This window comes from Talpa occidentalis, unplaced genomic scaffold, assembly GCF_014898055.3.
Source record: "Talpa occidentalis isolate TD23 unplaced genomic scaffold, MPIMG_talOcc4v2.1 talOcc4.5, whole genome shotgun sequence".
Taxonomy (NCBI): Eukaryota; Metazoa; Chordata; class Mammalia; order Eulipotyphla; family Talpidae; genus Talpa; species Talpa occidentalis.
This window is the reverse complement of record NW_023604861.1, coordinates 77,019,734-77,163,912: the sequence shown is the minus strand read 5'-3', so window position 1 is coordinate 77,163,912 and position 144,179 is coordinate 77,019,734. Positions and strand designations below refer to the sequence as shown.

At 40.6% G+C, this 144,179-nt stretch overlaps 1 protein-coding gene across 7 annotated transcripts; it reads right to left on the bottom strand.

The window, feature by feature from the left end:
* Nucleotides 1-28,252: 28,252 nt before the first annotated feature.
* On the bottom strand, nt 28,253-87,968 carry AFTPH (aftiphilin). 7 transcript variants are annotated; one of them, XM_054701642.1, is made up of 11 exons: nt 87,764-87,968; nt 74,015-74,138; nt 71,910-72,010; nt 65,845-67,772; nt 53,232-53,383; nt 51,423-51,549; nt 50,684-50,740; nt 46,875-46,997; nt 41,109-41,169; nt 35,580-35,703; nt 28,253-29,356 (listed from the first exon to the last, which is right to left on the bottom strand). In XM_054701642.1, exons 4-11 carry the CDS (start codon nt 67,738-67,740, stop codon nt 29,212-29,214), a joined length of 2,685 nt encoding a protein of 894 aa, XP_054557617.1. In that variant the 5' UTR covers nt 67,741-67,772; nt 71,910-72,010; nt 74,015-74,138; nt 87,764-87,968; the 3' UTR covers nt 28,253-29,211. The 7 variants fall into 7 exon arrangements, with proteins under 7 accessions (XP_054557617.1, XP_054557616.1, XP_054557618.1 ...); XM_054701641.1 differs by lacking the exon at nt 87,764-87,968 and adding an exon at nt 75,820-75,966; XM_054701643.1 differs by lacking the exon at nt 74,015-74,138.
* Between the last annotated feature and the right edge of the window lie 56,211 nt (nt 87,969-144,179).

Here is a 144,179-nt window from a genome sequence, read left to right as displayed (position 1 = left end):
TAATCATCTATCCATTCATTCTCTCTCTCATTTAGGAGAGGTGAAGTCAAGGCCAGTCAACTAGGTGTTTTTTCCTGGACTTTGAGGAGGGGAATTTCACAGGTGTTCAACCTGCCTCTGGAAAGGCCGTCTCCTCCCTGCAGAATCTGCAGGGCCAGGCTCTGAGGGCCTGCTCTGGAGGGGGTGGATAGTAGGTAAACCCAACTGCTGCCCTAGACTAGGAGCCCTGGCTCAGGGAGTGCACACAGCTCCTCCAGCTCCCAAATGGAACCTCTAGCAGACCATAAAACTACTCTCTCTCCCATTTTGTCGAGAACATCTACTATGGCTAAGAGGTTCTCATGGGATGAAAGCCACTTCCTGACTGGGCAGCTTGGTACTGAAGAGCTGGGGGACCTCCTCAGTGAGTTTGCCCTCTGGGCTCACAGTGACAGGCTTGGAGGCCCGGAAATGGGCATGGTGGTTGAGGGGATGGTGAGTGAAGGTCGTTTTTATCCCCTGAGTCCCTTGTTGTAAGGGAGGTAGGAGATGAACAGTGGGAAGGTGAGTTGAGAGAACTTGGACTGCCCAAGTGGAATGGTAGTGGGAGGAAGTGTTAAGAGGGGGCACCAGACTCTAGGGGCATTTACAGGTGGTGTGACAGGGCTGGGGTCAGGGACACTCACCCAGTGTGACTTCCCATATAATGGGTCCAGGCACAGAGACTAGGCAAGCCCTTCTTGAAACTGACTCTCCTGCTTCCTGTCCAAGATGGCCACAAGGGCCTGGATAAAATCAGGACCAACAGAGGCTCCCTGTGTGCATCTGCCCACCTCTTGGGCAGGAAAGGGTCTGGCTTCCCAAATCAGAAATGACCAGAAGTACCATTTATTTAGTATAACATTCCAGTCAATGTGCTAAACCCTTTACATCAAATTTTCTCAGCGAAGTCTTGTAACTACCTATGAGGTCAGTATTGTTATTATTTTTGTGTTGTAGTTGTGCACACTGAGGCTTTGGGGGGTTGGGGAAGGGGTTGAGGGCCTAATTCAAAGTCACACAGCTAAGCAGAGGTGCTGGTGTGACTTCAAGCCCTGGGCCCTTCTCTGCTCTGATGGGCATCCCTGAGACCTCTGGGTCCTCCTTCTCTTTCCCAACTCCATCTTCCTCAGTCATTTCACAGCCCAACAATGTTGAAAAGGCCTGAGGTTGGGGGTAGGGAGATTCCAGTTTGAGCCTGTTTTGGTTACCTGTTCAAAGGTGAGCTGAAGAGAGAAGAGTGGTCAGGGGATTTTTTTTTAGATTAAATTGCTCCAGGATGTTGACTCTTACCCTCCCGGAAGAAAACAGAAGAGTGAATTTTGCTCTGGAAAGTAAATTTTTAAATTAAAAATATATTTCCTTTTGACAAAACCAGTTATGGCCTATGTAGGGCAAAGTCAGAAAATACAGAGAAGCAAAACTAAAAATATAAAATACTCACCTTCGTGCTCTTCAGAGGCGACGACTGCTAAAACCTTGCATATATTTTTGTAAGTTCTTTTTTAAGTGCAGACACGTACACACACACGCTTTTTTCATATTCATTATTTTTTCTAGCAAAGTAAAAGTTATTAGTATTATTTAGAAACTGATCGTTTTTTCACTCAGAACATCTTCCCAAGAAAGGACATATTTATTCTCCTAATGTCATATTCAGTGGCTGTGTGACAGTCTGTTCGCCAACTGCACATTAGTTCAGCTAGCGTCCTAATGTTAAATATTTAGCAATTCCTGATTTTTTTTTTTATTGTTGTTTCTGCTATGATCAACAACTCTAGTTAAAATCTCAGAACACTCTTATCTGGAATCTTGAAGTGAAATGGGTGGGTGAAAAGCCCTGTTCTCTCTTGCGTAAGTGCCTCAGGGAAGGTTGTGGACTCTTGTTCTCACAGTTTGAGACCCTCCCCCACCTGGTCTCATACACACTGTTATTCTTCTTGGGAATATTCTTTCATTTAAAAAAAGAAAGGTTGGCAATTTGATACATGAAATGCTATCTCATTATTGTTTTATTTAGCATTTCTTTAATTATTAATCAGGGTCAACAGTTTTTCATGTGCCTATTAGCCATTTTTATTTCTTCTCTGTGAGTTGTCCATTTTTCCCCTGCATAGTTTTTTTTTTTTTTTTTTAATATGGTTGTCTTATTGAGTGAGTAGTTCTTACCCTGGTACATTAGAAGAGTTTTAATTTTTTATTTAAAAAACATTTCTTTATGTATGCATACAAGAACTGGGGTGCAGGCTAGAGGTGCGGGGATGGGGGGGTTGAGAGGATTCACTAGAGACAGAGTGGGGAGCAGAACAGGCAAACTGACGAAATACACTGCTGAGGGGAGCAGTGGGCGAGACAGGAGAGGTCTGCTGCGCCATGTGGGTAGCTCCCTGGCCAGCCAGGATCCGATAACTTCATGGTGCTGAAACTTAACCCCTTGCACAACCAGGGAGGCCCTAAAAGATTTTTTTAAATGAAGAAAGGAAGGAAGAGTGGAAGGGTAGGATAGAGGGAGGGAAGGAGGGAAAAGACCCTGTCCCAGAGTAATTACTTAGTGGAGCTGAGCATTAATATTTTTTTAAGTCCTGCGCTTCTCATTTGCAGCTATGGTTAAGAACTCCTGTTATAAATTAGATTAATCTCACTATATGGCTCCAAATGCTTTCATCACAGATTCTAGTCTTGTTTCTTCAACATACAGTTTTCTTCCTTTTTTTTTTTAAAAGATTTATTTATTTATGCATACAAGAGCTGGGGGACAGGCCAGAGGCACTAGAAGGAGGGGAAGGGAGGTGAGAGGATTCACCAGAGAGAGTGGGGAGCAGAACAGGTGGATCTGCTAAAATACACTGCTGAGGGGAGCAGCGGGAGAGACAGGAGAGGTCTGCTGCGCCATGTGGGTCAGCTCCCTGGCAGGAGATCAAACTGGTGCTGCAGTGGCTGGTGGTAGCGCTGAGACTTAACCCCTGTGCCACCAGGGAGGCCCAAACAGAGTTTTCTATGGTGAAAATGGACAGCAGACTGGGAAGCAATACAGCATCACAAATTCTATAGATTCTATAAATCCCATTGGGGAGGCCAGACCTCAAGAAAGAGGGTAAGGGAGACTCTGGTCAGGCTCTTAGCCAGGTGGCCTGGAAAAATTAACATTTGCTAGACATTCCCTGAAGATCACCTGAGCTCGAGGTGTGGGAGATCAAGTTGGGGTTCTATGGAATGTTTGTTTCTCTGTTGCATTCACCTTCAGATGCACAGCAAGCTTGCCCTCTCCAGGACTTCTGGGTTTAGAATTAATCTTATCTGAGGCATTTCATGTCTTTTTTTTAACATAAATATTTTTATTTATTTATTTATACAAGAACTGGGGTACAGGCCAGATTCGCGGGAGGGTGAGAGGATTCACCAGAGACAGGGTGGGGAACAGAACAGGCAGACTAATGAAATACACTGCTGAGGAGAGCAGCGGGCGAGACAGGAGAGGTCTGCCGAGCCATGTGGGACACTTGCAGGCGGGCCAGATCCAACCGGTGCTTCAGATGCTGCAGACAGCTTCACAGCGCTGAGCTCAACTGCCTGCGCCACCACGGGAGGCCCGCATTTCATGTCTTTAGGGATGTCAGCCCACAGGAGTGTGGGCCTCCTTCAGCAGGGAGCTATACCCCTGATTCATATCCCAGAGTATGAGAGGGAACTCTGGGGTACTGCAGGGGCTGCCTCCACCACCTCTAGACTTCTTGGAAGGTGTTCATGATATTCTCAAACCAAACTTAGTTGAATTCTGTTAAAACCTAAATAAATGATCTGTGCCCACCTCTGTTCCACCCTGGTGCATGCCAGGGATCGTACTAGGGAACAGGATGGGATTATAGGGTCATTTTTTCTGGTGATTCAGTAAGGAAGGCCTCCCAGAAACCATCAGGCTGGCTTTGTGCCACTTCAGGTCAGGGGATGCTGAGGCCTTGCAAAGCACAGCAGAGCAGATCTTCCAAGTGCTTCTGCACCCCAACATGGAAGAACACATTCATCTACTAGGTGCTAGTGTGTGATCCTGAGCCTTTCTTCATCTGTAAAATGGTGATAGTAATGCTGGTGTCCAGGGTTGCTAAGAGGAAGCACCATGTGGCACATTGCACATCCTCAGTATATTTAAGGGAGCTCTGTGTGAGCCTCTCCATGGCCTTTCCCTACTTTCCAGTTAGAGCTAAGATTCCCAAGTCCAGATTCCAAGCTCCATTCTCTTTTTCATCCCACATTTGTTCTGTCACTCAGGAGTGGAGGAGGCAGCCCCCACATTCCCTCACAGGGGTTTCCTGGCTTCTAGAGCTGAGCCTGCACCACAGGCTGCACCCCCTGACTTTGGCCAGTACCACCGCCTAACCTTCCCACCTTATGTGTCTTCCTCCCCCTGTGAGCTGCACCCTGCCACCAAGGGTTCCGCAGCCCTTGCATTTTCCTATCCAAACTTGACCAAGATTTTTACTGTAAGTTAATTTTTATCAAGCACTTAGGTTGTGCCAGAACCATGCTTCATCACTATTACCTTATTCATTATTCCCAGAAAACTTTTGATGATCCCATTTCACAGATGAGGAAGTCAGAGCAGTTCAGTTCAACTTGCCCAAAAGTCACAGAACTCTTGGGAGCAGAACTCGACTGACCATGCTCTGTGTTGTGTATCAAATACTCTCATCCATGTGACATGTGGCCACCCTTTAGAGCTTACATTTCAGTCATCTCGTCCCTCCCCCTCGGCTCGCACCGCCTGTTGCTCTCTTTAACATTTTATCCCATCCTGATTGGCACCGGAGAGCAGATACTGACTGAACCTCCCCAGGCCCACAGGCCCAGAGCAGTGTTCTGTTCTAGATGCCTACCCTTCTTGGTTCCAAATTCCTTCTGAGGCAGATTACTGTAGATTCCTCAGTCAGCCTGACCTGGAACTTCCCACAATGGCCGCCAATTCCCATGATTTAGACTTCAGAGAATGTTCTTCCCTGGTAGGGGGACAGAGCAGGAAGGAGCCTGAGTGAGAATTCTCTGGCCTCAGAACTGCCTGATTAAATCTCCTTCCAGTGCCTCGTCTTTCCTTGGGGTCCAGGTCCCTTAATGAGGAGGATTAAAATGGATTCTGTCAGGAGTAGCTCCTGATCCTCCATAATGGCTGCCAATACTGTCTAATCAGACTTCAGAGGATCGTCTCCTGCATTGACTGGGGAAGGGAGGACCTGAATGAGCCTTCCTCGGCCCGAAAGGACCTGGACTGTGTTCCCTTCTATGATTAGTCCTGCCTTATTTTTTAATGTCTTATGGGCTGATTAAAGGGGCTCTCTTTATCCTAGGCAGCCCTGACCCTCCATCAACGGCTGCCAATAACAGTGATGTGGGTGTAGGTGAGTTTCCCCTGCCCTGGGGGATCCTGGGGAGCCTGAATGAGCCTTGCTTCATCCCACTATGTTCCCTTCAAAATGACTAGTCCTACTTCAGTTCAGAATGTTTTGTGAAGAGGATTGAAATGGATTTTATCTGAGGTAGACCCAACAGCCTCCTAAAGACTGTTGATAAACACAGCTCACTGTTCACAGAAGTTTCACTGTTCAGAGAAGTTTCTCGAGCTCACAGGACTGGGGAAGCCTAACTGGGACTGTTACAGGCACACCTTTATGAAGGGAAGATGCCATTTTCCCTGCCTCCACTTACATGCAGCTGCCTTAGACCATAGGTGCCAGAGTGAACTGGACTTCCTAAGCAGGGTCATTGCTGGGAATCAGGGGAGGAGCTGCGTGGCCAGGTGAAGTTGTGTAATGCGGAGGCAGGTAGACTCTGGAGGGTTTTCACTTCTCTGGCTTTGTTTCCTTTTTATTTTTTATTTATATATATATATTTCAATATAGTTGTTCCTCTCAGGTATAAATCCCCATGTAATTCCCACCACCAAGTCACTCATGAATTGTCACTGTTGTCTCTTGTGCTTGTCCCTCCCCTGTTCTGCCCTCTCTCTCTCCCCTTCTCTGGCTCTGACTTGAGAAGTGACAGTGGAGGGGAGAAATGGAGGAAACGTGGGGAGACGCGTGGGGAGGTTGATGATGGCAGCTGTTATCTGATGTGGTATCTCTTTGTGTCCCAACTTTTTAAGAGCTGCGTAACCCCCTTCTTGCTGTTTCCTGACAGAAGGTGCCTTAGATTTGTCACAAGCTTTTGGGCTTCAGCACCCCACTTCAGATCAACCCTATTTGCCTAGGCATTTGCCCACAAGGGGATGGGGGATTTTGGAAGCTTTACTGGGACATTATCATTAGGAATACCCTTCCTTCTCTCTCTATGCACCCTAATTCTATTAAAGATCTTTCACACTGAGTCTGTTGTTTTTGTTTGTTTTACCTTTATATGCCCAGATGGTAGATCTCTTTAGAGCATGCACCCTTAGTAGTTTGGGGTTTCTGAATACTTCTAGGTTGTGTGCAAACAAGCCTACACTTACCCCATAGATCTAATACTGTGCCCTATTTTAGTGCCTAGTCCTGCCTTCTGTGCCAAATCACTTACGAGGCAGATGGAAATGGATTCTGTTGGTCAAGGCACCTGGACCCCCCATAATTGGGCCTGATACCCATAATTTAGGGTTCAATGAAATTTCCCCTGCCCTGGTGTGCGGGAGAAACCTGATCTTCCCTGATCCTAGAGGTTCACCACTGCATTCCTTCCTAGCTACCTAACCTGGCTCTGGGCTCCAGATCCCTTGGTAGGTAGGATCGAAATGGAGCTGTCATTAAGGTAGCCCCTGCTACTGCAATAATGACTGCAGAGAACTAAGTCTTAGGGTTCAGGGAAGTATCCCCTGCCCTTTTTGCATGGGGTAAGTCAGAGAATTTCCTAGCCCAGACATCCCCAGCAGTACCCTATTCTAGATGCCTTGAGTTCTGAATCCTTACGGGGTTGATGAAAGGAATTCTCCTCATCCCAGACAGCCCCATGTGTACCCAGTGTGGCCACAAGAGCTGTGATGTGGGTGCAGAAGCATAAGTCATGCCCTGCTGGGTAGAGGGGGTGGAGAGCTTGAGTGCTGACCTGACACCAGAGGTCCCCAACTATATCTCTCTCAAGGTGTCCTGGGTTCTGAATCCCTCATAAGGCAAATTGAAACAAGAGTCAGTTCAGGTCAGTCCTGAACTCCCTCTAACAACATCTGACACATGTGATTTCCAGTTCAGAGAAGCTTTTGCCCTATTTGGAGGGCAGAATCTGAGCAAGTCTCCCTTTGCCCGAAAGGTCCAGGCCAGCTACAGGTTTTTTGCCTAAGTTCTGTTTCTATGCTGACTTCCTTCTGAGACAAATAGAAAGCTATTCTGTCTGCCTGGACTCTCCCACAACGGTTGTCATTATTGTGATTTAAGGGTCAGGGATGTTCCCCTGCATTGGTTGACAGGAAGAGCCTGACTAAGGCTTCCCTGACCACCCCCAGAGGCCCCTGGCGGTATCCAGTTCTTGCCTAGTTCTGCCCTGTGTGCCACCTTCCTTGTGAGGCAGATGAAAAAGGATTTTGTCTGTCAAGGTAGCCCCGACACCCTCCCATAATGGCTGCCAGTATCTGTGATTTAGGGTGCAGGGAAGTGTCTGGGAAGCTCTTATTTCCTTTGACCACAGTTTCTCCCAGGGCAGAAAGTGCATCTTTATATTTCATTCATCTTTGGCTGTGGCACAATGCTTAGAACATCGTAGGTTTTTACATTATTTTTCTAATTTAAAGGAACACACACTCATTATTAAAAAACAAACAAACAGAAAAGTGAATGTGAAAGCAGATATTACCTGTGATCCTACTACCCAGAGAAAAGGATGGCTAATATATTTTGGCGAATTTCCTTTTTCTCTCTCTCTTTTCTTTTTGCTTTACTTAAATAATATGCATTTTGCGTAAAGTAGACCATAGTATTTTTTTATGTAAATACAACACCATTTTTTGTGTGTGTATGTGTTTACCTAATATCATGAGCAACCCTCACATTATTAGAAATTCTATGAAAATGGGATGCTCCCCCTGTTTAAACCACTTCTATGTTGTTGTGGTTCATTTGCACACCCTGTGATTACTTCCCTTAGAGAAATATACCTGAAGTGGATTTGTTGGGACAAAGAAAAGGAATATTTTCAAGGCTCCTAACTCATCACCAGTTGGAGCCGAACAAATCTCTCCCTGCTCTGTCAGACCTGCTCCCACCATCAGCCTCTCAGGTGTACCCAGCCAGAAGACCCCATCCTCTAGGGCAACCCCCACCTCCTGCTAATCCCTTTGTCTTTTCAGATGCTCAAAAACAGGTGGGAGAGTCACCTAGGAGATGGCACTTGGGGGGCTGAGATGACCTACATCCAATTTTTTTCTCTCAGATCTTAACTCTGTCATCAGAATTACTTCTCTGGGTTAAGGCAGCACGGTTCAAAGGTTGCTGAGTGTAAATCTTCCCATTTGGAGACATTCAGCACTAAGCCAATAGTTTTCCACTCACCATGGCCATTAGGTTAACCTTTGGTCATTGGTTAACGGCCAAGATTTGGGCTGCGGGGATTGGGACACATTACAGAGTTGTGCATATTTTACTTTTTATTGAAAACATATAGAATTTTTTAAAAGATTTATTTATTTATGCATACAAGAACTGGGGTACAGCCCAGAGCTGTGGGGCATGTGTGAAAGGATACACCAGAGAGTGGGCAACAGAACAGGCAGACTGACTGAAATACACTGCTGAGGGGAGCAGCGGGCAAGGCAGGAGAGATCTGCTGCGCCATGTGGGTAGCTTCCTGGCCAGGGATTGAACTCGTGTTGCAGTGACTGCTAACAGGTTCATGTGCTGAGACTTAACCCCTTGCACCACCAGGAAGGTCCGAAGATGTATAGAAACACTAAAGACTTCTCTGGGTAAAAAGACAAACTATCACGGCCACATCTTTTTTGGTTTTCCACATTTTTCTAGGTCGAGGAAGTAAGTCTCTTCCTATGGTCGATTTTCATTCAGCCTGTAACTGACATCCATGAAGCAAAGGGCCTTGGTTCTCCAGCAGACCGCCAGATGCCGAGCCACACCAGGTGCTGGGAGCCAGCAGAGGCCACTGACAATAGAGTCACAGTGTTTCACCGGCTCCATTGTAAACAATTTGGGGCTTGATCTAAAGAGATCCTAAGTGGATTAATTCTTGAGAATCAATTTCCAAGTCACTCCGGACCATCCCCGGAAAAGACAATTTTATTACAGAACCCCAGGGCTGTGAGGAGTAACAATTCTTCCTGTCGCACTAGTCAATAATCAGCGGAAGGGAATAGCCGCGCAGACAGCCCCATAACAAGGGATCAAAGACAGGATCGGTGTCCCCGAGACTGAAACCTCCAGCGGAGGCAGAGGACAGCTGCACCGCGTCAGTGCTCCCGAGCAGCGGTTCTCAGAACGTCAGCGTAGGAAGCGCCGATCTCCTGCAGGGCCTGCGGGACACAACATGCTGGGTCCAGAGATTCTGATCCTCGGGGCTGGGCTGCCCCTACAGTTTGCATTTTTAACGAGTTCCCGGAGTTGCTGATGCGACGGTCTCGGACCACGCTTGAGGACACTGTGGCAGGACGGTGGGGGAAGACCCAGGAGGTGTCCCTGGGACACAAAACCGTGCTCAGATCCCGGGGGGGAGCCGGGGAGAAGACGGGGCGGAGGGGCGCCCGCACCGAGGCGTTTTGGGGGGCCCCTGCGAGGGAAGCGGCGGCAGCTAGCGCTCCGGCGCCCAGCCGGGCGGTGGCTCGGCGCTGCGGCTTGGGACGGTTCCACCGCGCGGAGCTGGAGGGCGAGGCCGCCCGGGAGGTTCCGAAGCTCGGGTCCAGCGGCCGGAGCCGGCTCGGGTAGCGCCGGGACAGCGGGCGCCTCGGGGGCGGCGGCGGGCGGGAGCCTTCGCCGGCCACCCAGGGCGCGATGGCGGCCTCCCCGCCCCACCCAGGCCCCGCGGCAGACTGAGCAGCTCCCGCTCGCTCGGCTTCCCAGGCCCCTGCGCCCACCCGGCAGAAGGGAGAGCTGGGGGGTCCCCTGCGCCAGGACAGGCTGAATGTCCAGACTGACTGCGTCCTGCTTTGGGGCCGTCCTCGGCCGGGCTGTGGCCGGCGCGGGGCTCCCCTGGCCCCCGGCAGGAGCTGGGAGGCTCCAGGTGCCTCCGCCCCTGGCCACGGTCCGGCGTGGGCTCCAGCTCCAGGGCGGCTTCCCACACGAGATGGGCCGCCACAGCTCCCGTCACCGCCCAGGGCCAGGGTTTTCCTTGTGTGTAGCCGCTGGGCTGGAGGTGGATGGATCCTTCTAGCTCCCGGGAGAGCTGCTTCTCCAGCTGCGGGTGTGAGTGGCACCCAGTGGAGAGGGGTCTGGTGCTGGGAGAACAGGCGCTGGAGCAGGAAAGGGAGGGGAGAGGGAGGAGAGGGGACCCTATGGCCTGCTCAACACCCCACACCGCAATTGTGGCCTCCAAGAGCCTATACCCTCGCCGTCTGAGTGAAGATGAGGTAAGGGACAGGAAGGAAGGTGCAGGCTTGACTGGAAAGTCCAGCAGAGCAAGTGACGTGTCTGTGTCTGCCCCTGGCGCTGGAGGCGGAGGCCTTCCCGCCCTGCTGGCCCCTGTGTCCCATGCCCTGCTGCCCCCCAAGAGCCCTGTCCAGGGATGTGGCTGCCACTGGGCTAAGAGTCCCTGAAAGTGAAGTCCAGTAGCTTTTAGCTTTCAAGACTGTGTGCAAGTGGCATCATTTTCAACTTAAATCCATTTTCCTATGGATTTACTCAGCAAGTGAAAAAGTGCTAATTCTTCATTAATAAACTTGGGGGTAACTTCCAACACATCAACTCCAAGGCCATTACGTGGTCACCAGTCCACCCTCCCCCTTCTGCAGGAAGGGAAGCTCCTACAAAATGTTCAGATGGTTTTGAGACTTATACCCAAGATGGTCTGGCTGCAGAAGTGGCAGAAGCACCCCTCCCAGTCGCTTAAGTATTTACATATACTTATAATGTAAATATGGCTCACAGAACCTAGCAAAGGTTAAATACTAGCAGGATGGTCAGGGATGTGGTTGGAATATTAATGCTCAAGCTTAACAACCTGAAATTGCACTGAAAATTTTCTCCACGAATCCAGACCAAGGGAATCCTTAAAAAACCACACAATATTTACAACATTTGAGAAAGGTCCTCAGGAAGTCCAGGCTGTTTTGTTTAAATCTGAGTGTGCACACTTTTTGGTAATGGCTCCAAGATACAGAACCCACTGCACAGGGCTGATGAAGGTCATGCCGCTCTCAGGTGGGGCCCATCATCAGTTCTGTTGAAGAGCTGGTACCAGAAGCCCCCGAAGGTGACCTATTCAGCAGAAGTGTTCAAGGCCACCCAGGGCGCGATGTGGCCTTCCCTCCCCACCCAGGCCCCACAGCCAGACTTGGCAGCTCCTGCTCTGCTTCCCAGCCCCCTGTGCTCACCTGGCAGAAAGGAGAACTGGGGTCTCATGCAGCGTGGGTTGTGCACTGCAGTTCCAGGGCTACCATTTGTGTTACTGACTCTGTGAATCTTCCTCATGGAGTTGTGCAGTGCACAGTGTGTGTGTGTATGTGTGTGTTTTTTGTCCTGAGGCATTCCTGTTGTTATTCAGGACAGCCAGGCTTCTGGTGGACTTTCAAACCAGAGATTCCTGAGGTAGCTACACACACACACACACACACCCACCCCTACACACACACACATGCACAAACATACACACACACATATGGCTTCATAAGAGACACCAGGCCATGGGACAGTGATTTGATTTCTTGGGGGGCCCTACAGCACTCTCAGGTGTGGTGCAGCACTGGAGTTGCTATAAATACAGGAGGGGGCCTGGCTTGTCCCACCTGCCTCATGAGCCACTGCGAGGCACCTGGCAGCAGCATAGGCCTTTCCAAGAGTGGAGCAAGTGTTGGGCTTGTGGTTAGAAACACTGTTATGCTGTGGATTAGTGTCCTAGGACTGAGAAACCAATTACCACAAATGAGGGAGCTCAAAACAGCAGCCATTTATCACTGCACAGTTCTTGAGGTCAGAAGTCCTAGATCAGGGTGTCAGCAGGGCGGGTTCATCCTTCTGGCAATTCTTACATTCCTTGGTTTGCAAACACATCACTCGAACCTCCGCCTCCATCTTCACATCATCCTCTCTTCTGCGTGCCTCTTCTCCTTTTTTTTTTTTCAAAATTGAATTGTTCTTGTGATGAAACATGCATAGCGTAAAGTTTCTCATTTTCACTATTTCTAAATGTAAAGTTCAACGGCATTAAGTGCAATCCCACCGCTTCCTCTTTTACAGACACCTGGATGTAGAGCCCACGCAAATCCAAGTGATCTCATTTCGATATCCTTAACTTAATTACATTTGCAAAGCTCCTTTTTCCAAATAAGTTCATATTCACGGGCTCTGAGGAGGCACCACTTTTGAGGGGACCGCTTTCTTTTCTTTCTTTTTTTTTTTAAAGATTTATTTATTTATGCATACAAGAACTGGGGTACAGGCCAGAGCTGCAGAGGGTGAGAGGATTCACCAGAGACAGAGTGGGGAACAGAATAGGCAGATTGACTGAAATAATTGCTGAGGGGAGCAGCGGGCGAGACAGGAGAGGTCTCTGTGCCCTGTGGGTTGCTCCTTGGTGGCAGGGAAGGAATTACCCCTGCAGAGGCTGTGGACAGCTTCACAGCGCTCTGCTTAACCCCTTGTGCCACCAGGGAGGCCCTAGGATAGCTTTCAGTGTCAGTTTTGTCATCTTTGAAGTGGGAGCCACCATAATTCCTTCTCTGCCTCATTTGTAGATAGCGCTGACTCTTGAGCATTGAAGTGCATCTATGCTGAGGACTGGGTGACGCTGTTACTGTTGTAGAGCAACCCCGATACAAAACGGGGTGCCTGACTGTGGGTCCTCACCCGCGCGCTTAAAAGGACTTATCAATGCTCTACTGCAGGCACACGTGAAAGGTTAATAAAAGGTTTATTTACAAGGGAAGGGGAAATGAGGAAATGTACAGCTCTGGGAGAAAAGTGGGAGACAAAGTTTTAAATGAGTCCTACCCGATCCGCCGATCAGGAATCCCAAAATGGCGCTCTCAGAGTTGGCCGCCAGCCAGGAGCGGTGAAGCCAGGAGGCGAGCGATCGCGAGCCAGAGAGAGCCCAAGGCCCACGTGTTTGGTTTTTATATCCAACCTGGCTGCCCAACTCCACCCTCAGGTCCCAGCCACCCTCCCTTGGTGGTGATGGGATTTGTCTTTCCCAATGTCCTGATGGCTTTAGTCTGGAGTGGGGGTGGGGTCCACAAAGCCTGTATGGGATTAACTCAGGACATCATTTCCCCCTAAAATTACCACCCTGTGATTTGGCCCCTTATGAACCCAGTCTCCAGGGAGCCTGAGTCCGGACACCGGGGTATCCCTTCTCCCTGTGAGCAAGAACTTCAAGAGGCACCAGTCAATAGAGCTGGATAACAGGCCCCCTTAGGAGGATTGGGGCACGGGTGCTTGGACAGGCTGTCTTGTTTGTCTCTCTACCCATACGACACCCCTGTGAGTTGAACACAGAGCAGAAAATGAGAACGTTGTTGACCTCCAGGTGAAGGCTTCATTCCCCTCTCCTCCAGCCAACTCTATCAGGCTGGGGCTCTGGAGGGAGGCAAAATGATGGTGTTTCCAGGAGCTGTCCTTCAGGTGCCCGCATCTGAGATGGTGATTCATGTTCCCACTACCCCCTCCCCTGCCTCCACCCTGCCCTGACTCAACTCCTCCCTGTTACCTCTGCCCAGACTGACCTTTCACCCCTCTGAATTCCTGACTCTTCTTTGGCCCTCTGCCCTCAGGGAGGGAGGTGTGCAATGCACAGGGTGACCCTGGCAAGTTGCCCAACCTTGGTGTTATCACCTGCAGAATGGAGATAAGCCCAGGAGATACTTCAGGGGGGTGGTTATGAGGTTCAAATGAGATAACAGAGTTTGAGAGGTCACACAGGCACACGGACCTGGAACCAGGCTCTCCGAAGCTTAAATCTAGTCTGCGATGAGCTTTTGGGCAAGTTACTTAAACTCTCAAGACTTTAGTTTTATTGTCTGTAAGGTGAAATGAAAATCATGGTACCTCTTTTGTGGGAATATGGGAACATTAAACAAGTTAGTTTCTGGAAAGTACTATGAACACTGCCTGGCACTTACTATGTGGTAGGTAAGAGTCAGCAATTGTTTTTGTTACTACGCAGCTTAACACAAAGCTATGCATAGAGGAAGTGCTCAGGAGATAAACTTCAAAAAGTAAAACAGACCCAAACACCTGCCTCCTTCCATTGGGCCTTGTCTCCCTAATTAGCCTGGGATCCTAGGTAGAAATTGACACAATTTGTTGATTCATGAATCTAAAAATCTACCAGGCGCAGTCTGTGTATCTCTTACCTTTTCTTTGTTTCTTTTCTTTTTTAAAAGATTTATTTTATTTATTTATGCATACAAGAACTGGGATGTAGACCAGAGGTGTGGGAGTGAGGATTCACCAGAGACAGAGTGGGGAACAGAAAAGGCAGAGCCACTGGAATACACTGCTGAGGGGAGCAGCGGGCGAGAAAGGAGAGGTCTGCTGTGCCATGTGGGTAGCTCCCTGGCCTTAATCAAACTCAGGCTCAGTGGCTGCCTATAGTGCTGAGATTTAACCCCAGGGCCACCAGAGAGGCCCCACCGTTTCTTTTTTTTTTCCCTTTTGATGGTGATGGCAGTGGGGAGTGAAGGGGTGATCGGTGTCCCAAACCCTGTTGGTAAACTGGTAAAAGCTTCAGTTCCTTACCCTAGGAAGGTGCTCAGGAGCAAATATTCACAATATGTTTCATAGAGTTTCAGGGGACCCTTGGGGCCAGAATGAGAAGCCCCTCTTTAGATGACACACCCACTCATGTCTCCTTTATTGGTTTTATTCCAACAGAACAAGAAGCAGCTCTCCTCCTTGACTCATCAGTGGGTGGCACCCCGGCTTCCACCTTGGCTCCCAGCCCTGCCCCCTCCCACTTCCTTTCCCCGGGCCCCCTGGCCCATGGCCCGCAAGTCATAACCCTTGACTAGGAGTTGAATGCAGCACCTGTTCAACATTTGAGGACTGAAAAAGAAAAAAAAGAGACTCAACTTAAAAAAATCAGACAGAAGAGATCATCCTCCAAACCAGACACCCTCGTTCACAGGGCTCTTGTTTGTTGAGTGGGACTAAATGGTATTTATGGCCAAGAAGGCCTGGACTCACCCTGAGTTGAGTGACCCAGGAGTTGCCCAAACTTTGGTAGCAGGGAGAAAAGGGCAGTGGCACCCTGAGGGCTGGGGAGATCAGACAGCTTGCAGGGGAGATTTTATTTTTGTTCACAGATGATGTGGTATTTTTCCCCACTTAATCTTAAGTGTAGTTTCAGACTTTAAGTACTCATTTCTGGGAAGATGATAAACTCAAACAATATCTGTTTACTTGGGTTAATGATGTGCTTGGAATTGGGCTATTTACCGTGGGTCTCATTTGTTCATTCATTCATTCATTCATTCATTCAAGGTTGATGAGGTGCCCCCTTTCTATGAGAAGCTATTCTAGAACTGGGGATATAGCAGCAAACAAGGCAATGAAGGCCCCTGCCCTAATGAAGTTTACAGTTGGATGGTAATGTATTCAGAGAAGAAAAATATAGCAGGCAGGTGTTTGAAAGGGCGGGGGTGGAGTGGGACATTATTTTAGCTAGTGTTCAGGAAAAGACCCGAGTGGGGCCATGGCGGGAGGGAGCCGAGAAAAGTCTGGAGAAGATTGCAGGAAGGAAGGAGGGCCACCTACCAGGTGGCTAATCAGGTTGGGCTGGGGACAGCCCAGCAGGATGGATGACTCATGGGGCCAGTTCCCACATCTGAAGGCTTCTGGGTGACAAGGCTGCTGAGTCCCCCCAACCCACTGTTGGGGACTTTTCCTACAGGTACATAGTCCTTCCTCCCTGTGTGCTTGGGCCTCCCTGCCATGCTCAGAGCACCCTGGAAGCTGTGGCCTTCCTCATCCTTACCTCTCCCTATTGTTCTGCAGAACCCCCAAACTTCTACTGAGAGCCAGATGAAGTTGACAAAGTTTCAAGACATCGGCTTTGGGGAGGTTGTACTATTTGTGATTGTTTTGTATTCTCTCCAAATTCATGTGTTGAAACCCTAATCCCCAGTGATGGTATTTGGAGGTGGGGCCTTTGGGAGGTAATTAGGTCATAAGAGTGGAAAACCCTCAAGAGCAGGAGTAGTGCCCTTGTAAGAGACCCTGGAGAGCTCCCTTGGCCATTTCTTCCGTGCAAGGACACAGTGAAAGACAGCTGTCTATGAACCAGGAAGCAGGAAGCAGGCCCTTGCCTTGGGCTCACCAGCACCTAGCCCAGCTGGCACCTTGATCTTGAACTTTCCAGCCTCCACAACTGCAAGAAGTAAATTTCTTTTTTCTGTAAGTCATGCAGCTGTGGTGGTGGTGTTAAAGTAATCTAAAAGGACTAAGCTACTCTTAGGGGATATAGGGGATAAAGCGGGCCTCCCTGGTGGCGCAAGGGGTTAAGATGCAGCCTGTGAAGCTGTCCGCAGCCACCGCAGCACGAGTTCGATCCTGGCCAGGGAGGTGACTCACATGGCTCTGCAGACCTCTCCTGACCCACCTGCTGCTCCCCTCAGCAGTGTATTTCAGTCGATACACCTGTTCTACTTCCCACTCTGTCTCTGGTGAATCTTCTCACCCCCCACATCTCTGGCCTGTACCCCAGTTCTTGTATGTATAAATAAACAAATCTTAAAAAAAAAAAAGAAATACAGGGGATACAGAGACAAGCTAAACGACAATAGGAGCAAACAGATAAATCTAAAATGTGGGCTATTTTTCAAGAAATCAGTGTAGTGAAAGGAAAAGGACGAAAGGACTATTCTAAAGGTTAAAATGTTAAAAGGGCCTTATAGTCAAATGGGGTGCACACTTTTGGAGCAGACCCTGGTGTGAACAGATAAGCTATCCAAGACATTTTAGGGACACTTGGGGGAACGTGAATATACTGGATTTTAAATGGTTTTAGGAATTTTTTGCTAATTTTCTTAGGTGTGAGAGCAGTTTTAGCCGTCAGATATGAGAATATCTCTTTATTTTGGAAATATGTCGGTGTGGGTGGGTGATATGTGATGATGTCCATAATTTGTTCTGAAATTATTCAGAAAAGTAAATGACATTGAAGACATCTGAGGTTTAGGCTGGCGCAGGGAGGAGAAAGAGATGCCTCAGGGGACACGGCTCATCTTCCTGGGCTAGGCCCCAGGCGTGGACCAAGTGTGTTTTCAGAGCTGGTATATTGTAGGTGCTTAATTGAAATTGAATGAATATATGTGTTGGGATTCACCTCCCAGATGGACTCTAGCAGAGCACCCCTCCACCCCCCCACATACGCACACAAAACACACGCTCACATGCCACCTGCTCTGCGAACCTGCCATCCAATAATTAAAAATATGAGCAAACTATCGTCACCTTTCATGGAGGGCCCTCTGAGGTGTCCCTGGATGATTCCAGGCATTCGGGTCTTTGCTCCCTGAGCCCGTTCAGCATCTTTTGGCCAACCTGCCCGGGGTCCCAGGAATTTCTGCAGCCTCGCCTTTCAGGCAAGAGTAGGTTGGGGCTCATAACCACTCAATCATGAACAGCTGGCCTGCAGGTCCCTAATTACTTCCCGCAATCAAGTGTCACATCTTACACAACTTCCAGCTCAGACTAGACACACTGCAGGTAGCCAATGAGAATCTGGTGTTATTGTTAGTAACAATAATAGTGGTAATAATCATAATGATACCTAACATTTATTGAGCATTGATTGTTTCCATGTGTTATGCTAGGTGTTTAGCATGAGTCATTGCTTTCATTTTCCTAAGAAACCTATAAACCTATTTTTTTTTTTAATTTTAATTCCTCTCTGCAATTTGCAGATTGGTTCATGGTCTCAAAATTAGGAAGCAGCTGTGCCAGGGTTAAAATTCATTCCTGCTTCTTTGCAGAAGTGACATTCAGGCCACATCTTCTGTGGCCCTCGAAGGCTCAGGATTCCTTTGTCATGGGTGAATGTGTGAGGTCAGCCATTTGGGCAGCCCTGAGCCACCAGGACCCAGAGCCCTTCACACACCAAAGGCAAATCCAGTTGCATTCTTGGTTCTTTACCAAGCTCCATGTTGAAATGATTACCCAAAATAATAGCTCCTGCCCCTTCTTTCACAATCCTTCAGAAGCACACCACAAGACAATTAAAACCCAGGCAGATTGACAAGTGTCGCCTTTGATGGAGGAGCCCGGGAGGACCCTTCATCAGGGGTCAGGAAGGGCCAAGGAGGTCCCCCCACCCTGCCACCCCATGCCGGACCCTCCCCTTCAGCTGGGAAAATGGTCCTAGCACCTTTGGCTTTCTTGTAAGTCATTAGAGAAAGGGACTCCTGGTGGGTCCCCACAAGCGTCTGAGGGGGATGGGCCACCTCTTCTCATCTTTGTTTCTTTTTCAGTGCTGGGTTGGCGCCCATCTACCTCCCTGCTGATATTAGATAAATACCAGTTGTCACCGGTGGGCTCGGCCCAGATTTTCTACCCTCGAATGCATCCTTTCACCAGGTGTCTGGTGACACAGGACCCATGGGGTTCTGCCTGCTGCACAGATGTTAGGTTCCAGCCACAAAACCGAAAAAACCTGGGCTGGGAAAGAAGAGTCCAGATTTCACTGAAAATGAAGCTTTCCAGGGCTGCTGACTAAGGAGTTTTCTTTCCAAACATCTGAAACAGCAAACAGATTGTAAATTAAGAGGGAGTTACAAGATAGTAGCTGAAGGGAAACAACGCCTCCCTGTTTTCTGGGTTGTAGCTGTGGCTGCACTGACAGGAGCTGGGCAGCCAAGAAAGGTGATTAAACAGGGTGGGGGAGGAGGGGTGGGGATGGGATAGGGGTGCCCAGGCAAATATTAGGTTACTGGGAGAGTGCAGGCCTCTTTTTTTGAGCCAGAGGAGAGCAGTTAATTCAGCGGCAGAGCACTGCAGTCTGTGTCATTCTCTCGAGCCAATGAATTAATGATTCCCGCCCAGATCAAAGTTCAGGCTCCCAAGGCAACTCAGCAAAAATAAAGTGAAACAAATGGTAACCCCCCTCAAACGGATGCTTCCCATGACTGAAGCATTAAGTGAGTAGTCAGGCAGTCCTGGGGCCGCACGTCTCCTCCCTCTCCATGCAGCTGAGGCCTGGATTTCTAATGAAGGCAGAGTCCCTGGTATAGCTTGCTCTGGCTGTAGTCCTGCTGGATTTTGGGTCCTGGGACCATGATGGCCCTCCTGGGCCTAGAACCACAAAGTCCAGAGCACGCTTCCTAACTTGCGTGCACCATCTCCAGCCCAAACACAGAAGTCCTGCTTCGGATAACAGAGAAGGAAAGAGGTGGGGTAAATGGGGTGGCAGGGGCAGGTTTCAACATGGAGCCTGGCCCCCGCATTGTGTCTCTAGTGTTTAATGGCTAGCAGTGTGACATTCCCTTTAGGGTTATCAGGCTTTGTCTGAGGACCCAAGAGTGTGGTCATCTGATGCCCTGTGAGCCATAGTCAGGCCTTGCTCATCTTCACGGACTTCCCATAACTGTCCATCCCACCTGGGGAATAGTCTGGATGATTCCAGGGCTGGTGGTGTGGGCCACAGTCATGCTCAGGAGTGACTACAATCTCCAGGACTTACCTACTATCTGCGCAGGATTGAGGCAAAAACAAATGGACAAATAAACCAAAACAAATAGCTGCTGTCAAAATGGAAACCCCATAGGATTGGGTGTGTGTGTGTGTGTGTGTGTGTGTGGGTGTGGGTGTGTGGCGGGGGGCTAGGAGGGGTTGCTTCAGAGGTTGGCCAACTGGGTAGGTAACTGATATAATAGGATATTTTTTGGGAAAATTCAGATGGGGGTCGAGGTGGGGTTCACCCTATTTGCAGGCAAAGGCAAAACACAGATTCTGGAAGGATCCCTATCCTCTTAGCCAAGCGACTCATGCACAAACTGGTTTAGGAAGCACCAAGATGAAAGTCTGCCCATGGCCAGGCTCTGAGTCGGGGCCCAGGGTAACTGACCCAAGGCAGACATGGCCCCTGGTCTTAAGGAGCTCACAGTCTGAAGGAGAGAAGAACAAATGTGTTACTGTAAAGCAAGGCCATGGATAGGCCTCCCTGGTGGTGCAAGGGGTTAAGTCTTAGCACCATGAAGCTGTCCGCTGCCAGGGAGGTGACCCACATGGCACAGCAGACCTCTCCTGTCTCATCCGCTGCTCCCCTCAGCAGTGTATTTGGGTAGATCCATCTGTTCTGCTCCCCACTCTGTCTGGTGAATCCTTCTCCCCCACTCCTGTTCCTTCTGCTCCACCCTGCACATCTGGCCTACACCCCAGTCCTTGTATGCATAAATAAATAAAATAAATCTTTAAAAAGGTAAGGCCACAGGTGCGAGTGGAGAGGCTGAGATAGGAAGTTAAGCCATCAGCCTCTGTCAGTGCACAACCAGGGACCCAGGCACCCCTCAACTTGCATGCTCTGAAGGGCTTTGGCCATCCATGCACACAAAGGCAAAGCAGACTCTTAAGTTAATGTGAAGGATCTTTAACAGAATGAGTGTGCATAGAGAGGGCAGAGGAGAGAGGCTATTCCTAATAACAGTTTCCCAGTAAAACTTCCAAAACTTTCTGTCCCCATTGTGGGAAGATGCCCAGTCAAATAGGGTTGGCCTGAAGGGGCTGCTGAGGCCCAAGCTCTTGCCACACGTCTAAGGTTCCTTCTATAAGGGAAACGCAAGGAATGGGTGTAAGCCTGGGACAAACGCTCTATGTCAAGATGATGGCGACCATTGTCTCTGCCAAGGACAACCTCCCCATGTGTCTCTCACCCCGTGTCTCTTCCAAGTCTCTCTACATGTCTCTTCTCCACACATTTCCTCTAAGTCCCCCAAGTCTTTGGTGCAAAGCTGGAGAAGCAAGTGCCCCTCTGGACCCCACCTGCTTTCCATGTCACGTGTTGTCACCTGGCTGCTCAGTTCCACCTCTAGCTCCCAGCAGCCCAGCAGTTCAAGGTGGCTGCATGGGAGTGGGAGTAGGGAACATGGTACACCTCCCCGCTAACATGGGGGGACTACATAACATTCTAAGCTTTGGTTTCCTCTCAAATAAAATGGGGATAAATTCAGGGCCCTCTTAAGGATATTGGGAGGATTCCAGAGAGAAAACGTGTGGTTTCTTACGGCCTGCACGCAGTAGCGCTGTTACTAAATGTAAACCAGGTTTGTTATGGATATTACATTAGCGGAGAGATTTGCGAAGCACCTGGGGAGGCTGGACAGCCAGTTTTGTGGGGAGGCCTTGAAAGGCTCCCCAAAGAAAAGACACTGCAGGGAGGTGAGAGGCCTGTCTGGGACTAACCTGGGGTGGGCCCCAGAGGCCTTTGGTTACCAGTGAGGAGCTGGACATCCCAAGCTGGACACACTGAGCAGAGAAGAGAGGGTTGCCAGGGCCTGGGGGACACTCCAATGAGGTTGTTGGGAAGGCAAAGGGGTGTTGCCGAGGGACTATGAACAGGAAACGAGCACTCTGTTGTCATAGTAGATTAAAAGGCCAGTGTGGAGGCTGTTGTAGTCCTCTCCTAAGAGACTCTATGGGCCCGAAGAGGGAGGAAATGGATATTGAGGAGGCCTAAATTGTTAAGACTCCAGAACCAATAGGGTTAGGGATGAGGAAGAGGAGCCGGCCAAGAGCAGTGAGTTTGGAATTTGAGCAGTTAGTGGAGAGGGCCTGCCAGGGCCAGGGGCACTGCAGGTGTGAGCTGGCAGGCAGACCAGGGAGAGTATGGGTTTGTGGTGCACAGTCTGAATTCCAGGAACCTACGGACGGCCAGATGGGGTACTCAGGAGCCATCAGAACTGTGGTGTCGCCCAGGAGCAAGGGAGGAGGAGGAGCTCCATTGAGAACATTTACCTGTTCTGGTGAGGATGCCACATAGGAAATGCTACATGGAAGACCACAGAGGCCACTTTTCTGAGACAGATGCAGCACTGAAGACCCCAGACTTTTCATTCTCAGTTCTTGGCCCTTGTGGCTTGACCCTAGTCACGGGCCTTCAGGAGAGAGACAACCACATAGAAGAGGAGCATGAACTTGGGTCAAAAGGGGTGTCTAGAAGGTGAAAGTCAAAGGAGCTAAAGTCACAATATAATTCAGAGTATAGGTTGTTGTTTTGTTCCCTAAATCCTGCCTTTAAGAGTTCCAAAAGAGGGAAATTAAAAATGAAATATTATTATGTGAAGTGCTGCTGTCCTTAGAGATGGTCCAGGCCGAAAAGATAAGCTGATATGTGAGAAACTGGAACATAAGAGTCATATTTAGGGTAACTTGAGTGTTCTGGAGGTCAGGCTGACTTTTGACTTACTGTCAGGAAGATGACCATATTCTCCTACCATCAGCCTTTTATCTGCTTCATCAATGACAGATTACTGGTCTGGATGGATGGTGATAATAAAAATTATTTATTGAGTGCTTTCTATGTGCCAGTGATTATTTACGTAGATTATCTCATTTAATCTTCCATCCTGGGTAGACGCCTTTTTTTTTTTTTTTTAAAGATTTTATTTTATGCATACAAGAGCTGGGGTATAGGCCAGAGATGTGAAGGGTGAGAGGATTCACCAGAGACAGAGCGGGGAACAGAACAGGAGACTGACTGAAATATACTGCTGAGGGGAGTAGCGGGGAGTAGCGGGCCTCCTGAGGGGAGGCCTGCTGCACCATGTGGTTGCTCCCTGGCCAGGGATCAAACTAGTGCTGCAGTGGCTGGAGATAGCTTGATAGTGCTGTCTTTAACCCCTGCGCCACCCAGGAGGCCCCGGTGGATGTCATTTTACCTTCTACTTGTTTTATTGCCTTTATACTTCTTTGGAATGTCTAGGTTACAGAAGTGTTCAAACTGGACAAGGTGTTGGAGATCGTCTGTTGAAATGCTCTGGCTGGCCCATGAAATGCCACTGGTGTGACTGGATTTGGCAAGATGTTGCATGATCTTAGGATCTGAGAGCAAGATGGAGAAATGTGGGTGTCGTAGAGAAGCCATATGCTGAGTCTTCCTGGCACCCTGGGAGGGGAAGTGCAGAGATTTGTACTGGCGGACCTTTGCATCTGTAATATGGATCACAAGGGCTATTTACTAATCAGTGGATGACAAAAGCTGAGGAGGGAGGAAGAAACTATATGCTACACAGTGTAACAGATTTTTAAAGATGAACAGACTAAAACAAAGCTAACAAAAATTAGAATGCTAAAGGGTAAATGTGAAACTGTTTTTAGATCTAAAAACTCAATGACACAGATTATAGAGGAAACCTGGCTTGGTGGCAATTCTAGGGAAAAGGCTGTTCACACAAGAAAAGACCATTATATATTGGGTTGTCGGAAAAGTCATGATGCATTTTCGCATAAAAAACAGAAAAAATATGTCATGACTTTTCTGACAACCCAACAACAGTAGTACAATTTTAGGCTGTATTTTAAAAGAAGTGTCTGAAATAAAAAGGAACCCATGCCAGTGATGAAGCAAGACGTGGTTCGGTCTGGGGAAACATTTTAAGAACTATGGTGAACTGGAATGACGTCTGGAGGTGAAAATGTATTTGGGACAGGCCTGGAATCCACGTCATCACAGGAGATCTGGTGGGAGGTGGAGAGAGAGAAGTTGATAGTGATCTCCAGGTATTTATGGACAAGAGATTAGGTCTATTTCATGCAGGTTGAGAGGGGATAGCTGGACATAACTCCAACAAGTTATGAAGAAGCAGTTTCCGCTCCATGGCAGTCAGAGCAGTCAGTGCTGGTGACAAAGCACATGCGGTGGGGGTTACTTTGTGAGATCCTGAGTCCACACGCGGTCCCTGCAAAGGCTCAGGCAAACAGTGGACTGGCCACCCGTCCAGAGGGAGCGATGCAGGAGGGTGTAAATGGAAAGGCCAAGAATCAGGAAAAAGGGGGTCAGGTCCTACCTCTGGTCATAGATGTACCATTATGCGCCTTCTGGGCCTCAATTTCTTCTGCTCTGAGAATTTAATCATTGACTTTCAAACTTTTTGTTGCCATGGAACCCATTTACCAAAATAAATCTGCAATCGCCCTCCTCTCTTTCAGTATAGAAACCCAGCGTGTCACCACTGGAGAGCTCACGGGCCAAACCTTCCCGAAATGCTGCAGCAGGGATCCTGGAAGTGGTTTGCAAAGCACTGGACCGGCTGATCGTCCAGTCCCAAAATTCTATGATTCTCTAGGCTCTTTCTACTTAGTTTTCAATTTTATAGGCTCCAATTCATTTCATGGCAGAAGCACCTGAGACTTAGAAAAGAGGATTTATATTAGAACTTGCAGCTGATGAAGGGCAGCGTCACAATTAGAACCTGCCACTCCTAGCCTAATCTGGTGCTCCTTCCACCTCGTCAGATTGCGCCTTACTTTTACCTTTGATTTGTCTTAGCATTTGTTCCCTCAAGGTCCCAGCAAACCTGTGCTGCCCTCTATAGATTCTTTCCCCCTTGCAAGAGCAGCAGGAGGACAGCAGATACAGGCTGAAGCATTGCCGTAACCTGAGGCACAGGCCCTGGAATCATTTCTCTATATATTACTTTAGCTCAGTGAGAGATTGTTTTTATAGGCAAGTGAAAAATAGCTGTGGCTCAGACTTTTGGTGGTGTATTTATCTGTTCTCACCTTCTTCCTTACTAATACAATCCTTTTCAAATTGTGCCGAGAATAAAGGTATTTCTCTTTTGCAGCTAGATATGATGCTGCAACTAATTCTGCGCTATAAACTGTAATTGAAAATAGTGTATACTTTTTTGAGATTTATTTTTATGTATTTATGCATACAAGAGCTGGGGTGCAGGCCAGAGCTGTGGGGGAGAGGGTGAGAGGATTCACCAGAGTGGGGAGCAGCACAGGAGGATCTACTGAAATACACTGCTGAGGGGAGCAGTGGGCAAGAAAAGAGAGGTCTGCTGCGCCCAGGGTCAGCTGCTGGGCCAGGGATTGAACTCATGTCACAGTGGCTGGTGATAGCTCTTGATAGTGCTGAGACTTAACCCCTTGCACCACCAGGGAGGCCCATTGTGTATATGTTATTGAAAGTGTCAATAATAGGAGGGAGAATGCCCTTTTCACCCTTTCTTCAATGATGGCTGGAAGCAATGACGTAGGCATGGTGGATGGGCCATCAACAGTCATCTTGTACCATGAGGTACAAACCACATGTTGAAAATGGTGCGATAAGACAGAGCTTCAGGCTGTGATTATCTTTTCATTTTTTGTGTAGAAGAACTGGGAGCAGGCCAGAGGTGCGAGGGGGTTGGGGGTGAGAGGATTCACCAGAGACAAAGCGGGGAGCAGAACAGACTGATTTACTGAAATACACTGCTGAGGGGAGCAGCAGGTGAGGCAGGTGAGGTCTGGGCCACATGTGGGTCAGCTCCCTGCCTGGGGATCGAACTCAGGTCATAGCGGTGATAATGCTGAGACGTAACCCCTTGGCCACCAGGGAGGCCCCTATGATTTATCTTAAAGAAGCTCTTCACCAGTACAAGACTGTTTCCCTCATGTTTTACAGGTGAGAGAAATAGTCTTGCTTAAGCCACCACTACCATTTTTATCAACACTCTCCTTGAGTGTAAGACAGCATTATTCTGTACATCACTCAGAAAAAGAAACCACTGCCAATTAAATGGGTAACCCATCCAATTGTGTGACACATTCCAATTTCAGAGTTCAAATGTGACAGGAGTCTTATTACATGAAATGTAGTATTTTGGATTTTTGTTACTCACAGCCAAGCCCAATCCTGATTCAAGAAACATGAGGGAATAAAAAGATGACAAGTTCTAAATAAAGAACACCATGATCATGTAGAGGGAAGAACAAGTTTCTATATAAAAAAATGACTCATAAAAATAGTGACACACGACTCCGTTTAGGGGAGTTTCTCCTACACTTCCCAGTTTGGCCTGGATTAACTAGGGAATTATTAGGTATGGCTATTTGGATTTGGCAGTCAAGTGAGGCGAGACAGTAGGGGATAAATGAGTTGGTTTTAAGAAATCAAGAAGGAAAAACTGATAGCTAACCTAGTACTCCATAGTGTGTGATTTAAGTTGGAGGGTCTCCATTCCTTGGCTGCTTCTCCCCGGCTCTGCATAGCCTTCCAGGTTGACTTTGAGGAAGACAAATGAACAGCTGCCGCCAGAAGCAGCTGATGCCCGAGCCTGCAGCCAACAGGCTCTCCCTTAGCCGAGACCTCGGGGAGAAAGTCAAGGCTGGTCCCACACAGCCACTGCTATTCCTTTCTGGTGCAATGGGAGGCTTGGTCTGGTGCAAAACTGTGCACTTTGGTCCTCAAGATTAAAGTCCTCACTGATATTAATGTGTGTGTTGTGATTAAATATCAAAGGCAAATATGGAAACAAATGGAAATCTGGCATACCTACAAGTGCTCCTAAGATGAACTATCCAGGGGCCTCCTTGGTGGCGCGAGGGGTTAAGATGCAGCACTATGAAGCTACCCGCAGCCTCTGCCGCACAAGTTCCATTCCCAGCCAGGGAGCAAACCCACATGGCGCAGCAGACCTCTCCTGTCTTGCCTGCTGCTCCCTTCAGCCGTGTATTTCAACCTGCCTGTTCTGTTCCCCACTCTGGTGAATCCTCTCAACCACCACACTTCTGGCCTGTACCCCAGTTCTTGTATGCATAAATAAGTAAACATAAATCTTTCAAAAAAATAATAATGCAATACTTTATTGTAAGCAATCACTTCTCCTGTGATTGCTTGTTGTATCTACTGGGATTCTGAGGACTTCATAGCTTTTGCTAACTCTGTGGTCTGGTTATCTTGCACTGTCTCCTCATGTGACAAGTGTTCTACATTCATTATTTAATACATCAACCTCACAAGGTAGGTAGTATCATTCCTATTTTAAAAAACAATCTAATTAAGGCACAGAGTTGACTTTCTCATGGCAACACAGCTAATAATTGGGCAGTGAACTTAGGTTGGTGGAGATTATCATTACAATTTAGTTAAAATGTACTGCAGAAGCAGCAGCCCTTTACGGCTCAATTACTGAAACATGCAGTTCTGCTGAGGAAGACTTTTATCCTTCCACTCAGATGGCCCACTGAGCACTGAAGACGTGACTGTTTAAGGAAAGCCTTTGAAAAAGATAAAGTTGGGGAGAATAAAGCTGGGGAAACGGTGGGAGACAGATGGGAGGATAAGCATTGTCACTCCAGGCCCTATTTAATTACACTCAGGCAACTGTTTTGAAAACCTGTGTAACATCCTGGCAATGCAGGAAACTGTCAACCAACGAGGTGCAAAAGGGTTTCGCTAGAACATTCTCATAGCAGATGAGGGGGTCTACGGTTGGGCTGCCACTCTTTAAGGAATGTCTGTGATTTTTTTGCTGAAGAAATATCTAATATTAGCATTTTAAAACTAGCATCTAGAAATTTTCTGCTGACCTTAATCTCATGCATTTATTTTCTTGGAAGGAAAAAAGTTCTCTACAAATCCTTCTTTGACCATGTCAATTCTGGTGAAGATGTTTATAGTGAATCATGGGAATTTCTTTTGTGGTCTCATGTTCTACATAAAAACAGCCCAGTAGCTAAAAGCACTGATCCAATTTTTATGGGTCAGGCTCTACTTCTTCCTGGTTTCAACAAAGGTGAAGAAGTTGTACCAAAAGATTTTTTTCTGGGGTCTCCCTGGTGGCTCATGGGGTTAAGTCTCAGCACCATGAAGCTATCGGCAGTCACTGCAGCACGAGTTTGATCCCCAGCCAGGAAACTGACCCACATGGCACAGCAGACCTCTCCTGTCTTGCCCGCTGCTCCCCTCAGCAGTGTATTTCAGTCAGTCTGCCTGTTCTGTTCCCCGCTCTGTCTCTGGTGAATCCTCTTATCCCCTCTCGCACCTCTGGTCTGCATCTCAGCTCTTGTATGCATAAATAAATAAAATACATCTTAAAAAAAAAGATTTTCTCTGAATTTAAAAACCTTAAAACAGAATAAAACCTCATATTCAAATTCATCACATTTCCCCTCAGATATCAAAGTACAGACACCAAGCTAAATTTCTTTTAAATTATTTTATTTTTGTGTAAGCTAAAAGGAAATTTACACACTGAAATCTCAAAAGACCTTGGCATGCACATTAACCTTGTTAGAGGTTCTTCTACATGTCTCTCTTTTTTCCATAGGAATTTCCCCAAACATTTAAAACCCATAGTTTTTACTGTATATACAGCCTAAACCATAGCAATCTATGATTATGTCATTTTACACTGTGCAAAATCCTCAAAAACAGTGGTACAATAGAACAAAAAAATCAGTAACAAGTAAATTTCATTGTAAGACATTCATATAATTTGGTCCTTCTCCAAACCAAACTGATTAAAACAGACACAATCTCTTTAAACCCCTCCAATCAAATTCCAACAATGATCATACCCTACACCAAAGAGCAATTGATGAAGTACCTTGCAAAAGGTCAAATAGCAATATGCCAGACTGAAAAGATTTAAAAAAGAGTGCAGAAACTGAAATAAACCCACCACACGAAAATTAAAAAAAAAAAAAAATTAAATGGAGACTTTGGAATTTACTTATTATAATAGCAAAAGTATTTCAACATATGATATGAAAAATTAATAGCACAGTCAATGCAATCTGAAAAGACTGAAGGGGATTTCAGACAGTGGAGATTTGAGTTTTTAATTTTCTTTTTTTATTTCAAAAATTTTGTAAGAAGGACACCACCAGTGTATTTCACAAAGACATAAATGTATACACCCCAGCAACACAAAAAGAATAAATCTTCAAAAATGTTCACCCCCAATTATTTACATTGTTTTCTAATATAAATTTAGGACTTCAGTATGTAAATAAATATACATTACTATGTATACCTTTCTAGTGAGGCTTACCAACAAATCAGCTCAACTTGAATTTTTTTAATTAGAGCAAGTATGCTTTTGATGGTAGGGAAGGGATGGAGGGAAGGAAAAGCAATTGAAACTGTCCAGTTCACATGGTATCAGTCTGCTTTCTCCTGGGAGCTCGTGGAAGGTGTCAATGTGGCGGGGAACATCAACACCTTGGCATGCATGAACGTTAAGTCGGGAAGGCTAGCAATCACCTTGATGGCTTCTTCACTCAGGTGCTCTTCTCTTTTCGGTTTCCTATTGACAAAAGGAAAAAGAGAAGTATGTTAATGTGACCTTACTGTTGGTGGAACAGGAGAAAATCTATTCTTAAAGGATACAGCCATCCATGGGGGCTTGAGTGTCTTTCTCTCTCCCGTTCCCAAACCTCACAATGCCTTTAAGCCTTTCTCCTGTGCCAGATGCCAAATCTCCTATGACTATCATGCCCTATTTATGTATGTTCACATGGCTAGGGCACGCACGAACAAAGATTCATGGGAACCTGTATATTGTTCAGTTTTACACAAGGCAAAAAAAAACATCTACATAGGCATACTTCAAAAATATTACCAAGTAAAAATACAATGCCATGGTCCTGATAACACTCCACCCAACTGGATTTCCCCCTGCCCCTCCTCTCCTCCCATGAAACTACCAAAAGTACCTCAACATAAAACAAAGTATGTTTGGCACAAGACCTTAATCATTTTAACCTCAGGCTTTCTTCATCCCCAATGGGGAATTCCAGGAGAGAAAGCCCTCAGTTCAAAAACACTGCACCTCAGTCCTGTGGGATACGGATGGTATGTCCAAAAGCAGCAGCACTAAGAGCAGCTGCTGATGTTAAGATGGACACAGGCAGGAAGAACTCGGGGAGAGGGGAAATCTTAGGGTCCTGTCAGGGCCCTGTGGATAAAGCGTATGTTACCACACTGGTCCCTGACATAAGAAGTGAGCAGTTTGGTGCCTGCCACAGATGGGCGGAATTCCTGGTGACCCAGGTCTTCCCAGCAGGTTAGCTATAGAAAATGCCAACTGAGCTTCAAATGTGGCTTAATCCAACCCTTTCCCCTTGTTAACTATATTGAAAGAAGAACTGGAGAATACAGATATTAATTGTAGATGAAAATTCATTTAAAATCGTCAACTGTAAAAAGCTCAATTATCTTTCATGGTAAAGGGTAGTTGGTACTCTATGAGGTGTGACACAAGTTCTTTCTTCCACCGAAATATTTACTTTGTCCTTGGAATGGGGAGCAGGAAGTCAGGAGATAAAGCGAGAAAGGGAAGTTAGATGTAGGCCTTTATTTTATACCTAGACTTTTCTGTTGTTACCATTTTTTATTTCAGGCTTAAATAAAAAGATTTCATAGAAGGACCAAAAAAATCAAACATCAGGTGTTTAGGATCAAAGTTCTTCAGCAGGAGGTCAATTTTAGGAACACTGAAATCATCAGCAGATCAACCAATGCTGAATTCAGTTCTTGGGGTTCTCAGAAGGATGAAATGTTAATATAAACTTTTGATTAAAATCTACAGTTTGGATTGCATGCAAATGCTGGCAAAATGTGTAGGTGCATGTTTCATGGGGAGTTGGTTATTGGCATCATTCCTAAGTGAAACCAGATAGCTCACTTTTTAATCTAAAAGTGAAAAACTGGAAGAGTATAATGGAAAAAGGTCAACTTCTCCCCCATGGTCAATCTCAGCATCACTAATGATGGCGTCGGCGTCCATCAGACATTACATGGCTTTACGTGCAACATATGACATTACGTGCAACATATGATGCACTTTAGCCAAAATATTTTACCTGAGTCCATCAGACCCTTAGAATTTTCAGTATGCAGGAAGGAGAATATAAAAACATATTAAATACTGATTTCAAGGAAGCTACAGCTAAATCTACAGTTTGGGATAACTGGTAGTGACCAATTTATTTAAAATCATCTTTTAAACAAGCTAGCATTAGGTTGAAAAATCAAAAGGGATGGGGTAGATAACCTAGGTTATAGGAGACTTAAGAGTCTTAACAGTCAGGTACAGTAGTTGTAGAACGGATGTTGGTTTGGATAAAGCAGAAAGAACATTGTTGGGGAAAACTGAATACAGCCTGTGCATTAGATGAACTGAAACTTTACTGATATTAACAGATGGAGGTCACTGACTGAAAGAGTAGCTTGAATTCAATATGGTGTACAAAATCTCCTTTTTGGTAAAATACCACAAACATGTAGATTTGCATAGAAAAGGATCTGAAAGAATATGCACAAAGGAGCTATGGTGATCTGAGTGGTAAGAATATGATACTTTAACTTTTAATTTAACTTTCAACAATATATCTTACTGCTTCTGTAGTGATTAAAGATTATGTAAAACGTTGCAAATAAAACTGCACCCAAATGGATGCCCTCATTTGTTAAGTGCAGTCCGGAGTGTGCAAAAGGAGAGCTAGGAAGAAGCTTTCACCCAAGGAACGGTTGGTAAAGATTATTCTAAAGTTTCTAGCAATGGTCTTATTTCAGGGGAGGAAATATGAAGTTGTATTTTAAAATAAGAAAAAAATTTACACAGTTTGTGCATTTTTCTGTAGTCACAGCCAGTGATGTGATCTAGTTTTCTTAGAATATAAGAAAGAAGAAAATGCTGAGGATTATTTGAAAATAAAGTTATAGCATGACCTTTTCTCAAAGACAGGCAGTGACCTAATTTTAATTTATATTCTCTCTAGTTAATATCTGTCCCTTTTTTGAATAGAATGCAATCGTGAAACAGATGGAAACAACCTATTTATAGTTAATCAATTTTCAACTAGAGTGCCAAGACCATTCAATGGGGGAAAGAAGAGTCTTTTCAACAATGTTGTTACAACTGTACATCCACATGCAAAAGAATGAAGTTGGGCTCCTATATCATATTTAAATACTAAATCAAAATGGGTCAAAGACCTAAACGTAAGAGTTGAAGCTATACAATTCTTAGAAGAAAACCTACATGTAAATCTTCCCAACCTTGAAGTAGGCAATGGCTTCTTAGATACGACACTTAAAGCATAACAGCAACAAAAAGGTATATATAAAAATTGGATTTCCTCAAAATTAAAAAAACTTTTGTATTTATTATAGGACTTTATCATAAAAGTGAAAAATAAACCACAGATGAGAAAATGTTTGTAAATCATGTATGATAAAGGTCTAATATTCAAATGTGTAAAAAATTCCTAGAACAATTACCCAATGAAAATAGACAAAGAACACAAACAGATATTTCTCTGGAGAATATATACAAATGGTCAGTAAGCATCTGCAAAGATGCTCAACATCATTCACCATGAGGGAAATGCAAACCAATGAGATATTACTTCATAATCACTGGGATGGCTATAAAGAAAAAGTGAGACAAAGTTTTGGGGAGAATGTGGAAAAACTGGAATGCTCATACCTTTTGCACAGTTCCTCAAAGAGTGAAACAGAGAGAGTTACCATATGGCTAAGCAGTTTTACTTCCAAGAAAACTGAAAACATTTGTCTATACGAAAACTTGTACTGAATGTTCATATCAACATAACTCATAATGATCAAAAAGTAGCAACAATCTACATATCCAGCACTGGATTAATAAACAAAATGTGAGATATCTATATAATGGAATATTACACAACCATAAGTAGGAATGAAAAGTACTGATACATGTAACATGAAATTGAAAACATTATGCTAAGTTAAAGAAGCCATGAGGGGCTGAATATCACATGGTTCCATTTATGAAATAATCAGAATAGGCAAATCCATAGACACAAAGATTAGTGGTTGTCAGGGGCTGGAAAAAGTGACAGATAGGAAGCAAATGCTAGTGTGTATGGAGTTTTCTTTTGGGGTTGATAACATGTTTTGTAATTAGCGGTAGAGTTGTGCACCCTTATGAATACACTTTGGAATATACTGAAAATCATTATATTGTACATTGAGAAGAGTAAATTTTGCGGCACATCAACTATATCTCAATTAAAAGGTTAAAAAAAACCTTTGCCTTGTATAAACTTCAGTTATACCTTTGTGGCAACTAGCTTGCTGGCCAACCGCCGATTAAGATTAGGAAGTAATTTCCCCCCCCTTATTAAAAAAGACAAGCAAGAAGATAAAACTATTTTAAAACTAAGAATTTTGATTTCTTTGAAAAGTGAGAAGTCACTTTCACAACGGTCAAGTAAAGCATGAAAAGCACATGTAATTTCTTGACATATGCAACAGCACTTAGCAGTATGGGATGCTGTTTGTTACACGTCAAATTTTCTCTACCTAGATCACTGCTTCTTAACCTTTTCTTATTCAATAGTCCTTCAGTGTCTCCTCACTTGATCTTCTGTATATTGACAAGAGGCAAAGTTTTGCTAAGTTTTACTTTTTCATTTCATTTGAAATAAAAAAAGATGAAAGCAAAGACACTGACATTTTCTGACACTATGCCATTCCCCTTTCTCTTCCCTGCACAATTGAGAGTCACTCATGGTGACATTTTACAGCATTAACTAACTGTAAGACTTGTGAATGTTTTGTATTTCTCACCATTTTCAAATAATTCATCACACAAGAAAAAAAAAATGTTGGCAACCAGTTTGTTTTCAATTTATTATGTTTTCAATTTATTATGTTTTAAATCTGAAGCTGGAGAGCACTAGAGAGTAACTCAATGTAGGTACTACACAGACCCTGGGATACACACTGTAGTTTCAGTTCATTCCATCGCAGTAGAGATGAGGGGAAAAATGAAAATGACTTCTTAAAGTGATAGGAGTTGGCAAAGTTCCCTAGTTAGCGTACAGCACGTTCTTTAAGGATGAGCTAAAAAGTTAGGAGAACAAGCAAGTTAACAACGTGGTCTAGAGCTCCTCCTAATGGCACAAAGAATGAATTCTCAGCACTTAGACTTGAAAAGTATAGAGTGAGACTGCAGAGGGAAACAGGACTGTCCTTGGGGAAAAAATTTTCTAAAAAATAACAAGGAAAGGCCAAACAATGAAAGCAACAGAGTTTTGGTTAACATATACAAAAAAATGGATAAGAAACGTGTATGAGAATTTCAATTTGAAAATATGATTTGGCAAGAGAAAAAAATTAGAGAGCAAGGACAAAGCCCACAAAGGCTTCATTTACTAGTAGGTTCATCTAACAGAGGCTTTAGCGGTGCCAGGTAGTGTCTCTACACAGAAAGCGGGCAATGAGAACAAAGGAGAGAATCTGTGGACAAACAAGAATGTACATGTTACAAATCCATTCCATGGAATAGTTAAGGGTAGCTGTAATTATAAAACAAATAATGCCTTTTCATAATTGTAAGTATTAATAGTACTACCTGTTGAATGAACACAAATATAGACATACAATACAATTTGAAAGGCAGTATGATAATTCAAGTTCAAGTTTGAAGTCAGGTAAGCACTTACTATTCACACACACACACACACACACACACACACACAAACTTTAAAAATGGATGTTCTCCTACAGAATTGATTTAAAAGAGAAATCTGAAGCTGACATGTGAGTGGAATGTATTTATTCAGGAGAAAGAGCTATAATACTTCTGCCAAAGTGGGCAATAGGTAAAAAATATTTCCACTTTGAAATGCTGATGAGTCATGAACTTGGGGCAAGAGAACTGGTATGCCAATCAAACAGTATTTGCTCTTACAACAGTGATTCCCTGGTTCATTATGATTACCTTATTAGGAAGGGGCTTAATCTCAGGGCTAAAATGACAAAGCCTAATTCCAGTGCCTAATTATGTAAAAACAAAGGTTTTCTGAATCTTCATAGCCCAAATCCTTGTGTCTGGTTCCAACACTGAAAAATGGAAATTTCTTCTAAAGGTTGTGCCTGTGAAGAAGCTCCCAGAAAGCCTGATAAAATAGGGCTTTAAAAACCAATTCAGGGGCCTCCCCTGGTGGCGCAGCGGTTGAGCGCTGGGTTATGAGGCTGCCTGCAGCCTCTGCAGCGCCAGTTTGATCCCCAGCCACCGGTGAGGGTCCCACCAATAAAAACCAATTCAGAGGGGCTGCACATTAGGGAAAATTCAGCAAATAAAATAATGGTCATCCCTACTGTAGCCTCAGTGACTCTGGGTGCGCGAAACTGTATTATCAGATAGTATCAGTAGTTATGAAGGGAAGGGGGTAGTTTCTACAACAGCTTTGTGCTATCAGTACTTATAACAGAATTTTTCTCCACAAAGTTGGGTGGGGGGAAGAAAAACCTATCTGTCAGTCTTCACTAGTCTTATGAAATAGCATTTCTCTAACAAAGTTCATAATGAAAAATAATTTGATACCGCTTTCTGGAATTAGTCATCCATTGGTTTTTACAAATATGAAGTGAATTTTCACAAATCTATTGAAACAGTGCCAACTCCTGTGCTTTACCATTTGGGTTATTTTAACACAGAATTCAAAATATGTGTGGAATGAGCACTAGGTGTTTACCTGGTAGATGTGCTTGTCTTCTCTACTGTGGACATGAGTCTTGCAAAAGCATCAGTTACTTTGAGGCTCGAGGTGGAGATTTCCATCTTAGAAGTAGTTAACTCATACAACTCTGGATCCACACCTTATAGTATAAAATGATAGTCAGTGATGGCAAAATGCAATGGGTTACTCAATTAGCCACAATCCAAGATGCAAAAGGCAATTATTCTGTAAACATCTGAGCCTTTTACAACACAACACATCTTTAGGTGACATTTTTTTTTTTTAAATTATAACTTCCATTTTTCACAGTTCTCATAAAGTAGGAAATAACTTAAAAATTTTACTTTGGTATAAAATTAATTAATTTAACATATATATTGCAATACCACCCAAATAATTCTAAAATTTCTATCTGCTGTAGAAAACTCCTGCAAATTTGGATTCGTTTATTATATGAAAGTTACTGATGTTTTATAAATAGAATGCACATACCTTGTTATATAAATATGACATCTTAACTTTTAAATAGACTGATTAACCTTATTTTTGAATCTCCTTCTCTCCCTACCTCCCTGACCATTTTTTCTTCCATATCAAGGTTTAGAAGCTAAAATAAAGTCTCAAATATGGTATATGATTTGGTTTAACTATATTCTAATCATCTAAGCATGAAATATTATTCAAAGCACATTGTTGTTTCTTGAGGTAATATGTGAGGAGGGTAAACTATTCTCAGAAAAAGTGAACAAAAACATTACTTTTGGACAAACTGAAAGTCATCTCAAGGGTTAACTATATTTCTATAGTCTCATATCTGAATCTAGTGGCTAATAGCTGAAATGTCTTATTAGAGGAACTAAAATGAAGTTGAGTTAGATTTATTGAAAAGTCTATAAAGTCCTTCCCCATCTGTCTTCACTAAAATATACATTTATGTTTCCATGAACATAGATTTATATTTATAACACTGATGACTAGAAAAGAACAATTAAATATTCTCAACTAAAGCAGAACTTGGGATAATAATCAGAAAAAAAGTGTAATCCTACACTTTTTTTGATAATAGGAAATTATGTGAGATAAAAAGTTTAATAGTTTTAGGGTATATAAGAGAAAAGCAGATTGTAATGAACAATGTCTTATGCTTTATCAATTTTTACTTATTATTTCTACAAAAGTTCTGAAGACCAGCAGATAAATGATATATAAATACATACATTGAAATTAACAAATTTCCTCCCCTTAAGATATTTCAAGGTTAAAGGGACAACCGGGAACTGTCTTCTATTAACCAACTTTGCAGATGACTAGCAGATGGAAACATAGATCTCAGATGTTTACAGAAATCAAACAAGCAAAAGCAGCTTCCACAGTTACCATGAAGGAAGGAAGGCTATAGAAAATGTCCGTTGACTTTCCCAAGTTCTCAGTATGTCATTAAGGTACAGTTTCAAAATACCTTTTTAAAAAACCTTTTCTTTGTATTTCTATAGTAATTACATAAGTAGCAATTAGGGTGTAAAAAGTGTAGATGTTGTAAAGGGACAAAATGAACCCAAAGTACCTCTTTCCTCCACTGTGAAAGGCTCAATTCCAAGTAAACACATTTAAAATGATGTCCAATGCATTGCATAGTACAGAATAAACTACTACATTCTAACTGGCAACAGGAAAGTACTAGTAAAAACTTAGTTGGATTTGTAAAATACTGGCCAGTGGACAAACAGTAAAGTGGGAGATTAAAAAAGACAACAAAAAACCCCAACAACCCCCTTGAGCCCAAACCAAACACCGTCAAACAAAAAAAGAAAAAAGTACTATGGCTAAATTTTATCTCTAACAAGAGAGCTACTTACTCTACACTAATAATTAAGGAGTGATTTTTTTGATGGAAGAGTTTTTCTTTTCTTTTTTTTTTTAAACAGAACCTTAATGAGGCATAGTTTAGTTATATAACCAAAGCTAGCCAACCAAATTCTATGCCAACCTTAGGTCTCACACACAAAATAATTAAACAGCGAGCTAAGACAAAATGACTTTCCCAGAAACAAGTCAGAAAAAGTGCAAGCAAGTGGTGAAATGGAATACTAAGGAAGGTGCTGGTACCTAGAGTTTGATGTTGTTTTAACAAAACCCAATAGCAATAAAAAGAAGCCAAGCAAATTTGATCAAGTTTATAAAGCAGAGAGAGCATATTAGTAAAAATACAGAACAAAAATATTTAAAGGTTCCAAAGTAACAAGGACCACATTTGAGCATGCTAATTTAACTTCCATTACATTTCTAAGCTTCTGAAGCCACCTGCTTTTCTCGAAGCTTTGTATACTGAGCCTGGTTATCAGGTAATTTCTGTACTTCTTTATATGGTCAGATTATTTGTGCTCCTATGCATAGTTTTTAACTGAGTTTGAAATGTAACCAAAAATTAAATTTAAATCAGATTTTAGGCATCCAAAAATAGTGTCCTCATTTAAACTGTAATACATGACAAAACAAAGCTGAGAGAAAATTAAAAATGGGAGCTTAGTAATTCATTCTTGGGAATACAGTGACAAGGAAACTGATACATAAGTTTGTGGTTGTTTTTCTTCCCTCCAACCCCCCATCATTAAATATTTAAAACAACTAATCAGTTCACCCAAGTCATTCCAAAGCCCACATTTAGAAAGAATTTAAGTAAATAGCAAATATCATTTTTGTAGTCAAAACCAGACACATTGGTTTTTTTCATATACTTGTAAAATCTTGGAAACAGTGAAAATAAAGAGGGGATTAGGTTTGGGGAATCCAGTCATTCTACCACGTGGCTTTGGAACTTCCTTATTGAGGTTCAGATTTCCACAACCAGGTCTTGGAAACGGGCATCGTGTTTCCCAGGCTCACCCTCAGTTGACTCTTTCGGTCTCCCCCCTTTCGCCATGGCTCCTAAACTACTGGAAGTGGGTGGTAAGATTATCTAATAGAGTACAACAAACCCAGCAAAAATTTAGGAACCAGGCTGGCTGTGTAAATGGCTCCAAGTGAAAATGGGGAGGGATCCTTGCTATGCAATCAGCGTCTGTATAGCACCCCAACAGCTGTCTGGTGACCAACAGTTGTGATTAACCAGATCACTAGTTGGGATGATAGGGATTCATTAAAATAATATCAAATAAAATATAAACATAAAAATGCCATTATATTTTAATCTTTTATTCAGTTAGAAAATGACAAATTACATTAGTTCTTTGGTCAATGAACTGAACTTTCGCAGGGCTAAACATTAACAGGCACTCCAGTAAGTCTTAATTCCTGGCTTTTAGTATCTCATAGCAAAGGTTTTCTATCATTAACTTTTGTAACATTTCTTTCCTCCATGGAAAACAGAATACTTCTATATGAGAGCTACATTAAAAACAGTAATAGTTCTACTTGGGACTATGCAACTAAGTGCTAGATTCCAACATTTTGAAACCTAATTATACCTCTAGCAGCACTAATAAACAACTAATTAAATGCTAGGTTCTGTAAAGTTTCTATTATCACAGCACTACAATGTAAAGTCATCTGTGTGTACTAAAATATTCTTATATCTCTAAACTTTTTTTTCAAATGGCTTTATAGAACATGATTTTTAAAAAATAAGCATATAAAATATCACATTTTAAACACAGAAAAAAAAAAAAAAAACTCCTTTAACTGTCTAAGGACATTAGGGTTGTTTTATTCCAAGAAACTACTCTCAGCTCTGAATATCACACTCTGAGAAAACTTTCCTTAAAATACATTTCACATAAGTCATTTGTAATAGTCAGATACTAGAAAACAACAATAGATACATGAAAGAAAAGTATTAGAAAAGACATTATAAAGAATATAATCTACTTGTTTCCTTGTTTATAGGAAAGTCAAGTAATGTGGTCATGCTTTTAGTAAATAAACTAGAATTGTGGTTTTAACACTCTGCTGACCTGGGATTGTTGTGCTGCTGCTAGAGCTACTGTCATCCACGGGCCCAAAGAAATCAAGGTTCAGAAGAGTGGAACCTCCACTAGCTTGAAATTCAGTGACCGTGTTGGTAGGCAGCCACACAGAAGGTAAGCCAAGGGAGGAGGGGTTATGTGTAAAAAGGGGTAAGACACACACTTGAACATGCAGGTTATAATTAGTAGTCATTACACATTTTAAAATCAACATTAAAACAATGTGTACAGTATCAGTTTTTCATTACTAAGGACATTTCTAAAGTAACAATTTAATTCAATGTACATTTTCTCATGTACAATGTAAATAATTAACACTTAGTAAGGTTTTAGTTAGGAATTCAGTTCTTTCAATCAAAACTCAAGCCATACCAGAAAGATCAAGGGGAAGGTATACCCGTTAAAGGGAAACAATACTTTAATCTTAACTCAACATCAAATCACACAGTACATGCCCAAATCAATCTTTCATGTTAGTAGTGCTGGTTTCTAATTAATGACTTTTCAAGAGTGACAAAGTCGTCAGTTTCAGGACACGCACCAATACATTAACTTAGTTTAAAATAATATAATAAGGAATGTCATAACTGCCCTACCCTGATGTGCAACCTCAAGCTGTACTGTTCCCCTTTAACTCTGAAACAGTAATCAGAAATAGTATACATTTTTATAGAAGTAGTCTGTTAATAAAAAGCATAATGATTTGACTGAATAAAGACACCAGACAACAGTAAAATGTGCATCCAGGCTTTCCTTCAGCACTGTTATTCAATTGGATGCTTTCCAGATAGTCTAGGCCTCCCACTATAAGGAAAAGTCAAAAAACTGACAGGTGTTTTAGACATTGACTCAAACTGAGGAAGTATAAGGACTAAGAGTAATTTTATCTAAAGGTCCAATTAAAACTTGTGGTGTCAACTTACTGGAAAAGTAGCATTTTGTGTTATTTATTTTCAAGATCCCACATTACTGGAATAGTTATTCCTTTTTCAGTCATTCCTTTTTAAGTCATAAATGAAATCCACTATTTCTGGAACTACCTTCTAGCATTTTGAGATGTTTTAGAAAAAGGATCAAGAAAATTATTCACTTCCATTTGCATATAAGTATTCTATAAAATATTATTAAATCTCAAAACTACTTTGACTCAATAAATATGATCTATTTGCACATTGTTTTTGGTTAAATAATTGTGCTTTGTGCTTTAAAGCCATCTCTAGTCACAATACTTTGCATCCAAGAAAATTCCATAAAACTACAGAAAAAATTTTCAAGTAAATTGGTCCTACCTATCATTTAGACTACCTAGATATTTCTAAAAAATAAATAAAAGCTTATTTTGACTTAAGATAAAGAAACAAAATTTTATCAAGCTACTACTACCTATATTTGGACATTAATACTGTTAATAATAGGAATGGCTGGTTTCTTGAGCAATTACTATTCAGAAAGAAAGCCTGAATTTCCAAAGATAAGAAGTTATGTTCAAACAAAAATGAAAATCAGCAGAGAGAAGTCTGTCTGAACTTTGTAGCTTTCTTAACTCTAGCTCTGGTGCTAGAGGCTCTACGGAGAGACGTACCATCTAAAGGGTTAGTAAGGCCACTGCTACTCCAGTCAAACTGGACGGGTGGTAGAGACTCCTAGAGTTGAAAACCAAAAAATCAAAAATTAATCAATACAGGTTGTAGCAACATAAAGAATCCTTAAAAAAAAAAAAAAAAAACTATAGCAAGATCATTTGGCAATAAAATACCTAAACTCAATAAAATACCTAAGGACAAAATTGGGATAATTTATAATTTCAGAAGGTTACCTGAAAATATTAACACAAATCTGAAATTCTAAAATTTGTAAACAGTATACCTTATTGACATTAAAACAGATGTATCTGAGAAATGGAATAAATTTATATTTTCAAACAGAAATTGATATACCAATTCTATGTCAGAATTTAAATCTAATCTCAAATCATGACTTAAACTATGGCTTGTTAAAAATTGGCTTGATTATAATAAAAATATTTAAATATTTAGAAAACTTCAGACATTTTTTGCTAAAGAGTGATCTACTTTAAATGACAATCATTTAAAATTTCTCAATAAGGGCCTCCCCGGTGGCGCAGGGGTTGAGTTCTGGGTTGCGAAGCTGCCCGCAGCCTCTGCAGCGCCGGTTCGATCCCCGGCTGCTCCCCGGCCACCGGAGGAGGGTCCCACATGGCCCGCAGACCTCTCCTGCCGCCCGCTGCTTCCCTCAGCAGTGTACTTCAGTCCTTCTGCCTGCTCTGCTCCCCGCTCTGGCTCTGGTGAATTCTCTCACCCTCCCGTGCTTCTGACTGTACCCAGTGCTTGGATGGATAAATAAATAAATAAATAAATAATAAATAAAAAAATAAAAAGGGGAAATCCTATTTAAAAAAATAAATAAATAAAATTTCTCAATAAATTATATATAGCAACAGAGAAGATATGTACTGAAAGTGAGGAGATTTGGGTTCAGATCAAGTTACTACTAACACAACTAGTTGTTGGATTTTATAAGGTTTGGTTTCCTTACAAGTAAATGAGAAGATTCAAAGGCCAAGATCTCTGGCTCTTTATAACCTTCCAAAGTATGAAGGAAATTATGGGTTAGTAGATGAGAACCGAATGTTCAAGAAGTTAAAATATTTTAATCAACTTCTCTAATTTAAAATTAGTTATAGCCAGTATCAGAATTTAATTTTTAAAATAATGTATTAAAATGTATATTCAAAACTCTTTTGAATAGCCTGGGTCTTAAAATTTTGTTAATTGTTAAAAACAAAGATAAGATGAGCAAGTAGTACATGTAAGATGAAAGGTAGTACAAAAACATATTAAAGTGAGCACTGCTTTACTTTAAAATATATTCTAGATGAGAAAACATTAACACTTATTTTGGTTTTGTTTTCTTTCTTTTATTTTGGTGGTGGTACTGACGACACAAATTGAAATAACCTGCTTCATTAGAATCATAATATCAAGATTGTCATTTATTTTTATTGCTTGCCACTATGTTTTACTGTAAGGTAGGCACAATTAAAATTTTATACTCATTTTTTTTTCTGTGTAGATAGACATTGTTCCAGTAAGGAAGGAGCATGAATCAGCTATTTTTTACAAGGTGAATCCATCTTATGATATCATAATATAATTGTCTTGATATCTGGGATAACAAGATAGGCATGTTATGATAAGCATTCAGTCTTCTAAAAATCAGATCAGGTCTGTAGGTTGAGTAGGAAGGTATAAACAAAGTAAAATGCTATTATTAGTGGGTGCCAAGTGTTAAGGATGATTGTGGGAGGTATGGGGAGGAGATGTTAAGGGAATTCTTTGTGATGAGGGAAGAGTGCTATATCTTAATTATGATGGTGGTTACATGACTCTATCCACATAAGATGACATTCCTGGTTTTGATACTGTGTTAGAATTATGTAAGATATATTAGTGGGGGAAAATGGTGATGAGCATAAGGTATCCCTTCTATATATTTTTGCAACTTTTGGAATCTATAATTATTTCAAATAAAATAAAAAAATGATGGTGAAAATCTATAAACTACCTGCAAGACTTAAAAACAACATTTAGAAAAGATCTTCTTTAGCTGATCTAAAACACTAACAAAAAGCTCTATATGTTCTAAGAGACTCAACTTATATTATTGTAGTTCTAGATTAATGATATTTTTAGTCACATTCAACATCAACTTCATGGGCAAAACCCAGGTTTATGCAATAACAAAATTTCTGTATTAACAGAGCAAGGTTCTTTCATTAATATGTTTTGCCTAAATGATACCAAACAACTGGATGCTTAGAAATATTTCAGCGATTTGCTGGAATTTTGGCTTCTCATACTGGTATATGACATTTTGAATACATAGTCAATACTATAAATAACAAGGGGCAAAAACATGAATCAACATTTGAAATGAGAGATAAAAAACAGGATACATAAGCAATTAGAGGCTAACTAGTGGCACTGATAAGTAAAACAACTTAAAGAGAAAATATCAGGATACAGCTTTTTAGAACAACTTGAAGCAAACTGGTATGACTGATTATTTCAGAGACATAAGCACTAAGGAAACAAGATCACAATAAAAGGCAAAAAAAAAAAAAAAAATTAAAAAAGGAGAAAAAGACACAGACTTGGATTCTAGTTCCAGCTGTACCACTGATGTATGACTTTGGCTGTATCACTTAGCCTTTCCAAATCTGTTTTTATTATAAAAACAGCACAATTTGCTAGATATCTTTTCTTTGTTCAAATTATAAAATTCTGATTCACAATTCAAATAGCCACATCAAATCATTTGAGATGAACTTTGCTAGTGATGACTAGTTGGATAACTGCTAACCAGAGATTTAATTCTACTTAGCAGTCAATTAAAAAAAGCATTGATCTTACTTAAGAGAGGACTTAGTGATGACATTGTGAATGACGTGACCTTGAAATTTAGATAAAGATAAAATAACAAGACAGTATCACTACTTCTTTTTACCCATAAGCTATCTTTTCAGGTACAAGATATTTGAAAAAACACCACTAGCAGTTTGTTAATAAGTTATTAAAAACAAGCACTGTAAATGCTTATAAGATTAATGGGTACAAACTAATTTAGAAAAATAAAAATTCAATGGGTTCCAAAATTGAGATAGCATACAGATCAAAAAGCATGCAACCATAATGAGAACTATATAACTATGTTAAGTTTGAAAGTCACTGTTTAGTGATATCAAAAACAAACACATAAGGAAGATTCAGTACGTTTCTCCAAAACAAACAGTCAGGCGTGAGCAGGTCTTTCTTGACACATTTTACTAAGCTCCTAGCACTAAAAGGTATGGTGGTTTCATTTGAAAATTATGACTTCAGGGGAAATGTACAGTATTACCACATGGCCAAAATGTAAAGTAAAAATAATATATATAGTGCTTGTCAGAGAATAGTGGTAAATAGTATTACTTTACATAGATTCTTTACAATGCATTTTAGATGTCTGCTAAATATTTTAACCTGAATCAGAAGTATGGAGCTCAAACAATAATCCCACAATTTAGTGATAAAGCACAGACATCTCTGCACAAAATTCTGATATGCATACTTAAATTTTGAGCTTGAATATGTATATGCTAGAATGAAGACCTACATGGTCAATTCTGAAAAAAGTCTGAAGAAGTTCACTGGGAAGCTTAAAATCTAAAGCTCATGAGGAACATCAGATAGCAAAAATAAATAAATAAAAATTAACATTTTAAAAATTAAATTTGCAACTTATTAACTCAATATTTATACATGTATTTTTTAAAAAGAGAAGTGTGTTCACTAAGCAGAAAAAGAGAGTATGTATGTTTGATTAGCAAGAGCTTATTTTTCATAAGCAGCAAGATACCAAGTTCCATTAACTAGCAGAACAGTTAAATATGATTAAATGCTACTGAAAATGTCTATAGTAGCCTCTAAATCGGGAGACAGCAACAATTACAAGCGCTGAGGGGAATCTGTATATGTACAGAGATGGCAGCAGTTGAACACATATCGTGGAGTTGTAATTAACCTCCATTAAATTAATATACATTTGTTTCCATTAAAAGTCTTTCATTAAATTAACACACATGATTTTTTTATTAGGTCATCTAAACTAGTTTTAGTCAAGCCTATAACTAAATTATAAAAGAAAGACGATTAAGTATGAGGTATGACTAGGATGACACACATAGGATGATAAAATCAGCTAGGAGCAAATGAAAGGAAACAGTTAACACTCATAAAATAAGCAATTATTTACAGGGCTATAAGATGTGGAAGTGAAAGGATGGAGGAGGAAGAGGCAAGTAAAAGTAGCACAAGTGATCGCAAATAAGAACAGCCCTATTTTAAATAAATGAACCAGATAAATTATTCAATTTCCTTTCCTAATACCTAGCACTGCAGGAATAAGAATGTTGATGGAGACAGATGTGGGGTGTGCTAAGGGACAAGTAATTTTGAGATCTGCATAGATAGGACAAGCCTCAGTGAGTAGCTGATAGCCAGAGGGTAACAAGATAACAAAGAACTGATTCTACTTACTGAGGTATTTTACCCAAGTTACTTTGTCTGCTGTCAAACCATCATTAAGGCCAGGGATTTTATGCATCAGGTGTCCTTGTCCACAATTCAGTGCCAATAATAAACTGGCTTCAAAGGGATGTTGAAGTTATGTCCAAGGATAAACCACAGTGGTATAGAGCAGTAATATTAGATGTTTCTTGAAATACAGCTAAAAGGGGAAGGCCCTGACTTTACATCATTAATTTCTAAGTATGTTCTTCAAAACACTAATTCTACAGGTGTTATGACTCTTCCTATAGTCCCTGCAGAAAAGAGTTCTATGGCTAAGTAAATTTGAGAAATGAATTAAAATTAAATAGGGCTAGTTGCTGTAGGATTTTTCACTATTGTAATGGGTGTGTGTAGTGAATCTTCCAGGGTGGTTAGGGGGTAGACTATAAAGTATTTACCAAACTTGATTCACCTCCATTAATGAAGCATCTCTGAGGATTAGTGTTCAAGGGAACACACATTTTGGACAAGAATGTCAAACACATTTCTGTGTTGGATATAATTGGAGCTATTTAAGGTTAAGAAATAATAAATACAGCAAGAACATGTTTTAGGAATGGTAATGTTCAGTTAAAATATTAATCTTCTGAAAATAATATTTAGTTAGCACTGAGTCAGTTTTTAATTTGATATGGGGAGAGAAAGCAAACCAAAATAGATATTTTCTTACAGATAAAAAGTGAGATGGAAGACTTTACTATTAAACATATTAGACAGAAATACAATTTGTGCTTACATGTGTCAAGAGAGTAAAGGATAAGAAAGGTAAGAGAATTCTCATTTTCACTGATTCACAGGATGTTTTGTTAAAGGTCACACATCATTTTAACATATTTTCCATTTTTTAAAAACCTAGCACTTACCAAATTTGTATATCAATAACTATGATCATATGAATGTTTAAACTGTAAGGAATTTTAGAGATATCTGTTTCAAGGTTTTTACTTTATTGGTAAAGAGACTACGACCTGGAATAGGTTTAAAGGACTTACCCATAACCAGTCAGTTCTCAAACTGTGCCCTTCTGTTTTAAAAAATTAAAGATAATTTGTTCATTGTATTCCAATACTTATGTCAATAAATAAAATCATATTCATGATGAAATTAAATTTTAAAAAATGTTTTAAAAACTTGAAGTTACATATGGATGGAAACAAAAGTGCATGTAGATATATGTGGACATATATGCATTAACCTATCTATATACATGTTTTTACCTGGAATTGGTCAGATGCACATGTGTTCATTTCTGGTGACATGGTGGTTGTCTGACCAATGGAAGCAATTTTTTCTGCAGCAGATAGTGGTTTCAATGGTTCCTTGGTGGGCTCTAACATACCCTGAAAGAGTCACATGAGGCATTAACTGGGGTGGGGGATGAGGGGTGGGAGAGATCAATCCATAAACTTTACAGGAGAGTTAATCTAACAGAAAGCAGAAAGAAAAAAACAGGTCATCTGGAAAGTACTAAAGACACAAAGGAAATACTCTTAAATTTTATATGGAGGAAATCTTCTAGTACTACAATGGGAAATGCTTCACACTAATATCTTTGGAATCAAATTGTTTTGAAGTAAAACCTTGTATTTTAAGTCAGATTCATTTTAAAGAGCCTAGTTATCACTGAAACAATGTGATGGGAGGGCAAGGATAGAAGGATGGGGAAGAGGACAGCATAGTAGTTTATTACATCCAGGCCCTAAGAATCCAACATTTTTGTGTTTCAGACACAGAAACTACAGGGATGAGCACCCTTCATACACATTACATTGTGCTGGTATTCAGAAAAGTGAGAACTGATTCTAAAACACACCATGTAATGTGATGATGTCTACATGCTTCCTTTAGTATGTAATTCCTGGAACTGGTGAAGCAGAAACAGGGGGAAATATCTTACATTTTATAGGGGGAAACATCTTACATTTCCACGTGGTATGTTATAAATCTAACAAACTTTTTTGAGTAAAAAAGGAAGACATTCAGAATGGGAATAGAAACAAAAAGGAAAAAAGCATTTTGCATCAAAATTCTGTAAAACACTAGTAATAATGGGTAATAATACAGTTGTTAAAGGCCTTAAAAGCCAAGTGTATATAGACTTTAAAATATTTGATAAACTCTTGAGTATTTATCAACCAGATGAACAAGTCCCTCTCTCTTTTTTTTTTTAAAGATTTATTTATACAAGAACCGGGGTGCAGGCCAGAATCGCGGGAGGGTGAGAGAATTCACCATTGACAAAGCAGGGAACAAAACAGGCAGACTGATGAAATACACTGCTGACAGGAGCAGCGGGCGTGACAGGAGAGGTCTGTACGCCATGTGGGACCCTTGCCTGCCAGCTGGGATCGAACCAGCGCTGCAGAGGCTGTGGACAGCTTCACAGCACTGCGCTCAACTGCCTGCGCCATCAGGGGAGGCCCGGAACAAGTCTCTCTTAACTGGGGGTGGGTGGAGTGGGAGGCAGGAATCAAAGTTGCTAAGTCAGTAATGTTAGAATCTATAAATTTCTAAAAATTGAATTTTCAGAATTCCCCCTAACAAAAAACTAAAATTAGAACTACTGTATGACAGAATGCTTGCACTTCTGGGTATCTCTCTGAAGAATACAAAATTACTGACTCAAAAAGATAAATGCATCTCTATGTTTACTACAACACTATCTACAACAGCTAAGATAGGACAACAACCTCAATGCACATTGACAGATTGCTGGATAAAGGTGATGGGGTGTGTGTGTGTGTATTTTTTTAATGGAATACTACTCAGTTATAAGAAAAGATAAACTTTGGCCATTTGCCAAAGAAGGAATTGGAGGGGATTATACTAAGTGAAGGAAGTTAGAAGGAAAAAGAAAAATATTGGATGAGCCCATGTATATTTGGACTACAAGGAAACAAAGCAACTGAACATGTAAAACAAAATAATAATATATGGTTATAACCATATATATTATACAGACTCTCTAGTGTATGCTTATGCAAGGACAATGCATGTGGTGAACAATTACTGTTTTTATCTAACTTTTCTAATGCGAACTAGCACCAAAAATCAGTGGTTCTCAAAATGTGATGCCCAATAAATAGTTTTTACATCATGTGGGAACTTGTCAGATGTGTAAACTCTTGAGCCCTAACCCAGACCTACTAAATAAGTAATTTGGGGGCAGTGCACAACATTCTGTGTTTTAACAAATCTGCCAAGCAATTCTGATACACATGAAAATCTGAGAAAAAGTGACTTAAAATTATTACTTCATGTATTATTCCTCTAGCTGAGATAAAAAGATAACAAACACTTTACATATATAAAGCACCATGGGAAAATTTAAGTATAGCTAAGATTTGAAATCAGATATGAAGAAGACTGTTTCCTAATATAAGGCAATGATGGAGAATAGATATATCACTGAATCAACTTTAGTATCAAAAACTTGTAAAAGTGGTAAAATTATTACTAATAAAGATTACAATTAAGGTAAAAAAATAAAGGACAAATATTAGTCTATAACTCCTCCAAAATCTTGTAGAATTGCCTAATGTGGTAGCCTACACATAATCATTAAGGTTACAACTTCCGGGCCTCCCTGGTGGCGCAAGTGTTAAGACTCAACCTATGAAGCTTCGCAGTCACTGTAGCATGAGTTCGATTCCCGGCCAGCCAGGGAGCAACACACATGGCGCAGTAGACCTCTTCTAACTCACCTTGCTGCTTCCCTCGGCAGTGTACTTCAGTCAATCTGCCTGTTCTGTTTCCCCCGCCACTCTGTCTCCAGTGACTCCTCTAACCCCCCACCCCCACCTCTGGCCTGTACCCCAGCTCTTGTATGCATAAATAAATCTTTAAAAAAAAAAAAAGGTTACAACTTCCTACTCAATGAATGAAAGTTCCTACAAAATTTAATTCTTACTTCCTACACACAGTGTAACATATACACACTCCTTGAGAAGAAAAAAAAAAAAATCCAAATATCCAAAAAGTTAAAAACAAGTTCTAGATTATATTTACCTATAACAGAGTGCAGGAATGATCAACGTGTTTTGAATAGAAGACAGTTAATTAATTAAAAAGGAACAGAAACTGATAAAAAAGTTGACGCACAGGAATTTTTTTTTTAATTCCATGAAACAGAGAAAGCTATAAAAACAAAACAGTACAATTCAATATCAATAATTAGTTCTAATACATGGAAAAAGTTGGAGTTTGGGGGGGGCGGAGAGGTCAAGTTCCACAGCAAATTCATTTTCACATGCACATAAATGGTTATATAATTTAAATTCCATACTAAGGGTTTCTTATTTTTTTCTTTCTTAAAAATAGTATTTCTTCTTTATTTAAGTTATTGGTGAAAGAATTAAAAAATATTTTAATTTAATAGATAGGCCATTTTTATTCACCAATAACTCCAAGACACACCAAAAAAACACAAACACATCAAACTTTAAAAGTATGACTGAATCTTGACAAGGTACACAATGAAAATTCCTCAGATATTCTGGACTACCTGGTATATCTGAAAAAAGAAAATTCAACACATTTAAAAACATTGATGGAAAAAGTGACGACATCTATCCTGGCTCATTTTCATTTACTATAATTTGCATTTCCAAGCTTTTATATCTATCCATAGCCTCAACATTACATTATTTAACACTGACTATAGCTGGATTAAAACAAATGCTATGTAGATTTTCAGATACTTGAGGTTCTTCCTTTTAAAAAGAAAATGAAAAGGAATAAGAGTAACCTGAAAGTGCATTTTGTAAAGAGTTAAGTGCACTAAAATTACTAAGATAAAAGTAATTTCTCTTTAAAACAGCAGTGTCTGTAATTAATGGAATATAAAAAATGTCCTCAGATCAAGATTTGAAGGGAGTTACGAGATCAAAGAGGATACTGTATTTATCCTTCAATGTTCCCACACTAAATGGCCCCTAAAATATACTTTCCACATCATGCTAGGTAAGATGATTTCACAGAATAAATGCAGCATTGATAAATACATGGAGAAATATTTTGTACTTACCAACCCTGCTGCATACATGGGCACTATAACAGGCTGCTTCTTATTGCCCGTGAAGAGCTATACACGTTAGAGAAAAAGAACAGATATTCAGTGAATGATCTGTCATACAATGAAAGTTTCCAAAATATACTTGTAATACTTTACTACATGCATGTAAGTGATAAACTGAAGAAAGTGTCAAATTTCCCTTACAGAGTTATATTTTTGATTTCCTAATCCAATTCCTTTAACCTGGACTTCACTAATTCTTTCAATAAAGAAAACACTAAATGTTTTCTAAAAATAAGAAATAGTGGGCCTCCCTGGTGGCAGAGGGGTTTAAGTATCAGCACTATCTAGCTATCGCCAGCCAGGGCCGCCTGAGTTCAATCCCCAGTAAGGAAGCTAACCTACTTGGCCTTTCCTGTCTTGCCTACTGCTCCCCTCAGCAGTGTATTTCAGTAGTTCTGCCTCTTCTGCTCCCCATTCTATCTCTGGGTGAATCCTCTTAGCCCTGCACCTCTGGCCTATACCCCAGTTCCTGTATGCATAAATAAAAAAATAAATAAAAATAAGAAATGTCCATGAGAGAAATAGTTGGATATTATTTAAAAGCTAGCATATTCAAAATATGCCAACATTTAAACCAACTAATATTTATCTGAGGAATAAGCTTATCAAGTTTTAACAGAAGTGTAACAGAATTTAAAAAATACCCAGAGACTGATTAAAGAATTTTCCAAGGTACTAATAAACTCACAATGTTTCGGGTGTCTATTCCCAGGGAGCACAAAAGCTTCTTGTTGCTATGGGAGCCACCCCACTGATACTGCAAACCATGTGCATCATGGATATCCTGTAGCTCGGTCCATACATCCAGCAGTTCCCTGCAAAGACCACAATGAAGCCACCAATAACATTTCTCAATAATTTTTACCATGAATTCTACTTTTATTTTTTATTTATTTATGTTTGAATTCTACTTTTAATACAACTGTGAAATACACATGTTCATCATCTTATGTCAAACTATTACCTGAATGAAACCAATAGTCTATACTTATCATTAGAAAAGTAATTAAGTTAAACAATTTGGAACAGTATTGCCAATAATCAAGCAAAAATTTAGCCTGTGTATTATTCTTTTTATTGTAAAACAAAAACATTTAAAAGGTGGAAAGTAATCACTCCGCATTCTACCATCTTACTACAACTAATCAGTATTTATGTTTTTTCCTTGAGTCTTAATCCACAGAAAATTGGGATTAGAGCATATATATAATTTTGTATGCTTTTTTTCAGATTTTAAACATTTCCTCATCTACGGATGTACCCTTTTCCATAGCTGTGTTATATTCTACTATATTGTTAAATTCTACTATACTACTATTCTACTATACTTGGCCACAACCCTATAGATTTAAATAGTTTTTACTATTTGGATCCTACTTGTTAGTAAGGCAATGAATATGTTGCTGTATTTATGGTTTGTTTTGCTATGGAGTAGTATTATTTCCATAGAATGAATCTTCTGGAGAGAGATTACTGGATCTAAGAGTATGAACTATATGTATAACTACCATATATTTTAAAAATGGCTTTAAGACAGTGAAAAATAAACATTTTTGTCTCCTCTTTTCAGAAATTATCCCAAAATAAAAATAGGATGCTAAAACAATCTCAATCTTTAAGATCTTTAATGAAATTAGGAGGTAGTTAAAACCCTATACCAGTTTTAACAGAAGTGTAACAGAATTTAACAAATATTAGGATAAAGGACATGAGCTGACTTAGGTGAATGGAAGAAGGGATCTGCAGAGGAAAACGCCTGTAGAGATGGAGTGGAATGAAATGCAAGAAAGTAGTCCAGGAACGATAATATTTTTGAAATTATAATTAGAAAATCAATCAATATCCTCTAACATCCAATAATTAGTTGGTGTTTAAGAAAAAAAGACAATGGAGGGAAGATTACTGCCAATACAAGAAAAGTTGCCAGATTAAAAGGTCCAGCCCTAGTGCTCAGTTCAATGAATGAAAAAAGAATCATACACAAGATACTTCATTTTAAAATTTCAGAACATCAGCAAGAAAAGATCATAAATATAAATGTTAATGTGAGGGTAAAATAAAAGTTTCCTTCCAATGCTCTTTTTCTCTCAGGAGGCTATTAAAGGATTGTTCCTCCAAAATGGGATCTAAGTGAAGGGAAGTCTTAACACACACAATACATGTGTAAGAAGCCTAGAATGAATTCATTCCAAGTTAGAATAGGAAGACAAAGGCTCTGGGGTAAAAATGTAATGGCCAGTCTTATATTTTCCATTGCAAGAAAAATTCTATTAACAGGCTGTTGGGAAGAAGAGGGTAGGGAAAGACTTAGTAAAGACAAAGGCAATTTTTACGTCCAAGGAAAAGCTGAAAAACGGAGTTTGTAACGTCTTTTAGCACATGATTCTTTAAAACTTAATACAATGTTTTAGAAATTAATGTGTCTGGATAACTTTATAAATTAGAACAGTTGACACAAACAACAATACATATCATTTAAAAACTGTCCACTACTTACCCACTTTCAGCTAAGGCCTCTTTTGTTTTTATTTGCAAGGTGCTTGTTTCCAGCAAGTGCTTTAGGGAAGTAACTTCTTCTTCAGTATCAGGGACAAATATGGAAGGAAAACATGCTTCGAAAATTCTCTCCAGGCGGTTTAATAAAGCTGTCTGTATCAAAACCCCCCCCAACAAAAATTTATTTTCATTTATCTAATTTTAGTAATGTGATAGCTTTATCATCAATACTATCATAACCCCCTTGACTACTTAAGAGAGAAACAGCTGTTATAAACGATAATCATGGTAGTAACTCTATACGTGGTACTTTACAAATATAACTTGTAGAATTGTACAGTAAAAAAGCAACCTCAAAATTTGAATAATCTTCCCAAAGCAAAACCAGATACAAACAAAAAGCCAGAGCACATTCATATTCTTCCCACCATAGTGGGATGTTTCTTACTACGAATCATGTACTCTAGAGTTAGGACCAGTAAGACTGAATGCTTATGAAAATTACGCTATTACAGTTGAAGAGAATCTTTTTTTTTTCCTGACATGAACATTTAAATTTTGAAAACCTCTTTGAAATATCTTTGCTGGTAACAGATCAAACCAAAGAAGGAAATAATGTCTCAATTTTCACTAAGAAATTCAATGGTTTATTTACATTTTGATGATTTGTGTTATTGTTTAAAAATTTCATTTCTCTACTCTTCAATGGTGTGTGTGTGTGTATGTATTTTTTAATAGAATACTGCATTTTCTCCATGCATATTCCTATAGTATTTTCACCAAGAACACTGGCATTTTAGAGTATTCTAATTAAAACTTGTTGGGTTTAAGTTAATTTACATCTTTGGGGAAACTAGGTTTATTCCACATTTACAACCTATAGTGATATTTATTCTCACTTTTATATTTCAGATAAATGTAAAAACTATCAATAAATTAAGGCTTGTTGGAAAGTTGTGTACTACTGAAATGATACCCTATGTATAAGAAAATTCCATATCATGACAACAATTCCTGCCAAATGACAAAAAAAGCTATGCTTATTTCTATTGTTTAGTATAGTCAGAAGCCAGGAAAATAAAAAACAAGAAAAAATTTCACAAATGTATTTTCCAAACTCAAATCTCTCTTTTAGAAGCAGTATCATGCAAAAAAGCTCAATAGTGCCTAATTAGTCTCAAGGTACTCTTCTGTTATCTCTACAAAAGTTACTCTAACACTGTCATTATTTTCATATGTAATATAGGAAAAGCTCCTCAGTATCAATTATGAACCTACAGTAAAGAGTAGACTCGAGATCCCAAGGCTTGTGAAACTTGAGTGCATCAAGGGGACCTGCACTTAACTCACTTCAACAGAGGGAATGGACAGACATTACTTTGAAAAGGATCAGATAACCATCTAATTGGAAACCTGATGAGCACTGGCTCCTCTTGGGCAGAGAAGGTAAACAAAAACTCACATATCACTACATTTTGTTTCTCTGTAAATTAAGTCTTTCTTATATCCTCTTTATTATTCTGTTAATCGGATAGGGAAAAAAGTACTCGTCAAAGGAAGAAAGAAATGACCCGAAACACATCCAATCATTTGGGCAATATGACACATAACTACCGGGGGGCCTTAGGCTCACCAGAGAGCAAATTCTCAAATTAGTGTAACATACTCAAGGAAACATTGTATTAACCTAATGACCCCATTTTTTAACTTCTTCTCCAACCTTTTCTCATAAAGGATATATATTAGGTGGAAATTAGAAAGTTCCATGCCTTTAGAATTATGTATTGTATTTGATTCCTTCAAATCTTTTGTTGAATGAAGTACAGCAGGGTTTGGTAATTTTTTCTATACAGGGTCAGATAATAATTTTGGCTTTGCTGGCTATTCATAAGCAAGTAAGTATGGGTGTGTTTCAACGAACCTTTATTTACAAAAATAGGTGGCAGGATGCACTTGTCTCACAGGTCATAGAGTTACTGACCCCTGAGGTAGAGCAATAAAAAAATAACAAATAACGATTCAATAACCAGAACCTGTTAATGAAAGAGCACCACTTACCATAAGGAGGAATGCCTCAAAAATTCAACATGAAAGCAGCTAAGAGTTAACAAAGATTTTGATTACAATTAAATTTTCTCTGATATATTACTCTTAAAAGTCTATCAATTTCCAACCATTAGAAGACCAGTTTGATGGTAAAATAATAGTCTCTTAAAAAAAGCTCTTACTACTATCTTGTTCATGGTAATAAGCAATGCCAAATTTCATGTACTATTAGTTAATTTCAGTAATGATGTCTGATGTAATTATAATACCTCAATAGAGAACTGTGGATGCAAGGGTTGAGACTCAGTTTCTGGATTTATAAATTGGAGATAGATGGACAGAGAAATAGAGAATTAAACATTTGGCACCCAGTGTGTGTTCATGAAGTGGCAGCTTTTATCATCACTGTTGTCATTATGCAGAGATACATACAGACACAGTGGCCTGCTGGGAAATAAATGTCTACACTAGGCTCAAAGCTCACTAAGGATATTTTCTACCACTATTTAGGCAATCTAAATCATTATGAGAAAGTTGTTTCAATGTATACATTTCTACCATATGATTGTAACAAAAAAGTAAGTAATCCATGTATTTTATATCCTCCCCAAGATTCTTCAATAGAGGTAGAAAAAAATGTACCTAATGTTAAAATGTCTATTTTTAAGAGTTGCTTATATAAATAGAACCTGTAACTGCTGTTCCTTGTGGACTTTAAACTCTGGAAATTTATGAACATTTTAGTTGATCTGTTGGCATTTGTGACTTAAATCTTGATCACATTATGAAGTACAAAGGATGTAAAGGACACACTGCTGTGTTTAAGAGTGCTTTACTTCCCTGGAAGCATGATAAAGTTGAAAGTTCAAACATGTGATGGAACACAGTCCAAGTAGTTTGGTACAAGATCACAGTCCAAGAACAGGGTCAAGAGTGTAACAGAATGTTCAGAAGAAGAGAAACTAAAGGACCTACCACAAGAAGTTTCTCATGTGACCAGGAATACAGGTTTCTTTTAAGAAACAGATTTTCCAGGGGCCTCCTTTTGTGGCGCAAGGGGTTAAGATGCAACCTATGAAGCTGTCCTCCACAGCCTCTGCAGCATGAGTTCCATCCCTGGCAGGCAGGGAAAACCCACATGGCACAGCAGACCTCTCCTGACTCGCCTGCTGCTCCCCTCAGCAGCGTACTTCAGTCAATCTGCCTGTTCTGCTCCCCACTGTGTCTCTGGTGAATCCTCTTACCCCCCACACCTCTGGCCTGTACCCCAGCTCTTGTATGCATAAATAAATAAATCTTTAAAAAAATTAATGTTATAGTACATGTGGACTTAGATGTTAAATTCCTTAGGTTATACTTTATTTTTTTAAAGATTTATTTATGCATAGAATAACTGGGGCAAAGGCCAGAGATGTGGGCTGGGGGAGAGGATTCACCAGAGACAGAGTGGGGAGCAGAAAGGTGGATTTTACTAAAATACACTGTTGAAAGGAGCTGCGATGAGAAAGGGAGGTCTACTGTGCCATATGTGGGTTAGCTCCCTGGTTGGGGATCAAACCCAGGCTATGGTGGTGAAAGCACTGACACTTAACCTCTAGGTCAGCAGGGAGGTCCTAGTGTTACACTTTATTAACTGGAATTAGTGATAAAGTCAGACTGGCTGAGCTGTAGCTTCCTTTGGTAGATAAAGCTGCACAGCAGCCTATGCAAAACAATCTCAGTAATATCCAGTCCAGGAAAGTGAGGGCTTAAATTCATCAAGAGATGAAAAGATGCTCTTTGAAACATAGAAATTGCAAAATTCTGACATGGTACATTGTAATTTTTATTTAACAGTTACACTGTGCTGATCATGTGCTAGGCATTATTCTAATGTAGTTCATTTAAGTTCTTAAGAAGCATGAGGAAGATAATAGGAATATGATTCCCATTTTTTAGAGAAAAATGGAGAAACACAGAGATTAATTTGCCCAGTCACATGTGGGGAGGCCAAATCCTAACTGAGGAGGTATAGCTTCAGAGTCTGTATTCTTAATCATTATATAATGTTGTTATCAAAGCAGTTCTAAATTCAAATTAAAAATTACAGGAGTTTTGAGGGCAGGGACTATGTCCTATTTTGATCCTGCAGTACCTATGCTTCTGCAGTATCTAGGTTCCCGTGGTACCTAGGAATGTTAGCTAAATCAATGTGCACTAGATTAAAAAAGAAAACAACAACCAAGTACTAACTAATTTAACTTGAGTCTGCAGGGGGCATATTTGTCCAACTTATGAAAATGTATTTTATTGTATGTCATCTAATTATTTTTGTACAAAGGTTGGACATGACATATATTACATGTACAATACAATACAACATTAACTTACATAAATAATAATGGCTGAAAGTCTTTATGTGATTGATGAATCTTTTAAAAGAAACCCTTCAAGATGTATTACTGGTTCCACCTTACACATAAATAAACTAAAGTACAGGGAGATTAAGATAATTAACTACATTCTCATGCTGGTATGATGCACAGCCAGGATATAATCTGAAGTTCAATTCCAAAACTTGCTTACTTTTAACCAAATCATGCTTTTACTCACTTTTTGTGGTCTTTCAAACATTTCTAGCCATTAGATAAGGAATTCAACTTATTTCACTTTTATTTTTATTTATTTTTTTTTATAGAGGCATGTTTTTATTTATTTATTTATTTGTTTGTTTGTTTGTTTTTTGTTTATACATGCACTGGGAACAGTCAGAAGCGTGGGAGGGTGAGAGAATTCACCAGAGCCAGAGCGGGGAGCAGAGCAGGCAGAAGGACCGAAGTACACTGCTGAGGGGAGCAGAGGGCGGCAGGAGAGGTCTGCGCACCATGTGGGACCCTCCTCTGGTGGCCGGGGAGCAGCCGGGGATCGAACCGGCATCGCAGAGGCCGCGGGCAGCTTCGCAACCCAGCGCTCAACTGCTGCGCCACCGGGGAGGCCCAGGAATTCAACTTAACTACTGAGGTGATCTATACTTAAACCAAATTATTTTACTGAACATTACAAAGTTTTCAACAAAGAAAATTAAAATTTTTACTAAAGCATGAATGCTACACTTGAAATTAATGTGAATGTAACAAAACTAAGTGCAGACATTTAGCATACTACTTAGCTGAGGTTACCACAGCAACTAAACAACAAATAAAGTAACATTCACACAAATTACTTGAATTTAAAATGCCTTCAACTCTGAAGTCAAAGAGGAAAATTAGTTATCAGTTCTCTCTTAAATATGGAATTAGGAAACTTATGACTGGTTAACTGAGTATCAGTTTCTGTAATTCAGTCCTTTCATTCATACAGGTACCAAATTCTAACCCTGCCAAACAGCAGCACACCTGGCTAATGAACATTTTAAGAACTCGAGGCTCTGATAAATGTAGGGTTGAGAGTCAAATGTTCTTCAAGGCAGGTGTCAGACTACTTTTCTCTATTTGTGTCCAGCGCTAGGAAGCCAAAGGAGGATTTCTGCTACTTGCACAGAAGTGCACGTGTGCTCACAAGAGACCCTACCTGTCAAAACTATTCTGAGAACAGAAACAGGCCAAAGCAGCAGCTTTGCTCTCAAAACAGTTCCACAGTTTATACCCGTACACACATACATGACACACACACACACACACACACACACACACAAGCCAGAAACAGGGGTACTCCCAAACAAACCCTCATTTGCCTTCTTGTTACCTTCCACTAGTTGGCATCCTTGAAGGCCATTTTGAACCAAGTAAGTTCATTTCTGAGGTTATTCAGTAGCAGCTAAAAGTTTACATGAGCACTTAAAATTTTCAAGACACTGTGCTAAGCACATTTACATGCATACTATCACTTTATCTTCATAATGAGAGTTCTGAAGCAAATACGATTACTATTCTCCAAATCTAAGTTTCAAATGCAAGTTAGCGCTAAACCTAAATTAGAATCCAGTAACGTGACCCTGCAGTCTTGCTTTTAGCACATATTATATCCAGAGTTGACTTATGCAGAGACATAGGGCCTAGGGCCCACAGTAATTTTAGAGGTTCATGAAAATGTTTTAATATCTAATTTAATGTTCTCAAGATCATACAATTAGAATTTTAGAAATCTTTTACAGGGAAGGGGCTCACAAAAAATATACTACACGTTCACTCACTTTCTCTTTCCAATATTCTCCTTGCTTGTCTACGTGTTTTCCTATGGGGTCCTTTATTAGCTTGAATGTCCTATAATTGTTTTTACATTTTTCAAACCAGATAGAATTTTGGAAAGCAAAAATGCCTAACTACCCTAATTTGTCAATAGGTGCATGGCATCATATATGAATTCATCTGTATTCATCACCAGTTCTGTCATATCTCCACATCTGGGGTTGAGGGAAGAAAGTCCCGGAGTATATAAGCAACTATTTCAGTTTACCTCCCAGTGCAAATAAGTCACATTATTCAGGGTAGAGCTTTCCAACTGTTAATGCCTCTGGCACACACAGGTTACAAGTTATAAAAGTTATCTATACTGTTCCCTCTTGTGAAAGTTAATTTTATGGGTTATCTTGTGCCATAAGGTGCCCAGACATTTGGTCAAATATTATTCTCTTGTGACTGTGACAGTGTTTCTGGATGAGATTAACATCTGAATATGTAGACTGAATAAAACAGACTGTCTTCTCTAATATGAGTAGGCCTCATCCAAGCAATGAAGAAATCTTTTGGAATGTAGATCTTGGGACTTCTCAACTTAATTGTGTAAGCCAGTTTCCTACAATAAATCAATCCTATCCCCCTACCCCCACCCCCCTTTCCTCCTATTCATCCATTCATGCTCCTATTTGTTGGTTCTCTGGAGATCCCTAACACACCTCTATTTTATAAATGACTATACTGGAGTATGAAAAAAATCAAGAGTATTGTAAGGTTCATTCAGTTTTCCTAAAGGTACCTAAGACCAGTACCTATGATCTTACACTCTAGTTCTTATTGTCAATCAAATGCAATATCTCCTTTAAAGTATCTTGTATTTAAGGCAATAACTAAAATTTCTTCAACATTTCTAGTTAGTTTTCTTCCTTGGGAACAGATATTGATTAATGGCAATAGTTTTAATATTTATAGCATCAGGTCTAGCTCTTAAGTGGAAGTTTAGAAGAAACAAAAAAAAAAAATCCACTGGGTAATTTAATCTTCCATTTAAGAGGATACCTTATGTCTCACCACTATTAAATATTAAGTAAGATATCAAGTACAATATACAATTGTATACTTATAAATCTCAATTTTAAGACATAAAACAAGAGTGACCACCTGTAATATTCATCATGCTATAAAAGATGGGTTGCCACCATCTGCACAATTTCTGGATAAATTTAATAAGTTTTTTTAATCTATTTTGACATTAAAGTCCCAAATTTCAAATTTTCTAAGGGAAAAGTAACAAAAGGAATAGCTATCCAAATACTTCAGTAAGCAAAGAGCGATAAGGCCAAAATCTTAAGTCTTAATTTCTTTTTAAAATTCAAATATAATTGACATCTAACATTATATTACTTTCAGGTGTGCACCGTAATATAACTCTATATATGTATATAGGTGACCCTTGAACAACCAGCATGATTTGAACTGCCCCGGGTCCACATGCACAAATGTAGCCAACTGTGTACGTTGGTGAATTTGCCAGGGGGTCCTGAAACCAATCCTTGTGAACACCAAGGGACAACTGGTAGGTAAGTTTGGAGGAGTCAAAAATTATACTCAGATTTTCTACTTACAAGGGGAGAAGTATTGATGCCCATAATCCCGAGCTCACTGTTACAGGATCAACCTATACTGACCACCATGTCTACTAACATTCTTCACCATCCATAGCTATAACTGTTTTGTGTGTGATGAGGACTTTTAAGATGTACTTTTCTTAGCAAATTGCAAATATATATGATAATATTAATACAGTAACTCTGTTATATGTTACATCCACAGGACTTATTTATAATTGGAAGTCATAAAATTTTGTTGCTTTTTTTTTTTTCAGTCATAGGCAGATGATTATATAAATGAAGGTGAAAATGTAGAATTAGTTACATGTAGAATTAGTTACACTCATTTGAGAATGCTGACTTTTTGGTGAAGTAATCAGTAATTTTAGTCTCAAAATAACATAAGCCTAAGTATTAGTCTCTTTCTTTTTGCGACACTCTTATTTAAAGCTCTCAAAACAAATCTTCATCTAATAACATTTTCCCAGTAGCATTATCAATTAGATGGCTAATAAGAAAAAATGACTCATAGCTTCTTTTTCTATAGCCAATTAATATAAAGAGATTATTTACCAATTACCTAACTTCTCAAGTAACATCCAGAACAATATTTAAACAGTTTAACAAACGCTAAATGCAGTGCTTGTGATATTATTTCTCTGCCATACAGCAAAGAAAAATGCTTTGGCGGGCCTCCCTGGTGATGCAAGGGGTTGAGCGCAGGCAGCGCTGTGAAGCTGGCTACAGCCAGCAGCAGCATGGGTTCGATCCCCCCTCTGACCAGGAAGCTACCCACATGGTACGGCAGACCCTTCCTGCCTTGCCCACTGCTCCTCTCAGTAGTGTATTTTGGTCCTTCTGCCTGTTGTGCTCCCTGCTCTATCTCTGGTGAATTCTCTCACCCTCCTGCACCTCTGGCCTGCACCCCAGCACTTGTATAAATAAATAAAAAATCTTAAAAAAAAGAAAAAGAAAAAGAAAAATGTGTTAGCTATTTCAAGCAGGATTTCTCTCTAGAAAATTGGTTTCTTGCTAGAAAATTAACAGGTTAAAATAGAAGAAAACTTTAAGATATATAATAGCCTTTTGGAAAAAAGGACTACTTTGAAAGTAAGGAGGGTTTTTTAGCGGGGAGGAGGGAGCATTTTGTTTAGCTATAAATCTCAGCCTAAAAAGTGAAGAACAGTTTGGCATAATTTGTACAATATTTGTCCCCATCCCATTTGTATAATACAAATACCACTACTTGCCTTTCTCTATAACTTACAAGAATGTTAACAAGAGAGTAAAATACATTAAACTCTGGCTTCTCAGGGAAAAAAACTCACTGAAGGGATTATAATATTTCTTAATAAATGTTCATGTGTTGCTTTTATATGAAGGCTTGATCCCCCACCCCAGGCTTACTGGACCCACATTTGAGAACTACTTTGACTAAAAACATTTTATAAAAGTTTGAAAAGTTCTTTTTTTTTTTTAAAGATTTATTTATTTGTACAAGAGCTGGGATACAGGCCAGAAGCGTGGGAGGGTGAGAAGATTCACCAGAGACAAAGCAGGGAGCAGAACAGGCAGACGGACTGAAGGCACTGCTGAGGGGAGCAGCGGGAGAGACAGGAGAGGTCTGCCGTGCCATGTGGGTATCTCCCTGGCCAGTTGGGAATCGAACCCATGATGCAGAGGCTGAGGACAGCTTCACAGTACTGCGCTCAACCCACTGTGCCACTGGGGAGGCCCAAAAGATTTCTTCACTGATTCTTTTCCATCTAAGTTACAACTATAATAAAACTGCAATAATTGATTGTTCTCATGCAAGAAAGATATATATATATATATATATATATACACACACATATTTTTAAAGATTTATTTATTTATTTATACAAGCATTGGGTATAGTCAGAAGCGCGGGAGGGTGAGAGAATTCATCAGAGCCAGAGCGGGGAGCAGAGCAGGCAGAAGGACTGAAGTACACTACTGAGGGGAGCAGTGGGCGGCAGGAGAGGTCTGCATGCCATGTGGGGCCCTCGCTGGTGGCCGGGGATCGAACCGGCGCTGCACAAGCTTCGCAGCCCAGCGCTCAACCGCTGCGCCACTGGGGAGGCCCAAGGAAGATATATTTATTAAAATGTTGAGATTTTTTGTTTTGGAGACTGCAAGAAGGAAAGTACTGAGAAAGAGAGACCTATACAATGTCATATATAGGGAAAAGTAGAAAAAAAATTTGAAATGACAATTATACCATTTGTCTGAATTCATAATATTAAAAAAAACTGTTCTCATGCTTGTTAATTGATCTAACTGAGCTCTGATTTAAAGGCTCTCACAACATCCTGTTAAAGCAGAATCTGGACAAAATCACTTGATGATGCTCTGCTCAGGGTGAATTACTGCATTCAAGTAAGATGTGACAGGAAAATAAATAATCTTTAAGTTTTATCATTAAAAACAATGTGTAATGCCATGAATATGTGAGAACTTCTGTGATGTTCCCAACAATGTAGTGACTATGAGAAACATTTTGAGACAAATATTAATAAATCTAATTCTCTCCTAGAGTTCTAGATTAATGTACTTTCCAGCAGAATCTGAAATATGAAGAAACTGCAGGCCAAGAGACTCCTTCACAACAGGATAAAAATGGATGTTATTTCTAACTCAGTCACTTACTCAGCAGGGCTTGTCTATTTCCCTACTCAGCTTCCTCCCAAACTTCTCTTTCAGCCCCTTCTAGCTGTTCCTCCTTTCCAATATCCATCTCTTAAATTACACTCATTTTGCATAACCCATTCAGGAAAAATAAAATGCCGGAGGACTGGGCCAAACAAATATTAGGAAATCTTGCCACATCTAAACATTTGTTCTAAACGAAATAGAATCATATTACAAATTTCTTATTTTTCAGTATTTTTTTCACGCATTAAAAATTTATCATCATTTATCTCTATAAAAGTCCTCTGAGGTAGGGCCTCCCCGGTGGCGCAGCGGTTGAGCGCTGGGTTGCGAAGCTGCCCGCAGCCCTCTCCTGCCGCCCGCTGCTCCCCTCAGCAGTGTACTTCAGTCCTTCTGCCTGTTCTGTTTCCCGCTCTGGCTCTGGTGAATTCTCTCACCCTCCCGCGCTTAATACAAGCTTCAGAAGCTTGTATTAATAAATAAATACATCTTTAAAAAAAAAAGTCCTCTGAGGTAGATATTTTCTCCTTTTTACAGACTACTGAGTTCAGAACAACTTGTCCAAAATCATGAAGCTTACAAGAGGCTGAGTCAAGATTCAAATTTAGATCTGGAATACACTATAAAGCCCATCTGCTTTATGATCTCCTATATCCAGTTATCAAAATAATACATAAATAATTTCTATTAACTTGTGTAATGCAAAATATTTTTGAAGTGGCTAATGTTTTAAAAATTCATTATCCGATAATGTTAAAAGTTCAAATGCTATAAAATGAAGATCATCCAAAACCAATGTCATCTTATACTCTAGTAAGATAAAACCAGATTGGGAGAGGATTAGGTCAAAACCATCAGTCTTCGCTTTGCATTGCATAATTAGTTCACACATTTAAAACTGCAAGCTTCTGCCTTAACAATAAATTACTTAATAGGAATAATACACATTAGCCAAACCATGTAATAATTAAATTAGCAAATTAAACTTCAGATACTCAAAGTCAAATGAAAAGTGAGTAGCTATGCACACTGTCTGGTAGTACCATAATTTCTACAGTACCTTAATGTATCAAAGGTTTCAAAGCAATAATGTACAACCATTTCAATTTACACTCAGACTCTGGAATTATTTTCAATTGAAAATGGTTTGCTTAGCAAAAGGTAACTGAAGAAGAAGTTTGTAGATTCTGATTTCATTCTCAGTATCTTTAAAATAAGCCTGTGGAGCAAGTGATACAGTTATAAACTGTCAATAAAATGCAGTGATTTTTAAGGGAATATTTTCTTCCACACTCCTGGGGTCCAGGTTGAGGAAAGATGACTTGCACTGGGTATAACTAAGGACTGGGTATCATTAGGGGCTACTGCAGGTTAAAATAAATCCTAATATTTTCTTCTCTGAAGGAATTTGGACCAGAAAAGGATCAAGTATATGGCTTGTGGGCAAAGATACTCTCCGTGACATACTTACTTCCAAGAAGTAAATATAAATTTACATTTGCTAGAAATTTTAAGCAAGTAAATACAACCATAGTAAGTTAATTTATGACTGTTTCAAACATTAAATCCATTTCACTCACACCTTTACCATCCCAGATTTTCTAGTAGCTGATATTTATGAGGTCCAAGTCTGTCTTTTTCAAATTATTTATCTTTCAGTTCCCTATAGTCTTTAGTACAGGTTGAGGTTTCAAATTCTGCTTGGTTTCTTCTGTAATCAAAACTATATTGAAGTTTCTTAGGTCTTTCATAGACAAAATTAAGAGACATTGTTTTCTGGAGCTTTAAAACATCTTTGAAATCTCAGTTTAGCTAATTCTTTTAAAAATCATTATAAAGGTAAAAAGTGAAGGATTCAGTGGGACAGTTGATTAATTAATGAATTTTTACACAAGTGGCATTTATAGACATCAACAAAATCAGGCTGGTGAATTTCTGTAAATATTAAAAAGAAACTCACTGAGACTGAGCATTGACACAGAGCTGTATACAAAATGTAGTCTAAAAATCAGGCAAACATTATATAAAACAGTTAGCTGGCACCCAATTTACAAATACTTTTTGAAAAGCTGAATAAGAAGTCTCCGTAACAATCAATATATTATACAAAATAGATAAATTTGGTAAATACCTGAACTGAAGTGGCTGATTCTTGTAAATGGTCACCAACAACTGCTCCTTTGGGAGTTGTCAGAGGGACACGGTGCATTGTGGGGGTTCCTGGAGTATCAATCTTTTCATCTGTCCTATGTGACTGCCAGGCCTCCTTTCGATGGTAAGATTCAGTAGCCTGCTGGTCTCCAAAGGCAGCCCAAGAACAATTATCTTTCTGCCCATCTTCAAAAGCATTCCAATCTACAACTTGGCTAGGACCAGCTGAACTGAAGTCCGCAAAATCATCAGAATCTTGGAAAGTACTACAGTCATCTTGAATATTTGGCACGGAATCAAAATCTCCAAACTCACCTTCTTGCCCAATCTTCAGTTTTGATACAGGTTCAGTGCCTATCCCAGTAGACTTTCTTGCCAATTTACATCCTTCTGATAAACTATCAGAAGTCTGTTTTAGATCTGACTCAGTAAATATAATTTCCTCTTGACAAGAAACAGCATTTGTATCCCCAAATTCTCCAAAGTCATCACCTGGTTCACCAAAATGTGGAAAGTGCTCTGAGGATTCTTCAAAAGTGACATCGCTCATTGAATCTTGAGTACCACTAACAAAAGGTGGAGTTGTGCCACTTGCTGTGCCAAAGTCACCAAAATCATCTTCATTGGTATCGTTGCAAGTCACAAAGTCATTACTACTATCATCATTTTTCACACTTATAGAATCATCCAAAACACCTTCTTCTGTGGGATCAATGCCGGGGTTTTGGGAATTAATAAAATTTCTACTTTCTTCTTTGGAAGAATCAACTTCATCAGAAGTTTTAACTGAATCCATGCGTAAGTCAGAACATTTAGGAGTAAATAAGTCAAGTTTTGCCTCAGTTTTACACTGTTCTCTCTTACTGGTTTCTGAATTATCAACCGAGTCCACCGAACTCCAACTCTTTGATTGGATGCTTGAATTTAGAAATTCATCCTGTTGCAATGTTGGAAGACCTTGTTTTTCAGTACTGAAACCTCTGTTACTCATGTTTATTTCTGAAACACAAGGCTGCTCCTCTCCATCAATGTCTCCTTCATTATCAAAGCTATTACCCAAAGATACTTCTTTTACAGAATTCAGTTCACTGACTCTATTAATTTTATCGTTTTCCTGAATGGTTAGGGCATCTCTGTCATTTAAAACTGCACATCCTACTTCTTCTAGTTGTATTCTCTCATTTTTTGAAAATGTGGCAAAATCTGCAAATTCCTCAGCAGGACTAGGTAATTCAGTACTATGAGTGCTAAGAGGTTTTTGTCCTTTTGAATCAGCTACATTGTCTAGATCATCTGTTCCCTGAGGATTTACAGTTTCCAATACTGCAAACCCATTTGTTAGAATCTCCAGACAAGGAGGCTTTTCACCATTGCAGCTCTCTAACCGCTTGGTTTGATGAACATTCATATCAGTTCTAAAATCTCCTGGAGAGAAACTTTCAGGTGTTTCAACATTCTGTCTCTGCTCCACCACTTTATTTAAATCTACTGAACTTTCCATGCCATCAACAGAAGTAGCTAAAGTTTTAGATATTATTTCTTTGCTGGTGGTAGAAAGTAAAACATCAGACTGTTCTTTCACAGAAGTTAGTTCAGCAGTGATGTCCTTATCATTACCATTTTTAATGGATTTAAAGCTTGTAAGGCTATCTACATTTTCCGAGAAATCATGAATTGGCATAAAATGGTTTGAAGGTACAAATTCTTCCTTGGGACGAGTATAATCTGGTGTATCAAAATCAACAAACCCTACACCAGAAGGGCTAACTTCTGAAAATCCACCAAATTCCCCAAATTCATCGTCATCATCATCCTCAGCTCCATTGTCTAGTGGTGGCGGGGATGAAGAGTACATTCGAATGATGTCTGGCTCCATCGTTCAGTTGCTTTCAGATAATTAATTTACACCTGTTTAAAGAAAAAAATCACATGTAACAGGTCTTTCAAAATTCTCTCAAAGCTACTTCAAACCAATGCAAATTTACAGTGCTCTGTATCTGTCAAACTATTTTTCTCTTAAGTAATACTACTTTGCACAGCTATAATATACTGGCAAAAAGAAAAGTAGCACATTACTGAATCTGGGGATTCCAGAAATTTCTACAAATGTGAATGTACAAAAGCACATTTACAATATTCTCTCTTGGGACACTTCCTTGTTCTCTTAAGCTCTCTGTCAAGTTCACTGAGAACTTAGGGTTTGCCATATGAATCTTCATTTAAAATGACATGAAAATTTTATCTCTAATATTTTTCTTACTTTGCTATATAATGTTTATTTCTGATCCAAGTAAATTTGTTACAATGATAAACTTCTATTGACACATCATTATTACTCAAAGTCCATAGTTTTTCAGGATTTGCTCCTGGTAGTACACATTCTGTGGGTTTGGACAAATGTATAAAGACATGTATGTACTATCACATGGAGTATTTCCACTGCCCTAAAAATCCTCTGTGCTTCACCAGTTAATTCCCCCTATCTCCAGTCCCCGGCAACTACTGATCTTTTTACTGTCTCCATATTTTTGCCTTTTCCAGAATGTCATATAGTCAGAATCATACAGTATGCAGCAGGTATATACTGTGACTTGCTTCTTTTACTTAATAATTTAGATTCACATAACCATCTCTTCAGTTGGGGTAACTGTTTTATCAATATTAATAAACACTCCCATGTTGGGCCTCCCTGGTGGCGCAGCGGTTGAACGCTGGGTTGCGAAGTTGCCGCAACCTCTGCAGCACCGGTTCGATCCTCAGCTGCCGGGCAAGGGTCCCACATGGCACGCAGACCTCCCCTGCCGCCCGCTGCTCCCCTCAGCAGTGTACTTCAGTCCTTCTGCCTGTTCTGTTCCCCGCTCTGTCTCTGGTGAATTCTCTCACCCTCCCGTGCTTCTGACTGTACCCAGTGCTTGTATTAATAAATAAATCTTTTTTTTTTTAAAAAAAGAAACACCCCCATGTCACCATAGTCACAGCATTATCAAATGCTTCCCTAAATCCTAGCTCTTGACAACCAGTGACTTATCCTCCATCATAGGTCTATGTAAATGAATCATATAAAATATAACTCTTTGAAGCTTTTTTCCACTCAGTACAATGCCTTCATGGTCTATCTATGTATAAATAGTTCATTCCCTTTTATTGCTAAATGGTAATCCACTGTATAGAGGTACTAGTTTGTTTTTCCATTTACTCCATGTAGAATGTTTGGGTTGTTTTCTGTATTTTACAATTATGAATAGAGCTGCTAAAAACATTTGTGTACCAATTGTTACATGAACATGAGTTTTCATTTCTCTAAGATAAAAATAACCAGTGTGTGAATGCTGGGTTGCCTAGGAAATATGTGCTTAATGTTAAAAAAAAAACCTGCCAAACTATTTTCCCAAGTTAGTTTTTAAAGAGTCAAAACAATTGATATTTTCATTTATAATTTTATTTTTCTATCATACAAGGTTAAGATTTAATAAATATTCACTTTTATTTTTTCTCCTTTTAGAGGCTTTAAAAAAAAAAAAACATTTTTAGTACACCTAGAACTTATTTTGGCATATGGCCTAAAGTAAAGGTCTATGTGATTTTTTCTTTTCTAAACAACCAAGCAGTTATAAAACCATTTATTGAATAATCCTCTCTAACCCACTAATTTATAGTATCTTCTTTTTTTAATATTTAGTTTTTAAATGGAATGTATGGCTGGGTTGTTGTTCCTCTGTACTAAACAGTCAAAAGTGCCATAAGACAGACCTAAGATTAAAAGTAAAGGAAGGAGGAAAAAGAATAACTATAATAAAGAAAAAATCAAAATCAACAAGCAACTATAAACCAGAGACACACTATGCAGGTGGGGTGGGGAGAGTAGGGATTGGGGTCAAAATAAGGGGGGTGCAATTGTATGGGGAATAAAAAAAAATAAAAAAAAAAGTAAAGGAAGGATTAACAACCAAATCTAGCTCATAAGCAATGAATACTTCCTAAAATTCATAGTTGCTAAGTTACATACATGAGGAAAATGTTTACTACAAAATCCAACAGATTTTTGCAAGCTATAAAAAAATTCATAATTTTATCCACATATAGATCCATGTAACTATGAATGTACATAACTGCTATGAATGTGCATAAACTGTCCCCACTCTTTACCCATCCCTGTCTGTGGGCATCTCTAACCTATTGTCCATCTCTACAGTTTTGTCAATGCAAGTGTTATGTAAATGAAATCAAACAGCATATAACCTTTGAGACTGACTTTGTAAACTCAGTATAATGTCCTTAAGTTCCAGCTGGTTGTTGCAGGTTAATCAAATTTATAATTTTATTTTTCTATCATATAAGGTTAAGATTTAATAAATATTCACTTTTATTTTTTTCTACTTTTAGAGGCTAAAAAAACCATTTTTAGTACACCTAGAACTTATTTTGGCAATGCTGAGTAATATTCTAATGCTGAGTATTATTCCTTTGATGATATTGATATACCAGTTTGTTTAACCATTCACCAAAGGAAGGACGTTTAGGTTGCTTATAGTATTTTAATATTATAAATAATTTATATACAACACATTAACAGGACATATAATAACAACATGTATAATAAAGAACATTTGTGTATAGGTTTTTGTGTGAACAGAAATTCTCATTTATCTGGGATAAATGGCCAAGAGTGTAATTATTGGGCCCCATGGTAAGTACATGTGTAGTTTGTGAAAAACTGTCAAACTATCTTTTAGAATACAATACTATTCCCATAATATTTTGTTTTTAAAGAACTATCTGTAATGTTTCTTTCTACTAGAATCTGTTGTGGTTAACACTGCTTTTTTCTAAAACTTTTCATTGTTTGAAAAAAGGAGTATTTTACTGGTTCAAGGACTATTTGAAACTCCACATTAAGGCAAATACAAAGATCTGAATCAGGAACTTTGTAACCAAACCAACAACACAAAAGTAGTTTCTTTTCTTTCTGTCATACTTTGGCAAGATACTCTTTCTCCTAGGTGTTAAAGCTCTACTACAGTCTCAGGCTACAGATATTTCCATTTTTCTAAAACTGTCACCTATTAATGGGAAGAACCTGGGTTGTACATTGTCCTCTTGTAGGTCTTGGTGTTGGCCCAAGTCACCCTTGGGGAACCTAAGACAATGCTCCTGCTCCAAAGCTGCAGTCAAAAATGCCAACCTGTGTGAAGGGGGCCCAAAGTTTTCTAGAAAATTCCTGTGCCCAGGCCAGCTCAGTGAAATGTGTTAAGTGTTATATATGTATTTTTAAAGATTATTTATTTATGCATATAAAAACTGGGGTGTAGGCCAGAGGTGCAAAGTGGGAGGTGGGGGGAACGAATTCACCAGAGACAGTGGGGAGCAGAACAGGTGTATCTACTGAAATACACTGCTAAGTGGAGCAGCTGGTGAGAGAGGAGAGGTCTGCTGTGCTGTGTAGTTAATTCCCTGGCTGGGGATAGAACTCAGGCCACAGCAGTGATAGTGTGATGGACCTGAGACTTGACCCTTATGCTAGGAGGGAGGTCCCCCTGTTAAATGTTATTTGTTAACTCAAATATTATTTGATAATGAATTTACATATTAAGTCTGACTTACACAAATTTAAATAACTATTCCTACTTAACAGAAAAAAGAAATTGGGATACAAGAGCTGCTTTAATACTGTGCCTGGCACATGGCAACCTCGATAAATGTTTCTTGATCCTTCTTTTTTTTTTAAAGACTTATTTATTTATTTAATTTTAAAGATTTATTTATTTATTTATACAAGCACTGGCTACAGTCAGAAGCGCGGGAGGGTAAGAGAATTCACCAGAGCCAGAGCGGGGAGCAGAGCAGGCAGAATGACCGAGGTATACTCCTGAGGGGAGCAGCGGGCAGCTGGAGAGGTCTGCGAGCCATGTGGGACCCTCCTCCGGTGGCCAGGAGCAGCCAGGGATCAAACTGGTGCTGCAAAGGCTGGGGGCAGCTTCGCAACCCCACGCTCAACCACTGCACCACCGGGGAGGCCCTCTTGATCCTTCTTAATAAACTACTTACTCCACACCACAAGGAGTCTCAATCAATCCAAGTTCTTTATAACCTGAACAAGCGCGCGTGCGCGTTAAACTTGCCAGTTTTATAACTGCTTCTTCCAAGACCTGTCAAGAGAGCAGTAAACATGTAATGGGGGGGTATATAGGAAAGATTCGCGCCATAGTATACACAAATAGACATGAGGCTTTCATGATTGAATGTAGTAAATGGGGTATCCTAAAAATACTGAGAGCAAAAGAGATAAGAGAATTTGGGAAGGCATCCTTCCCTTGCAGATTTGTCTAGCTGATGTCATGCTATTGATTTAAATAGTACAAGCTACACCAGGCAAAGTTAGGTAATGAATCACACGCGTAAAGATTGCTAACTTTTACCCAATATGTCAGAGATTAGAATTAGTCTCACTAGTTAAGTCATTAGGGCAAGCAATGGAAAAATTGTGTATTTTCTTTAGAAAAATGAATAAAAATGTTACATAAACAATTAACAACATCAATTTGCATCACAAACTTTGCTGATTTTATAATAGATTGAATTATTCAAGTCTTTACGGTAATAGCCTCATGGGAGTTTTAAAATACTATCAAAATGTACTGTCATGAATCTGTCCAGCTTACATTACTGCTAAAGAATCATCATGCCATTTAAAAAACAGAAGAGCCCTTCTTTTTAGTCCTATCAAGATTTGGATTTCAGTCAGCTTTTTGTTTTTGAATACATGTACAGATTATAGGGCTGTGAGGTCACAAGTTTTCATGCCTCCAACATTTTAAATCTACAAAATGATCATTTTATTTTCTCTTTTTGAGTGCTCTGTCCTCAGCATATTAGCTCAGTAGGGGCTATAAACTTTACGTCTACTTAATCAAACTTCCATGAATCTGTACAACTTGTCAATTCAAAACAAAAACCTAAGTCATAGACATCAATGGTGTAATATGTGAATATATTATCAACATATAATAATATACAGTGTTACTTAAAACATTTGTCAAAAAAATAGTATATCCCATGTGCTTTCAAACTCTGCTTGCATCAATATCAATATTTAGTATTTATTCAGTGCTTACTGTGTGTTGATACTCTGAGAAAAGCATTCTTGAATTATCTCACACTATTTAATCTTCACAATATGCTATGAGGTAGGGATTACCATCCTTATTTTACAGATGAAAAATAAAAGCTTAAATGGGCTAAATAATCCCTTATAGCAGTATAACTATTGATAGGTCCATCAGTCCAAAACTAAATGTTTGAAAAATGGCGCAGGAATAACTGGCAGCAAATATTAGAATTATAAAAATTCCCCCTTCATGTTTCTGAGTTGTTCAGAAAAAGATTTCTAAAACTTCCACAGTAATTTGGAAGGAGAAAAAAGGATGCTTACCAGCTAAAATGAAGAAAGTAAAACCAATGCCAAGAAGTGAATCTCTTTTTTCAATATAAATGTACATAGTACTAAATGTAGTAAACAATGAAAACAAGCAGCAACATATCTTTATACCTAAGTTAATCACAATCAAAAGGCCAGCCTGCCAGAAATGACAACCATATTTTCTGTCTTCCTGTCAATAAGGATGATTTCACAAAAGTACAAATATCATATACATTAATATAAATGTTGCTAAACAGCAACAAGAGTTATAGAAGTTGGTTTTCTCAAATTCTATGAAAGAACCTTTCTTTTACGATATCTTTTAACCTTCTGTGCAGATCCATGAGGCATTTTACTTGTGATGTATAGTTTCGCAGTAAAAATTAAACAAGGTAAACAAAAACAGAAATTGTTTTACTTTTAACTCATTATATCAACTGATAATATTTGAGAGTTTATTAGTTATTTTTCCCAAAAGATATTTCAATCTGAAATTGAATAAATGACATGTATGCGCCTTGATAACAAAGGTGACAAAAGAGAAGTGGCAGGGAGGATAAATGGATTAGCTTACTGAAAATATTTCCCTCCCCCTGGAACTCTCTGCTCTTATTATATGGTGGCAGAATTAATTAGCCACTCTAATTTCCCACCCCAATATCCTCAAAATTTTACAATGAAAATAGAATCTAATAATAGGATCTTTATGGCCCTGTACTGAAATCTTGCTTACCTCCACAATATTATCTAAAGATAACCTGAGCCTCTGTTTTCTTCTTGGTCAAGGGGTTGGGTCTTCAATTTTCTCCATTAGTATGGATGCTTTCTCTTCAGCCTGAGGTTCAAGACTCTTCCCTCTTTAGAGCAAAACAAAACAATTCCCTTCCGTGTTGTGCAGCGCTCCTCCTCCTCACTATCAAACTTCTTGAAGGGGCCTGGTATATTCACTATCTCTACTTCCAAAACCCCCACTCATACCTCAAGTCAACACAATTTGATTTCCATCCTATCATTCTATTTGTCTTGCAAAAGTTACTTTACTTAAGCTTAAAAGACAAAGTGCACAAGCTAAGGCCTCTGTTGCTGATCATGCTTCCTTGAGGCCTGGCTCACAGTAGGAACTGAATACATTATTCCTACTGACCTCTCTTTCCCCCCCAATTTAATTTTATTTAAAATTTAAAAATGTGTATTTTTATTCTTAAAATAGGTAACACAATTTTCTAGCTAAAAATTCAAAAGAAACAGAAAGGTAAATAACAAAAATTAATTTCCCTTTAACTCCTGACCCCCTGCCACCAGGAATCCCCAGAGGCAACCACCTCTATAAGTACACACTGTCCACTGACCATTCTTGAAATGCTGCCTCCTACACCCTCATCTCTGGTATCTTAGTGCTCTACCAAATAAGTTAGAAACCACCTATGTTCAACCAAGGTAACTGTGATATGAAAGAGGCTGGTCTGAAATGATACACATGAAAGGAAAAAAAAAAAATCCAATCATTTATGCTCCAAGCAGTCTGAAGAATATATTGAGAGGGGTAGCACTTATATAAGGCAGACTAGGAAACAGAAACATCTAAAGGAAAAAAAAAAAATCTGTGCTTTTAACTGAACAGCTAAGATGAAGATCTTCTTCAATTTGGGGCAGTTTCTCAGTAAAAGTGGAGATATCAACTGGTGTCCCTGGAGTTTAATGCTACTCTGGATAGTGCAACTAATTTCCCTTGCTCTTGTTCTCTGCTCTCAGCAACTTTCTTTGGTACTTCATGTAAACTTTTCCCACAGATTTTGCAATCAACTGACATGAATAGCTGACATGCTTTGAAAGAAATTTCTTGCTGCAAAGTTTTAAATTAGCATGCTGGTCAAGACTGATGGATTAAATCTCAAAAGCTAGAGTATTCTAGGGGGAAAAAAAATCTAATTTGTGGACTTCCAAAATTAAAGACCATAGTCTGTAACAAATGTATGTGTACCTTGGTAGGCCCTCGGCAGCTGTCCTTCCTCTGTCCCTGCTACTGTTTATATTACAAAACACTACCTATGAAAGCTTACCTTTTAGAGAAAAAAGCATCTAGTAAAGGTTACAAAGCTGCAACCACATGCAGTTAGAATTCAGCTATGTGAATTAATGAAAAAGGAAACAGACATGTCCTAGATAATCTTAAACTCCTAAGTCTGTACTTAATATATGACTTATATAATGATTTATCCCACAGATTTATCCCACAAATTATGTTTTTTGCTAAATGCTATTAATTTTACTTAAATTTGTTACCTAGCCATCCATCAGCTGATAAAAAGATATCCTAGAGATACAAAGTGACAGAAGGCAAACAGAAAATGAACCAGGCTTTAGAACAGGCAAAAATTACCCATGATTACATTAAATGACATTCTTGGGGAGGAATTATCATAAAATAAAAGCTGTGTATATCTGAAGAGTCAATTATAAACACATACCAAAAGAGTGTTCATGAGGCTGAGTGTCAGGGGGTAAGGATATATACAGATAATGCCACAGCAGGTGTACCTGTACTGATAACTTCATGGAAACTATGGAAGGAATTCTCATGGCAAACATAATTCTAGTTGGTTGTCCTTTTAATAGTGGTGGTGTTGGTTTAAAGTTTTACTTTCTCCTAAGAGGTAGAAGGCTAAAGGAAAGAAGGGGAAAAAAAGAAAACTATAAGATTTATTATTTGCAATGTACCATGTATCTTTGGTTAGAAATTTGCTAGATTGTCATATAAAACAGACGTTTTCAAACCTTCCCCCTCTGTAATCCACAGAAAAAATACATTTTGCAAAATGACCCAATGTATGCATTTTTTAAATGTACACTATTTCCTTACTTTCTGTGTACTCTTGGTATTATTAGTTCTGTTTCATTTTTTCTTATAAACTGGTCATGACTTCCTAGATTGATTTTACGAACCAGAAATTGATCATAATCCAGAATACAAAAAAGTACGAGAAAAGGGCTACTGCAAAATTTAGAGACAATGACTGAAACTAAAAATTTCCCCCCAGTATCACCAAAAGAGATAGTGACTGCTACATTTATATACTGTGAACAGCATTAGTTAATTTAAGGGAAAAAAAACCCAAGCTGTGAAATTTGTTCATATTTTTAAATTTTTAAATTATGTAAGAAGTGCAACTTAAAGCTTCTGCAGTATTTCTGCTTTGGATATTTTCTAAAACAACTCTTCAACGATGTTTTACAAGAATAACTCATTTTATAGTAATGGAGTCATAGCTTAAAGTTTGCTACAAGAAGCAAAATTTTTTTTCAAAATATTTCTGTACAAAGTCTTAGCACAGAATTTGTGTTGGTAATGTCAGTACATCAACAACAATGCAAGAACTGTTTGCAGGTGCCAGTTCTGTTCAAGGTTTAATCTACCTCACAATAATACTATCATTCTCTTTCCTTCAGAGTCACTTTCTCTAAACCAGATTATTGCTTCCAGCATTTATAAAAGGGAACAGGGAATTTTTTTTTAATCAAAGATTCCTCCTTGATTTGGCGTTAACAAGGACAAAATGCATTCTTAAATTACATTATTGAATGAACCAAGTAATCTGATAAAAATGAAAGCATTCCCTTTCTCTTTAACTTTTCATAAAATAAATTTTAAAATACTATTTTTCAAATTCCTACGACTCTCAACCTAGGAAGCAAGCCCTTTAAGAATAAATTTTAAGGGCCTTCTCGGTGGTGCAGCAGGTTGAGTGCTGCGCTGTGAGGCTGCCCGCAACCTTGGCAGCGCTGGTTTAATTCCCAGCCGGCCAGGGAGAATCCCACATGGCGAGGCAGACCTCTCCTGTCTTGCCCACTGCTTCGGTCCGTCTGCCTGTTCTGCGCCCCGCTCTGTCTCTGGTGAATCCTCTCACCCTCTCATGACTCCTGCCTGTACCCCAGCTCTTGTATAAATAAAAATAAATTTTTAAAAAAAATTAAAAAGAATAAATTTTAAGCTACTACTGGTGGGAGTGTATATTAGCACATATACCCCAATCTAGTAATATATGAAAATTTTAATGCATATTCTTTTGACTACGCAAATCCATTTGTAAGAATGTAGTCTACAGATGCATTCATAACAGTATGCAAAGATAATTCCACAAAAAAATATTAACCCTGGGGCCTCCTGGTGGTGCAAGGGTTAAAGTTATGGCCAGCCGCTGTGGCCAACGTTTGATCCCCTCCCCCCTCTCCCCCCTCCCCCCATCAATAAGCAAACCCATTTGGGGCAGCAGACCTCTCTTGTTTCACCCACTACTCCCCTCAGCAGTGTTTTTCAGTAGGTCTGCCTGTTCTGTTCTCCACTCTGTCTCTGGTGAATCCTCTCACCCCCCCATCCCCTCTCCACACACACCTCTGGCCTACACCCCAGTTCTTGCTTGTATAAATAAATCTTAAAAAATTATTAACCCTGCGTTGTTTTTTTTTAAAGCAGCTAAAACACTTAAATATATACCAATAAGGAATAGTACACCCACTAAAAAAAGACAAAGTCTTATTACTAATAGGGAAAAGTGTCTAAAATACATTTGCATGTGAGAAAACATTTCTGAAAGATGGTCTTTCTTGATTTTCTCCTGATATTGTCATTTCTTTCTCCTCCTTCAATAGATCTGTTTCTTCTGCTTGCTTCATGAGTGCCTGTTTTCCTTAGGCCTTGGCCCCCCTTATATTATCTCTGACAGATTTCATCCACCTTCCAACTCTAAATCCAAAAATCTGATTGTTATCCCTAATTGTTCCTCCAATGCCACTCCCTCCCCACAAATTAAATCCTTAACATTTATTACTATATTTGTTTTAACATTCCACAACTAATACCATATTTCAGGGCCTAATATTTGGCCAGGATTACTACAGTGTACCTGAAAATTCTTATCTTGGCTGACAAGGCTAAATATAATCCCTTTGCTCCAGTCAGACAAACTCCCCCCTGATTCCTCCATTGGTACCCTTAAATTACCAGAGGTACCACTAATTCCGTTACCTCTAAATTGTGTTATGTATGCTCTATTTTCCTTTTTTTTTTTTTATAGAGGCATGTTTTATTTATTTATTTGTTTGTTTGTTTGTTTTGTTTATACATGCACTGGGTACAGTTAGAAGCGCGGGAGGGTGAGAGAATTCACCAGAGCCAGAGCGGGGAGCAGAGCAGGCAGAAGGACCGAAGTACACTGCTGAGGGGAGCAGCGGGCGGCAGGAGAGGTCTGCGCGCCATGTGGGACCCTCCTCTGGTGGCCAGGGAGCAGCCGGGGATCAAACCGGCATCGCAGAGGCTGCGGGCAGCTTCGCAACCCAGCGCTCAACCGCTGAGCCACCAGGGAGACCCTGTATACCCTATTTTCTAATTTCCTATTCTTATGAGGTTTTCTGAGAAGTCTGATTACCAATATTTCTCAAGTTACTATTTAATAGGTACTATGTAAAGTGCTTATTCACATATTACTTAATTTCAAACACCCACTTTATAGATGAAGGAACAGATGCAGAATGGTGAAATATGCACAAGGTCCCACAAAATATGCAAAGTAGAACTCTAACATTAAAGCCAATATTCTTTTCATTGTCAGTTTGCTGCCTAACTGAATTAATCATTCTTTATATCTACCTCCTTTACCACATTTAGCAAAGTAAATCAAATGTTTGTTTTCCTCCTCAAGTAGACTATAAACTGATGTTTTCCTGTTAAGCTTTATATTTCTCTTAATATATATATATATATTTATTTTTTTTTATATAGAGGCATGTTTTCTTTATTTGTTTTTTTTTTTTTTTTTTTTTTTTTTGTTTATACATGCACTGGGTACAGTCAGAAGCGCGGGAGGGTGAGAGAATTCACCAGAGCCAGAGCGGAGAGCAGAGCAGGCAGAAGGACCGAAGTACACTGCTGAGGGGAGCAGCAGGCGGCAGGAGAGGTCTGCATGCCATGTGGGACCCTCCTCCGGTGGCCGGGGAGCAGCCGGGGATCGAACCGGCGCCGCAGAGGCCGCGGGCAGCTTCGCAACCCAGCGCTCAACCGCTGCGCCACCGGGGAGGCCCTTAATATATATTTTTTAAATAGATGAATCTAAATATCTGCATTTAAAAAAATGAATCTGACGGTTAACTAAAGTTGAAAAGCAGTGTTAAGCTCTAGAGGATAAGAATATTATTGGTCTTTATAACTCTGGGGATGACACAGTGTCTCTAAACTTCACTGCTACACACAGTGATATAGGCAAATCAGTGAAACAGTATAAAATCTGAATTACTGTAATAATCCTTGAAGCAGATTAAGTAATAACTATTTCAGCAGTTTTAGATTTGGGGAATTCCCTTTCAGAAATATTTAATTACTACTTCTAACAAGACAGTTCATGAAACAATCTTTTTATCCCTTTTTGAAGCTTCAGTTATACTGATGTAGTAAAGTATATTATAGAATTCTTGGGGAAAATGTATAAAAGTTAATCAGTTTCCATTGTAGTTGAACATTAAGAAATAAATATATAAGCAGCATCAACAATACAAATTTTTCTCTACTTCTAGAAACCAAAGTCACTGGTAAACTGATTATATTCTGAACTTTTCAGTTACATGTAACATTTGCATTGCACTTCAAATAAACTTCTGAAATCCAGTGAGCCTAGATTTCATCTGCTGGCTCATTATAACATAGAGGAATGAATCTGAAACAAGGAAGGCGTAAGAGGTGATTTTTTATTATAAGCAAAAAGTAATGAATATTCAAACATTGTTTGAGTTCAGGTACGAGAAAATTTCAATCTGATACCTGCATTCTTGTTATGGTTTTTTCTTTAGGAATAAAGATGCTATTAAAAATACTTAGGGGATGGGCCTCCCTGGTGGCACAGTGGTTGAGGGCTGGGTTGCGAAGCTGCCCGCAGCTTCTGCAGCGCCGGTTCGATCCCTGGCTGCTCCCCGGCCACCAGAGGAGGGTCCTGTGCACAGACTTCTCCTGCCGCCCGCTGCTCCCCTCAGCAGTGTACTTTGGTCCTTCTGCCTGCTCTGCTCCCCGCTCTGGCTCTGGTGAATTCTCTCACCCTCCCACGCTTCTGACTGTACCCAGTGTTTGTATGTATAAATAAATAAATAAATCTTTAAAAAAAAATACTTGGGGGCCTCCTTGGTGGCCTCAGGGTTAATTCTCAGCGTTATCACTGCTATAGTCAGGGAGCTTACCTACATTGTGCAGCAGACCTCTCCTGTCTCGCCCAATGCTTCCTTCAACAGTGTACTTCAGCAAATCTGCCTGCTCTGCTTCCCACTGTCTCTGGTAAATCCTCCCACCTGGCAAAACCTCTGGCATACACCCTAGTTCTTCTATGCCAAAAAAAAAAATTAGTATAAAAAAGAGTTAAACTATCTCTTACTGACAGGTTCATTACTTAAAAGAAAAAAGCTACTAAGCAAAAGCCTTAAGAAAATTAATGCTTCAAAATCCAAGTGTCACTGTAGCAGAAATATGTATTATGTCTCAAATACTCTAGGTTACTATTTTCACATCCACAAAATTAAAAGAAATGGCTAAGAAGAAAGCAACAACAACAAAACACCCAATTGGGAGGGTGGGTGAGGCAGAAACTCTCACATCCATTTAAAAAAACTGTTGCTTCATTAAGATGAACGCAAATATTAAAGATCCTACTCTTGAAAGTCTTGCTTCGAAAAGTATCATTTAAATTAACATTTAAAGAATAAGAAGATGTGGCTAAGGAGTGATCTCCTCTGTTACCTAAAACCAGAACTGTTATTTTTATTCAAGAAAAAAATCAAATCTGTCAGCAATACAAGGATTTCATACTTGTTGAGTTTATTGTTAAGCATTTTACTTTTTTTGAGTATGTAAATGAGGTCATCACTTCATTTTCTAAATGGTGAGCACTGTTATTATAAATGAAAGTTTTTGGTCCTTGTATAGTACACAATCACATGATAAACAAATTGGGGTGGTCTGACCTGTTCCTCTCCAATTCTACATCTTACTGTGCTAGCTAATGCCTCCAAATACCAAGTCTATTAGTAGTGACAGTATGGATCTAGTATTCCCCTTAAGATACTGATTTTTGGTATGAAGTATATGTTTTATCATACTGCAGAAGTTACCCAGTTTTTATTTTAAGTTACTTTGTTAAAAAAAATCAGAAATGGGTTTTAAAATACCATTTCAATATTGTGGAACTCATTTACATAATTTATCCATCCTTTAATTGATGTAGCAAAAATACCAATACCTGTTCATAACTGTTTTCAGCTCATTTGAGAACTAGAGAAACCCAGTTTTCTGCTGCAGGAAAAAATGTTTGCAAGTGATCACATAAACATTGTGTAAGATTATCTACTCAATTATACATATGTCAAAAAGAAGTGACTTATTTAACTCCTTTCACTTCATATAGGCTTCAAAACATACTAAAATTTTCTCGCTGCTGATAGCTTCATAGTGCTGAGTCTTAACCTCTTGCGCCACCAGGGATTATTAAAAGAGCATGATATTAAGCAATTTTAACTTCCTATCAGATAAAGATACTTCTCATTTTTATTAAAGTCTTCAAAAAAACCTGTAAACTATGCAACCATTCCATACTGCTGAAAAGTCTAAATCCAAAATAAAAAAATAAACGATTTAAAATTTACATATTTACTAATCATCTGAGGAGATTACAGGAAGATGAGCACTCTCAATCATTTATGGTAGGAGTGATCTTATTATAATCTCTTAGAGAGCAATTGACCTTCCACTTGATTTAGTAACCCCCTTCTAAGACTCAGTCTGATGGAAATAACCAAAGTCAAAGATTTAAGTACAAACTAGTTTACCAAGTTGCTTTTTTATGATAAGTGAAAACCCAAGCAATCTAAGGTAAATAGCAGAAATAACTGAAACTGATGGGAGGGCATTCTACACAGTCATTAAAAATCATATTTTAAAGAACATTCAATAACATGAGAAAATACAATAGTAAGCAAAGTGGTTCTCTCACATATGTGGGGCAGGAAATGGGGGGGCCATGAGGGAACTGAAGGAAAACCAAAATGTTAACAGTTATCTCTTTGTGATGTAATGGACAGTGATATATATTTTTCTTGTATTATTTTTAATAAATATTTATTGAGTGCTACTCTGTGTCAGGCATTAAAACAGATGGGCTCCTGCCATCAAGGGGTATGTATACCAGTTCTCTTTACACTTTCCCACATCTTCCAATCTCTCTACAATAAGTATCCTTTCACGAGTTCAGCTAGAATGTAACATGGGGTGGAGGCTGACTTGGGCAAATCAGCTGTAAAAGTATATATCTGGGATAACTGGGGAAGAATTTGAATATGGCCTTGAATATAAGTTTAGATGAAAATTTTCTGAAATGGTAATGTGGTTGACTAAAACAAAGTAGCCTACACAAGTCTGTAATAAAAGACTTTTTAAAAATTAAAAAATAAAAACACTTCTTATTGAGCATCTACTACATATAAAACTGTGCTAGGGTCTATATAACTGGCAGAAGTGAGAAAAGAGTCATAGCCTTAAAGAAACTCACAATTAGGGAATCAAAACAATAGTAAAAGTAATTATTGCAAGATAGATTATAAACATCAAATGAAGTAAAACACAACTATTAAGAAAAAGATCCCAATTGAGGATCTATAAGACTATAAGACTACTAAGGATCTATAAGACTATAAGAAAAAGATCCCAATTAGGAACAGAAAGAATGGTAAAAATGAGGAAAAGCCTTCAGAAGGAGAAAGAATTTGAAATGGGAAGCATCTAGTTGATACAGAATATGACAGGCATTGAAGACAAAGCATGGGGTAACTGTCAAGGAGAAGTAAGTCATATAACACAGTTTGGTTAAAATGTAGGACGTATATTTATATATATTTATGTTGGTTCAAAGTCACTGCTTTCTCTTAGCTATATCACTGTAACTACCCCCTAATGGATTCTTCCTGTTTCCACCCTTGTACTTCTACAGTTCTCTTTTCTGTATAGCAGCCAGCCAGATCCTTTCAAAGCTCAAATTATGTCACATTTCTACTCAAAACCCTAGAATGGCCTCCTATCTCACACAGTAAAAAGCCAAAGTCATTAGAATTTCTACAAAGCTCTACAACACAGCCCTTGCTCTCTAACTCTGACCATACCTACTATCTTCCTAGTAGAGTGTGGGCATACTTTTGCTTCCACCTTTCTTCCCCTCACTTTTTTCACCTTCTTCAGGTTCTAAAACCATCTCTGAGCCCATCCTATATAAAACACCAACCTCCCACTCCAGGATCAAACTAAAAATGTCCATATTCCTAATCCCCAAAACTGACTTTATTTTTCCTCTATGAAACTGAGTATCATCTGCCATCTTTATATTTGACTAACACGCATGCAAATGCACATACACATCCGTGAAACTAAAGCTCTATGAGGGCCAATTTGGTTTGTTCATTTCAGTATCTCCAACACTTAGAACAGGGCCTGACATATAGTAAGTATCGATAAATAGTTGTTGTATAAATGAAAGGAAGTGAATACCATGGTGTCAGCAGATATTTAGACGAAATCATTTATGACATATTGCAAGTATTTATATAAATAATTTGATTTACTACTTAATTTTCCTCTGGAAACTATTAACCAAAATAGTGTTTGTAAATTAAGCTTTGAGCACACTGACAAGTTTGAATTTATTGGCAATTTATCTTTACAAGGTTTACTTTAGTTATTTGGAATCAGGGTGGTCATGACTGAGGAATGATAGGATGGAGTGTGAAATTTCTTCTTCTTTTCTTTTGATTTCCTCCCATCTAATAAGCAATGACTTCCACCTCACTGCTTCCTTTCCACTGTGTAATTTCGGACCTTTCACTTTCCCAGTGAGTAGGCAAAATTCAAACCCATGAGTCCCTATCCTAGCATAAGGCCAGAAATAGATTTTATGAGTATGATACAAGGGTACTGAGATGGTTGGCAACAATTAGTTGGGAAGGACAAGAATTCTTACATATTTTATTTTTTTATTTTTTATTTTTTTGTGGGACCCTTGCCGGCAGCTGGGGAACAAACCGGCGCTGCAGAGGATACGGGCAGCCTCGCAGCCCAGCGCTCAACCGCTGCGCCACCAGGGGAGGCCCCTAAGAATTCTTACATATTTTAAAGTTAGAACCTCCTTGTATTTTAAAAGGAAAGCAACACAAAACAACACTAACTCCTCCCCGTCCTCATTTTTTTAAAGATTTATTTATTTATTTATACAAGCAGTGGGTACAGTCAGAAGCGCGAAAGGAGGGTGAGAGAATTCACCAGAACCAGAGTGGGGAACAGAACAGGCAGACTGACGAAATACACTGCTGAGGGGAGCAGCGGGCGGCAGGAGAGGTCTGCGCGCCATGCGGGACCCTCGCCAGCGGCAGGGGATGGAACCGGCGCTGCAGAGGCTGCGGGCAGCTTCGCAGCCCAGCACTCAACTGCTGCGCCACCAGGGGAGGCCCTGTCCTCATTTTAAACACATAATGCTGAAAGAGTGATACTTTAGATGTGCTCTCACATGGGAAAAACCTAAACTTTTTATTTTAATATGATTTCAAGCAGAATAAAATTTAGGGGCAGGGCCTCCCCGGTGGCGCAGCGGTTGAGCGCTGGGTTGTGAAGCTGCCTGCAGCCTCTGCAGCTCCGGTTCCATCCCCGGCCGCTGGGCAAGGGTCCCACATGGCGCACAGACCTCTCCTGCCGCCTGCTGCTCCCCTCAGCAGTGTATTTCGTCAGTCTGTCTGTTCTGTTCTCCACTCTGGCTCTGGTGAATTTTCTTACCCTCCCATGCTTTTGACTGTACCCAGTGCTTGTATAAATAAATAAATAAATCTTGAAAAAAAATTTAGGGGGCAAATGTAACATATGATCAAATACCCAATACCTAGCTGTGCTGAATCTTAATTTGTACCAAATCTGCTTCAGATTTATTTCAATGACAGTAAAGTTATAATTGGAAATCTCCAGGTCCTGCTAGTTCTCCAGGGGTGACTTTTATTCTGATTTGGTGTTCACCATTCCCATGCATGTTTCCACACTTTTACTACATATTCTATGATTTCCAGAAAATATATAGTTTTTCATGTTTTAAAGCTGTATAAATAGCATATTATATTCTGTCACTTACCAGCTGTTTCACCTTAGGAAAGTTATTAACATCTCTGTGCCTCAGCTTCCTCTCTGAAAACTGTGGCTAATAGTTTACAGGAATGCTGTGAGGATTCAATGAGCTAATATATACTGTATATAAATCATTCAGTAAATATGTCACTCACAGGAAGTACTTTGTATCAGTGTTAATAATTATCATATAAAGTTGTAAAAGAACCTGAGAGTGGGTGTGTGTGTATATGATCATAGAAGAGAGTACATAATGATGTATATAATCTACACAGTAACAGATATTTTCAAAACTGTGTAAAAACTAGACATACTCATGAAGTTCAGGCTGGGAAGTTTCACCATGCTACTTATAGAGGAATTGAAAGTGCTAGAGAGGAGGAAAAAAGTCTTTATTTTCAGCTTACAAATTGTAGGGATCATTAAATGAGACTATAAACATTTGATTTAGATAATTTATGACTGCTTAAAATGCCCCAATACTTAACTGGTATCCTTTAATGAATTTTGGGGGACAGAGTTGGGAGAAAGGAGATCATCCCTCAATGAGCTGCTATTCAAAGATTTCCCAGACTGTTAAGGGAGGCACTGCAGATTTCACACAATAGAAAGCATTATTTGATACTCAAATTTCACTAGTTTTTTAAACTAGCTTTTCACTAACTCTAAGTAGAACAATTAAAATTCAAAATATTTTATAATAGAATTCACACAGATTACAAGATAAAGACAACTGGCTTCTGCAAAATTTATCAATGCAAATATGGACACTATCTTTGCTTGGCTATGGGATCATTTTAATAAGTCTCTAGGTCAACTGATCAAAAACCAGAAATTTAAATGTTCTATGTTTTATGTGAATTCTACTGAATTTCTTTCAAGAGCTTTTAAAGATTTAAATGTATACCTATGTTCTGAAGATCAATTAATATATCTAATACATAAGCAGGAATTAGATATAACAAGTACTTGGGATAGATGTTTTACATAGGATGTATCTTTTATTTCATGTGAAATATCTCCATGGACAATATTTAGAAGACTACCATACTTTGTTTAAATACATATACCTCTCAAAGAGTTAAAAATGACTACTACAAAAGTCAACATTTAAGTCAGCAAAGCATGTAACGTAGTAAACTGTGCAAATTATATCAACATAATATTGTTTCCCCTAGAGTTTAACATACATTTTTATGCCTAAAAGGTTAATTTAAAAGCAACAACTAAATAACATCAAGGATTAAACTGTATACCCACCACCAAAAAAAAAAAAAGAAAAGAAAAAAGAGACCCCATAAAAACCACACCCCAAATTGGAAGTATAGGAATGTTGCCAGTGAAAGGGAAGATAAGGAAAAGTCGAAAAGTAAAGTTCTACTTTTCTTATTTTAGAGTGAGAACTCTGAAACGGAACCACTGCTTTTTTTCTTTGCCTCCCCTTGCACCTCCAGTAAAATAAATTTAGACATGAGTTAGTCCTTCCTTCTGCCCCAATTCAGTGGGAAATCAAGCCATAAGTTGCATTATCCAGCAAGAGAAAAACCTAGCCACTCTCACTACTTTCCTAATGGAAAAAAGGAACCTACCACCAACCACTCTACACTCTGTCCTCTGCCAAGCAAGACGCTGCACCTGCCAAAACCGGCGTTTAAAGAATAATGGTCCAACTTTTCGAACCTAATCTGGGGAGGAGACGCAGATTATTTCTTGTGGAGTGCAAGAAGAGAGCCGAAAAGGTCCTCGCAGGAAGGGATGCCAAGAGCTTTGGGGCCGTCTCCTCTGCCTGTTGGAGGGTTCAAAATCCGCTTGCTTCAGAGACCCTTGAAGCAGCCCACTCCGAACGTGGCCGGCCTCCGGCCTGGGCGAAGCAGGCAGTGTTTACACCTGTCACGAGGGAGGGGGAAGGGAGAAAGAGGAAGCCCGAGCAAAGCCTTAGCAAAGCCCCAAACTTCTCAACAGCTCCCGAAGGGAGCGGCGGCGCCGAGTCTGGGCAGGTGGAGCCGACGGGCCGGGCAGGCGGGCGGCGGCCGGGGACGCGGCGATGGGACACGCGTCCCCGGCCGGTGCCCGGGCTGGCGAGGAGGGGGCCGTGCGCCTCGGGCGCCGCCGGCGTCCCCGCACCCGCCGCGGAAGAGGGCAGAGCCCGAGCCGGAGCCCGCAGGCCCGCACAGCCGGCGGCGTCCCCGCAGCCCTGCGCTCCGCGGCTGGCAGGTGTCCCCGGGCAGGCGAGGCTCCCGCCGGCGCCGGCCGGGTCCCCGGACCCTTCCCCCGGCGGCTGGGGAGCGCAGCGGCGGCGCTTACCTGGCTCGTCCGGGGCGGCCGCGATGGGCATGGCTCAGGGGCCGGGGAGGAACTGGCTCCCCGGGGAAGGACCGGCTATTCCGACGCGGAGCTGGTGCGAGCGGAAGGCAGGCTGCTCACGGTCCTGTCAGCGAAGCAGCGCCATGGACGCCCACCCGGACTTTCAGCGCTGCCGCGGGACCCCCATTCCACTACCCTCCGCCCTCTTCCGCCGCCGCCTCCACCTCCTCCGCGGAGACCCCCCGCCCACTCCACACACTCTCCCATCATGCAGCGGGAGAACCGCTGTCACGAAACGTCACTTCCGGGCGCAGGTGGCTAGGTCGGGGCCGGGTTTTGGTGGGTGCTGGAGGCTGGGGGGGGAAGGACACTCCAGGGGAGTCAGTGTCACAGAATGCTACCCCTGCGCAGGCGCCGACGCGCAGCGCGCCGGCCGCCATTTTGGACGCGGGCAAGCTACCCTTTTCTTTTACTTCCCTGCGAGTCCAGGAACTAGGGGGAGGGGAAAGAGGGTTCCTCCCGCACTCCGCCGCCTGCTGAGCCAGCGCTCCGGGCTGGGGACAGGCGCTTCTAGGTCAGTTAACATTAACGTTTAACTGAAGCCCGCTCTGGGTCTCTCTCCAAATAAAATCTCAAAGGTTTGCAAATACAGAATCTATCTTCACCAAAAACCTACTGGGTAGCACTTAATTAGCTTGTCCTTTGGCCCCCAAAACGACTTTTTCATTCACAGTCTGTCCCTCTCTTTTTAATTTAAACTGACAGACGGGAAAGATGATATTTAACAAATAATAAAGAGATTGTCATGGATCTAACTTAAGATGGGAAGTAAGAGAGAGAGCAGTCGCCAAACTGACAAGTCGTCTTGGAGACCAACAACAAAAAATTGGGGATTTTGCTAACGAATGGAGACGGTGTTTGATTTTTCCCCCCCCCCCAGACAGTAGGCGAGCATTCGGTGAGACTGAAGGAATCAAATCAATTTCTGCATTTCTTAGAATTTTTTTTCTATCAGTCCTGAGCAGTTGATTAATTTGCGTTTTATAACCTTTCCCCCTCCTTTGTTATGCATATCTGTTAGAGCACCAGCCACTGTGAAAATCAGACTACGAGGATTATTACATTCCGGGATGATGAACCCGGGGGTCGTACCCTGCAAATGATGAGTCCTGCTAGGTAGTCTTTCTGCTCACATTTCCCCAACCTGCACAGGTAATTTGAGTAATAGTTCCAAAACAGAGCAGCCTCGCAAAGACACCAAAATTGAAGATACCCTGTCAGTCACAGAGAAGTGTCCATCCCTTTGAGTGGAGGAATTATGCAAATCAGGGGAAAGATAGGGACAAAAGCAGTTCATCACGGTTTATCCCTCCTCTGCAATGTCCTAGACAAATTAACTTGGAGCGCTAAAATAGATCCGCATTTGTTTCGTTACAACTCAATTGCTGTAAGATGTAGGGAGACTGCATCACTTTAAATTGGAGTACGGATTGCTTTGTGGTACTGTTTTGTTGTTGTCATTGCTCAGTCACTAAAGGAAGGAAAATCTATATACAGCTTGTCAAATGTATTCCTATTGTGTTTCGCCCCCTGCTGGTTCAGCTCGCGTGCCAACTTGAATATAAATGTCACCATAAATGTTTATTGGCCAAGAAGGAAAGAAAAAAAAATGTATTTTGCGTGCAGAGAAACGGGAAATGAACTGATTTTAGACGAACATATGCTTGTTTTAATTTGATGGCTCTACTAGACAGAAATATCAAAATTAGAAGGACATATGACAAAGCCATAAAGCGGACCCTACACCAAAAAATTGTTTATACTGAAATAATGTAAACATCAAAACATTAAAAAGAAAAGCCTTCTTTTGGGAAAACACCTCTCTGATTTCATACATAACACGATTACAAAATGATTTTGTCAGGTAAATGCAGAAGCTAATTCTATTCACTTAAGAAAAATTTAGAAATTTGCATCCAAGTTTGTATATGGAATTTGAGTAGCTGTTTGGCCTCAGTGGTCTTGTGGATGCAATTAACCAACCTGTGATTGGTAGGTAATCTTACACATAATTCTGAAGATAATATTCCAATGCTTAGAAAATTATATTTCAAAAGAAAAATCTTTATCTTTGAAATATTTTAAGATGATAACGTATTAAGTTGGATACTTATTAAAATTGACTGCATATGAATGAATTGCAAAACTGTACTGTTTTTTTTATTTATTTTTGTAAAATTTATGACCATAACTGCATTACCTAGGATTTGGTTTCAAAAAGAGAAAAAAGAAATTATCAGTTATCTAGTTTTCTTTTTTTCCTGTGCAGACTTTTTTATGAAGTTGTAATCATAAGTAGAACTTGTAGTTGTAGCCCATTTGCAACTAATATTGTGTTGTTAGCATTTCCTCCTATCACTTAACATTTTATAAAACTTTAATTTTTTACATGGTAGTCAAGACGTGGCCATACCATGATTTAACAATTATTAGTGAATATTTTCCACTACTTGTCCTTTGGAGAATATCTTGTGCATGTTGCGCTGTCCAGTTTTAGAAATTGTTTCTCACGGTAAAAAATTACATACCAGAGGCTATCAATGTTTTATTGGCACTTCATTATTTCATATTATTTTCCACAGCAATCATGTCATATTATTTTCCACAGCAATTAAAATGTACCAATCTTTTTAACTCCTTAGCAGCAACTGTACTTTATACACTGAAAGTTGAAAGAAATTTAACTCATATGTATAAAAATCAAACAAGCAAGCACAAAACCCCAATTATGTGGTATTCTGATAAAGCAATATACATAGACCTAGATCTGTAAATGGCTCTATTATCACTATGATTTTGTATAAATTGGTGAAGCTCTCCACCCCAGTTTTATATGTCAAATGAGAGCACTAGACCACAGTTCTCCTCTCTCTTAGGATAGGTAACTATTTAGCACATATACCTCTTTGAGAATATGGTCAAAGCTTTGATCCTTGTAATGGAAAATGCTCATCCCACAGATGCACAAATTTTTTAGACCTCCTAAAACTCATTTCTGGAAGAGGGCCCATGAATTACAGCTTAAGAAGTCCTATATCACTGGGCCTCCCCTGATGGCGCAGCGGTTGAGCGCTGGGCTGCGAAGCTGCCCTCAGCCTCTGCAGCACCCATCGGATCCCCGGCAGCGAGGGTCCCACATGGCGCACAGACCTCTCCTGCTGCCCGCTGCTCCCCTCAGCAATGTATTTCGTCAGTCTGTCTGTTCTGTTCCCTGCTCTGGCTCTGGTGAATTCTCTCACCCTCCCGCGCTTCTGACTGTACCCAGTGCTTGCATAAATAAATAAATAAATCTTCAAAAAAAAAAAGAAGTCCTATATCAGGTGATTTTTTTTCCATATCTAAATATTTTCCTATGATTTAGTGGATAGATTGTGATATATTCGTAGCTGGATTACTACTTAGCACTTATATAAAATAGACCTATAGGTATAAAAACAATGAAAAGTGAAGAGTTTCAGAATGCGAAAAATACAATATGAATCTTACAATGTATATGATTTAAAAAATAAATCAATACTTCATTATTTATGGATATACATTTTCTTAGTAAAGTGTAAAAATGTGGACTGGATTGATGTGCAACAAATTAATTAGGAGCTGGATATGGAATGGGTCAGAGAATACCTGACACCAGGTGCAATGCTTTATATCTTTAAAAAAATGAACCAAATATAACTATTTACATTTTTCTTCATCTTTATTGAATTATAATTGACAAATCAAAATTATATATATTTAAGTATATAACTTGAGGTTTTGATCAAACCATTTACATTTAACTCTAGGTAGAGCATTCGTGGATATTTGTTATATAATTCTCTGATATGTACTGTATTTTTTTATGCTTAAATAATTATTTTTCCATGTTCAAAATCATGAATTATGAACAGCATCCTAGAGATTGTTCTTGATGTATTATGCCAATGCTAATATCCTCTTAAATTTTCACTATGCTTCAAAGTGCTTTAAATATCTTATTCCTACTGATTTTCTCACAGTCCTCCTTAGAACTAATTAATGCTATATTATAGAAGATGTGACCATAGATTTTGAGATTTGCATAAGATTAAAAAGTTAGAGATGGAATTAGAAGCATGGCCTCCTAATTCACATTCTTTCCCCCGCACCAGTTAGTAGTCTTACTATAGAAACAGTAATATTATAGTCTTCCAGTTTTCACATAGGTAAAGACAACTTTCCTCATTTTATCACTTAATACCCTTTCCCCATTTTCTTCATGTTTGAATTATTTTCTAGTGGAGTTTCTGCCCTCCTCACAATAAGCATGGTTGATAAATGTGGCAAGTCTTTACTATGATCTAAATTATTGGGTTTATGGGTTTTGAGCTGCTGAAAATTTTCTGAAAAAGTTTCAGCAACTTTAGAAACCATCTAGTCCTAAAGCAGTCTTTCCCTCACCTCCCCCTCCAATTTAACATTTAAGATTAATGATGTCCTAATATTAAGGGATAACATGCCCTCAGTAATCCAGTTACTTTGTAGAGAACTAGGTACTAGGAGTCAAGTTTCATGTTTCTTAGAATAACTTCCATTTTAATGCACGTAATTTTTGTTTGTTAGAATCTACTTTTTTTCACCAATACACATAAGAATCCAAAATTATTTGGGACCCAAATGCATTTGTTTTCTGTATGTCTGGCTGTACTAAAGATAAACATTCATGTGAGATATAAATCGTTATACAAATTATTATATAATTATATAAATTATGTTAATCATATGGAATACAAGTATACAAAGAAAATTGTTTTATAAAGGAATACAATTACATTTTTGTGTGTCTAATGTTTTTGTTGCTATTTTGTGGGGTGCTTCACCATGTCACACTTGGTGAAAGTGCAATAAGTAACAGAGATTTTGATTCCTAATCATTCCCGTAGATCTTTCTTGGACTTGCTTATCAAGTGTATTGCCTAAATAATGAAAATTACAATTTAGTGTTATTGTGTTTTCTGTGCTACTAGTACATTCTGGACAAATATTTAATATGTCAGGGTATTATAGACCTCTTCAACTACAAATTTTGAAAGATAGGCTCTTGAGGGTTGGAATTCACACAAACATAACATTTAAGTTGAAGACCTCAGAAACATTTCCAAGACGAAGGAGAAGAGATTATGCCTAAATTTGACCCCTCTTTAGTTGGCTTTATTAATATGTTAAAATGACCATCACAGGGTCACCCTGGTGACGCAAGTGGTTAGGCACAGCATTATGAAGATATCCGCAGCTGGGGACCTCCCTGGTGGCACAAGGGGTTAAAACACAACCCATGAAGCTGTCTGTAGCCACTGCAGCAAGAGTTCAATCCCTGGCCAGGGAGTTACCCACATGGCGCAGCAGACTCACCAGCTGCTCTCCTCAGCAGTGTATTTCAGTCACTCTGCCTGTTCTGCTCCCCACTCTGTCTCTGGTGAATCCTCTCACCACCCCCCACACCTCTGGCCTGTACCCAGTTCTTGTATGCATTAATAAATAAATCTTTAAAAAAAAAAACATCACAGCAATGATTGACGAATGAAATGTGCCTATTAAAAATAACCAGGGCTGCATTATCCAATATGGAAGCCACTACTTGTCTGTGGTTGTTGAGCATTCAGAATGTATATAGTTTGTATTGAGATGTGCTATAAGCATGAAATGTGGGATTTTGAAGACCTATTACAAAAAAAAAATACAAATATTTCATTAATAATTTAAGGCTATTGGTTGCATGTTAAAATAACATTTTAGATGTGTTAAAGCCTATTATTTAAATCAATTTCATTTGTTTCCTTTGACTTCTTAAAAAATGTAGCTACTAGGATATTTTATATTATGTATGTAATTCCAATTATGTTTGTTTTGAATAATCCTGAACTAGAGTATTACTGTGAAAAATTACATGTGTTTTCAACTATTTGTGGTAGTAGGGTCCAAGGAAATGTAACCGAGGTGGTTTAATGCAACTTATACTTGCACAAGGGTAGAAATTTCTGTCTCTTATTCACTTCTATATTCCCATCTTCAAGGACATTGCCTGATACATGGTTGAGCATTTCCAGAAAAAAAAGTTTAAAATATGTTTAATCATTACTAGTTTTCTTGAGACTTTGCTATTTACTATCTTCATCAATGGTTTTATAATTATCTTTTCCTTGATTATTTTTTAAAATTGTCTCTTAAAATTAAAATACAATTAATTGACAATTTCCTGAACACCTTTATGTACTCAGTATTGTGTTCTTTTCCATAAGCAAAGGACTTTACAGTCTAGTGAAGGAGACAAGACCAATGTATATGAGACAACTGGAACCTTGAAACTTTTGATTTCATAAAATGGAGAATAAACACTGAGCTGCATAGGATTGACAATGAAAGTAACTAGAGTTCAGAGATGAACAGATCTTCTGGAATCCTTGGGAAATACTTCAGTTATGTGTTTGTTTCAGTGTATCTGATTGGTTCTACCAAAGGGAACTTCTCCAGGCACTTGTGTGCCCAGTTAACCAGGCCTTGCCCCTCCTCAATACCAACCCTGCATTACAAGGGTGTTCAGTGAGCTGCTCTCAACTCTGTGCTATTTCAATGAGGTATGGTTTATACAAGCACTGTTCTCATGCCCTGAAAGCTGAAAAATTTCAGGTTTCTTTGGAGCCTAGGATCTTATAAAGAATTTTTTTTAGAGATTTATTCATTTATGCATACAAGAACTGGGGTATAGGCCAGAGGTGAGGGGGGTGGAGGATTCACCAGAGACAGAGTGGGGACAGAACAGGCAGACTGACTGAAATACATGCTGAAGGGAGCAGCAGGTGAGACAGGAGATGTCTACTGTGCCATGTCGGTATCTCCCTGACCGGGGATTGAACTCATGCTACAGTGGCTGTGGATAGCTTCATAGGTTGCATCTTAACCCCTTGCGCCTCTGGGGACACCCTATCTTATAAAGAATTTAAGGAGAATTCTCCCACTGTTATTTTTCAGTGACTCATGACTTCTTTCCTTATTTTTTCTTTTTTTTTTTTTTTTAAATATTAAATTTTATTTTTATATTCCCCCATACAATTGCAAACGCCCCATTCTGACCCCAATTTTTTGAAGATTTATTTTTATTTATTTATATAAGCACTGGGTACAGTCAGAAGCGCGGGAGAGTGAGAGAATTCACCAGAGCCAGAGCAGGGAGCAGAGCAGGCAGAAGGACCAAAGTACACTGCCGAGAAGAGCAGGCAGGAGAGGTCTGCGCGCCATATGGGACCCTCCTCCGTAGCCGGGGAACAGCCAGGGATGGAACCGGGGCCGCAGAGGCTGTGGGCAGCTTCGCAACCCAGCGCTCAACCGGTCCCCCCCCCCCCGGGAGGCCCTATTTCCTTATGTTTTTAACATGTTTCATATTACGTCCCTGTGGCGCTCATGGCTAACCCTTCTTTATGTCTTTGTTCAGGTCACTTAGTAACCAGTAGAAGAGGACCAATGGAAACTTCCCTGTGCCCCCTGAAAACTCCAACCAAATCAATACTGCTGAGCCAGGAGCTGCTCCCTGTTCAGCAGTGATCCTTGGGGGCATTTGACAATGTCTGGAAGAAATTTTGGTTGTTACAACTGGAGAAGGAGTCAACAGGCATCTAGGGGGGAAGGACAGGGGTGCCTGCACACCCTGCAATGCAAAGGATGGTCCTCATGGAAAAATTATTCAACCCAAAATGTCAGTAGTGCTGAGGTTGAAGAAGTCTGCTCCAGACCACCTGAAGCTGTCAGCTGCTACTGTACAACCTCTGCTAATTTTGTCCTCTGTGTTCTTCAAAAGTCTGCTTCCCCAAAACTAAAATCACTCCAGGAGCCACACAGGCTTTCTGGAAAGCCTCAATATGGAACTCCTTGCTCCTGTTTTGGGTCTCTGTTTTTGTGTTAGGCTGAAGAAACAATTCTGATGCTCTGGCTCATATTAAGTACACCAGACCCTAAATTCTTAGAGCTCTGTGAAGTAGATGTTGCTGTACTGATTTCCCTATTAGGAAATTAGGACAGAATTTTCCCAGAACAGGGCAGGAGTGAAATGTGAAGGAGCTATGTTGGAACCTTCCTCCTTTCTGAGGAGAGCAAGACCTATCCTCACACCTTAGCCAGGGTCTTTTCTTCCCTTTGTTAATACCATCAAGCATATAGCAACCCTGGGGACTGTCGATCACTTCTTTCCTCACCTTTGTCCTGAGGTGACCTTAGACTATTTTGCCTCATCCAAGTGTTATATATTATTTTCACTCTCCCCCACCTCCACCAAACTGAAAAACAAAGGCAATTGGACGCAGTAAGCCTTCTAATGTGGTGCAATGTGAAGCACACAGGTCACAGATGCGGGACACAGATCACAGAAGTACACAGTATTCTTGCCAAATATATTTAACCTGAATCTAAATAGGCCTCTAAATATACCTTCCGGTTTACAGGAAATACTGGAGGAACAAGCTAAACAGGGCTACACAGAAACAATCTCACCAACATTGTGCATGACATTGACAAATAGCTACAAGACAAGTAACTTCGTCTCCTCACAAAGGGTATTCTAGATTAAAAGAGATTTAAGAGAGATAAAGCCAAGTGTAATACAGAGTTCTTGATATAATAAAGCCAAGTGTAATACAGAGATAAAGCCAAGTGTAATACAGAGTTCCTTATTTGAATAAACCAGTTATAAAGACATTTGGGGAGTAATTGAGGAGATCTGAATATGGACTGGCTTTAAATGCTCTTCAGGAATTACTGTTAATTTTTAAAGACATAATAATAAAAGTATGGATACATATGAGAATGTCCTAGCTTTTTGGAGATGACTGAAATGTCAGGATGTATGTAATTTATTTTTAAATGGTTCAGGAAAAAAATACATACAGGGATAAAGCAAGTATGGTGAAATGCTAGCAATTATTGGATTTAATCCAAGTTTTGGATATCCTACTGTTTATTGCACTATTTTTTCTCCTTTTTGCTATTTTGAATATTTTCATATTAGGAAGCTAAAGAAAAGATAATTAAAAGCTACCTGAATTCATTGATGAGGTCTTGATTTATTTTACATTTATTTTCAAATTATTGTATTCCCTAGGCATGCATTGTCAGATACACAGTTCTGATGGTGGAGCAGATGTTGTAAACAGTGATCTTGTAAGGGGCTTTTAAGAGGTGGAAAGGAGAAAACAAGAAAAGACTGCGACTTCCAAATCAATTGTAATTAGTTTAAACCCACTAATATGCACAAATACAGAAGAATTACAACTCTACTCGACAAGGAGCAGTTCTAATGCAGTGTTAGGCAGAGCACAGCAGGAACTATATAATCAGGAGTAGTGCACTATTTAACTGGCAGTATCCCCTGAAGCCCTCCTGTGACTTCTAATCTTCTGTGCTTGGAATGCCCTTCTTCTTTCTTTTTATGGTGGACAACTATTACTTTGGGGAAGCATGCAGAGTCTGAACTCCTTTCCTATGTTTGGGAAAACCTTTAACTTATGAGTCTCGGTGGGCAGCAAAATCTTCCTCTCAGTATACAAGCTGGAAGTGCCACTATGAGGAGTTAAAGAGAGTTGCAGATGTTTTGCTTCTCTGCATTTAAAAAAAAGATTTATTTATTCATACAAGAGCTGGGGTACAGGTCAGAGATGTGGGGGATGAGAGGATTCACCAGAGATGAAGTAGGGAACAGACCAGGCAGATGTATCGAAATACACTGCTGAGGGGAGTGGCGGGAGAGACAGGAGAGGTTGCTGTGCCATGTGGGTCACCTCCCTGGCCAGGGATCGAATTGGTGCCGCAGTGGCTGCGGATAGCTTCATAGTGCTGAGTCTTAACCCCCTGTGCCACCAGGGAGGCCCCCTTCTCTACACTTTTAACTGTTAATTTCACTGTGAGCCTGCGATTTGATTTGATCAACAGAATGTGTGGAAGTAATGCTGTGTAACCTTTTCAGGATGATCATTAAGAGATCTGAAGCTCCTGACTTTGCTGCTTGGGATGCCCCCTCTTGGAAAAGAGACACTATAGAAAATGAACCACTCCCTTGAAAGCACCAGGTAGGGAAGCCCAGTCTGTGTGAAAAGGTCCCATGGAGGAGAACTGACCTCCCCTAGCTGAACTCCCAGCCAACAGCCAGCCCCATGAGTGAATCATTTTGGATATTCCAGGCAGGTAAGTCTTCAGATTTTCTACCCTGCAGACACCACTTAACTTGACCCCAAGTCAACCTATAGAAACTTGAGGTATAATAATGGTTGTTGATATTTTTAACCACCACTAGGTCTGGGGGTGGTTTGTTATGCAGCAATGGATAGCAAAAACAGGAAGATATTTACTTTGTTAGATTCTTTCTGCAATTAGGTATAGCATGTGACCTAGGCTCTGCTGCTCCGTGCCTCTCTGCAGATTTTGAATTAATGGCACATAGAAGCAAGAACATAGAGAACTTTTTGGCAAATGAAGATAGCAGTTGTAGCAAAACTGAACTTTTGAGGCACCATCAGAGACACTGGCAATACCAGCATCCTCAGCGGCATCCTCATTGGACTGGGTCTCTTGCATGATTTTTGCAGAAGTTTATGGTTCTGTGGATTCTGAGCCTGGTTTTTGAGTCATTAAGAAAAGTCTGTGAACTATCTAATATCATTTAAATAATTTTCCCTTCTTAATCAATCTTGATTCTGTTGCTATGACTAAGAACCCTGACAGATGCTCCTCTTAAAGTAGTTGTCTCTTATTTTTTCTTTACTCTAAATTCAAAATCCAAGAGTTACTCCTCTTAGAAGCCTTTACTGACAACTTCTTTCTACTTACCCCTATTTCTTTTTTGCTTGCCTTCTAAGTCTCTGGAGTTCCCTGTGTATCTATACTATAGCTCTTTTTATATCCATTTAATTCCCAGTTTCTTAAATTATCTACCCCACTGAACTGTAATGTTAAAGGAAAGAACCATATTTTTCATCTCTGCATCTCTAGTGCCCAGCAGAGTGCTCAATTAACATTTGTTGGAAGAATGAGTAACTGTACAAATGAAAAGAATGATGTTGAAATTTAGTATAATAGTCCTAGACATAAATAGGCATAGTTTCAAAGTGTTTTCTTTTTACTATTTGTATTCTTATTGCATAGAATATAGACAAGGTTCTGCTGACAGTGAAAATATAGTAAATTTGAGAGTATTGTAGAATTCTGTAAGTTCTGCGAATGTAATTGATATCCATAATCTTAATGGATTCTTTGTCAACCTAGTAACTATTATCCCTTTATGCACTGTGAGAGAAATTTACTGTTCCTCTAATGATAAGTTTTATTCTCTTTGAGGTAAAAATGTTGAATGTGTGGGTTTAAAAAATCCATTCAGTGATATGCCCTAGAGAGAGGAAATGTTGTGTAAGAAACATCATCTCAGAGGAAAATCAATGATACACATCGTGTAGTGTCTAGCTTTGTGATGGCAAACATGTTCTCGTTTGACAAGAACATGGAGTTAAAGGTCAGTGAAAATATTCATATTGTCAAAAATCCAGCTAATGAATCAGGTCTCAACAACTGCATCAAGAATCACCAGCCTCAGTGATGGCAAGCCGTGTTAGTCAAAGTTCCATGGGTGGGGGTAAAGTGTACTAAAAGCTAATTTAAGACAAGGAACCATTTATTTTCTTCTAGCTAATAGCTTATTACTTAGCTACTTAGCAATACTAACTAGATGCCAAGATTTGGTACCAAGTACTGTGGAGACATAAAGATGCATAAGCTACTTCCTTCCTCCAGGAGTTGGCAGTTTGATACCAGGTATGTTCACAGATTGTTTGTGTTTCATGTACTTTCCTATGTTTTATACTTCAGTAAAAAATAATAGCTAAAAAAAATAATAGTCCTGGGCCTCCCCGGTGGCGCAGCGGTTGAGCGCTGGGTTGCGAAGCTGCCCGTGGCCTCTGCGGCACCGGTTCGATCCCCGGCTGCTCCCCGGCCACCGGAGGAGGGTCCCACATGGCGCGCAGACCTCTCCTGCTGCCCGCTGCTCCCCTCAGCAGTGTACTTCGGTCCTTCTGCCTGCTCTGCTCCCCACTCTGGCTCTGGTGAATTCTTTCACCCTCCCGCGCTTCTGACTGTACCCAGTGCATGTATAAACAAAACAAACAAACAAACAAACAAACAAATAAATAAATAAAAAAATAAAAACATGCCTCTATTAAAAAAAAAAATAATAGTCCTTACCTCATGGATCTATATGCGGTCTAGGCGAGGTCCTGTAAATAAAGCCCTAAAGACAGGGCTTGGGAAAATAGTACCAGAAAATGCTAGCTGTTTTTGATACCATGGTTATTCCATGGATATTGTACCAACTGGGAGATAAATCTGATCTCTTCCTGATATTTCAGCTTCATGGAGTTTGAGATACCAGGAAGTCACACTAGGCCCCATCTCAGGACTCCGAAGCACGTGTTCAACTGGATCACGGTTTCTGTTGTTCCAAGTCCCTTTCTTCCCTGTTATTTTCAAATCAGTTCCTGGAGGGAGTGAGACAGGGTTAAATCTTGGGTTGTGCTTAGGTATAAAAGAGAACCTATTTAACTTAACGAAAATAGAGAGAGAGATGTAGACAATTAGAACAAGGCATTATTAAAGGACTTACATCATGACATAAGGAGATAGAAAGTTGTTCTACCTAAAGTGATACATAAATTTAATACAATCCCCATCAAAATACCAACAATCTTCTTCAAAGAAATGAAAAGAAATGAAGTTTATATGGAATCATAAAAGGCCTTGAATAGCAAAAGCAATCCTAAGAAAAAAGGAGAGGAAAGGAGGCATCATGTTACCTGACTTTAAGGTGTGCTATAAATAAACAATACTAATCAATATGGCACTGGCACAAAAATAGAGACATGGATTCATGGACCAGAATCAAAGTTCCAGAAATAAATCCATGTACATATCAATATTTAATTTATGATAAAGCAGTCATGACTATACAACGTGAGGAGATTCTTTTAAATAAATGCGGTGGGAAAATTGGAATGCCACATTAAAAAAAATAAATTTGGATCACAATCTAATTCTATACACAGAAATAAATTCCAAATGTATTGAAGATTTGGATATAATATCTACAACAATAAAATACAGATGAAAACATGGGTGATAGTTTCCATGACATCAATGATATAGATGTTTTTGGAGATTCAATCCCTATGGCAAGGGAATAAAAGCAAACATAAGCAACTGGGATTACCTCAAATTAAAAAGCTTTCATACAGTGAAATAAAATATAAGCATTAATAGATTAAAAGACATCCTACTGAATGGGAGAAAATATTTACACATTACATAAAACAGTAAGGGCTTGGATTTAAAAAATGTTTACAGTTCAACAACAGAAAAATAAACAATCCAACTGATGGATGGGCAACAGATATGAACAGACAATACATCAAAATGAATATCCAGAGGGCCATGGAAAAATGTTCTTCATCACTTCTAATAAGAGAGATGCAGGTTAAAATCACAGTGAGATATCATCTCACATCCATGAGAATGACACATACTAAAAAGACCCCCAATTACAAGTGCTGGAGAGGATGTAGAGAAAAATGAACCCTATTATACTTTTGGTTGGATTATAAACTGGTGAAGTCATCATGGAAAGTGATCTGCATTTACCTTGAAAAAACTAAAAATAGAAACACTAATGATTCAGCATTCCCACTCTTGGGCCTCTATTCAAAGAACATAAAGCATCCACTCAAAAAACTATATGCCTTCCAGTTTTATTGTAGCGCTATTTACAATAGCTAGGGAATAGAAGCAACCTACACGCCCACTGATAGAAGGCTGGATCAAGAATATGTGGTATACTCACACTATAGAATATAATTCAGCCATAAAGAAAGATAAAAAGGGGCTATTTACAGCAAAATGGAAGGAGTGTGAGGGAATTATGTGTAGTAAAGCAAGTCAAAATGACAAAGACAAATATTGGACACTGACCCAGCAGATGAGTTGATAAAATACTTGTAACAATTATGGATTATTTACTTATAATTTGTAGCTATAAGTGAAATACTTATAACAATTAATAAATGAAGTGAAGTTTCTGAGGATAAGAGGGAAGGAGGAGGGGGAAAGGGACAAGGGGATATAATGAATGGTGGGGGAAAAAAAAAACAAACAAATAAACCTGAACTTGTAAAATCCAAGCCCTAAGAAACTGGAGGTTGGTGGTTGCCTGCCTCCTGGGAATTTTTATGAGTTTCCTGTGGTGCTCTTATCCTGCCATGAGTGTTATCCACATATGATGCTCAAAGTTTACTAGTAAATGAGTATATGTATCTCGATGCATTAGTAGTCTTAAATCTGTGCGACCTCCCACAGATTTCTGTTCATCATGAACTGGAACCCGGATCTTACCAAGTCACCTGCTGAGAGAATCAAAGTTATCCATCTTTTGTGGCATCCAGTCTGGAGCATTGCAGCTGAAGCTCCTTGCTGGCTCTACCACACCCTAGTAATCTAGATTTGCAGTCACACAGAATATGAATCTTTCAGCCCTGTAGGGAAACAATTTTCTCACTAAGTATTTCTTTTCTTTTTTAATTGTTTGTTTTTTTTTTAAATGATGTACCACTGTTTTATACCTTTATATTTTGACAGCCTAGGATTTCTCCCCTTAGGTGTGGTCACCATAGAAGCACCCACAGTCCTCTGTGGAGTATTTCTTAAAACTTCCTTTGTTGACTCTGGTCTGTGGGTCATTTCTGGATATGCTGGTCAGCTTGCCATCTGTTAGGTTTTTTTGGCCAGTACAGCCTCCTCCAAATTCAACCTGAAAATTGCTTCTAAAATGACCTCATATGTTATCAATATAGACATGTCATTTATTATCAGAAATACTTCACTGTTTTTTCCAGGTTGCCTCAATGATAAAAGCAGAACTCTATTGCTTAGTAAATGAGATCTTTCATAATCTGCCGTCAACTTCCTGCCACTTCTTCAAATACACTTAATTACTTCGTGTTCCTTAAACACTTTTTGCATGCATATTTCTTTTTCTTTTTTTTTTTAATGAAGACATTATATTTTATTTTGACGTTTTAAAAAAAAGTAATAGAAATGTTTGATTATAGATATTTCAATTGTAAATCTGTCTTTTAGGTTGGTTTTTTTTTATTTTCAGATCATGTATCTCTTTTTTATTTTTTTTATTTTTTTTTAATAATAAATTTTATTTTTATATTCCCCATACAATTGCAGCCCCCCCATTCTGACCCCAATCTCTCCCCTCCCACCCCCGCCCCCTTAAAAGTGTCTCTGGTTCGTAGTTTTTTGTTGATTTTGATTTTCACTTTCTTATAGTTATTTGTTTTCCTGGTCCCTTATTTAAGTTTTCTAGATTCCTGCTATGAGTGAGACCATCTGGTATTTTTCTTTTTCTTTTTGGCTTATTTCGCTGAGCATGATCCCTTCCAGTGTCATCCATGTTGCTGCAAATTGCATGTGTTTATCTTTTTTGAATGCTGAGTAATATTCCATGGTATATATGTACCACATCTTCTTGATCCAGTCATCTATTTTTGGGCATTTGGGTTGTTTCCAAAGCTTAGCTATTGTAAACAGTGCTGCTATAAACATAGGGGTGCAGGTGTTCTTTGGAATTGATGTTTCTGTGTCCTTTGGGTAAATACCTAGGAGTGGAATTGCTGGATCATATGGAAGCTCTATGTTTAGTAGGTCCAGAAATCTCCACACAGCTCTCCAAAGTGGTTGGACCAGTTTGCACTCCCACCAACATTGCAGGAGAGTTCCTTTTTCTCCACACCCTCGCCAACATTTGTTGTTGCTAGTTTTTTTTAATATGTGCCATTCTCACTGGTGTAAGATGGTATCTCATGGTAGTTTTGATTTGCATTTCCCTGATGACAAGTGACGCTGAACATTTTTTCATATGCCTGTTGGCCATTTGCATTTCCTCTTCAGAGAAGTTTCTTTTTAGCTCTTCTGCCCATTTGACTGGATTATTTTCTTTGTTGTTGTTGAGTCTCATCAGCTCTTTGCAGATTTTTGTGATCAGTCCTTTATCATTAGTGTTGTGTGCAAAAATGTTCTCCCAGTTGGTGGGGTTTCTCTTTGTTTTTGTTATTGTCTCTTTTGCTGTGCAGAAGCTCTTTAATTTGATGTAGTCCCAGCTGTTTATCTTTGCCTTCACTATCACTGCTTTGGGTGATGTGTCTGTAAAGATGTCTTTGATGTTGCATGCATATTTCTCTTTGATTCTTCCTGCTTCGAATATTCCTCATTTGTCTACCTGATTAATGGCTATGCTTAAGGTTTGCTCAGATCTCAACTTTTGGGAGAAGATGTTTTGACCTACCCATCTGAAAATTCCCCTTTTCTATGCCCCAAAGCACATTGGGTGACATCATATGGCACAACAACAATTGTGAGAGGAAATAAAGGACTGGGGAGTATGAATTATTGAGATTAACATAATCAAAATTAACCACACCAGCTGCGAAGGTCCAGGGACCACTCAGTTACACCTGCAACTGCTCCCACCTTAATGTTACCTGGAGATTTCAAAAAGTGAAGAACCTGATTCTGTGGGTCCCTGTGGCACCTAAGACTGAATATTTTACAAGCACCCAGGTGATGCCAGTGCTGCTGGTTTGAGGTACACACTTTGAGAAGCTAGGGGATGACACCAAGTTGAGGGCACTCTCCAAACTGCTGGGAATTCGAGCACATAGTCACTCCTGAGGAAGCACTTACGGGCTACTGGGGAGATGGGATGTACATGTAATCAGATAACATACAGATATGTTCTACTTGCCTTTTTAAGGTGCAAAGAGTCATTATTATTGACTTTACCATCCTTTCATCTTAGTGTTCTGTTAGGCTGCCATACTTTAAGGGATCAAACCATACACATCCAGAGATATTCATCATTTTCATAAAATGATGAAAAGATTCATTTAAATATTTCAGAGCTCATTATGAAGAAGTTCAGAAAATATCTATGCCAGTAATTTCCTTGAACTGTTCTAGCACCAGTGCCCAGGGAATCAGTAGAAGAATTTCCATTGCAGTTCTAGCTGTAACTGTGAAATGGCAGAAGAAATTAACTTTTCACCTGTAGGGGTGGGGTGAGTAAATAAAATGTTGAAGTAGATCTTGAATAAACATGGAAAAATATCAAAAGGAAGTTTGAAAAATTGTCCATGCAAATTTGAACATCAAATAGAATGTATGTTATTTTTACAATATAAAAACATGCTCTGGAAATATTATATGTCAACTTCAGGACAATGGAGATCTCTGAAAAAGGAGATAAGGATTGGGAGATGGGGCTTATTCTGGGAAGGGAGCTAAGGGAAAGAGATGGGAGCAGAGGATTAGTTTTGTCATTGTTCATTTTTTTAAAGAGAAATATCTGCAACAAGTAAGGCAAAATGTCAAAAGTGGGTAGGGGTTGTGATGGAGAAATCAGTCCTTCCATAATCAAAGATCTTTATATATATATATATATATATATATATATTTATATATATATGTATGTATACACACACACACACATATATATATATACACACATACACACATATACTTTTTATTAATATTTTCATTTTTGCACAGTGTATACATTATCATTTTGGTTATATTCCCCATACAATTGCACCCCTCCCACTTATTTTGACCCTAGTCCTTCCTCTCCCCTTCTCTCCCCCCCCATAGTGTGTCTCTGGTTTACAGTTGCTTGCTGATTTTGATTTTTACTTTGTATTAATTAGTCTTTTTCCTGGTCCCTTATTTAGGTTTTCTAAATTCCTGCTATGAGTGAGACCATCTGGTATTTTTCTTTTTCTTTCTGACTTATTTCGCTGAGCATGATCCCTTCTAGCTCCATCCGTGTTGCTGCAAACTGCATGTGTTTATCTTTTTTGATTGCTGAGTAATATTCCATGGTGTATATGTACCACATCTTCTTGATCCAGTCATCTATTTTTAGGCATTTGGGTTGTTTCCATAGCTTAGCTATTGTAAATAGTGCTGCTATAAACATAGTGGTGCAGGTTTCCTTTTGAATTAATGTTTTTGTGACCCTTGGGTAGATTCCTAAAAGTGGAATTGCTGGGTCATATGGTAGCTCCATTTTTTGTAGTTTTGTTACAGGGCAACCCTGACATGAAATGGGACTTAAAGGGACTTATAAGACTTAACTGCAGGCACACACAAAAAGGTTAATAAAGGACTTATTTACAAAAGAAGGGGAAATGAAAAAATGATTAAATCAGAGAGAAAGAGAGGGAGATAAATTGGTGAGTGTGTCCTACCAGTTCTGCTGACCTGGAATCCCAATGGCATGCTGAGAGCTAGTAAAGCAAAGAGTCAAGCCAAGAGGCCAAGAGGCAAGAGGACCCCCAAGGTCCACATGTCCTGTTTTATACAAAACCTGGTTGCTTAACCCCACCCTCAAGTCCCACTAACCCTCCCTTCGGTGATGATGGGATTTGTAGTTCCTGGTATCTTAATGGCTTTGGTCTGGAGTGGGGGTGGAGTCCACAAAACCTTGCAGAGTTTGCTCAGGACATCCTTCCCCTAACAGTTTGAGTGTCCTCCACACACCTTTCCATGGTTGGACCATTGTGCATTCCCACCAGCAGTGTAAGAGAGTTCCTTTTTCTCCACATCCTCACCAACATTTGTTGTTGCCAGTTTCTTTAATGTGGGCCATTCTCACTGGTATGACATGGTATCTCATTGTGGCTTTGATTTGTATTTCCCTGATTATAAGTGATGTTAATCATTTTTTCACATATCTGTTGGTCATTTGTATTTCCTCTTTGGAGAAGTGTCCAATCATCTTTGACTGGATTGTTTGCTTTGTTTTGTTGAGTCGTGTGTGTTCTTTGTATAGCTTTGAAATCAGTCCCTTATCAGTTGTGTGAAATGTAAATATTGTCTCCCAATCGGTAGGATGTCTCTTTGTTTTGGTTATTGTCTCTTTTGCTGTACAGAAGCCTTTTAGTTTGATGTAATTCTAGCTGTTTCTTTTCTTTCACTTTCTTTGCTTCAGGGATGAGTCTTTAAATATGTTTCTAAGATGTATGTCAAAGAGTGTTTGGCTATATTTTCTTCTATATATTTTATGGTTTCAGGTCTTATGTTCAAGTCTTTTATCCATTTTGAATTGGTTTTTGTGCATGGTGTGAGGTAGTAGTCTAGTTTCTTTCTTTTCTTTTGCATCTGGTAGTCTAGTTTTCCCAACACCATTTATTGGATAGACTGTTTTATTCCATAGTCTTTGCTCTTTTGTCATAGAGTAATTGTCCATGTATGTGTGCTTTATTTCTGGGTTTTCAGTTCAATTCCATTGGTTTGTGTGTCTCTTGTTGTTCCAGTACCATGTTGTTTTAATTATTATGGCTTTGTAGTATAGTTTGAAGTCTAGGAGTGTGGTGCCTTTGAAGTCGCTTTTGGAGTCAGTAGGTTTGGAGAGTGGGGTCCTTGGGTTCACTCTGGGAAAGGTTTCACAAGAGCTCCCCTTTCAGTGCACACAGTGAGTTTCCCAGGCAAGTTTCTCCATGAGGCAGAGACAGTAGTTGTATTTAAAAGTGCAGGTTTATTAGAGAAAGGAACAGAAGTAAACGACACTTGCTTAGACAGGCGGAAAGAGCTGCCCTGAAAGAGACAGGTTTGCTGAGAGAGGCCTGCATGGTTGCAGGCAGGCGGCCTTGAGAAAAGCTGCCTCTGCTGAGGGAGGTCAGTGATGAGAAGTCCCAGCATGGTACAGGTCACGGGCAGCCAGGAAGGCTGCTGCCCTGTGGAGGGAGAGAGTCGGTAAAAGGAAGCACCCACATAGTCACAGTGTTACAGGGCAGCCCCGATACAAATCGGGTTGCCTGACTGTGGGTCCTCACCTGCGCTTAAAAGGACTTATCCACTGCAGGCACACACAAAAGGTTAATAAAAGGTTTATTTACAAGGGAAGGGCAAATCAGGAAATGTACAACTCAGGGAGAAAAGTGGGAGACAAAATTTTAAATGCGTCCTTCCCGATCCGCTGATCTAGAATCCCAAATGGCACTCTGAGAGCTGGCTGCAAGCCAGGAGCCATGAAGCCAGGAGGCGAGCGAGAGAGCAAGAGACCCCAAGGCCCACATATTTGGTTTTTACACCAAGCCTGGCTGCTTAACTCCACCCTCAGGTCCCAGCCACCTTCCCTTTGGTGGTGATGGGATTTGTCTTTCCCAATGTCCTGATGGCTTTGGTCTGGAGTGGGGGTGGAGTCCACAAAGCCTGTATGGAATTAGCTCAGGACATTCTTTCCCCCTAACAATTCTCCCCTTTCACTTTTTGCCACCATTTCCATGGTGATGAAGATCAAATATATGGACACTGGGATGCAGTCTCAGATGAAAATTTTCCAGGGTTCCAGTGTGAAAGAAAACCAGTCTCTCCAGGTATTGTCCGTTGTGGAAAGCAAAAGTCCTCCATTCCTGGAAAAGCAGTTCATCAGTCCAAGCCAAAAAAAAAAGAAATAAACAAAAAACAAAAAACCATCTGGAGGCATTAGCCAAAACAAGACAGTAAATATGTCAAAATCACGGAAAAAAAAAATCTTAAAATTGTTCAACTTATGTAAAAACAAATTCTCTCAACCTTGATCCCAAATTTTTGAACAGCACAGCAAAAGTTTGCAAACTAAATGTACTTTTAAACCATATTACCTATTTTTGCATAAAATCACAGAGCAGAATAACTAAACAGCAATTTTAGCTGGCTTGTTGGAATACTCCATATAGGATCAGAGCGAACCGTTGGCATCCCGTCCATGTAGGCTTCAGGAACAAAGTTGGTCTCATCAGACTCCACCTGGGCTTCCTCTTCTCAAGGGTACCAGGACTTTATCGTTGGCTGGGTTGTCCAGTCCTGCCAATGGAGGCAAGCTTCCTCACCTTCTTTGGAGGTCTCTGGAACCCTACGAACAAAGCAAACAGGTTCTCCTCTTCTTGGTTCAGCTCTGTTTCAACTTTCTGGAAGAACTCCACTCAAAGCCACACAATGAAACTCATGTCCAATTTTTTAGTTTAAGCAGACAAAATCCTTATGGAAGTTATGTAAAAACAGACTCTGAGATAAGTAGTAAAAGATTACTACCACTATTTTTATGCTGTGTTGGTATCAAGGGGAGAAAAAATGCAAACACAAGTTAGCTTTGCTGGGAAAAAAATTGCAACCTTGCTGCAGATCCTGGTCACCAAAACAAGAAAACTTTGTGGATTCAGAACAAAATTCAAAAAAAATCACCAGTATTATGTCAAAGGAAACTTAGTCAATATCAGGTGTATTTCCAGGTCTATTCAGTCCTAGTTAGGAAAGTTTTGCTCTCAACAGTTCCATCAACCATTTCTCCCTATATTTCCAGAAACAATTTCTGTAGATATTAAAAAATTGAAGTATACAATATTACAAGGTGACAATCACCATTGACAATTTACATTCATATCAGGTCAAGGTGTTAACCGTTTTCCCAAGTGACAATGCTTCCCTTCTAGTTTTACTCTACTAGGTAAGCCAAATAGAACAAATTCATCTAATGCCTTTCCCAGGAGGAAAGGGAGAAACTTTGTGGAGTGTCTCAGGAGCTCTACTGAGGTTCCACAAAATTTCCTTGCATGAGCCAAATGACAGGCTACCAAATTTGTACTTGAATTTAGATTTCTGGGAAGCTTTGCCATAAATATCAGAAAAATAACAGATACAACAATATTCAATCTCTATGAAGGCACTGGCTTAGTTCAGTAGTACAGTGTTGACAATCAAACCATTACCTTTAGTTTTTCTCATAACTGGAGACTCTTTTTTTTTTTTTTTCAATGTCTATAGGCACCATGTATACTAATTGTTTTTTCAACCTCTAGAGGCCAAGACAAGGACACAAGGAAAGGACATACAGACATACAACATATAGACACAAAGAGCTCTTTAGTTACCATTTATCACGCGTGGGATATCTCATACAACTGCAGTTTCACTCATAGGTCAAAGTAACAAAAACAAGCAGAGAAAAGAAAAAAACATCTCAAAGTTAAAAACAAAAAGTTAAAAGGAAATACCAAAATCAAGATCGAAGCCTTTCTGTGTAAAAAAAAAAATACTGGCAGCATATGCGTGATCCTAGGTGTTATTTCATGTCTCCTAAACTTTGAGAGGAAGAGGTTGGTTAGAGCATGTTAGTTTTCTCAGGGTTTCTTCAGAAAAAGTGAGTCCTTGGGTATCCTGCAATAATAACTGGAAAAGAAGTCAGTAACATTCAAGTTTTTGTCGTTTCTTAAACAAATATCTCAAGTCCTCAGTGGGTTCACAAGACCAGTGGGACTTCATCTTTGGGTCAGTTCCTCCTGGGGCTTTCTTAACTCTGGAATGATGTACCCAGGGTTTTATGCCTGCAAGTTTCAGAGAAGTATGTGTGCTCAGCAAAACATCATAGGGACCAGTCCATTTTTCTGACAGCTGGTTTTGGGCATCCCCACCCTGCCAAGTCTTCAGTAAGACCTGATCTCCAGGTCTGAAGGGATGCAGTGGTTGATCAGGAGGCATAGAGATCCTCGAGGTTGCAAAGTTATGAATTACTGCCAGAACCTCCTGGATGTGTTTCACATATTGTGTGATCCGGCAATCTTGTGCTATTTCCGGACTGGCTTTCAGAACTAAGGCCTGAAAGGGTCTTCCAAACACAATCTCAAAGGGACTTAATTGTAACCCACTTCTAGGTGCCACTCTTATCCGGAGGAGGGCAAGGGATAGTACCTGGTCCCAATGAAGTTGTGTTCTTGGCACAGTTTTTCCAAGGTTTTCTTTAAGGTGTGGTTCATCTTTTCTGTTTGCCCAGAAGACTCGGTCTCCATGCAGCATGCAATTTCCAGTTGATCTGTAACGCACTGCTTACTGCCTGAGTAACATCAGAGACAATGCCAGCCCGTTGTCACTCTGGATGGAGTCCAGCAACCCAAAGTGAGGGATTATCTCTTTCAGTAGCTGTTTTGCAACCTCGGAAGCTTTTTCCGTCTTTGTGGGAAATGCTTCCACCCATCCCGAGAATGTGTCCACAAAAACCAATAGGTATTTGAAGTTGCCTGTTGTTCTAGGCATTTGTGTAAAGTCTACCTGCCAGTCCTCAAAAGGGCATTTGCCCCGATATTGAACCCCAATGGCTTTAGGGTGGGAGCCAGTCTTGGGGTTATTCCTGGCACATAGTTGACAACCTCGGGTGATTCTTTGTGCTATTTTATGTAAATATGGGCCCTTCAAATATGGGCGCACTATTTCTAATAAGGCATCTCTCCCATAGTGAGATCCTTCGTGAAGATGTTTTAGCACCGGATATACCAGGGCCTCTGGGAGGGGTATCATCCCATGAGAGTTTACTCTCCAAGTAGAGCTGGGGTCAAACTCAGCAAATCCCCATGCACGAGCTCTCTCCTCATCCCGCTCATTGTATTCAGGAGCATACTGAGTCAGGTCCACAAGAGGGATGAGTGCACCCTGGAGGGCAGAACTGGCAGTGGCCTTAGCCACCCAATCAGCTGCCCTGTTGCCCTTTGCCATGTCAGAACCACTCTTTTGGTGGCCAGGACAATGCATCATGGCAACAGTTGATGGTAAAGCTACTGCCTTTAACAAGGCCAGGATTTCTAATGCGTGTTTGACATCCTTGTTACTAGCGGTAAGAAGACCCCGCTCTTTCCAAGTGGCCCCATGCATGTGGAGAATCATAAAAGAATACTTGGAGTCAGTAAATATATTGACTCTTATACCTTTTGAGAGTTCCAAGGCATGGGTCAGGGCTATTAATTCAGCTTTTTGCGCTGATGTACCTGCCGAAAGAGCCTTGGCCTCCACGGTGTTCTGGAGCGTCACCACTGCGTATCCCGCACATCGACGGCCTTGGTCCATGAAGCTGCTGCCATCTGTAAATAGCTCCCACTCTGGATCTGACAGAGACTGGTCAGTCAGATCTGGTCGGCTGGCAGACACTGTATCTATGGTTTCTAAACAGTTGTGGATTAAAGTGTCATCCTCAGGTCCATCTGCATTGCTTGGAAGCAGTGTGGCAGGATTCGGGGAATTAGAAACCTGCAGCTTCACATTAGGATTGTCCAACAGAGCTGCTTGATATTTTCCCATTCGCCCAGCAGACAACCAAAGTCCACCCTTCTGCTCCAGCAATGTCAAGACCTGATGTGGCACACACACAGGAATGGGCTGACCCAATGTAAACTTCTCTGCCTCATGTTGGAGGTCATAAGTGGCAGCTACAGCACGCAAACATGGAGGCCATCCCTTAGTGGTGTGGTCCAATTGTTTGGACAGATCTGCAACAGGCTGCATTTCTGGCCCCAACAATTGGATTAGTACTCCTAGGCCAAGCCCCTGTCTCTCATGTACATAAAGTTTGAATGGCTTCCTAAGATCTGGAAGCCCTAATGCTGGTGCTGAGATCAACTTTACTTTTGTTTCATCAAAGGCCTTTTGACATTCTGGGGTCCAAGACAAAGGTTCAGAGTCCAGGCCTTTGAGAGCATCACATAAGGGTTTTGCTATTAATCCAAAATTAGGAATCCAAATCCTGCAAAACCCAGCCATACCCAAAAATCCGCGCAACTGTCACCGGTTGCTAAGGACTTTAAGGGCTGAAATTACCTGTTTCCTTTCCATCATCAAGCCTTTTTTAATTTCAAACCCCAAATACGTCACCATTTGTTTACATATCTGTGCCTTTTGAGGTGACACCTTATAACCACATTCTGCCAGGTGGTTCAGTACCACTACGGTATTTTCCAGACAAGATTTGTAGTCTGGACTTGCAATCAATAAATCATCTACATATTGCAACAAAACGCCCTGGTTTAATTGAATCTTCCTAAGATCCCTGGCCAGTATTTCCCCAAAAAATAGTTGGGGAGTTTTTAAATCCCTGTGGAAGCACAGTCCAGCAATACTGGAGAGTGCTCTTGGACTTAGGGTCTTGCCACTCAAAGGCAAAAAGCAGTTGATCCTGGACATTTGTTGGGATACAGAAAAAGACATCCTTCAGGTCTAATACCGAAAACTACCCAAAGTCACCAGGTAGGGCAGTTAATAAGGTTTAGGGATTAGGCACGGTGGGATGTAATTCCCAAACAACGTCATTAATGGCCCTTAAATCTTGGACAAAATGGTACTCACCTGTATGGGGTTTCTTCACTGGCAGAATCGGAGTGTTGTATGGTGAACAGCAGGGCCAAATGAGTCCAGATTGAAGGAACCTTTTCAATACTGGCTCAATTCCCCTCAATGCCTCCTCCTTTAAGGGGTTTTGCTTCCTCCTCGGGGTTCTGCTCCCCTCTATCACTTCTATCTTTACAGGCTCTGCATTTTTCACACGTCCTGGGGTACCATCAGCCCATACCCATTTACTTACTCTTTCAACAATTTCTGGAGGTAAAATTTCACCTTTTGGTGGAACATCTTGGGTAAGTAACATCTGGAACCTCAGAGCATGCTCTGGAGGTACCTGTAGGTGAAGCCTCTGATGATTTGGTGAGAATATAATTCGTGTGTTGAGCTTACTTAAACGGTCGTGACCAAGTAGAGGGATTGGACACTCTTCCATGTATAGGAAGCTTTGCTGGAGCTGTGTGGTGCCCAGCCAGCACTCCAAAGTTTGTAAGAAGGCTTTCTGTTGTGGCCTTCCTGTAATCCCAGTGACTGCTACAGTCTCTTTGCTCATTTTAGTTAATTTTGAATTCAAAACTGAGTATGTTGCTACAGTGTCCACCGAGAAATCAATCAGACAATCCCCCACAGTGAGTGTTACCTGGGGCTCTGAGGGGGTTAGTCTAATGGGCTTCTTTAGATCTAGTGGTGCCCCGGGGCACCCCTATTCTTCATCTGAACCTTCTCCATGAACTATCATTTGTCTCCTTTCCTCTGCATTTGGCTCTAGATTCCTTCTACTCTGTCTATATTCCCTCCTATCTTCACCTGAGGCTCTACCCTGTGCTGTCATTTGTCTCCTTTCTTCTGTACTGGGCTCTGGATTCCTTCTCTGTCTGTATTCCCTATCATCATCTGAGCCTCTACTCTGTGCTAACATTTGTCTTTTTTCCTCTCTCCTTGGTTCCTGGTTCTGTGTACTTCTATATTCCCTCCTGTAATCCCTGTGTGAATCATCATATCGTGGTGTTCTCAGTCTTTTATCCTGCCTTCTGTAATTATTGTGTCTGACGCTTCCCTGTAACCTGGGACAACTGTACTTCCAATGTCCCTCTTCCCTACAGAAAGCACACTGATTTCTTCCTAGGGGTTCACGTCTCTGTCCATTACTATTTCCCTGAACCCCTGTTCAGTGCTCTCTTTGTATGAAAACAGTAGCAGGTTTTGGTCTCCTGTCCTCTCTATTATTATAAACCCTAAATGCTAAGTCCACTACCTGGGATGGACTCATCTCTGTGACGCCATCCACCTTAGCTAACTTTTTCTTTATGTCTGGGGCACTATGGTAATGAATGCCATAGTGATCAGACGAGCATTTTCTGGGGCATCTTGATTTATATCTGTGTGGTTGGTGTATGTTTGAATAATTCTCTCAAGGAACTCTGACGGATCCTCATTAGCTCCTTGTTCAAGTTGTAATATTTTGTTAAAATTTTTTTGTTTGGGGATTCCCTGCTGCAGTCCTACCAATAACATTTTTTTATACAGTTCTAACATCGCCATTCCCCCATTGTTGGGGTCCCATTCAGGATCTACCGCTGGGACAACCATCTCTGGCTCTGGGGATTGTCTATCCTGTTGGTGGAGATGGTCAGCCTCCTCCCTGGCTTTTCTGAATACCATTCTCTGCTCATCAAGAGTTAGTAAAGTATGCAGCATGGACCGTATATCTGCCCAGTTAGGGCAGTGGGAGACGAAGATAGAGGCAAATGATACAGTTAACAAGTTTGTCTTTCCCCCATTTTTTGCAATTCCCCTTATCTAGCATTAACAGGATTGATGACTTGTCTTTCCCATTTGTTGCAGCTTCCCCTCCCCTTGGGAAGAAAAAAAAAAAGCTGGCGCCCACCGGTTTCCCTGTAGACCCTTCCCCCTCGCCCTAAGGAAAACAAGTTGGCGATCACCGTCTCTGTGCCTTGACACCTTCCCCTTCCCTTAAGATGAATGAGCTGACACCCATCCATCTCCCTGTTGAGCTGGCGCCCACTTGTCTCTGTGCGGACCCCTTCCCCTCCCCTTTACGGATGCCTACCCATCTCCCCCTGTATAAATACCCCTGCCCACTGCCAAAGAGCAGGACGGTGGTTTTTCGGACATGAGTCTGCCTCCCTCCTCATTTGTCGACAAATAAAACCGCTTTCCTTTTCCTCAAACTCAGTTTCCTTTTATTGGCTGAGGGAAACTGAGGCCGGTGTTCGGTAACACAAACAAGTTTGCCATCCTCTTAGAAGCCTGCTGGTACGAGGGGAGAGAGCTCCTCCAATCTAGGAGGTCCGCAGTACTAAAAGGATGGTGCGACCAAAAGTACCCAGCAGGTCACCCATGTTCATTCAAGCCATCCAGTGGCATCTGGCGAAGAGGAAACTGTCCTGTCTCAGGGAGATCCTTCCTGCCAAAATGGGTGCCACATCTAGTGTGGGGAGGAGACACCATTTTAGTTTCTTCCCCGGAGGGCAGTGGAGGCTGTGAAGCCTTAGGAGTCTGTGCGGGAGGGGCCTTGTCACATGGAGAAGGACTTTGTCCTGATGTATTTAACATATTTAAAATATGATGCTCCTTCTCTTCTAACTCTGCCCTCTGGCAGTCCCCATGGGAAGGGGAAGGTTTATCCTTTCTCTGTGTCATCAGCTGAGCCTCTGCCATATCCAGTTTAAGGAGGGCGGCCTGTATCTGGTCCTGCATATTTTTAAAAGCTTGATCCTGCATGCTTTTAAAAGCTGACTCAAAAATGTTACGGTTTTCATCCCCCATACTCTTAATAGTTAAATCAAGGGCCTGATTTTGTTGTTGCATGGCTAAGAGCCTAAATGTGTTGTTGCACATTCTCAGTTTGTGAAGTAGAACATCTTCCTCTCATAGAAACAAGAATGTAGCAAAGGGCGCTTATACATATTACCAAAAAAACACCCAGAAGCACAGACTGTAAAGGGATGGCTTGTAAACCACCCATGTATATATACAGTAGTAAAATCATGTGCCATACACCAGGCTTCATCAAATTATTTACATTAATGAAACTGGTGGTAATATTTAAGGGAAAAAGGCTACTTAAATTCAAGGCTGGAAGGAAACTGAAAGAACTCACGCTAGGGATAAAACAGTATAAGCTCATGGTTGAGGCTATATTTGAGTCAAAAACACACCCACAAGAACTGTATGCACAGGAAAAAAGCAGACTTTTCAGGACTTGAGACAAAAATTACACTGCGAGTCCTGCAGACCTAGTGCGCTTATGGTGACCAATGCAAGGAAAGTTACTTTGGGCTGGTCAACCGTGGGTATAACTTGGAAACCATGTTGGGTGCAAAACTGTTACAGGGCAGCCCCGATACAAAATGGGTTGCCTGACTGTGGGTCCTCACCTGCGCTTAAAAGGACTTATCAATACTCTACTACAGGCACACACAAAAGGTTAACAAAAGGTTTATTTACAAGGGAAGGGCAAATCAGGAAATGTACAACTCAGGGAGAAAAGTGGGAGACAAAATTTTAAATGCCTCCTACCCGATCCGCTGATCTAGAATCCTAAATGGCACTCTGAGAGCTGCCTGCAAGCCAGGAGCCATGAAGCCAGGAGGCGAGCGAGAGAGCAAGAGACTCCAAGGCCCACATGTTTGGTTTTTACACCAAGCCTGGCTGCTTAACTCTACCCTCAGGTCCCAGCCACCTTCCCTTTGGTGGTGATGGGATTTGTCTTTCCCAATGTCTTGATGGCTTTGGTCTGGAGTTGGGGTGGAGTCCACAAAGCCTTTATGGAATTAGCTCAGGACATCCTTTCCCCCTAACAACAGGTGGGCAGAAGGACTACTATACTGTTGTGGGGGCAGCATTAGGTTTTATCATCTTCAGGGAGGGGCTCATCTTTGTGGATGGATGGTTTATGCTCCTGACACTCCCTATAGCAGTCTGATAGTTTCTGGGTGTTGAGGCTCCTAATTTGGCCGTTGATGCCTAAGGGTCTTGGTTTCTATAACTGGGCTAATGGCTTACACTAATCCCTTCTACCCCTACCTCCTGTGTCAGTTAGGTTCTTGACCTTGTATCTCCTTTCCAGTTTTTCTATTTTTATCCTCCATCACCTTCATTCTTCTTTTCAGTCAGGAGAGCTTTGGCTATTGGAGATTTTTTTTTGTGGTACCATATGAGTTTTAGCATTTTTTGCTCTATTTCTTTGAAGAATGCCATTGAGATTTTGATCAGAATTGTATTGAATCTGTAAATTGCTTTTGGTAGGATGACTATTTTAGATATGTAAGAGAGAGAGAAATAAACTTCACTTAAGAAAGTAAAGTTAAATTTTTTAAAGGAAGAAAGTAAGGACTCCCAGTATGCCATACTTGGGAGGGGCAAAGAAGCCCTTGTAGGCCTAGGGGTATTGTGTCTAGGGGTATTTAAACCTTTTTTCTCTATTCTAAAATCTCATCATCCTACTGTGTGATTGGCTCTTTCTTTCTTAGTGGCTATACTCCTCCAGGCAGATGTGCCCATTCTCCCAGCCTTTATTTTAGAGTTTCTCTTTTTACCTCCCCTGTCCAAGGTCTCCTAAAATTTACTATTTACTGCCCTCATTAGCCCTCCTGAATTTCTCTGCCCTTATCTCAGAGGCCTCCCTTAATTCTCCCAAAGTCTCTGAAGCTGCCTACTTAACCCTAACTTGCCCTGGGGCCCACTACTATGATTGACAGTACAGACACACCACAGGGCATGTCACTCAGAAAAGTGTTGGCTATCAATGGAACATGGAAAACAGAAAGCAGGACAAGCAAACACCTTTGTACAAAGAAAAGAACCTCAGCACTTCACCATGTGTTGACTCAACTGGTCCTTTCTTATAGTGGACCAGTTCGGTGGCACATCAGCTAATTCTTCCTGCATGCTAAGCCACCTTCCGATGATAACCTGGTTTCTCAGAAAGGCATGGCCAAAGTCAGAATGGGCTCACCAGAAAATATCAGTACTCTTGTTTACCTGCTGTTTATCCTTCTTGGTATTAAGTGTAATTGACAATCTTCTGTAAATGTGGTCAGGATGCATCAAACTTCTGGAGCCAGTGTGTCAGTGAGAAAAGGAATAAGAATGTAGATCCTCATCTTTGAGGAAGAAGAACATGAAACTAGGGCATCACCAAAACCTGCCACAAATATTCAATGAAATGGTGATATTTTAGAAGCATTCTCTTTAAAATCAGTAATAAGACAAAGATGCCTGTTACTATAATTTTGATCTGCATTAAAGTGGAGTCCCTAGATAGCATAAGATAATAAGTATAATATGAATATGAATATCAACATGATTATGATTCTTGTATAAAATTTAACAAACTGAAAAAGTTTGGAAGAACAAAGAAACAAAGGAAAAATAAAAATGTGAAGAACAAGGTGGAGTGATATACCCTATCAATTGTAAGCCTTAAGATTGTTTTTAAAAACAATGTGTATTAGCTCAGGGATACACAGTGAACCAATGGAATAGATCAGAAAACCCAGAAACAGATCTGCACAAATGTGGAAACTTGTAGGACAGAGCTGTCACTGAAAACCAGGAGAGAACAAATGGACAATTGGCTAAATGGTGCTGGTAAAACTAGCTCTCTGAATTTCTCATTAAGATATAAAATGAGAACCATACTTCATAATAAATGAAAAACAAATCCCAAATAGAGTAAAAGCCTGAATATGAGAAGCAAAAATTTAAAACTTTTAGAGAAAATAGAAAAGAATATTTTAATGAGCTCTTTCTTTATGGCTGAATAGTATTCCATAGTGTGGCTATACCACTCCTTCTTGATCTAGTCATCTACTGATGGACATGCAGTTGCCTTGCAGATCATCTGACCTGATTCGACCTGCCAATTCAGGTTCCAGCTGTTCTAAAAGGAAGATTAGAACAAGCCAGTAATCATCACTCTGCACCCCTGCTCCTATAATTCTCCTAAAACTCACCCTTTGTCCTGGATGCCAACTTTGTGCACCCCTTTATTCAGCATACTGTTCAGTCTCCAAAGCCTCCATGTTGGCATGTGCCTCTGTGTTCTGCGCAATTGTAGGGGGTTCTGCATAGCAGCAGCATCCCCCTCTCATGGGTTGAAGTGCCCCAGTATCGTAAACTCAAGTTCTCCCTATTTTTTCCGTTGTCCCTATTTTTTACTGAAGTCATTGTTTTTCTTTCAGGGGTTATTGGCTTTGTTCTGCTGCAATTATTGTGAGTCTATGGAAGAGGTGAGATGGAGGAGGTGAGTCCAGGGTCATCACTCTGCTGCCATCTTGCTAGACTCTCTTGACCTCTTATTTTTTTTTAAATGTGTTACAAATTAAATATATAAACCATATGTACATGTATCAGGTATAATCATAAAAATAGAGTTATAAATTAAAATATGTTTATTCTAAATATTTTGGGTGATTCAGAAAAGATGATACTTAAATTTGAAACAACAACAAAAAAGAAGAATGTTTTCCCTAAGAAGGAATCAGTTTTTTAAAATGGAATTTTAGTAAATGGTAAGAAACCACTTGGATTTAAAATACATTGTCTGTTTAACATTGTATTGTGAATGACCTGCTCTTTGCTGATAAGGAAGCTGAATTGAGGACCTAATGAACTAAACAAAAAGTCTGTATTAGGTGACTACTGGCAAAATAGTGAAGGCCTTGAATTAGAATAAATTTGTACACTGATATCCATCAGGGTACAGATTTTTCTGTTGTCATTAATTATAAAGGGATAAAAACACAATTTTTGTCGATGGCTTTTTTACAGAAAAGTTTATTCAGGTCAAATGAAAACTGTTACCTTTTGTAAGGACAGAAAGACTTGTGATAAAAGTTTAGATAGTCATGGAAGGTAATAAAACAATTGTAGGGGATAATGACAGTTCACAGATTACCTATTGCTAATCATATGGAGACATATACATGAACTTCCATTAAATTCAAAGCATTCTTTCTTCTCATTTCTTAGTTTCCTCTGGGTTTTTCTTCTTTATGAGGCTAGAGAATGGTTTCTAGTGTTTGAAGCAGCAAATACCAGCTCTGTTATCTTCCTTCTGCCGTGGTTTATAAATAAACAAACAAACAAATAAATAAATAAATAAAAGTTTTTCTGGTTTATAAATAAATAAACAAACAAACAAACAAATAAATAAAAGTTTTCTGACTTTTGTTTCTTTCATGGTGTGCTTAAAAAAAAAATGCTAAACTGAGAAATTGTCTCTAGAAAGTGGATATTACACCATAACCCTATATATCTTTTAAGATTGCCCACAAAAGATCCCCAAAGCAGTTCTCCTAGGGTATCTCTCTCTTCCTTTCTTTTCTCCCTGCCATCCTTCTTCCAGACCTGCCTCTTCCCAACCTCTCTGAACCAGAACTGGTTCTGGTTTTCTTCCATCCCTCCACTCTGGACCCACAGTATATGTATATTAAACCCAACCCAGCAAGATTTCCTATTGTTCCCCAAGCATACATTTGGGGGTCTCAAAATAATTGTGTAGTTTCTGTTTTGTTTTATTTATTTTACAAGAATGGAACCATCTGACTCCATAGTTTTGGGGAAATTACTTTAAACCATCCCTCCCCCAACTCATTACAGATGTTTTTTCCTTGTCAATTTATACAACATATTGTTCTTTTAATAACTGCATAGTACTCCACAAAGCAGCCAACCATCATTTTAAAAAACCAGCTCTTATGTTGATTAACATTAAGTGTATCTACTGTGTTTTGCTGTGACAAATAGTACAATAATTTTTGATGGATTTATCTGGGGAATAAGGCAGAAAGTGGAAAGAAAAGAGGACAGTAAATTTGGAGCGTATTAAAGGTAGTCAAGTCTGGTTTTTGATGTGATAGTAACTTTAACTAGTCAGAAAGCTACTCCAGAGTAGACCTGGAGTCCTTGGAAATGGAGTAAGATGGAAGGAGGGAGGACACAGAAAGCAGCAGCAGATGGGACTGGACTGATGGGTGGATCTTGCTCTTCCATTCACCCCACTTTTTTTCAGACAACCAGTAATTCCTACCAATTACCAACATGGTGTCAGAGAGGCAGTGGTAACTCCACTTTTTCCAACTTAACGCTCAGACTGTTGGCTCTTCCCTACGGCTTAGGCTGGGAAGGCAGGCTGAGACTGATTTGTGGAGATCTATATAGCAAAGGGAGGTTGTTATTGGATTGTACTTGAGTTGAGACTTCAGTTTTCAACTCAAAAGTTTGCTCTGCAACTACTTAGTGCTTGTAAGAGATAAACAGTATAATTAAAGAACAACAGACTTTGGGAAAGGAAACAATATATTACCTGTCTGGTTGTGTATCAGCTTAATTGCTTATCTCCAGGGCAGAACAAGTCCCCAGGGGAGCTTCATTTGATTTGATTCCATATCCTTTGTCCTCTTTAACTGTCCATAACTATTTCCCCATTGCACTCCCCCATCTAAACAGTCCTGCTGGTTTCTTCCCTTCCTTTCACCATTGGTTGATTCATAAAACTCACTTGTTGCATCCAGCTTAATTTCGAAAAATAAATACAACTTGGTCCCCAAGTTTGACTTTTTTAAAAGCACTTAACCAGAATCACTCATTCAGTCATCACTTATTTGGGAAGATGGTCACTTCTTACAAACACATTTTGCAAGTGGCATTCTAACTCCAGCAGTGACAGAAATTTTTAAGAAGATATGAGTCGATTACATACCACAACTAACTGCAATCTAGCACCAGGTCCCAAAGAACAAAATGCTGCAAATTTCCAAGTTTGTAAGTACATGTGAGTCTCTTAATCCAATATTTTATGCAGCATGGCCACACAGGAAGGCTTTTATTCTTTTTTCTTCTATTTTCTTTATTAGTTCTCATCTTTCAGTCAGAGCACTGCCCAGTTACCACACATCCTCTAACTTCCACTGCACTCATAGGGTTCCCTCTGGGAAATCTGTCAGGGGCCTTCTGTACACCTGGGTCTTCCCCAACTATGTACTCAGTCTTTGTTCTCAGGACCGAGAGAGGGCAGCTCTCCTCAGTATAGGCCGCTAGTGGCTGAAAACTCCAGCTCCTGGATAAGGCCTTTGAGGCTTGGAATGCGGTGCCGTCAACATTCTGTGCTTTCCTCCTGGCACCCTTACATTTCTTCCCCTGCTTACCTTTCCTTATTCCTCTCTGGAGAGTTATCTCCTTCCCTATCAGAGCTTTCAGCCTTCATTTCCCAGGAAATGAGTTTCTCAGTCTCTCTAAAAAGCCCAGGAGGAACGGAACTGGCTTTCATTCATAATTGGCCACTGTGTGCTTTGGGAGGGCAGTGGGAGTAGGAGCAAATGTCTCCTTCCTTGACATAAATGCATCTTCCAACAAAACCCAGATGCTGCTGTCACCGAAACTGGCAGAAAGCTCACTTTGTTTTGGAATGATCAATGAGGGCATTACCAAAACGTCAGTGTACCAAGGAGTGACTTAGAGTACCTTACTGGATAAGGAGGCACAGTTTGATTGATTTTACTCATGCAGTGTGTGAATGGGTATGTGTGTGTGTTTGAATTCCTTCCTTTATAAAAGAGTTTGTTTCTGAAATTGAGAGGGCCAGTCTCCAAGGGCATAATTAGAATTTTAGCAGCTTGCTGTGAGTGGAAAATTTCATTTCTTTAAGCACTGAAAAGTGCATGCTAATAGTAACCCCAGCCATTGCTTAGTCTGCCAAAGAGTTCTATTGAAGTTAGGCCTTCAGATAGATGTTCCAACAAGCACTACAATCAGCAGAGAACCATAAAGACTTTTCTGAAGCAAATCAGTCTGTATGCAGTGCATTACTCAGGCACGTTTGTTTTTCAGATTCATAAGTCATCTTGTTGTCAGAACAGGTTTATTTTTACTCCTCTTGACTTTCTACTGAGTCAAGGCGGTGGTTTTAAATCTTTGTCACTCTCTGAAAAGGATTTCTGAACTCTCTCACTTCTCAAAGATGACCTCCACAACTAATTTACTGAGAAGGCAAGGTCTCAGCTCTCCTCTCCACTGCTCAATTTTGTCTGCTTCATCGTCCACCCTCCGTTCTTCCTCCTCATTCTTTCCACCAATTTCCAGAGAAGCTCCATCTTATCGTTGTTCCCCGAACTAACCTTTTCTGGGGTTCTTGATCTTACCGATAATTCTCCCCTCTACCTCCACTGACCATAATCGCCCTCTCTCTGGCATTTTCAAATTATTTTCTCCTCTGGAGCTTTGAAAACACATGCTAGCATGGCACGTACTGTGACTGTGCTTTCCTACCTGATTGTCAACCTGAGTTTCTCCTTCCTTTACAAAGATATTTCTGGAAAGTGTAGGTTATAGTCTTTTTATCTGGGCCCATTACACTTTTTATTAAAACTGGGTTCTCAAAATTCATCAATGAACTGCTTAAACACCATATTCCAAGCCCTCATCTTGCTGATTTCTTGACACTCCTAACTTTGGGCTTTGCTGAGGAAAAGGGAACAGTGGAGATTAGGGAGCAAGAAGGAGGTATAAGATTCCAGAAGGGAAGTGCAGTTTTTGCAAGCAACCACAGACAAGGTAAAGCTGAGTCCGGCACACCAGGAGCTTTGGGCTTTGTTCCATTTGGTGGTGGGCATAGGATTAGAGTTGGCTCCCAGGTCCTACTGCCAGAACCAGGACAGCAGATCCTGTACCTTCTAGTGGGCTTGGAAGCAGCACTGCCTGGTCAGAGTAATGGCATGTGATTTTTGTTTTCTGGAAAGGAGTTGGAAAGACAGCCAAGAGCCTAGAGGGAAGTTTCCTCTTCCTTTACCAATTTAGGCAGATTGATAATGCTCTCCCAAGTTTTTGATATAAAGAACCCAATTATTCCAAATCAAAGACTATAAACAGGAATGAATGATAACCTTGGATTCTCTTTATTCCTTTAGGTCCTTACTACAGTTTTCATAGCACCTGCTATTTCTCTGGTTTTTCTCTCACTGCCTCACCTCTTGCATGTACTATAAAAGTCACAACATCACAAGATTCTCCTTCAGGCTGATTCCTCCTCTCTCAGAATTTCTTCCTTTAATTGCTCATTCAGTCCCACGGTTTCTGAAAGCCTGGTGAAGCCACTTCCTGCTTCGATATGACCAGGTGTGTACTAGATCCTAGGAGGCACCATTTAGTCTGAATAACTTTGAAAGATATGTAAACCTATGTCAAGTTGTCCCACCTAATTCACCAATTTGGGAGGTTAGGGTGGTGAGTGTGGCCACATTCTTTCATGATAGAAATGACTTCACCAATTCCTGTTGAAACAATAGTGCTCATTCTAGAGGCTCCTGGATATAATTCCTTTCTTACATTGCTCATGGCCTTTTCTTTAATGGTGAGTCTTCTAGGTACATGGGGAAATGTAAAATGCTGATGGCTTTAGAATACCACCATTTGGTCACCACCAAAGTAATCATTCCTCGGACTAAGTTCATAGACAAAAGCTAAACTTAGTGGGCAAAAAGTATGATGAAAAACAGAATATTTATAGAACCTCAAAAATACCTCCCCATTTTATCTATTAAAAGTAAAATTAAACCTGGCAGTTATCATCTTAGTCAATCACTATTAATGCGAAAAACATACCGCTTGACAAGAAGCACTGAGAAGGCCACTGTATGGTTCCTGGAACATTCCTGACAAAAACGCATAACCTAACTCTTAATCACCAGGAGACATCAGAGAAACCCAAACTGAGGAAAATTCTACAAACAACTACCCTGTTATCCTGTACTCTCAAAAAAAAAAAAAAAATTACAAGTTCATAAAACATAGAGAAAGAGGAGCTGTTTCAAGATAAAAGGGGTTCATGAGATACACTGTAGGGTAAATGATTTTCAGGTTTTTTTACCCTCCTGCCATTAGGATTGCCCCGCCTGATGGGGCACCTGCAGTTGTTATACTGTTGTAGGCTGTGCTGTTTACTTCTGTGGCCCATGGCTCAGTTCACCAAGAAAAGCAGAGGCAGGAGAGAGAACAGGAGAGAAGTGGAGAGAGAATGCCAGAAGAGAGAGAGAAGCCCAGAGTGAAGACTTGCTGGGGCCTTGGAGGCCTTCCCACCTCCTGGGCCCCTGGCACCACTGCCTGTTGTGTACCTGGTTGCTGCTCTACATGCAAAAGCTCAAAAAAAAGCCTGAGAAAGCCACCGAGGGCTCCAGGACTCTCTACCTGGTTTGCTCGACTCATAGACAACCTGCACTGTGTCCTCCTGCCCCTACACACACCATATGATTCCAGGTCAGATCTGGGCCAGAAAAGGTACATTAGTGGGCAACTGGCAAAATCCAAATGAGACTCTACCTTCGATGATACTATTGTTTGAATGCCAATTTTTTTTTGGGGGAGGGGGAGCAATTGTACTATGAGTATTAAAAAAAAGTCCTTTTTTTTTAAGAAAATACACACTGCAATATTTAGAGGTAAAAGAACATCACGTCTATAATTTATTCTCCAATATTTCAGAAAAAATTATGTGTGTATAGAGAATAATAAAGCATGATCATACAGTAAAATTTGAGGAATTTGGAAAGGATACGTGATAATTTGTACTACTTTTGCTACTTGTCAGTATGGGATTATTTCATAATATAAAGATTTAAAACAGCTCATAATTTTAAAAATAGTAACATTTATTGAAAACTTAATGGATACATATCAAGGAATTACTAAATAGTCTTCAAAACACCTAGTATATGTAATCTCTTAATCTTCACAATAACCCTATCTGGTGGGTACTGTTATTATTTTCAAGTTAAAGATAGTTCAGAGGTTAAAAAAAAAACTTGACCAAAGTCACCCTGTGAGCAGCAGTAGAGCCATAATTTAAACAGGCTGTTTGATTCCAGCGCTCATGTACTTTACCTAGGTGCCATGTATAAATTACTGGAGGTCGCTTAGATAAATCAGCCCGCTGCCTGTGGAGTTTAGCTCCCTGAAAATTTCTCAGCAACATCACATCCTGTGGTTACACACAGGTGACTCTGGCTGAGATGAGATGCACAGTTTTAAGAACAATTTTTTAAAAAAAAAATTTTTGTTTGTTTATTTATTTTTATACCATTGTTCATTTTTGTACAATGTTTGATTTCTTCTCTCAGATGTAGTCCCCATAAAATTACCACCGCCAAGACACCCATGAACCATCACCATAGACTCTTGTACTCTTCCTTCCCATTTCGACCCCTCTCTCTTCCGCGCCCCTGATGAATATCTCCAATTTAGAATTTGCCTGCTAGTTTTGTCTTTTTTTCCTGATCCCTTGTATAGTTTCGCTTTGTTCATCCTATAAGTGAAACCATTCATTTTTTTTTTTTTTCCTTCTGACTTATTTCACTGAGCATAATCCCTTCTATTTCCATCCATGTTGCTGCAAATGGCTTAAGTTTATCTTTTTTGATTGCTGAGTAGTATTCCATTGTTTAAAACATAACTTTAAACAGTAATAGGAAATAAATGAATATTCTTACCTCTATATGGTTCCTTTTCTCCCCTGGTTCTAGCCAATGAAATGTGAACAGGAGTGATGTGTATCATTGCCAAAGTGACTAGAGTACACAAATTGAAATGGCAGAGCCGCAAAATAGAAAAAAAACTGATATTGGAGTCACTGGATGAAGGACAGATGCCTGCACACATCATCCCTACCCTGTTAGATTTTGAATGAACAAGAACTAAAGCCACTGAGCTGTGGGGGTTGGCTGTAGTGTAGTTTAGCCTAGTCCAGACTATGTAGGCTTCAAGGATTTAAATGCCTGCAGGGGCTTGATAGCTTGGCAATTGAAATGAATGAAATAGCTGGGAATGAATCTTAGAGAAGGGACGAGGGTGTGGAGGGGAGCTATGTAGATTTGGAGACTTTTAGATAAATAGCTACTGCTTAGTTCTAGCTCATTCTCTTATGAAGTACTGTGGGGCCAGCATTGCCAGATCTTAATTGAATTTTTTTTTTTTTTTTTCAAAAAAAGCTGGAAATCTGGATTTTGGTGTGAAATCTCTCAGTTTTTAAATGCTTGCAGTGCCTATGGATTAGAAAAACAAAGACAAAAAATGAGATAATCTTGGCTGTTTCCTAAGTATAGGTATGTATCTACTTCAAATGTTTACGCACTTGCTGGTCCTTCTGCCTGGAATGTTCTTCCACTAGACTCCTGCAAGACTTGTTCCTGCTTATCTTTAGGGCTTTGTACAAATGTCACCCTCTCAGCGAGGCATGGGCTAGCCACCCTCTTAAAAATCATACAACCCTCCCCTCTCTCCTTAAACTTTCTCCCTGTTCCCTGCTTTTTTCCTTCTCCATATGATCTATCACCTTCTAAAATTATAGTTATTTAAAAAGTATTGATTGTCCTGCCCATTTCCTACCATAATGGTAGGAATGAATCAGAGTGATGAGGGCAAGGATTTTTTTATCTTGCTTTATTCACTTTTGTTATGCCAAGTGCCTAGAACAGTGCCAGACACAAAGAAAGGGCTCAACATTCATTTAAGCACATGAATCTAAAAAAATACGATACTGACAAAGCACATCTGAAGATCTGATTCCCTTGACGGGTCATCAGGTACACCTTCTGTTTTAGAACCTTATTAAACAGTCTTTGGAGAAAAGTGCCAAGTTTTAGAATTGTAAACAGTTTCCTGTCTCCCGTAAAGTAGATGTTTGATTATTTTGTTCTGGGAAATGGACCACAAGGGGTTTTATGAAAAGTCTTGTCAATCCCAGGGAGACTCATGCCTGCCTGTGTCTTCACAGAGTACTGTGATGATAACCTACTTTTCATGTGCCTCTGCTACAAATTTGTTCACACCCAAATTTCTGTCTCAGTCCTGGTGTGTGGACTGGTCCTGTTCTTCACAGTGACATGAGCCAAAACATTCTCTTTTGCTTTTGAAGCTGGATTGAGTTAAGTTTCTGTCACTGTGAATGAAAGCACTCTGTCAAATTTTATGTGACTTTGGACAAGCTGTTCCACTTTGAATCTGTTTCTTTACTCATAATAAGGAGGGAGGGTCAGATTCAATGAATTTTAAAACCTTTTCCAGGATTTTAACATTCCAGAATACTAAGAGACTTAAGATCCCCAATACATGGAGCCCTAACTGTTTTGACTTGGGGTGAACTTAGTGTCCTGGAGCCACTTGCTGCCCCCTCTCTGTCCCTGTCACCACCAGCCCTCGGACTTGTGGTGACTCGCAGGCCCACCTCCTCTGGGGATTGATTGTTCTGGCCACATGTTCAGGACCTGCTCCTGTTGGCAGAGTCACTTGTATTTTACTTCTAGAATCGCCAACTATGTCTTCCAACATGATGCTTGATGGCAGACTTTAATTTCTCTCTCACTACAACTCCATTTGGCCTTTCCCTGTTCTCTCATTCCAGGCCTCAATAAAGTCAGATTTGTTTGTTAATCTGCAGCAAAGAGACATTTTTAGATCTTTCATTCCAGGACCTATTTTGTATTGAGATTGTTCTTTCCTTTTCTGCCTCATTCCATTTTCCTCTGGAATAGGTAGGAATCTTAGTTTATCAACCCAAGCTAGAAAGTTATGCTATATTCTTTTCATTAAATCATACTAGATAGAATCTGATTCTGGGTCTGAGTTTGGCAGGGCTGGAGTCATTAACAGAGATTCAATTCAATCGTAGTCATGAAGAGAGTTTCCTCCCCTCCCCTCAGAGGCAGACAAAGGTCCTGAGGGGCCTTATCAGGAGCAAAACATTGCAGGGAGGGGTTCTCCCAGTTCAGGGTATGCAGTTTACTGTGAATATGCTTATTTTCCTAACCTACACAGCACCCCAGTGTCTGGAAGGTTCTGAACCACACCTGGGCATGAAAGTCAAAACAAGTAATGTTTATGGAATGTTATTAAAGTGCCAGGGACTTAGCAGTGCCTTACATAAATAATTTCATAAGAGTCAACTGCTCTTTAATCTAGAGCAATCTTTCCCTGGATAACTCACAGTTCTCCCTCATCCCCTTCGGCTCTTTGCCCAAGTATTACCTTCTCAGCAACAGCTAACCTGACCCCCACATCTCTCCTCCACTCTTCACCCTCCCCACTTCCCTGTCCTTTTCCCTGGTTCTACTTTATTCCTGTCACATTTCTTTTTTTTTTGCTTTGGTTTTTTTTTTTTTTTTTTTCCTATCACACTTCTAACTTATTCTGCTCTGTGACTTATGTACTACTAGTGTTTTCTGTTTGTTTGCCAACTAGCATGTAAACTCCACAAGGGTAGGATCTTTCTTTGGTTTGCTTTTGTCTCCCAAGCCTCCCTAAAACAGTAGTTGGCATATAGCTCCATAAATGCCTGTAGCATATAAAAACAAGCCCACTTCACAGATGAGACACCTAAAGGGAAATAACTATTATATGTCACAATGCCAGCGAGTGGCAGAGCGTGGGTTCAAATCCAGGCCATATGACTCCTTTTAGCCTCTCCGTCATCTTAGTGTGAATTGGGTGTCCCCAGGTTTGGCTCTGGCCTCCCTGGGCACTGGGCATGACAAGGCCACTCCTCCAGAGGCCCTGCTGTGCGCCCGTGGCACTAAGAGAGAAGACTGTGGGTCCCCATCTTCAACAAGCTCATGAGTTTCCTTCTCCCTCACCTTAGCCCCTTCCCTGCCCCCAAACATGATCCACTTCCAGAATCATATATCCTCAGTGAGATGAAATTTTCTTTTAGACCAAGAAGAGTTTATCTTCTAGAAACACTCGCTTACCACCAGGCAAGTGATCCTGCAGCTAAGAAACAGAAGGATTGGCCGTTTTCTTGAAATAAGGAGGTGGAATATCCAGAGAACAAAATAGAAATAGCCGTGTGTGCGTGTGTTTGGTGTGGGTATGTGTGTGTTAGTGTGTGTGCATGTAACAAGCATGACTTTCTTATTCCAAGTCCCCTTCCCACAGCAGATGCAAGATCTTCTCTTCCTCTTCTTCTAAGTCCATTCTCCAACCCAGCCCTGCTCCCAAGGCCAGAACACCTCTGACTGGAACAGACTTGTTCAAAGCCCACCTCCCAGGACGGCGGGGGAGTGGAGCTCTCACTGCAAGTGTGAAAAAGAATGGTCCCTCCAACACTGGCTGATTTCCCCCAGTGCTTCCTCAGTACTTCCAGCTGCAGTATTTGATTAAAGCTTCCTTTAAAAACGACACTTCCACATTTGCAGAGATAGCTTATCTTTTGCATAAACCCTCTCTGCTCCCCACCATATCCACTGGTTAAGGGGTGTAGAGTGAGTGTGTGGATGTTTTGAAACCGAGAAGCACTACCCCTGTTGTGAAGGCCCTGACAAGTGGAAAGTGGACAGGCAGAAAGGCCGTCTGTGGCTGACTGCAGTCCTGAATGGACAGTGTGTGGAAAAGGGGACGGGTCATTTCTTTTTTCTTCTTTGACAGAAAGTTATGTCTTCAAAGCACAATCTCCCCTTTGGGACCGGAGCCCTCTGATGATGTTCACAAAAATAATAACACTAACAATAAAGATGAGGCTATTTCCCTCCCTCCCCCTGCCCCTACTTCCCTTCTAGAAAATCAACACTTGTGAATATTAACGGGAGGGGAAGGCAGAACATTCCCATAATTCCGCCTGCCAAAAGAGACCCTGGCACTTAACTGAAAAGACATCTGTGCTACATGACCAGGCTGAGGGAGATGTGCTTCCATCCTTGAACATTTCCTGTCTTTCTAGTGACTTCCTGTCTCTGTGTGATTGACAGGTATTTTTAGATGCCAGAGATTGAATAAAAACAAAACCAAATCCTGTTGGGATTCTTTCACAGCTGGGCCCTTCATGTTCTGTCTCTGAGTGAGTGGCAGGCAGCACTCACATGATCAAAGAGGAAGAGCTGAATACATCCATCCCTCCCCCCATAGAAAGACAAGGGGCCGGCCTGTGCTGTGGGCTCCCAGGTACCCCTGTCGCAGACCAGGCAGAGGCATACCCACTTCAGACGCTGACAGCCCCCTGAAACCAGAGTGGGGAGGTCTGAGTAACCCTGAGAGTGTCTCTTTTACTGGCTTCCTTTTTCCTCTCAAGTAATTAGGAGGCTGGGGGAATAAGGGGAGAAGTCTCTGACTATATTGACTTGGCTCATTTTTTTTTTTTTAATAGAGGCATGTTTTATTTATTTATTTATTTATTTGTTTGTTTTTGTTTATACAAGCACTGGGTACAGTCAGAAGCGCGGGAGGGTGAGAGAACTCACCAGAGCCAGAGCAGGGAGCAGAGCAGGCAGAAGGACTGAAGTACGCTGTGAGGGGAGCAGCGGACGGCAGGAGAGGTCTGCGCACCATGCGGGACCCTCCTTCCGTGGCCTGGGAGCAGCCGGGCATCGAACCGGCGCTGCAGAGGCTGCGGGCAGCTTCGCAACCCAGCGCTCAACCGCTGCGCCACCGGGGAGGCATATTGACTTGGCTCATTCTTGTACCATGCTATTCTCATTTGTAATGGGAAAGGGTGTGCAATAGTTAATACCAGATGCTATCGTTCTGAGGTAGGTGTAAGGCAGGCAGGACCAAGCCTCACGAAGCCAAGCTACTAAGTCAGGGTTCTAGAGACCACACTTTCCCCCCTTGGCCAGTAGTTCTCAGCCTTGAGGGTGCCTCGGAACCCCCCGGGAGGACTTTCCAGAGAGGGGCCTTTCAGTAAGTACTGGGGTGGAACGTGAGAATTTTCCTTTCTAACAGGTTCCCAGGTGATGCTGCTGTTACTAGTCTTAGGAGAGGTGTCACTTGCAGAGAACCTCTTCTCTAGTCCTCCCTGACAGCAGAGGAAGCTCTCTGAGAGAAGATGACCTGGTGGAGTCTAGGCCACCGGGTTGCAGCCTTCAGGATGCGCACCACTCCTTCCCACCTGTAGGGGGCAGCCTGGTTCTGCCTCATTCTAAATGGAGACCCAAGATAGCTGACCTTAGCTACTGATTAAATACTCCCATTTCCTGAAAATTTACATGAATAAATGTTAAGGCTTCCATGTGGAGTCTTGGCTAGGGATTCCCTTTAGTCTGAGTCATCACAACCTGGGCTGCCCAAGACTTTATTTATTGCGAGAATGAGGGCAGTTCTGATAATGTTGGACTCAAAGGCAGGACAGCGTCTCTTTCACTTGGAGTTTCCACAGCTAGCAAATGTTCCACAGACGAACAAACTACAACCTTGAATATTTGTGCAAGAGCTAATGGAAGAGAACCGCATGAAGTGATGGAATGGGTTTTAAACCTGATTAGTCTTCCAGGGACTCTAGCCATTGGGTTTTTGAAAGCAAGCATGTCCTCTGAAGCTGAGTGGTTCTAACTTTTTCCTGTGAAACTGCAGACTTTACAAAAGCATTGCAGAGGGGTGTAGGAACAAAACCAGCCAGCAGGGGGGGCCTCTAGCTTTGCACAGTAGTCTTGGCCTCTAGGGAGACTTCCCCATTCTTCTGCCCTTATTTAAAACCGAATTCTGTTATATTGCAAGATGTTTCAAACCTTTATTGGAAACAAAGTGAGCAATATGCAAACAATAACACACAAACAGTAATTAATGCACAATACTCAGTGAATGATAATACAGAAATAAACAACACACACAATTCCCAAACTAAACAAAAACCTTCTACTTATGCAGCAAACAGCCAGACTACCAAATCCAGAGGTAGACTGAATCAAGATATTGCAACTTTCCCACTCACGTAGCTGCCCAGTGAATAGAATTACCTAGTACAGGGAAGGGAGGCTTTCTGGGGACATGGAAGGAATGGTGAGGCTGTGAAGTGGGCAAAGGTATTTCTGAGGAAAAGAGAGAGTGACTGATTGGGAAAGATTTCATTGAGCACCCCCTCCCTGAAGCCAAGTGGCCAGATCTGGGAAGAGTTTTTAAGGCAGGGCCTGAGGATGGTCAGAACATTCGATCATCTTCCCTAGTACATGCAGTGTCCCTACCAGCAGGTCTCTGCCCAACCTCCCTATATGTGAAGATGTGAAGTGGCACTATAGGGGCCCACTATCAGTAGGGGGTCTCTAAGGGCGGCTTAGGTGTACTCTACTCCACTCCCATGCTCTTTCAAAGCAATCCTGGTGACCACAGTGATGATGCTTGGAGCACCACTCACCTGTAAGACAAGCTGTGGGATGTGGGACAGAGCAGCTTCAAGTGAAGCAGCTGGGGATCAACCCACAATGAGACCCTGGGAGCAATGACTGATCCTCATTAGCAACATTATCTGTCACTTACCCTGATAAGTGGACACATGGTGGAGAGCTTAGCATCATTATAGGCCACTTTTCACTTAAGCACTTGCTTATGCTTTTGAATCACTCTTTTTCTAAAAGTCATCCTCCTTTGTATGCTAAATCTGCTTTTGTAGTGTCATTATTCTCAAGGTTGTCTAAGCACAAAACTTTCTAGTTTCATTTCATGTTCTCGCCACCAGCCACATTCAGCCCGTCAAGAATTCCAGATTATTCTAACTCTTAAATAATCTCTATACTCTTCCCTCCATAGCTGCTAATTAGGATTCATCTAAAAACTAGTCTCTGCTTTTTTCTAATTCTATCTTCACCACTGATTCTGGATGATCTGAAAATCATATTTGATCATGGAGTTCCCTTGCTTAAAAATCAATTCTGGAGAGTGTGAGGCTGTAGTGTTTTCAGGAACGGACAGGGTATGAATAAGCAAATGAGAGAATGAATAGAAACAAACAGACAGGGAAGAGGAATTGGGGGGTAGGAGAGGTTTTCTGAATTCCTGTCTCATGTCAGACCACCCACTGTGGTCCTGTAAATCCTGGAGTTGAATTCCAAGTGACACAGGGGAATTAAAATTATGTTTAAAATCTTCTGTTCCATTATTCATGCCCCCTCAGCCAGGCATGCTGCTCGTTGCCTTCCTTACTCTCTCTCTAGATTCCAAAAGCACTTTGCATGGCTTCACCAAGATTTACACTAATGAAGAAGGAGGTGCCACATGGTCAGATCACTGTAGCTACAGATTATCCCCAGAGGATAATTATCCCCAGAGGATAATCTGTAGTCAGTTGGGTGGGTCTTCTGTAGTCAGTTGGGTGGGTCTTCCAACAAATGCTCCTTTTAGCCTTACCCACTCTTCAGCTGCAGAGAAGAATGTGGTCTTGGAAGTAGAGAAATGTTTCCTCTTTTCACATAACTCCTTGTCTTCTATTGACCTCAGAAAAAAATCTCTTTTTTTCTGAACATTCACACACATGCACAGTTCAGTTCTCATGCAAATGCTGTTACCGTGTTTTCGTCCTGAATATCTGTAGTTGCCCTTGACAGGAGCTAACAAGAAATCTCTCTGCTGCTGTGACTGGGGTGTCTCAGGGATGAGGGGAGGAAGAGCTGGTTTTTTATATTTATGCACCAGGGCAACCATGATGTTTACTGTCTCTTTGGTCAGCTTCCAAACCAGCAGCACCGCACCCGCTAACAAGGGCTCCACGCTGGCCTGTCAGTTGTGAGGAATTGTGACTTGTAACTTGAGCAATTGGTGGTTTCATTTGAAGAGCAGCTTTACAAACACACATCAGAGTTTTGCCTGACAAAAATCCCTAATGCTCCACAAGGCAGTGAAGCCCAAGGTGGGGCCAGGTACTACTGCTCAGACTGTCTGTTTCTGAGAGGCTGCTAAATATTGTTTATTGAGTAGGATTCATGGAGCAACTACTGTGTGTTGGGCATGATCTAGTCTTCAGGTACCCAAATATAAATAAGGTAGGGCCTACCGAGAACGACAGGAATGTGAGCAGGTAGATAGGATGCAGGGCCATAGGGTAGCAATGTGGGCAGGAGTCAAAGGCTGGAGGATACGAAGAGGTGGAGGGAATGGTGGAAGGTTTAAGGAATAGCTAATATTTGAGATGGTGTAAGAGGCAAGGAAGAACATTTTGAGGAGTGCCTGTGCCTGATATGGCACTTGTGACTTTACCTGTGTTGACTTATAAGCCACGCTCACAATGGCCCCGGGAGAAGAGGATTATTATTACTCCTATTTGCAGAGCAGAAAGCAGAGGCTTATGGAGGTTAAATCATTTGCTTGTGGTCACACACCTAGGAAGTCAAAGATTTGGAACTTGAGATATTGACAGATATATAGACAGCACTCAGGAAATATTTATGTTCTTGTTATTAAGAGTATGAGATCCAGGGCTACTGCCTTTAAAACCCAGGCCCTTGGTGCTGAGTTGGCAGCAGCACATGAGAGACGCGTGTCTGGTGGCATCCTGGAGCACTACTGGCAGGAGACCTTTGTGATGGCGTTATTAAGGTTCGAGTTAAAACTTGGAGTCTCACCTACATTATATTTTTTTTTTTTTGAAGATTTATTTATTTATTTAACAAGCACTGGGTACAGTCAGAAGCGTGGGAGGGTGAGAGAATTCACCAGAGCCAGAGGGGAGAGCAGAGCAGGCAGACTGATGAAGTACATTGCTAAGGGGAGCAGTGGGTGGCAGGAGAGCGGCAGGAGAGGTCTGCGCCATGTGGGACCCTTCCCGGAGGCCGGGGATCGAACCGGCGCTGCAGAGACTGCAGGCTGCTTCGCAGCCCAGCGCTCAACTACTGCGCCACTGGGGAAGCCCTCACCTACATTTTAAAGCAGACAGGCTTGGTCTCTGGCCCCCACTGGTTACTGGTGTACCTCTGTTTCCCACTTGTGGATTTCTCTCCCTTCAGGATGCTCCTTCTGTTCTTTCCCCACTTCTGAAAAATCTATTTCTTAGTAAAGGACCAGATAGTTTGAGTGAGAATCTTAGAACTTGAATTTGGAAGAAAATCCACAACACTGAGATCATCTAGAGTTCAGACTTTGACTTTACAGATGTGAAAAATGAGGTTGGATTAACCAAGATTCTTTTGACTTCAGGCAACAGAACACAACTGAAGCAATCTCAAGTGAGAAAGAGAGATATATTCACTTTTAGGAATGAAACTCGATTTGAGAATTAAAAAAAATCACTCGTTTATTCATGCTCCTGTTTAATCTCAAATCATTTGTCTCGACCTTAGAATATGGTGACTTCTGTTGTTCCTGGCATAGTGGAATCACTTTACGTGGTTGGTATAAGATATGACCATGGGAACCCCAGTCTGCATCATTCCATGTTAGTGATTGCAGTATTTATAGATCACAGGCTCTGGGAGACTCTGGCCAGCCATTGGTCACACAGCTACTTCTTGGACCAATCACTGTGGCCAACTGGGTATGCTTTGAAGATTGACCAGACCTGTATCTCATGCCAGTGTGGGAGTGGGGAGTGGGATAGAAATATTATGGATACAGACCCGCCGGAATCATACATGTCTTCACAGAAGAAAGGACGTTGCTCTTACCACAAAGGCAGTGATGTCATTAACTTGTAAGGTGGTCCCAGTGACCACTGTCCCTGGTCACCAGGCTTCCATTTAATCCGCTTCCCTTGAGTGCATGCTTGAACTAGTCTAATGAATACAATATGGCAAGAGTGACGGCACATCACTTGTGAAATTATTATTATTTTTTAAAGATTTATTTATGCATATAAGAACTGGGGTATAAGTAAGAGGTGTGGCGGGGTGAGGGGGTTTGAGAGGATTCACCAGAGAGAAAGTGGAGCAGAATAGGCAGAACTCCTGAAATACATGGCTGAGGGGAGTAGTGGGTGAGGCCAGAGAGGTCTGTTGCGCTGTGTGGGTTGCTACGTGGCATGCTGCAGTGCTGGCAATAGCTTGATAGCGCTGTTTTTAACCCCTGCACCACCAGGGAGGCCCACTTGTGAAATTATTTTACAAATGTCTGTGGTACCCTCATTGCTCACTCTGACGAAGCCAGATCCCATGTAACCTGCCCTGTGAAAGGCTCATGTCGCAGGGAACTGAGGATTGCCTGTGGTCAATAGCCAGCAAGGAATTGAGACATTCCATCTAATATCCCACCAAGGGTCCTGACAATGACCACTGAGTGAGCTGGGAAGCGATGCTTCCCGATCCAAGCCTTTAGCGGGGCCAGTGCTGGCCAACACCACCATTGCAGCCTCGAGAGAAACTCTGAGCCATGTATTCAGCCAAGTCACACTCACATTCCTGATACTTAGAAACCATGAGATAACAAATGCATTGCTCTAAGCTGAGAAGTTTTAGAGTAATTTGTTACACAGCAATAGATAAAGAATACGGGGAGGGAAGGACATTGATCTGACAGAACAAACACAAAGATATCCACAACATATCATCATTGTTTTGCCTTCTGGTTGTCCTCAGCTTGTTTTCTCAGAGTTTTCTTTTCCGCTCAGTCACTCTCTGCAATGGTTTCCTCTTTTTCCCCTTCATCCCTTTTATTTCTTCCCATTCCCCATGCTTCCCTTAAAGCCAGCTAGGAAGAAAGAAAGGCAAAGAAAGAGAAACATGTTAAAAAACTAGCAATAACAATGTGTGGTTAATTTACTACTGAATTGATAATAATAAGAAGCTGGTGAGAATGAGGGCTGACTGTGTGCCCAGCATTTACAGACCACTTTCCATGACTGCTCTCATTTAATCACTTCTTCAAACCCCACGCGGCAGGTTTATTAGTTCTGTTCTCTCGATAAGGAGATTGAGGTCTGGAGAGTTGACAGCACTTGCTCGAAATCGTTTTTCCAGGAAATGGCAGTGCTGGGACACACACAGAGCGTGTTCATCCCGCTGCAGCATGCTGTATCCTGGCAGGCAGGTAATTGTGTTTATCCAATAATAGGCCCATTTGTCCCATTTGTCTCTGCGGACCGGGCACGGGGCTACTTCCCACATCAGGGCTACATGGAGAGGGCTGACCGGTTTGATTGTATAGCTTTCACAGAATTACTCTTTTCTTTTCTATCTGTGCCAACAGGTAAATTTCCAACCAGACCCGCTGCCAGCTAAACAAATCCCCTGGGAAGGAATCCCTTTTACACTCCCCAGGTCAAATTGCTTCTGTGTTAACCCAAAGGCTGAGCACGCCAGGGGTGTGCAAGGCCAACTGCCCTTCTCCCCGGGGAGCCTGCCAGAGCCCTGTTCACCAAGGATGGCTGCCCACCCAGGCAGAGAAGGCCCACCAGGAATCTTAGAACCTATAGAGAATGTCCAGGACCCCTGCACCAAGAAGCGGGCAACCTCAGTGTGCTTCTCCTGTCACATCAAATGGAGACCTGGTGGGTAGAAGATCTCAGCAGTTATAACTCTGATTCTTTGACCAAGGTGGAACCATTGTTCATCATCAGCGGAACAAGAGGAATCTGAACAGAGACTGGACCAAAGACCTGTTTCAGGGACAGAGAAGAAAATAATCTCCCTGAAATGCTATTCTGTGCCATGTGAGTCATCGCTGAACTCCCAAAGGAAGCATTTTTAGAATAGCACAGAGGACACAGTCATAGGTCTAAACCTTTAAAGGACTACATTTTTAAAAGGTCAGCTGCCTTTTTTCCCCGGAGAAGGTCATTCTCATGGGGATTACAGGCACAGATAATTAATAATTGTGATATTGAGAAAATGACCCGAAAAAGGAAAAAGTTACTTGTTAGCTACTCATCCAAAATGTGCCTCCTGCCACCACGCATTGCCCCAACCAGGCCTGCAGTGATGCTGAGATCAGTTCTAGATTGCCTATCTCCTAGTCCTTACTGACTTGCAGTCCTAGTCCAGGATGAATCTCATTTAGAGAGCCAAGAACACTTTGTAGCAGAGATCACAACATGGCCATGTATCTCAAATTCTTTTTCCTCTTATTAGTATTTTAAACATTCCTTACTAATTGCTATAACACTTTGCACACACCGATATTGAGAGCCTACTTGATTTGAATTTGTTGCCTAATTTTAAAAGTTGGAGGAAGGAATTAGTTGTACGAGGTTTGAAAGCAGAACAGCCTCCCCTGAGCTGGGACAAATTACCCATCTTCATTTTCCATCTTCACTTTAGGGATTATTCCCAGGTTAGTCTTTACTCTTAAAGCTTTTTGTCCCTGGTCTTGGGCCTGTTTTGCTGCCTCCTACAAGACTCCCCAAGGCTTCCTTTCTGCTGAAGCCACAGCTTTCCAGTCTTACAGCTGTTCCTGGAAAGGATTAGATCCTTTTTGCATAAATCTTGCAGCTAGGGTTGTCACCCTTCTCCAGAAGTTGTTAATAACCCTTATTGAGCACTTAGTTTATATGCTAGGCTGGTGCTAAGCTCTTTATGTACATCATTTTTGCTTATCCTCACAAGAAACTCACCCCTCTGTCATCCTGCTTTCCAGATGAAGACATTGAAGAGTACAAAGGCTAATTAATACATACAGGGTTGCAGATTTAATAGTGGTGCCACAATTGGAATCCAGCCAGCCTGGTTCCTGAGCCTGTGTTCCTCACCACCATGCTATTGGCTGGTTCCAGATCTTAGCTCATATCCTTCAGGGTCCTTTGGGTTCTAGTTAATTGGGTCAGTAGCTGCAGTGAGATAACACAAATTTAAGAATCATTTGTTGAGGCATGCAGACCTCTCCTGCCACACCCGCTGCTCCCCTTAGCAGTGTCCTCAGTCTGTCTGCCTGCTCTGCGCCCCGCTCTGACTCTGGTGAATTCTCTCACCCTCCCATGCTTCTGACTGTACCCAGTGCTAGTATAAATAAATAATAAATAAATAAATAAATAAATAAATAAATCTTAAAAAAATAAAATAAAATGCATAGAAATCATTTGTTGAACTTGTGCTGGATGATAGGCACTGATTACATGCAAACCTGGGGTGTGGGTGTCTGTGTGAGCTGAAGCATGCCAGTCCCTCACTGAACGATTGGGAAGGGGATCTTTTTGATTGCAAACATAGTAATTCTGGACTGAGGCAAAATTGTGAGCTCTCTGTGTCCCTTGCTGAACCCTGTTCTCTCTTAATTTAGGAAGCTTTTCCTACTCTTCCACTCGGGATCTGCTGTCTAGCCTTCTGCTCTGGACACTGCACTTGGAAATGGGTCATGTGCCTTTCAGTGCATTGTTGTAAGTAAGTTTTATCTTCAGATTATCCAGGCATGCACATGTCAACATTTATTTAGACGCCTGGCTCTAGAGAGATCATGACAAGTCAGTGTCCCCAGTCTCACTGAGTTTATACTTTGCTAGGTGAAGGACGATGAGTTCTTGAAAAATGAAACAAGAACTCTCAAGGGGACTATGCAAGTGAGATAAGACTCAAGTTGATTAATAAAAAAAGGCATTGTTCTTTTCTGCAATGGTGGAAATAGGTTAAATCTTGGCACACTCTTTACATAGGTAATATATTTTCCAAAGTTTATCAAACAATGCACTGAAAATGCATGAACATTTGTGTGTAAATTTCACTGAAGTAAAGCCTTCTTTTTTTTTTTTTTGACTAGGAAATTTTTTTAAAACACAGTTCTAAAGTAATACCGGTTAGCAGATGCAGAGACATCCCCAAATGTCAAACAGGTAAAACATCTAAGAACCAGTCACTCAACAAATATTTACTGTGCACCTATTATGTCCAATGACTATTCCAAGATCCATAGTGAAGATGACAAAGGTCCTGTCCTCATGGAGCTTACATTCTAGCAAGACCATTAAAGGAGCAGAGGACGGGGAGGATTTGCTTATCTCAGCAGAAACAACTGTAAGCTCTGTTTTCAAAAGAGCTCAGTGAGCCATAAAAAAGAGGAATTAGTGAAAAAGTTTTCGTAACTAGGGAGCAAGAAATCCTTAAATACTTCAGAGCTACAACTGCTTTTTTCAGGTGGAGCCCAGTGAAAGAACCTCCAGATCTTCCAACTCCAACCCTATCATGTCCCTGGGGCTTGGGAGGGCGGCATCCACAGCACCTTCTACCAGCGACTTCCTGGGTCTCTGAGAGCACCTCTGCCAGAGGTCCCAGCCTCCCTTCTATGAATAGGGTGTGGGTTCTGGCCAAAGCCAGCAAACCACAAGATTGGAAACTCATTTTCTGAACACTGGGAGGGGCAGGGAGGTGTCTGTGCTGTTTAAAACCAAACCTATATCCTTAGAAACTCCACAGAAGGGCTGGGCCGAGCCCCTGGGGCATGGATGTGACTCACAGGAACCCCAGGTGAGAAGCAGCCATCTGATAGGGGATGGGGGCTTTTGTGAAGTTTCAAGATCTTTATTAAAAAGAGATCCAGGTAGCCTTGATCACACCACGAAGTTTAATAACACTTTATATATAATAAAGGACAGTGAAGCAATATGTATTCAGTGTTAATTAAAAATGATCTAAGTTGGGGCCTCCCTGGTGGCGCAAAGGGTTAAGACACAACCTATGTAGCTGTCTGCAGCCTATGCAGCACGAGTTCGATCCCCGGCTGGCCGGGAAGCAACCCACATGGCGCAGCCGACCTCTCCTGACTTGCCCACTGCTCCCCTCAGCAGTGTACTTTGGTCAATCTGCCTGTTCTGTTCCCCGCTCTGTCTCGGTGAATCCTCTCACCCCCTACACACTGGCCTGTACCCCAGCTCTTGTATACATAAATAAATAAATCTTTAAAAAAAAAAATGATCTAAGCGACATAATCTGAATTTACAATGCTAGCACAATTTATGCAATAACTCATATTTTGCAGTTAGTGTGTGTGTGTTTTTTTTTTTTTAGTAGCAATAGTAAGATATTAGAGGATAACATTGGGGTTGCTGTTTGTGAGGCTTGTCCTAATTTTTCTCATCTGTCCCTGACTTTGGTTCTTCCTGGAATTTATTATTTGTCCTCTAGCTGACCAGACTCTCTGTTCCATTACTTGAAAACATATATAATACTTGTAGGTGATATGGGATCTTCATTTGGAGGTTGATTAAGAAAAAGAAGTTAGAGCCTCCCCGGTGGCGCAGCGGTTGAGTGCTGGGTTGTGAAGCTCCCCGCGGCCTCTGCGGCGCAGGTTCGATCCCCGGCTGCTCCCCAGCCACCGGAGGAGGGTCCCACATGGCGCGCAGACCTCTCCTGCCGCCCGCTGCTCCCCTCAGCAGTGTACTTCGGTCCTTCTGCCTGCTCTGCTCCCCGTTCTGGCTCTGGTGAATTCTCTCACCCTCCCGCACTTCTGGCTATACCCAGTGCATGTATAAACAAAAAACAAACAAACAAACAAATAAATAAATAAATAACATGCCTCTATTAAAAAAAAAAAAAAAAAAGAAAGAAAAAGAAGTTAAATTCAGAAAGAGTTTCCTAAAACTGTTCAACTTCAGCAATGTTTCAAAAATGACCAGAATGCCCCAGTGAATCCCAAGCTCTTTGCTGGCTCCCTGGAACATCTCTAGAGGTTGTCTCATCCACTCATTGACATAGTAGTACCCGACCCCCAATGGGAAAGAAACAAGAAAAGACATGATCAAGTGGATGCATTTTTGCAGACGTCATCACATTTTTTTCTGTAAATGTCCAGAGAGTAAATAGTTTAGGTCTTTTGGGACTGCATGGTCTCTGTCAAAACTATTCAACTCTGCCCTTTCAGCAGGAAAGCAGCCAAAGACAATAGGTAGACAAATGGGTGTGACTGTGTTCCAATAAGACTTTATTCACAGGAACTGGTCATAGGTTTGATTTTGTCTACAGGCCATTGTCTGCCAGTCCTTCCCTGTACTGTTGATTAAATGACAGCAGACCTAGGACAACTAAAATCAGGAGTGAGGGGTAGTGGGAGCAGTCACTGGAACAAAGGACTGCAGTGTGTTCACTAGTATTTTTTCCTTTTCCTCACAGACATGTAAGTAGCCTAGAGTTTTCCAGCCTCTCATGGTTAGGTGTGAGGGGGCAAGGTGACTGAGTTCGGAATAGTGGACGATGGGTGGAAATAAGGTATGCCACTTTCAGGCCTGGCCTCTTTAAAGTTTCCCAGGAGATCTCTGTGTTCTCTCTCGCCTTTCTTTTATCTGCCAGTTGGGTACAGGGCATCCACTGGAGAACTCTGAGGCCCTGGAAATTGCAAAGCCACTTGTACAAGGAACCTGGGCTCCCAGATAAAGGGGCTGAGCAGAACGTCCCCGCCAACACCATCGGACATGAGCAAGACATTAACAATTTCTTTCACTGAGTCACTGAGAATTGGGGTTTGGTTTGTTACAGCTGCCAGGGTTACTAATTGTAACCAGTACAGAATCCAAGGATTATGTTACTACAAGATGCCACAGATTGCCTGGAAAACACAGGAACTGGACGACACATCTATTTTTGAATGTGGGGTAAAGGTGGCTTAAAATTAGCAAAATTGTTGGAATTTTGGGATATAACCAGTCAGACTCTGAGAGGTTTCCCTGATTTTGCAAAGTCAGGGGATTGTCTTTCTAAAGGAGTTTTCAGATGTTTCCTATAAATAGCACTGTTCAATCCTCACAGATTTGTGAGCAAGGCTATGTCAGTTAGAACCCTTTAGCAATGAGACACTGAGACTACTTAAGCTAACCTGAGCAAAATTGGGGAATTTATAATACAAAATATAGGGGCATTTTCCCAGACTCTAAGGGAGGAATAACACCCAGCCTCGCATCAGGCCATGGCTCCAAAACTGGAAATCCATCAGGAGTGTCTGTTCTCCAGTGCTGCCCCTTGGAAAGATTGCTTTCTTCTTCTGCAGTCCAGCTTCCTCTGTCAAAGCTGGCAAGCAATGGAGGTTTTTCTTTTCATCCTTTCAAAAACCAGCACAACCTGTACCTGAGGCTCTTGGTGCTCAGTCTAGAATCCCAGGAGAGCCTGCAGCTGGCATCCACTCTTTATCCCCTCAGCTGTGGCCATGGAATACAAACATGGCCTCTGAGCCCCATGCCTGGACGAGGCAGGCCCTTAGGGGCCAAGTGAGCTGAGTAGACTCCCCATGCAGGTAAACAGGACAGATATTTGCCCCCTCCTTTCTTACAAAGAGAAACATAGGCAGGGAAGATTTCATTATTCTCATTTTTCCACAGGAAATTGTGGCCATAGAGGTTACTGAATTTTTGAGAGCCACCCAGACAATCTGTCAGGGAGAGGGCCACCCCAAAATCCCCAAACCTGCCTTATCTAAATAGGTTATGCTATCCACTGCATCAAGACAAGACATATAAGACTGTTAATGGAAAGGAACATTAATACAATTAGTGTGAAACACAGAAAAACTA

Coding starts and splice junctions, on each gene's coding strand:
- AFTPH (XM_037527492.2), bottom strand. CDS start 67,740: ATGGAGCCAGACATCATTCGAATGTACTCTTCATCCCCGCCACCACTA. Junction 46,998..50,683: donor CCATGTATGCAGCAGGGTTG/GTAAGTACAAAA, acceptor TGACTCTTTCAG/GGTATGTTAGAGCCCACCAA. Junction 39,599..41,108: donor CCTTACTAACCCTTTAGATG/GTACGTCTCTCC, acceptor CTGAATTTCAAG/CTAGTGGAGGTTCCACTCTT.